The sequence below is a fragment of the Astatotilapia calliptera genome, chromosome 7 (assembly GCF_964374335.1).
Source record: "Astatotilapia calliptera chromosome 7, fAstCal68.1, whole genome shotgun sequence".
NCBI classification, from domain to species: Eukaryota; Metazoa; Chordata; class Actinopteri; order Cichliformes; family Cichlidae; genus Astatotilapia; species Astatotilapia calliptera.
This window is the reverse complement of record NC_137428.1, coordinates 18815998-18934318: the sequence shown is the minus strand read 5'-3', so window position 1 is coordinate 18934318 and position 118321 is coordinate 18815998. Positions and strand designations below refer to the sequence as shown.

The 118321-nt window shown below is 39.8% G+C and overlaps 9 protein-coding genes, 2 long non-coding RNA genes and 4 other non-coding genes across 23 annotated transcripts; 5 read left to right on the top strand and 10 right to left on the bottom strand.

Annotated features, from left to right (window-relative positions):
- Positions 1-3030: 3030 nt before the first annotated feature.
- On the bottom strand, positions 3031-3633 carry LOC113025544 (uncharacterized). The gene is made up of 3 exons (XR_003272813.2): positions 3476-3633; positions 3249-3398; positions 3031-3167 (listed from the first exon to the last, which is right to left on the bottom strand). It is a non-coding gene; the product is annotated as an uncharacterized LOC113025544 (long non-coding RNA).
- An 18425-nt stretch (positions 3634-22058) lies between these two features.
- Positions 22059-26709, bottom strand: dolpp1 (dolichyldiphosphatase 1). Its single transcript, XM_026173391.2, has 8 exons — positions 26506-26709; positions 25732-25832; positions 25471-25555; positions 24295-24394; positions 23898-23996; positions 22834-22962; positions 22607-22696; positions 22059-22199 (listed from the first exon to the last, which is right to left on the bottom strand). The coding sequence occupies exons 1-8, from the start codon at positions 26579-26581 to the stop codon at positions 22163-22165; spliced, it is 717 nt and encodes a 238-aa protein (XP_026029176.1). The 5' UTR covers positions 26582-26709; the 3' UTR covers positions 22059-22162.
- A 5027-nt stretch (positions 26710-31736) lies between these two features.
- Positions 31737-39455, bottom strand: miga2 (mitoguardin 2). Of its 2 annotated transcripts, none has more exons than XM_026173388.2 (16): positions 39318-39455; positions 38306-38541; positions 38017-38227; positions 37787-37902; positions 37552-37672; positions 36928-37055; positions 36063-36180; positions 35798-35904; positions 35545-35648; positions 35067-35139; positions 34888-34974; positions 34679-34777; positions 33910-34044; positions 33757-33810; positions 33539-33655; positions 31737-32969 (listed from the first exon to the last, which is right to left on the bottom strand). In XM_026173388.2, the coding sequence occupies exons 2-16, from the start codon at positions 38399-38401 to the stop codon at positions 32769-32771; spliced, it is 1767 nt and encodes a 588-aa protein (XP_026029173.1). In that variant the 5' UTR covers positions 38402-38541; positions 39318-39455; the 3' UTR covers positions 31737-32768. The 2 variants fall into 2 exon arrangements, with proteins under 2 accessions (XP_026029173.1, XP_026029174.1); XM_026173389.2 differs by having other exon boundaries at positions 38306-38477; positions 39318-39436.
- A 721-nt stretch (positions 39456-40176) lies between these two features.
- st6galnac4 (ST6 (alpha-N-acetyl-neuraminyl-2,3-beta-galactosyl-1,3)-N-acetylgalactosaminide alpha-2,6-sialyltransferase 4) lies at positions 40177-43208 on the top strand. The gene is made up of 5 exons (XM_026173390.2): positions 40177-40500; positions 40597-40743; positions 41313-41722; positions 42655-42762; positions 42881-43208. The coding sequence occupies exons 1-5, from the start codon at positions 40324-40326 to the stop codon at positions 43065-43067; spliced, it is 1029 nt and encodes a 342-aa protein (XP_026029175.2). The 5' UTR covers positions 40177-40323; the 3' UTR covers positions 43068-43208.
- A 3160-nt stretch (positions 43209-46368) lies between these two features.
- Positions 46369-50856, top strand: st6galnac6 (ST6 (alpha-N-acetyl-neuraminyl-2,3-beta-galactosyl-1,3)-N-acetylgalactosaminide alpha-2,6-sialyltransferase 6). Of its 2 annotated transcripts, none has more exons than XM_026173386.2 (6): positions 46369-46506; positions 46876-46967; positions 48535-48735; positions 49651-50063; positions 50146-50253; positions 50334-50856. In XM_026173386.2, the coding sequence occupies exons 2-6, from the start codon at positions 46944-46946 to the stop codon at positions 50518-50520; spliced, it is 933 nt and encodes a 310-aa protein (XP_026029171.1). In that variant the 5' UTR covers positions 46369-46506; positions 46876-46943; the 3' UTR covers positions 50521-50856. The 2 variants fall into 2 exon arrangements, with proteins under 2 accessions (XP_026029171.1, XP_026029170.1); XM_026173385.2 differs by having other exon boundaries at positions 46376-46506; positions 46895-46967.
- Positions 50857-69694: 18838 nt separating this feature from the next.
- On the top strand, positions 69695-70289 carry LOC145429686 (uncharacterized). Its single transcript, XR_013909962.1, has 3 exons — positions 69695-69835; positions 69952-70055; positions 70158-70289. It is a non-coding gene; the product is annotated as an uncharacterized LOC145429686 (long non-coding RNA).
- A 5179-nt stretch (positions 70290-75468) lies between these two features.
- On the bottom strand, positions 75469-85848 carry LOC113025523 (kynurenine--oxoglutarate transaminase 3). Its single transcript, XM_080304958.1, has 25 exons — positions 85579-85848; positions 85442-85500; positions 83561-83708; positions 83282-83431; positions 83064-83150; positions 82812-82934; positions 82526-82646; positions 82367-82443; positions 82195-82284; positions 81834-82020; positions 81671-81747; positions 81067-81153; positions 80922-80978; positions 78754-78918; positions 78623-78662; positions 77581-77694; positions 77344-77503; positions 77158-77247; positions 77021-77070; positions 76746-76876; positions 76566-76638; positions 76372-76470; positions 76154-76256; positions 75856-76003; positions 75469-75742 (listed from the first exon to the last, which is right to left on the bottom strand). Exons 1-25 carry the CDS (start codon positions 85648-85650, stop codon positions 75659-75661), a joined length of 2592 nt encoding a protein of 863 aa, XP_080161084.1. The 5' UTR covers positions 85651-85848; the 3' UTR covers positions 75469-75658.
- Positions 85849-86364: 516 nt separating this feature from the next.
- On the bottom strand, positions 86365-89409 carry surf6 (surfeit 6). Its single transcript, XM_026173370.2, has 4 exons — positions 89172-89409; positions 87555-87758; positions 87384-87466; positions 86365-87232 (listed from the first exon to the last, which is right to left on the bottom strand). Exons 1-4 carry the CDS (start codon positions 89260-89262, stop codon positions 86543-86545), a joined length of 1068 nt encoding a protein of 355 aa, XP_026029155.1. The 5' UTR covers positions 89263-89409; the 3' UTR covers positions 86365-86542.
- surf1 (SURF1 cytochrome c oxidase assembly factor) lies at positions 89388-102397 on the top strand. Of its 3 annotated transcripts, none has more exons than XM_080303578.1 (9): positions 89388-89572; positions 89700-89760; positions 90131-90255; positions 90366-90448; positions 90630-90821; positions 90921-90993; positions 91731-91893; positions 92033-92114; positions 102195-102397. In XM_080303578.1, exons 1-9 carry the CDS (start codon positions 89510-89512, stop codon positions 102301-102303), a joined length of 951 nt encoding a protein of 316 aa, XP_080159704.1. In that variant the 5' UTR covers positions 89388-89509; the 3' UTR covers positions 102304-102397. The 3 variants fall into 3 exon arrangements, with proteins under 3 accessions (XP_080159704.1, XP_026029157.2, XP_080159705.1); XM_026173372.2 differs by lacking the exon at positions 102195-102397 and adding an exon at positions 92209-92388; XM_080303579.1 differs by lacking the exon at positions 102195-102397 and adding an exon at positions 92190-92388.
- On the bottom strand, positions 92959-96287 carry rpl7a (ribosomal protein L7a). Its single transcript, XM_026173383.2, has 8 exons — positions 96195-96287; positions 95168-95288; positions 94813-94962; positions 94426-94566; positions 93971-94050; positions 93568-93698; positions 93190-93259; positions 92959-93096 (listed from the first exon to the last, which is right to left on the bottom strand). Exons 1-8 carry the CDS (start codon positions 96195-96197, stop codon positions 92992-92994), a joined length of 801 nt encoding a protein of 266 aa, XP_026029168.2. The 5' UTR covers positions 96198-96287; the 3' UTR covers positions 92959-92991.
- Positions 93834-93910, bottom strand: LOC113027518 (small nucleolar RNA SNORD36). The gene has a single exon (XR_003273079.1). It is a non-coding gene; the product is annotated as a small nucleolar RNA SNORD36 (small nucleolar RNA).
- On the bottom strand, positions 94137-94209 carry LOC113027520 (small nucleolar RNA SNORD36). Its single transcript, XR_003273080.1, has one exon. It is a non-coding gene; the product is annotated as a small nucleolar RNA SNORD36 (small nucleolar RNA).
- On the bottom strand, positions 94660-94731 carry LOC113027524 (small nucleolar RNA SNORD24). The gene has a single exon (XR_003273084.1). It is a non-coding gene; the product is annotated as a small nucleolar RNA SNORD24 (small nucleolar RNA).
- LOC113027523 (small nucleolar RNA SNORD24) lies at positions 95040-95113 on the bottom strand. Its single transcript, XR_003273083.1, has one exon. It is a non-coding gene; the product is annotated as a small nucleolar RNA SNORD24 (small nucleolar RNA).
- Positions 102398-103156: 759 nt separating the features above from the next.
- usp20 (ubiquitin specific peptidase 20) lies at positions 103157-118070 on the top strand. Of its 5 annotated transcripts, XM_080303574.1 has the most exons (26): positions 103399-103537; positions 103658-103753; positions 103867-103974; positions 104130-104183; positions 104480-104542; positions 104628-104768; positions 104912-105014; positions 105225-105294; positions 105466-105579; positions 105687-105765; positions 106648-107164; positions 107300-107449; positions 108122-108261; positions 108514-108686; positions 113145-113239; positions 113328-113361; positions 113454-113499; positions 113647-113827; positions 113959-114085; positions 114170-114339; positions 114508-114589; positions 115539-115647; positions 115732-115834; positions 115911-115979; positions 116062-116230; positions 117456-118070. In XM_080303574.1, exons 3-25 carry the CDS (start codon positions 103897-103899, stop codon positions 116217-116219), a joined length of 2856 nt encoding a protein of 951 aa, XP_080159700.1. In that variant the 5' UTR covers positions 103399-103537; positions 103658-103753; positions 103867-103896; the 3' UTR covers positions 116220-116230; positions 117456-118070. The 5 variants fall into 5 exon arrangements, with proteins under 5 accessions (XP_080159703.1, XP_080159699.1, XP_080159701.1 ...); XM_080303577.1 differs by having other exon boundaries at positions 103157-103753; positions 108149-108261; XM_080303573.1 differs by having other exon boundaries at positions 103157-103753.
- Positions 118071-118321: the final 251 nt, after the last annotated feature.

The following is a 118321-nucleotide window of genomic DNA, read 5'->3' as shown; positions in this document are numbered from 1 at the left end:
TTAAACACCCTGGTGCCCATGAGAAATGCTGTTTTCACACATATTGCTCTGCACACTTAAAATGTTTTTTGTTTTTGTTTTGTTTTTTTACCAAAATTCAGTGGCCCAAATTTAGTAAAGTGACATTTATTTTAGGAGCATTCTAGTTTTAGACCAGTGCCTATTAAGTCATTTGTTTCCTTTTTCTTATTACCCAGCTCTGACAAAGGTAAGATAACAAATAAATAAATAAAGTCCTCTGTAAAACTGCAAGATATGCCGCAAAAATGTTGTACCTGCTGTTTAGAATGAACATTTACAACTGCTTGCACACCGTTATCAGATGGATTGAAGTGTTGCAAACTGGAAGCATTTCCTTAATGCATTTATAGAGCAGCAGTGCTCCATGCAGTTCTATACTGTTAAACCATTACTAATAGAAACTTTTTGACTTGTCAAAAAAGGAGTAACTAATCCTAGATAATGGCTCATTTAAAAATAATCATTATCATCACCATCCTCATTATTATCATATCTTTACTGTTGCTGCTTTGAATGTAAACACCTTAAAATGCTTAAAAATATGCCCATAAAAATATCAAAGTCTGTAAATATTACCATAAAAATTTCTAAAAAAAAATTATACATCATACTACACATACAAAAGTTCCTGCCAACACATGTAACAGTGTTATTGTTACGAGGTTAAATTTTGTAAACACAATAGCTTGAAAATGTTTTGATAAAACTTTGTAGGGGTGTAGAGTGTGCTCATGTTAACAGTCCGCAGCCAAGGTCAACGTAATCACTTATTGGTCAAAAATTGATAAAAAGCCTTACACCTTTGAAATTGTGGTGTAAGTACTGTATAAAGATTTAAAATATCATGTCATATTTGACATCAAGTTCAAGGTCAGGAGACTGAGATGTAGGTCAAAGCAGTAATAATAATACATAGATCTATATACACACACATTATATATATATATATTTACAAGAGTCAGACTGAAGCATAACAGAGCAACATTTATCTTACTAGCACTCTATTTCTGTTTTTTTAGGCTTTGCTGCGATTCTCCTTTAATGCCTCCTTCCAATAACTACCTTGTATTGAGCCTTGCGCTTGACCTCAAACTAGGGAATTGATAAATGTGTTGATTCAAATGACGATTTGATGTACAAAGGCAAATCCTCGAGGATAAACTGCTGCTCTGATTTTCACGGTGGAAAATTATTAATTGCTGGCCTGCTGCTGTTAAAAATAAATAAACAAATAACTAGAGCTTGCCTAAAAGCTGCACACCCTGTGGTGTTTGAAAATTTAACGAGATTCAGGAAACATTCAGAAACGTTGCAGTGGTGAAGGGTGTCGATACGGGCAAATATTCATGATGCTGTCAGAAAGCTCAAGAAATCAGAAAAGCATGTGAACTAAGCTCCCCGCAGCTCTCAGATGGATCTCTGCTGTCCATCACTGCACACTTTGTGACACGTACCATCAGTTAAACACAAAGCATGACAAGGAGCTTCTCAGGAATAACTTACTGTTTAACTCAGTGCAGTATTCAGAAGTACTGCAGTGAAAAACAACAAAACCGAGCCACCAAATCACACGCGCAGAAAATTCATGTCACTGTTTTGGTAAATTCATACGCCAATGCATGAAAAATACTATGGATGATGAGAACGTAAGAAATATGGACGTCAATAGAGTTCAGCTTCTTTTCCACAACTGGATATCCGGACATGCAACGGCCAGCCCCAGTCGTGCAGGTGACAGGGATCCCAGGACCTGCCCAACCGGGCTACAGCACTGCTTGGCTGCAACGAGACATTTTTCTGGAGAGGCAACAGTCAGTGCTGCACTTCACAAATCTGGACTGTGTGGGAGAGTGGCCAGATGGCAGAAGAAGTTTACAAAAAGGCACTGAAAGATTCTAAGTGCATGATGCAAAAGACTGTGGTCTGATAAAATGAGTGCCGGAGACTTGTAAACTGAGATTTTGGGGTATTTTTAGGGTATTGGCGGCATTGCCCTTAAAGTTGAGTAATCACACAGGCAGCATTCTGTTCAGGTTAACCTGCAAAGATCATGGCAAAAACCAAAAATGAGAACATTAGATTGCACAAAACTTTAACTTGAACCAAAGATTTGTCATATTTTAGATGTGAGACTGAAATCATCATAATAATTTTACATCTAGTAAAGTCCAGTGCTCACTATCTTGAAGCCTTCATCAGTTTGATTGGGCTGTTGAGTCGTTTAACATTACAAAGCCTATCTGAGTGATTCCTGTAAACAGTGGAAAACATAGGAGATGGATATAGGCAAAAAGTCTTGTTATATTTGAGTTATAAAGGACAAATCTGCCATGAGAGAGAAGAGAAAAACAAATCTGATGCATTCATTTATGGTTATTATATTACAATTTCCATTAATTTTTCTTTCTTGTGTATTACTGGATAGTGATTCACCTGCTGCTCCACATACAAATTACACAAATATAGCAGTTCAAATTTTTCCTGAATTGGATTACGCCAATTCTTGTCTTTGATTGGTTTTCACTCAAACTCCCTCGAAGACAACTTTTGTATCAGAGTGCTGTAGCAGCCCATCTACGGTACAGGATGATAATAAGAAGCTATAATGGGAAGCGTCAACATCCCTGTTAAGACACAACAGAAGTATGAACAGGTGACAACACACATAACCACAAGAAGGCTCACAAGCTATTCTTTCAGACTGTGAGGATTATGAAGATGCGGGAGGAATGCAGACAGATCCTGGCTGTAATCCTGAGCCTGATGTCTGCCTGATAACCTAATAGGAAAGGTGCTTAGAGTTTAAGAATTCACAAGGAGTACACACATCCAATGAGCACAAAAAAAGCTTAGTTTTACTTTAAATATAAATGTATATATTTCAAAAGTCAACATAGGATTAGCGACATGTAAAGAAGAAGGAAAGGTGTTTGGTCCATATGCCATATTTGTCAAGAACCGAAGTTCAACACACAAGCTGGACCCAGGAGCAGAACACACACACAGCGGTACGAGAGAAAAAATAAACTTTATTATAACTGAGAGTGTCCCGGGAGAGTAGAAGGGAGAAAACGCACGGAACCAGAGAAACCGAGGGACCGGGAGAAGAATCGCGCAGGAAACGCCGAGAGCGGGACCGTGGGAGGCTGAAACAGAAAAAGAAAAAAGGATTATTGGGGTGCAGGTAAACCGGCAGCATACGAGGGGAGGTAGTGTACGCGTCTTACGATGATAGCGGGGCCAAGGGAACCGGAGGGAGGGGTGAGGGTCCATGGGGAGAAGCTCCAGAAAGGGCGAGGCGGCTGGGGTTGATCGTGATCCAAATTCTGGACAGGCAGGTGGACAGGCTGGTGACTCAAAACACGCCGAGCAGTGATCTGGGTATACAAGGCAGAGTTAGTACTAGTTCACACGGATAGGATTGCCTAAGGACTTTCCCGTAGGTGTGCGTTACCGCTGAAGGACGATTACGGACTGGCGTGGAGCAGCAGGCTGGGCAGGATTAAATGGTCCACCTGGTGATCGCCTGGGATGGGATGCAGGTGTGGAGTCAGCGGCCACGCCCACGGGAGTGGGCATCCCATCAGCACCTCAGACGCCGGGCCGCGGACCATGACAATATTTGTGGAGGTATGGAGATGTCTGGGCGAGAGGGCACTGGACTTTTTATCCAGATTGTTTACCACAATTTTGGAGACTGAAAGGATGTCTGACAAAGAGAGAAGAAGTGTACTGGTACTGATTCTAAAGATCAAGGATAGCTTGATCTAGCTGTAGTAACTACAGATGCGATGTTTGCTATGAGAGTGTTGATGGAGAAGTACAGAAAGTCAGAAGGAGCTTCACCATGTTTTTGTCAGTTTAAAGAAAGTATATGATAGGGTGCCAAGAAAGGAACTGTGGTACTGCATAAGGAAATCAGGAGTGGGAGAGAAGTACAAGAGGGTCATGAAGGGCCTGTATGAGGACAGACAGGAGCGACAGATGGGTTCAAAGTAGGGGTGGGACTACATCAAGGATCAGCTCTGACAGAGGTCAGGCAGGTGTCTCCATCGATGAGATGTTCATAGATGACAGTGTGATCTGTAGTGAGCAGTGTTGGTCAAGTTACTTGAAAAAAGTAATCAGTAACTAATTACCAATTACTTCCCCCAAAAAAGCAATCCTGTTACTTTACTGATTACTTATTTTCAAAAGTAATTAATTACTTAGTTACTAAGTTACTTACTTTTTAAAAACACGATTTACAACCTGAATAGGTGATAAAGCGATAGATCTTTCAGCCCAATTCAACTTTTTCTACATAATCCATCATACAAAATGTAATCAAATGGAAAAGTCTCTTTTTAAAACTTGTTTTATTAGTTTTAATCTTTTAACTTTATGCATCAAGCAAAAATTTAATTAAATGCAACATTCTCTGACTGGAAGAAATTTGTTTAACATTTAAACCTATTTTCTGCACATTCCAGCACATAAAATATTTTTTTTGTGTGTGTGTTTACACTCACTCTTTCCAATAGATGCAAGTAAAACACAGAAGAAAATAAATAACATCAAAGACTAGCGGTCCTGTTGCTCTATTTTCACCTGTAAAGCAGGAGTGTGGTAGGCGGAGGTTTACCCTGGTGCAGGTGTGCCGCAGCGGTCAGTGGAAGAATCCGCGAGTTTCTCTGTGAGTTTCCCATTACGTGGTAGTGCACTCGTTTTTTTCGCTGTGAAAAGATGTTTTCTTCCCACATACAACGGACACTAATGTTTTTGTCACTTTTTATGGAATCAAACTCAAAATGAGGTCAGTACTTCCACGCTTTAAACGCTGCACGCTCATACTCTCTCCCGCACTCGATATATGATCCATTGTTGATCTGCACACAGCTGTTGTCACGAACGTCGCACTCGCTTACGTCACTGTCATGAGACATTCTCGCAAAAAAAATCACGGTTTTAGTAACGCAGTGTTCCTACGGGAAAGTAACGGTAATCTAATTACCGTTTTTGCAGTAGTAATCCCTTACTTTACTCGTTACCTGAAAAAAGTAATCAGATTACAGTAACGCATTTCAAGTAACGCGTTACTGCCCATCTCTGGTAGTGAGCGTAGGGAACAAGCAAGCCTGAAGAGGTGGAGGTATGCTCTAGAGAGAAGAGGACTGACCGGCTAAAATGTGTGGTTTGCTGAGCTGGAGGTGGCAGAGCTGACGATTTTAACATTTTTATTGGGATTAGAAAAGATTAGAAATGGGTACAGTTAGGGAAGCGAGGCTGATATGGTTTAATTTCAACAACAGCCTTATAATTGTAGAAAGATATGTCTGTCTGTCTCCTCCTTAACAGGTGAGCCGATCTTGGTGAAACTGTGAATTAAGATTGGCCATACACAGTAATTATTAACATTTATATGTTTGTTTGTTTTTTAAAAACAAACATTTATTATATATTTAATATTTTTTCCAAGGACAGTCTGTAGCCAACGAAGGACCACAAACCTACTTATTTGTGGGCAAACTGCTCTACCTCCTGAGCCAAGAATGGCTGTAACCTATTTATGTAGAGTAACCACGTCCTTGCTGTGTCTGTATGAGTTTCCTTGGGTAACTTCAGCTTCCTCCCAAAGTCCAAGCACATGCGTGTTTACTTAGCTTAGACCTTCCCAAGGTGTGGGGCCTGCCCCCTAGGGGAGGCGCAGAGCCATTGCAGGGGGGGCGCGGTATGAAAAGGGAAAAAAAAACAAAACAATGCTTGTACACTGCAACCACGGGGCGCCCACACAAACGCAAAGCAGGAGATGAAGCATTGCTGAACATGTTACCAAACCAACTTCATTCTAAGCCAAAGACTAGAAAATATGGTGAAGCATATCTTCCCTTTGGTTTCACCTGCACAAGTGCAAAGGTAGGTCTCCCCTGCAGAATTACAGGGAGTGCAGAATTATTAGGCAAATGAGATTTTGTCCACATCATTCTCTTCATGCATGCTGTCTTACTCCAAGCTGTATAGGCTCGAAAGCCTACTACCAATTAAGCATATTAGGTGATGTGCATCTCTGTAATGAGAAGGGGCGTGGTCTAATGACATCAACACCCTATATCAGGTGTGCATAATTATTAGGCAACGTCCTTTCCTTTGGCAAAATGGGTCAAAAGAAGGACTTGACAGGCTCAGAAAAGTCAAAAACAGTGAGATATCTTGCAGAGGGATGCAGCAGTCTCAAAATTGCAAAGCTTCTGAAGCGTGATCATCGAACAATCAAGCGTTTCATTCAAAATAGTCAACAATAAATCACGGACAAACAGTATCCCACAGCTGTTTATGTTTTTAAACCCATTTTGCACAGAGAGGCTTTTTTTTTTTTGAAAAATGTATTGATAGCAATGTTGAATATTATTACACAGGAAAAATCCAACTACATGTAAAATAATTACACTGTGACGCCTCTGCCTTTCTAAATAGTGGGACAGTAACTGCATGTGTATATGTAAGCCTGTAAAACCTGAAGATAGAGACAAAATACTGTTAATCTGACTATCTGCCATTCTGCAATTCATCTCATGTAAACAATAACGTGGCGCACAGCGTGACGTGAAAAAAGGCACATACCTTTGACCTCTGTGTCCACAAGTAAACAAAAAAAAGGAGTTTTAAAAAATCTCCGTTTTCAGTGATTCGAAACGCCGTTTACGTGTGGATGAAACAACTGCGTTTTCAAAAATACCTGTGTAGGTGCGGACGTAGCTTAAAAGAGTTAGTAGTCTATTTCCTTACTACCTGTAATTTATTGCAGATTACTTGTATTTGCTTAATTGTTTACTAAATGTTTGAGATGTGAAATAAACCGCAATGGAGCAACATATGGGTGTGTGTGGTTGGAGGATGTGTTTGTGCATGTGCGTGCGTGCGTGCATGTGCGCGGAACCACTGACTTAGCTGGTGATTTGGCATTGGTTGTGAGCCAAATGTGGGATAGAAGTGTAAAGATTAAAAGCACTTTATGAATACATGCTTAAATGTCGCTTTCAGTCTAAAGCTTTCAGCGATCAGTAGGACTAGAAAAGTGCCATATAAATTCTGGTCTACAAAAACTGACCTTTAAAAAAGGGTGCAAAACAGTGTAGGGGAACCCATTTATTTATATTATATTTTTGTTATTATTCATAAAATCTAGAGGAGACAGTGAAAGTGTGTAGATTTTACTATTTGGGAACATATATGTGCCAGTTTTGGCGCTCTAAAAAGTACACACAGTTACCTTTATGTCATTTAATAGCCCCAGGGGATACATTCATCTTCCTGAAAGGACACAAAGGAGCTTTTACTGTACCCTTATTTCTTATTTCTGAAAGTGTGTGAATATAATACAAAGAAGCAAAAGCTCAAGAAAAGCACAAACACAACGAGGTCAATACTGGCACAGTTTTACTCGCAGATTCAACTTAACTGAGTTCAGTCTCATGTATAAACCATTTAATAATGCACAGGTCATGGTCTTGCAATCTGTTATTTATCATGTTAGTTTACTTTAAAGCGATGTGAATTAGCAAAGACATTTTGTTGTTTGGTTCCTTTAACATCTTCTTTGTGCCCTGAAGTCAAAAGTAAGGGGAATTTTGAAAGAAATCGGCCTTCACCTGAATCAGTTCGTGGCTGCTGTGTTAACCATACAAGCAACTGCAGCACAAGGAAGAAGGCAGTACAAAAAAAGGTCCGGCTGTGAAATGGAAAAGGTATCAATAGGAAGTGAAGACTGAAAAGACATAAAAGGCTAGGTAGTAAGGCAAAGTGATGATCTGGAGTCGTGAAGAGGTTAAGTGTTGCTGTAAAAGAAAACAGGTGAAAAGATGTAGAAAGGAAGATGGGAGGGGGGCACAGAGAGAAAGGACAAAGGAGGCGAAAGTGTGATGGCGAACGTAAGATGGAGAGGGGGTCAGGAATAAAGAGTGGGCAGACCAGTGAGCTAAATGACCAGGATCAAATTTCGTAGTGCAAAGCAAATTACGAGTCACAGTTATATTATGGCAAGTAAGCGATAAGCTGTTGTACTTCTCGCTGCGCTCTCTTTGTAAAGACCAACAGCATGTTTTTGGGGGTTTTTTGGAAGTCAAAGCCCAGTTTGCTCTTTAGTAAACACATTAGTAAATCTGGACCATAGTGTATATCACTGAGGTGCGGGCAGCTTTGATAAAGCAGCACTGTAAGGGCTTTACATAAACACCATATGCTATCAGCCTCTTGCAGATATCAGATGTTAGTTCTAACATGTGGTTTTGAAAACCAGTGTAAAAGGCTGTATATTAACCCAAACTACACTGTATTTGCTCATTTGTCTGTATAAGAACGTCAGTAACATCCAATTCCTAATCCACAGGGTTTAATCTAATGGCAGCTATAACACCTTCAACTCTTCTGGGAAGGCTTTCTACAAGGTTTAGGAGCGTTTATGGGAATTCTTGACCATTCTTCCAGAAGCATATTTGTAAAGTCAGTTTGGGGATGTCCTGGTATGCTGAAGTATTAAGAACTAAGGGGGCCCAGCTCCTGTAAAGCAACCCCACACCATAATCCCCCTACTCCAAACTTTACGCTTGGCACAATACAGACTACGTCCACACTAGCCCGGATAGATTTGAAAACGGCGTTTTCGTCTGAAAACGCTCCGCGTCCACACTAGCGTTTTCAGTCGTTTTTACAGAGTTGCACATCCACATTGAAACGGCCGAAAACACTCACGTTCCAGTACTGCAGTAAACGCAAGAAGATTCGACCTGCCTCATTTCTGTCTGCCGCTTATTCACTTTCTGGCTCTTTCTAAATGGACTAACAATGAGGTGGAGTTGTTGCTGCGAGTAACACAAAAGTACTAAGTTGCAAAAGCAATTGAGAATTTGAAGAAAAGCTATCTGGAGCATGTACAAACTGATATTAAGCTTCAATGGGGCTGTCAAAATTGAGAGCAAACAAAACAACTGCTGTATAATCCCCTCTGCTATCTTAGTTTAATTGTTCACATGACTGCATCATATGACTAACGTGCGTCATCGTTTTCAAAAGTCTGCATTTTCGCTGTGGACGGGAGGCCAAGACAGAGAGATCAGTGTGGACGTGGCCACAGTCACAACTGCCTCCCCATATTGCCAGACGGGGAGGCGTGATTCGTTACTGAAGAAAACACATTTCTAGTGCTCTAGAGCAGTGGTCCCCAACCCCTGGGCCGGTCCGTGAGTCGTTTTGGTACCGGGTTGAGGCTCGGTTGTGAAATTTATGGTTTTCAGGATTTTTATGAGTTTTGAGCGTTATTTCTTTTCCCTTGTGTTGTGAATAATTTTTTTTTGTACCGGTACTGGTTTTATTTTGTTGTATTTATCTACAACACCTTAAAGGCTGGTCCGTGAAATTATTGTCGGACATAAACCGACAATAAACCGGCGTAACAATGGTCCAGTAGCGATGTGCTTATACCACTGCATTCAACACTTTGCATTGAGTATGGCAAGTTAAGTATTGGATGCAGCTGCTTGGCCATGGAAAACTGCTCCATGAAGCTCTACGCTGTGTTCTTGAGCTAATGTGAAGATGACATGAAGTTTGTAGGTCTGGAGAGATTGACTTGGCAGAAAGTTGGCAACCTCTGCTAACTATGAATCTCAGCTTCCACAGACCCCATTCTGTGATTTTACATGGTCTACCACTTTGTGCCCGAGTTGCTGTTGTTCCCAATCACTTCCACTTTGTTAAAATAGCACTAGCAGTTGACTATGGAATATTTAATAGCAAGTAATTCCCTGAGCTCTTGAGAACGACTCATTCTTAAACAAATGCTTGTAGAATAAGTCTGCATGCCTCTGTGTTTTTTTGTTTTGTTTACACCTGTGACCATGTAAGTGATTGAAACATATCAATTTCAATGATTTGGATGTTTGAGTGAATACTTGTGGCAATATAATGCATTTTTTTATCAGTAATCTAAACAAGCAGAATAGGTACTCAGAGCTAATTGATAAAAAAGCAAAACAGTCAAAAACAGCTGCTTACAATGCGACATAATGCTACCTTTATGCTACAGGGTTTCCCAGTGCTTTAAAATTTGACACCCAAGGTTTCCGAACAAGCATCACTATGTGATGCCTTGGGAATAAGAATGTGTTGGGGTTTCACAAAAGCAGCTGTAGGCTACATAAACAGATGTTTCATGCACACCAATATCTGGTATAAATAGTGCCAGACCACAGCTTGAGAACTGTACCACTGCTCTGTTTGTTCCATCCTCGAGAATATTAAAATTGCAACATGAGCTTGATATTGTGTAAAAATAGAAGTACACGTTTAGAAACTGGCCCAGGAGCGGGACCTGTCGGAGACTCTTGTCTCTTTCCCTCAGTGTTCTCTCTCTGTGTCTAAATAAAGAATAAAACTGCTGGAGGTGAGAGGACAGGTCTAAAAAAGAAATCTCAGCAATCAAAGCTTTTACAAAGTCTTTCACTTCTTAAGTCTACCAGCCATTTGTTAGATGTGTAGTGAAACTAATAGTAGACTTCAGTAACATTTAATGACGATATCAATTACCTTAGTTTTTTGTCCTTTAAATAGCGGTTTTGTCCTTGAACCAACCAACCCGTGCAGGTGAGTGTTTGTTGCCCCCAAGTGGAAAGCCTATGTAAAGACAGGGAGAGAGGTCTGGCCATTAAAAGTATTTACACGAAAATTATGTTTACTTACATAAATGATATTTACTGAAGCGCATCAGACTTTTTAATATTTGTACTTCCATTTTATGGTAATTCATCCTATTACTACACTACATTTAAGATGGGAATGTATTTTTATTCCAGTTACTCTTCTTCCATTTACCACGAAAGCTTCCATCAGTTACTTCAGTTTCTATTCAAACAAAACAAAATGAGATGCATTTAATTACTTTATCAATTCATTTATATCTTGATTTAAATCCCTATTGTATTGCATGTAAAAAAAATGCATTAGAGCTGTAAAACATTCTCTCCGGTATTTAATTGCAAATCAGTTATCATAATTTTAGTGCAGCAACATGCCATAGTCTATCTTCTTAGAAATAACTCCCCAGCCTGCTTAAATCACATTTAATTAAAGCAGGCTGAATAGCCAGCGATGCATATGACAGATGATTTTGACTGCACGAAATGAAGTTTTTACAGCTCTATTTAACAGGTAGAGCTAACAGCTAGAGAAATTTCTTTAATAAATACACTCGTGTGAAAATGAAATTTCTCCCTGGACTCTGTGTGGTCCTGTGGAAAAAACAGAGTACATCCTTACTGCCTCCATAGGAATTAAGTATTTACATTTTGTATGTAATTTTAAGATTCTCTTAGATTAAGGTCCCCCATTCACCACACAGGGACCTCTGCCCACTTAAATGGGGAACAAATGAATATATGAATAAAGTCATTCATGTGATATTTTCTGAATGTATTTTTTACAAATAAATAAATAAGCCAAGTTCATTTACATCAGATTGAGTTGAGCTCAATTACTTTGTTACACTTTTGAGATGATGTGACTTACAGCAATCTGATACCAGTGTTATCCTTGATATAAAACTAATTATATCCCGACTGCTTCCATACAAAATAAGAAGGTTAGTAGCAGCCAGGTACTGCTAATCTAATTATTTGATTAATTCATCATCAATAAGTACGAGCAGCTCTGTAAAAGCAAAGGTTTTTGCAGTTTGCTGGCTTGATGCATTCAGATGTGTGTTAACCCAAATACCACAATCTTCCCAGGAGTGGACATTCCCAGAAACTCATTCCAAGATCAGACTGTCTGCAACAGAATTGCTGAAAAAGACAAGAATCAAGATCTTACAATCCCCCAGACTCCAATCTGATTGAAATGCTGTGGTGGAACCTTAGGACGGCTGTATTTAAATGAATGCCTTCACCTCCGTGAACTGAAATTTCTACACAATAATGAAAAATACTCATAAAGTCATACAGAAAACAAATACTGCATGCTATTGCTGCTAAAGATGGTTCAAGATGCTGTTGAATCTTCATTTTTCGCTTTCTTTTTACCAACTAACTTTTTTAACACTAACTTTCTTTTTCATTCAGCTATAGAAGAATTTGCACCACTAGACACTAAAATGCCCAGTAAGTCAAAATTAGCTCCAGTTTGATCAGTTAGACTGGTCAAATAGTTCTCCAACAACATTAAAGCTGCTGAAAGTGGAAAGAATAACATTGTTTATCTGCTCATATCCTACCTATCAAGGACTTGGACCAAACAGGCAGGAAGTGAACAGTTCAATGTGCCGGAAGCAGAAAAATAGGCAAAATGTGAAAATCATATTGTGAGGGCTGGACACCAGGATGCTCAAAACAGCAGGTTGTTGGGAGTTTCCTGTATCCAGTGATGCACAGTGGTTTTGGTTGTATTATGTGTTCCAGTGCTCCACAAGTGTTGTGTCTGCCCATAGCTTCTCGGTGTGCAGTACAGCAAGAATTTATACACCTGCAAGATCTTCTGTTTGAAAAATAAAACAGAGAGTTGTGTTGTTGTCATCCACAAACTGGAAACAAAATCAGGATAATCAAATCAAACCAACGTGAGGGTGAACTTTCGCCATATTTTCTCATACTGTATTTCTCATGCACTGGCTGTATATCAACTGACTTATGACTTAATCAATGAACCCAGTGAGCTAGGATTAAGACAGTCGCTCCCAACATATTAAACACTATTGAACAAGAAAAGGAGAAAAAGAAATCCGTGTGAGGAAACGAGCAAGTATACTGCCAAAGTATTTTGTGAAACACTTAGATTTTTTAAGGTGATATCATTCTTGTTGTGGTATCTGGACTATATATCAAAGATGGACAGAGCCATCACCCAGTGATTTTGGAATTCCCTTTTTCTTTAGCATTTTGGAGGATGCTGTGTTAGTATTTGGGAGCTACAAGTTACCATATTTAGATGAGAGGCTGGAGTTCTTATCAGCTATTGTTAGCAAATATAGTTTACAAGCAAATTTCAGAACTGTGCAAGTGCAATGCACAGAGACAGAGTATTAAATGGGATTTCACTCAACAAATCTGAAGCATAAAATACAGTGGCCCTGAAAGGTCATATCCACTGCATTTTTTTTTTTTCAAAAAACATCAGCAAATGAAAAATGCGTCAAAAGCACACAAAAAACAACAACTTGGAAAACACAGTGGGAGTGGTTTTTGGAAGACAATAACGTGACAAGCTAATAGTAAATGGCTAATGTCAAACGTACATACAGTATTATATGAATCACATGATTAAAACACACATTAACTTGCAGCTTTTTCTCTGTCACAACACCAATGAATCCTTTGCTTCTTTTAAGTGTGTAAGTGCAATTCTTCACAGCTGTTCTGTCACATCAACCTCTCCCAAAAACACTTCCACTGTCCTTTTTGTTGTATTTTGTTTTGGAGGTTTTTCTTTTTCCATTGTGTTTTATTTAATTTAACTGTGCCACACAGTAGGTGCAAATTGGTGCAGTGTTTGTGTTTTGATTGGTGGTGAGTTCCAATAAACCTGTACTATCTTTGTGTGTGTGACGGCAACCTGCTCACTGCCAATGTGCGCTGGGTGCCATCTAGTGGTACTCATTCAACAGTAAAGTCAAATATAAAGCATACAGAATACATAGGTTTGTTCCATCATAGCATGTAGACTGAATTATAGTTGTAGTTAGAGCATATGTTATCTAAATGCTGAAAATTACCTTCATTAGGTATGCAAATAGAGGAAAACATACAAAATATACTAAAAATCATTATTTCCATTTTTCCTAGAGACTGAATCCTGTTTTTAATATCCTTAAACCCGAGCTCCTGTTTGCAATCCATTTTTAATTTCTCCTAGCCATTTGTGATTTGCTGAACCTAATAAGTATATATACTAAGCTTCTTCTATGAGCAGGAAGTTATTACTTTGTTCCATAGCAGTCACACATCTCTAAGTAATGGGGGTCCACATATGCAGTCATCGGGTTCTTTCACAGCATAACACAATAAAGTCAACATTTCCCAATATGAGGATACAAAGTTTCAATACAATGAGACACACTAACTTCAATAACTGAATTTAATTTATTTGGCAATCAGACATCTAAGCAAATGATTTTACTTTTTTTAAAGGAAGATACCACACTGTTCTAAACCAAAAATATCCAGCAACAAGATGTATTTGGGATTGATGTTCAAGATGAAGATAAAGTATTTGGCTTCAATAAATATTGCAGTTTGAGTGTCTAATAATTATAATATATATATATATATATATATATATATATATATATATATATATATATATATATATATATATATATATATATATATATATATATATATATATATATATATATATATATATATATATATTAAAATTTTGCTGCTAATTCATTCTTCCTATAACTATAATATGAATATAGGGTTAAAGTGTTGCTATGATTCTTTGCATGAACATCATTATTTATTCCTTGTTGATCATAAAACTGTGAGTACATTAGGTTTTAGTAGGACATTTTGTTCATCTCCAAAGCGGTCTTTCATGCTTCACTCAGATTGTGCTCCAATCTGCTGTTGGTATTTCTGGGTATGCCTGTTTTCAGTCCTTGACAATATTCCCATCTGTGGAGGATAGAAAAAGTTTTTTCTTTTTGTTTTTTTGCTGACAAAGAGAGTAGCCTTCTCTGTGTTTGACCTTTTCTCTGAGCATACTTCACTTGTCTTTGCCATTTTTTGCAGTTTCATTCTACTATCCAGTTCCAAGATCGTCCAATTCTCAGTAGATATGTTCTTCTAAATTTATGCTGTTGCCTTTCAGAAAGTTGTCTTTCTGTGACAAATTCACTTACCTTTATTTATTATTTAAAAATGTAAACTCACTGCATGCCTCGAGAGAGAAAAAATAACATTAACTTAAACATAATATCTACATTTTGTATATAATCTAAAGATTTTCTTGTATTTGGGTGCCCCACACCACACAGGGACAGGAACACTGATTTAACTACCATTTAATAAACTCATTTTGACGTTCATTTAACTTGTAATTAAGTAGAGCTTCTTTGCCTCGTTACACTCTTGGGTTCATACCAGTGATACCAGTGCTACAGCTGATACAAAACTAATTACATCCTGATTGCTTTCATCAGAACTAAGAGGGTAAGTAGCAACTAGGCGCTGCTAATCAAATGCACCTGATCAGGAAGTGTAAGCTCTGCTATAAAAGCAGAATCCAGGTCTGGAGCATTCAAGTGTGTGTTCACACAATGCCATAATCTTACCAGGAGTGGATGTCCCAGCAAATTCACCCCATGTTCAGACTGTGCAATGTCGAGAAGCTGGCAAAAAGCCTAAAAGCTTACATCTCAGGCTCTATAATGCTGAGTCGGCATGTTAAAGTTCACTGACAGTGCAGCATACAAATGAGACCAAAGTGAAGATGTTTGGGGATGATGCTCAGCACTACATTTGGAGACAACCGAACATCTCAACTTAGCACCAGGACTTCAAACCAACTATCGAGCACAGTGGTACAAAGCAAATCTACAACAGAACTGCTGAAAAAGAAAAGAATCGAGGTGCTGCAATGGCAGAGTCAAAGTCCAGACATAGACCTGACTGAAATGCCGTAGAAGGACCCTAAGAGAGCTGTGCATCAACAAGCCAACGCAATATTTTAAGGAAGAGTGGTCCAAAATCCCTCCATAACAATGTAAGTGACTGATAAATTCATACAGAAAACAAACACTGCACGTTTATTGCTGTTTATGGTGATTTTACAAGCTTTTTTAAGCCCTGTGAAAACTTTTTTTCAAATGACTGCATCAACCTTAAGTAATTCTTACTAAAAACAAATAAGTTAATCTAACTTGCCTCACTTTCTGGGGCAGCTGTGGCTCAGTAGGTACAGCAGGTCTTCTACTAATTGGAAAGCTGACTGCTCCAGCCAAAGTATCCTTGGGAAGGATACTAAACCCTGAGTTGCTCTCAGTGTGTTCATTGCAGTGTGAATGTTAGATAGAAAGCACTTAGTTTAGGGTATTGACATCACCCCACCAGATGGGCGGCGTTGGACATACTTTTTTTTTTTAAGTGTTACGTGCTTAAATTGACAGAAGAAAGTCAGAAATCTACTCTGTCATGAACAAAATTGTGTATTTTTCACCAAAAATGTAAACCTCATTTTGATTTATTGGGTTAATAACACTTATCCTTGTGCCATTTTGAAGTTTCGAGTAAACCATTTTTCAAAGAAGGGGAGTTACAATATGTATATATTCAGTTTTAGAAATCATATTCAGTGTTAATTGTAGCGTTAAGTGTTAACGCTAGCTTATATTCATAAACAACACTGCCATATGCAAAATTAGGGTGGCACTAGGGGTGGCCACCTCATGCCACCACAGTAAATCCGCCCTGATGGGATCTACAGTGACCTTGACCTCAAGTTCAAGGTCGGAGGTCAAGAGGATTTTGAAATTGATTCCATAGGCACGTCTACGAGGAGGCTGAGGGGTAGCACTGGTGGTCGCCGGTATTTTAAAGGGGCGATTTATTTCAGTAGGACATCACTTATGTAGACTGGTTGTAAATGCTTGTTTTACACAGTTTATGTAGCAAATTAAGGATAATAATAAGCCTTGTGGACTTCACTGAAATTTGCTGATAATTTAACTGTCTGAAGACTCTTTGGAATCACTGTGTCAAATCATGGTACGACTCTTACCATGTAAATACTGCAGAAAGGGAAAGGAGCCTTTATAAGCTTCTTGATTTCTTTAAATCTGAACAGAGATGTTGAACAGCTTCCATTGCCAAGACAGAACACACTCAAAGTTGCTGCCAACCTCCAGTGAGATTACACACTGTAATTCTTGCCAGTGTCTGCTGGCACAAATGTAACTTGTCTGAAAGTAAAAATCTTACAGAAATGTCAACTTAGAAAGATAGCCATTGTGTTTGTTGTAATAAATGTTGAGGCAGCCCTTTATTCACAGAAGCCTGGTTAGCTTTTAAAGGAGAAAGAAACCAAATCAGGGGACAAATACAAATAAGCTTGTAAAATACAACCAGTAAACTTGATTTATTCTCTGTCCCCCCCTTTTTTTTTTTTATCATGTTCAGATTGTGCATACAAATAATATTTATGCTTCCGAGCACGCCACCATGTGATTACGTCATTTGTACAGGAATGAGGAGCTTGACATTTTGTTTGTCTCGGTTTCGCACAGCCACAGGTTGGCACAACTCACATGTGTCATTAGCTGCCATTACAAAAGCAAAATGCCAGGCTAACACGACACAATACAAAGCCTCGCTGAAATCGGTACGTACCATTTATACATATCAGCCAGCCGTTAAGCGATTAACATGGCACACAAGATCCCAACAAATCATTCCACTGTGGAGGAGCTGAATTACACAGCTGCTTACTAATCTAACTGGGGCTGCTGTTTGATTAGCAATTTAATTTGTTCTCCGGGGAACTAATTAAAGCGCACATCAGTAGGTGCGCAGAATCCATCCCCCGCACCCCCAAAAAACAAACAAACAAAAAGGCTGGAAATGCATTAGTCTGAAGCCATTTGTTCTCCATGAATATGCTGGGCATTGTAGTTTTTAGCAGGACTAAATAATGCATTTGTTTGGGACTATTTTCATCTGTGGACTGATACATTTTTGGCGATGCAAGTATTCACAGCGGCAGGATGCTGTATGTAGGATTTACAACAATGTTCATGTTTAGGCTGATGAACACGTCAACCGATGTGACAGTGGTGCATAATGGTTTTGCAACGTCAGAGGGAACAACAGAGGATATTTACAGAGTGGTCTATAGAAGAAATTTCATGTTGATTATTGTCTGCACAAAGAGCAGAAGCCTTCTTAAGAGCTCTTAAAACATGTTTTAATATAAAAACAAATGTCAAATTTAAGAAGTATCAAAACAAGCTGTCGCAAATGGTTGATACACGGAGTATCCTATTACTTCGGGGTCAACTTTAAGATTCTGGTTTTGACTTTTAGAGCTCTGGATGGACAAGCACTGACATACATCAGTGAACTTTTTCATCAATGCATCCCCAACAGGTCCCTGAGGTGATGTAATCAGGGCCTGCTGGCTGTACGTCATACAAGGATGAGAACGAAAGCCTTTGCATCAGTAACCCCCCAAACTCTGGAACTCCCTCCCACTGAGTTTGAGATCCGTGGACTTGGAAACATCTCATCTCTTTTAGCTTTTTTTGTTTTTTGGCAAGGTTGTTTTGTGGGGAAATCCCAGCAGATCAGCACTTTCTGAAAAACTCACACCAGCTGGTCGGGTTTGAACAACCACTTAAATCACCTTTCTTGTCCATTTTGATGTTCTGTTTGAACTTCAGCAGGTTGGCTGGACAAATATGAACTCAATAGAAGGGTTTAGTAGGATGAAAAAAGTTTAAAACTCAATCATTACTTTCAATGTGGTTTAATAAACAGTTTGATGATCCTGTCAGTACAAAGGCAGGGCATCTGACAAGAAGTAGTTGTGGTAAAAAAGTGAACATGTAGACTAAATACGCAAAGGTGGGAGTGCTGGAAAAGTACACAAGGGCAGGAATTGGAGATGGTGAGTTTTTAAAAGCAAAACAGGAAACAAACTTAAACTTAAGATGAATAATTATTTTGCATCATCTCATTTCCCCTTTAATAAATAGGCCCAACCAGCTTTTTCTTCCTAAAAGAAACTATTTTATCTTTCTCCTGTTTGAGATAGCTGGTCACACGTTTAACATTATTAACCGCTTAAAAAACAGAAGTCTGGCTGAGTTGATAACAATAGTGCTGAGAGGTTTCTGTTTTGATTTACATTTCTTTAAGTTCAAGATACCTCTGTGACTCTTAATTCAAGAGTTTGATGCCTTCATTTTTTGATGAACTATGAAGAACCAGAATTAAACATCTGACATATTTGGAGTGGAGACTGACCAAACAGCTCTGAGCCATTCCTCTGAATCACATCCAAAGAGTTTTTCTTCAGGAGTGCTTGCTGCTTAACTGAACAGTGCAACACAGAAGTAATAGCTTGAAGGAACAGAAATAGACTGCAGTCTTCATAATTTAGGCTATTCTTGTTCCCGATGGGTGTTTGGGGATAGCCTGAGGTAGGACCTGAAAAGTGAATCAAAAATGGAATGGGTCGTTTAAATAGGGCAGACGTTTCTTTTGAGCCGTGCAAGTCGTGAGGATATGCCTGAAGTATTTTCTCAGCAGTGTTCAGCAGTCACTTTGGGGAATAGAGGAAGAGAAGTGCATGAAGTTCCCTTAACAAGACAGAGAGCTTGTTCGTTGTTTCAACTAAACAGACGGATGCATGGATTTGTCACCAACACTGGGTCATATCGTGTTAACATACGGTGCATGTTTAAATTCCCCAGTCTCTGGCAAATGAAGCAAAAAACTGAATTTTAACATATTTTCCACAACAACGTTTCACTGTCATTTTACAGCAGAGTAAGGGGGACTGGGGAAACAAGTGATTCGTTTGAACATGTTAGAGTGATGACACTGATGATAGTGTCAAGGATGCTTTCAAAACTGATCGACTCATAAATAAATATATCAGTACTGTCAGATTTTAATCTATCCAGCAATAAAATCTGAGAAGCATGTCATCAGGACTGGCTTCATTTTACAGCATGACAATGATCCCAAGCACACTGCTAAAACAGTAACAGAATAGCTGGATAGAAGCGACACAATGGACCACCACTGGTCACAGATTGGCCTCCCCAGAGCATGGACCCCAACATTATTAAAGCAATGCAGGACCATCTTAACAGAGAAAAGAACAAAAGGTAGACAAAATCAAAAGAAAAGCTTTGAATGTCCAACAAGAAACCTGGAAAACTATTCCTTAAGACGAAACAAAGCTGAAAAAAAGTTGCCCAAGAGAGCTCAGGCTATGTTGGAGAATAAAGACGGTCGTACCAAATATTGACTTTCAGACTTGCTGGAAATGTGCAAACTGTTTTTGCCTTGTTTGCTGCATTTCCATGTATGTTTGCAAATTTCAATAAATCACTGCACATTTAACATTTTCCTAGCAAAATTTGCAATGACACGTACTGTGTGTGTGTCATTGCTTGTAATAGCTTCAGCCAAGGTTATGCCTTTGGCATCATTTGCATGTGTGTCATTATGTCTGCAAACACAATAGCTTGAAAAGTTTTGAGTAAATTCTGGTAAAACTTTGTAGGCTACAGAAGAGGTTCAGGGCCACTGGAAAAAGTGAGGATGGTTTTTTTTTGTTTTTTTTCTGAGAATGCTGGAAAAGATGTAGCAGTCCAAATTGTAAATTATAACCAAGCTGAACTTTTTTTTTTAATGCATTTTTTTTTTCTTTTAAACAGAGTAGTGTTTGTCTTATTGTTTAAGTGCCGTATTGGCTCAATAAATATGCTACAAAGTAAAATTTTATATGTAAGCAATGAAACCATTTTCCACTGATCCATGGTCACAGTGGGGTCACTACAGCAGGTAGCTGTTCATGTTTGATTTGGCAACTTCACACTGGCCTTGCCCTTCCTAACTCAACCCCAAAGGGCTGGAATCAAACCAGCAACCTTTTGCTAGTCAAGTGAATGTGTTAGCCATTACAAGGTGTCACTATATTTCAAAGTAAGACATTTGACCATCACTTGTACATAAACACATTTTTATTCAGCCTGATATAGGTTACACATGGAAAAAAAAAAACCAAGATACGAGAAAAAAAAAAAAAAAACAAAACAAAACAAATTATAGATCTACTTCCCTTTATGGAGCTAATGGTGACACTTAAAAATCAGCTTCGGCGCTCACTTGACAGCTTCCAACATCAGCTGCCGCAGGCTTTGAGGAATAAGCATAATCACATGCTGCTACTGACCTGAGGATTTTTTCCTGTCTTGAGAGAAAAAAAAAAAAAAGTCCACCCTCAGCACTCATTTTCTCACTATCTGATATGGAATGTTGTGTTGGGAAAAGTGGGGAGAAGGAAAATTTTAAAAAGGGTCTCCGCAACTGCAGAAAAGACCTGAAACTTGCTGAAAAAAAAAAAAAAAGAAAAAAAAAATTACAAATCCCAGAATTCTGTTCCCAGGCTGCTACTATGCAAGAGGCATTAACAAAACACCTCGGTCCAAAGTGTGTTCAACAACAAAAGAATAACTCAAACCCACTGCTGTGCCACTTAAAGGTTGATATGAACAGAAACCATAACTTATAGCTTGTTAGTTCAGAAGGTTCATTAAATTTACACTGCTTACAGATCAGCTTTGGAGTCTAATATCATTATTATGAGGACTGGCAGAGACACAAAGCAAAACCCAATGAGGGAAAAAGACAGGGAAGGTCATTCATGATACTTAACTAGTGTTAGTCCTATTTTAACTTGTAAATTTAACAAAGTGCAATTTCATATTTATACTACATCATAACCAATTTTAGAAACTGTTCATTCTCTAGTCTATAACAATGAAAAATGGTCGACTCCACATCACCCCTAACAAAGCCATAATCAACCCACCCACCCCACCAGCTATAGTATCCATCAGAATATTTCTTTTAAAGGGAAGAAAAAAAAAAAAAGGAATCACTAAGTACATGCTGCAATGACGCCCATCAATCTGTTTGAAACTTGAGCAAAGGCTCCTGTAATTGGCCCCTTGAAGCTCTTGCAACACACCGTTACTGTCAGCGCGAGTTTATAGTTAAAATATATATATTAATCTATCATTAAATAGTATGCCTCTTACACAGTCTTGCATGCACTGAAGAGCATTTTTAGGCAAGCTGTACAAGGAGGAGAGGCGTGGGGACGGACTTGCTCAGGCTGTAGGCTCCGGGCCAGGTCCAGGCACTCCTGCCACCTGTAAATATTTTTTTTGTGTTTGTTTTTTTGCCCTTTACTCCTTTGCAACCACGTCAGTCCAGATGATGGTTCTCCAGTGTCATTTTTGTGTTTACTTTTTATGCCATTTTTTGGTTGGGGGGGGGGGGGGGAGGGGTTGAGTGAACATTTGTTTGCGTCTGTAAATGGGAATGTATCTGTGTGCACGTGTGGTCCTAAACTCAGTTTCACAAATGAACTTTGTAGATCACTGAACTTTTGTTCCAAGCTTTCGTTGTCTGTTCCTGGAAGGAAAAAAAGAAAAAGAAAAAAAAAAAAGAAAATTAGCAAACTCAAAATATTAGGAGACCCAGTCATATTTAAAGCACCAAACATTTCAATGGATCAACGGTCTTGCTAAGCAGGGAGCTACGTGACATGAATATTTTTGTCTCAAGCTCTCAGCGCTACTGAAGTTGAACTTAGCTTTGAAAGTGCTGAACAACACTCCTGTCAAATTTTCATTCAGTTAACGGCACAGTAGAAAGAAAACAGGAAGACCTCTAAATGTGTCACGTCTAATTAGCAACGAATTATTCCTGGCTTGCCAACATGTTAGCTGCTACCATCACCAAGTGTTTTAGTCAGGCCTCGATAATCACAGATGTAGAAAAGCGAGTGAAATGCCATTACCACCACCACAGTATCTTACCGTGCCTCTGATCTGGTCACTGTGTACTCAAACCACAAGATGTTTGGGATCAGGCTTGTGTCTCGTACCAGGAAGTACTCTGATATTGGCCTGTGAATTGTTTAAAAGAAAGAAAAATATGAACATTAGACAATAGATACTAGACCATTTTCATGCAACTCAGGCAGAGGATGAGTTGCCCTCCCCTGTGACACATGAAGGAAGCAGAAAATGAGAGAACTACTTACCATGCAGCTATTTTGGGGAATATTGGTGTCAGCACCTCTTGTGTAATAAAGAACCAGATTATGCCAATCGTACTACCGGCCACTCCACCGTAGAAAACCTGGCTCCAGGTGTGATACAACAAATAGACTCTGAAGAATGAGTAAGTAAGTAAGAGAAAAGAAGAAAAAAAAAATCAAAATGCATTTTAAACCATTTCAAAGTGTTATCGGCTCAGCAAAAGTGATGCTGTTACAAAGGAAATCAAGTTCTTTGCAAAGTGTGAGCAGCCTGGTCAAATGTCATCTCTGAGTTTTACACCCACTACTGACATTCATGCTTCACAAGTTGAGACAGTTAACTTAAGTCCTTCATTTCATCAAATAATTGCCACCATCTAATTTAAAAAAAAAAAAAAAAAAAAAAAAAAAGGTCAATATCTCAATTATTTATAGAAAAGAGAACATAAAAAGCACTATAAGAATATACAAGTATATCGAGTGTTGCTTATGCAATTTCTGGCAGAAATGCCAATACAGAACCACTGAGCTCTGCGTCCCCATCACATCAGTAATGGTTGCCAATTCAGGTCAAAACTTCCTTGACTTTAAATCGACTTCTGTTGAAATAACGCGTTTCTCCCTCCCCCCCAAAGATCACCTGCGAGGGAAGCAGCTTCACTCTGTAACTCTACTGAACAGTCATGAATGGACTAAAGTCCTAAACATACTCAACAAATAAAGATGGCTCATGAAAGTGCAGACTTGAATGGGCATCTGTAAACAGAGTACAGGCATGTAGTCTAGTGTCACAAATGATCAGATAACATGCTGGGAACCTCCTGAACCAGCAAAAATAAATAAATAAATAAAACAACCTTCCTGTTTATCATAACAAGGGCCAAGAAAACAGTTAATAAGAAAAAGGGCAAGGATGTGGTGTACAGTGCATGCATAAGACCTATATAATGAGGGTCAACTTTAGTAAAACAAGTACTAATATTACTGTTTGTTAGAGTACTCTTCTATGAACTTCAGATTTTAGCAATGATCTGGGATATGTGCAGAGGATAGGGATTGGATTTTACCTGCTGTATGAAACTGATAAGGCTATGCCCAAGAGGATAATGGACAGTATGTGTCTCCACAGAAGGTCCACACATCGAGCATTGTTCGTTTGATGCATTCTGACGGGGAAAAAGAATAAATAATAATATACAGCAGTTTGGCACATTTTAAAGTTAAGGTGGAATAATTACTGATAGCCCAAACCATTCTTGTAATGACCTCAAATAACCAAACTGAGCACCAGATGAAAACTAGAAATGAAATGCTTGTTTGAGATGCACACAATACACATTGCATGTTTGCATTAGTCCTACTGCTAGACTAAATTCACTTTGTCAAGTAGCTGCTGCAATTTGAATTATTTCACAACTATGTTTCTATCATTAAACTTCCCCACACAACAACAAAATAACTCACCTTAAATAAAGGAAAAGAAAGAAGTAAACAACAAAGAACCAGATAAGCTGGGAATGACTGGAGGGCATCCCATACTCTGTGTGCACGGTTGTGTGAGCCCCTGCAGAGAGACAACAGAATCTTATAAACATTAATTTACAATATTGGTTTTATTTACAACAGTTCGGCTATGACAAACAAAACCCAAAAATTATTCAGTTTTTTTTTTAATCATGCATAAAGAAAACAATTAAATGCTCTTGTCCAAAAACCTGGAAGAAGAGGGAAAAAAAACAAAAGAAAAAGCCATTATTATCAGCCAATAAAACGTTTCTCCCCTTCAATGAAGTATTCATCAACCAAAAGTATAATACCATGTGTCTAACAATGTGTACGTCCCACTCTTAAACAGATGGAGCATTGGCACAGGATTTCTGGGTCAATGGCAGATGATCCCCTGGGTGCTGTGGGGTGGGGTCTTTTAGTGAGCTTTTTCCAGTTATTCCAGCAAATGATGATGATAGAATCCTGGGACATTTGGAGGCTGGATATGGCCTATTATTATGTTCCTGAGGAGTTTTTGTCAAGTAGTGAGGTTAGGACAAAATAAAAGATGGGTGTAGCCACTGGGCCACATCTATTATGTAGCCTCAAACTGAGTACTTTCACCAAGAGGATAAGGCAGGAGTGGCATGTTAGGTGGACTGCAACTACAAACTAAAGAGAAACGCCATCAGCCCAATATTCTCCATTTAATGAGGTGACCAGTGGTTTTTGTGTTGTGGCTGATCAGCGTATCCAGTGCAGGCACTGTTTTGGGTTTAGTAAAAGAATAAAACTACTCATAAAGCTGAAGTGGATATCGGCATTTTCTACAGGTACTTCTATTTAGCTCTAATTCAATATTTGACAAAACAAAAAAATTTTGGACGAAAAAAAAAATAGATGCTATAAGCCAATTTTTATATTAAATTGGGGCTCTCGAATCATCTTGATGCCATCATCACACAGTTCGGAGATAAAGAGATAATAGCAAGATAAATTTGTAGTCTCAGGTTTCAGTGCTGTGCGCCTGAATAGATATTGTGGTTGATAGCAGAAGATGAACTCTAGCTACCGTTACATTTTTGTAATGCTTGCCCAACCCAACCTGCTATACATAAAAAAGAAAAAAGAAAAACTTGTTCCTTCACCCACCTGCGCATGGGCGCGGCTCTCTGAGAATGTGCTTCAGCAGCCAGTTCACTCCTTCATTCAGGAGAAGCCCTCCAAAGAAGGAAATCTAGTTTTATGAGAAAAAAAAAAAAAAAGGCAATGCATGAGTGTTTGCATACTTCTGCCCTGTCTGACAATGCTGATCAAGTTCCTGTGAGACAATTGACAGTTTCACAGGCGGACTTTTAAATATTGTGCCCTTTCTAAAACCACAACTTTGTCAAGTACATGTGCAGGACTCACCGTGTGCAGTTCCCGTTTAAACACTATGAGTGTAACAAAGCCCACAAGAATTGCTATAGGGATGAGGCTGATGTAGGCCAGCAAGTGTCCCGTCAGATCATCTAAAACACATTAACAGATTACAGATATTAAATGGCACATAAACAGTAGAAGTCACTGGTGGGAGTGACAAGTTGTGTCTCTCAGTGAACCCGGATGACCAAGACACTGTGGCTACAAGAAGGAAGCTGGTGTGGTTAAGTAGCTAAGCCATATTTAAACTAACAGAGCACATTATTGGGTGCAACTCAAACATATACGTGCAATGAGATTCAGTCACACTGATCAGTATCAGGCCATGGGACTAGCTAGTATGTTAGCTACAATGCTGGCTACAATGCTTTCCGAGGAGTACCAATTTATTTCTACTGTAGTCATACCTTTTTTTTCCTATTTTTTAAATACTTGAGTTTGGCCAAATAACCGTTACAGTACACGGCGTATTAGCAGAGAGCGGAAAGAAAATACCGAAGACGATATAAAGACAGCTAGCAGGCTAACTAGCCTTCATTGTGGACATTGTGACAAACTGCGCATGCGACGCTGTCTCACAATTTTGCAGTCCGGGTTACATTTCCCGCTGTGTTGCTGGTTCTACAGCAGCTCACAATTTGGCAGCAACACCGACGGCCGTGTTCATTCAGCAGCAACAAAACACGCACTGCCCGAAAAATTACACAACAGCCAGTGTCGACAGAGCTTCAGCAGACACATAAAGACGCTAAGTGTACGTACCCTCGGGGAACTCTACGTGTGTCAAAGATATGGACCGCCATCGAGGTGGTGCCGAGCACTGCTCTTCCAACGCCATCTTACCCGGACACAACCGGGCAGTCCCACAGTGAAACGCCCAGACACGTGTCCAGCCAATGGAGAGCAGAGCTCAGCACTTAAACGTCCCCTGACAGTGGAAGCGACGACCAATCCCAGCTGCAATCTGCAGACGAGCTATTTTGTCCATAGAGAAGAATTATTGAATGAACAAAAAAAAAACAAAAAAAAACGGGCCGCCTACATTAAAATACCAAAAATGCACTCATTCAAAAACATGTATGATCTACAATTGTCTTAATTAATTTAAGGCATGAAATTAATAATAATAATTAATTTAAGGCATGAACCCAGACTATTGCTTACCCCTTGAATAACTGACCTAATTTGCATCTGAGATTTCTTTGTGTGTTAAAATATGAATTAATTTGAGCCAAATTGTCAAATGTCAAAACATAATTTAGTACTCTTAAGCTAACCTTTACAAAGGCTAAGGTATAAATTATCCTTACAGGAGACTTGATAAACTGTGACTAATACTGTATAGATCCATTATAAGCCACTTAAAAAGTGGAACTGTCATTCAAAACTAATTATAGGGATACACTGACGTTAAGATTTTAAGGTAAACACAAATGCAAGTGGTCTGTGGATTTGTTTGTTTTTTAATATTTACTTGTGTTATTTTACTTGTTTTATTTGGAATAGATGCCTACTCCACCTTGTGTCCAAGAAGCAGATTATTTAATTTTTTTTTTTAAAACTGAAGTGTTTTGAAATATTTGTACATTTAGCCTTCACACAACACATAAATGTCATCTTAATTGCTAATAGGTGAATGGCAGGGCCAATATGGGGGTATCAGTGCATTTTGAATTAATTTCATTACTGATTAAGATTAATTTGAGCCTTTTCACTATCCTACACTTTACTGGCCCGCCATCATTCCTGAACAATGTTCAAAGCCAGAAGGGTTTATTTGAGAATATTAAACAACTAAACATGGGCGTAGCTTTCTATTTCTTGACCACAAGGGGCAAATCGCTGTGGTTGCAAAAAGACTTTAGTCCTACAGAAGTCTGTGGGAAAACTGCCTTCAGCTCTAACCCCTGTAAACACTTTCCTGATGATTTTATGGGCTCAGTCATTCCTTTTGTGTCATATTTGTGTCCATTTTGCAATTTTTTATCATTCTAAATGTCAGGAAGCCAGAAGCTCAGTGACTTATGCCTTGGAATTAACCAGCTGTTAGCCAATGAAGAGTGCAGCGGTCTTTACAAACCAGTCAGTGGTGCCAAGGTGCTGGGTAATGCTACTCCAGCACATAGGTTCCCACATTAACTATAGATGACCAGTCTCTTTCAGGTTATACGTGTGCAATATACAATAATGCCACACTTGCAGGGGACGTGCTCATGCCAAGGTTATTATAGTTAAATAAAGCTGAACTGAAAATGAAAACTAGATGTGAAAAATATTTTCCTTAACTAAAATAAAAACTAGATTTTCAAGAAAAGCTAAAAGTCACTGAAACAATTTTGCAAACAAACTAAAATAAAAATACTAATACAGAGGGAAAATTTGTTATCATAATTGAGCTGATGAGGCTTTAATAGACATGTTTATTGAAATTTTGGATGTCTAAAAGACTGAGAGTCAACTGCTTTCAAAAAAGTTCAGTTTTTTATTGCAATGATACTTCTACTGAGAATTCTAAATCTTGCATCTGGCATATGCACTCTATACAAAAGGGACTAAACCTAACACTGACACTAATAAAAACAAAAGTAAAACTAAACATTGTCAAGCAATGAAAAGTAAAAACTAAACTAAACTGAATTAAAACCAAAATACAAAACAAAATATAAACTAATTAGTAAATCCAAAACTATAAAACTCTGGCACAACCTGCTTTGTGTTTATTCTTTATAATATCTATGGTTAAATACTATAACTTGGAGCTATACAGTTTGGGGTTTTTTTGTTTGTTTTTTTAGGTATTTTGTACACCTTATTTATATCAAAGACATTATATAAAATAATCAGAACACCTGTATATTATACCACAATTTGCCAGTCAGTTTAACATAATTTAAATAAACTAAATTGCTTATAAAGTTCACACACAAACATCAATACTTCTCTAAAAGAGCTTTAACAATTAGTGATCATATAACCTTTGTCTGGCTGTTGTATTAGCCAAATGTATTTACAAACTCCGCTTGGTGTACCTCACCCATCCACAGGCGTAACTCTCATTTTATACAGGGGAGGGAAACAAATATTGCACAGAGGTTAATATCAAGATCATGGCTTATCTCTTAAAATTAGATGATTCAAATATTATAATTTTATTTTAAATTGGTTGCATGAGTTCATATTGGAAACAGCCTTAACTTTGAATACAAACTTTCAGGCTGTAAGACAAACCTGATCATAAATGGAATTTTTGATTCCCATTTATGTCCTTTTTTTCAAAAATTAAAATGTCTTTCTTTTGGGATAAAAAGTAACAAGTTATCCAGACTTGTTATACAAAGTTATTGTAAGATTTGTGGCTTACTATTGAATCACTACAGAGCTTTTACCTCTTGTGTGCCGCCATCTCTTTCTTATTACTTTAAATAGTTTAAAAGGAGCAGCAAATGATGAAACAAAAACATTTTTGACTTTAAACTATGCCTGTATCCACCCGAGCAGTGCTATAATCGAGCTAAATGTTAGTAGATTTGTAATTTTGTGGTAGGTGCTAGTGTGTTAGCATGCTAGCTAATAATCGCTTGCACGTGAGGCCGATAAAAAAAATAAATAACATCAGTCTTGAAGGTTTTTAAAGGGTGGTAGCACCACGGACGCATATATCATCTTTTGACAAAATAAAGATAAAGTATGTAAGAACTGTACTTTTTAAATTCAGGACTTTTATAGGGGACAGTTACATGATGACAATAATCACCTGAACAATTGGGAATACTGATGATATTTGCCCTCTTTTGATGCTACTACTACTACTACTACTAATAATAATAATAATGATTTAAAATTCCTGACCAATATTTTAGTCACATTAGATTTTTTTCCTCTTATTATCTACTATGATCATGTACTTCCTTAAAAACCATCCATCCATCCATTCGCTGCCGCTTATCCTTTTCAGGGTCGCGGGGGGCACTGGAGCCTATCCCAGCTGTCATAGGGCGAGAGGCAGGGTACACCCTGGACAGGTCGCCAGTCTGTCGCAGGGCCAACACAAAGGGACAGACAACCATTCACACTCACATTCACTCGCACATTCACACCTAGTGACAATTTGGATTTTCCAATTAACCTATCCCCACAAGCTGCATGTCTTTGGACGGTGGGAGGAAGCCGGAGTACCCGGAGGGAACCCACGCAAAATTAAGCCAGTGTTTTTTGATATACCTATTCTAACAATATTCTTTTAAAACTCTCAATTAGAATGTTTGACTTTTGTGAAGTAAAATAAATAACTCAATATCATTTAACAAAAAAATAACATTTAATATGGAAAATTAAAATCAGATTAGAGTTTCTGCTGTTGATTAACAATAGAAAAGACAAAAGGCATGAGTAGGACACTTGAAACATAGCAGTGACTTTCAAAACAAAACCAATCTTTCTCTATAGTTTGGCCACCTGAAATTCTTGCATCAAATATATGTTAAGAAGACTCCATGCATAATTTTTTTTAAAATTAGAAATTCCTAAATATTGGTAATCTGGGATCTTTAAAACTTACAGCTAAAGGCTAAGCCTGGGTCTACAAGTAGCATTATACACTGATGTATTTCTGAGAAAAAGCAGACCAATCTATGGACACAAGACTAAACAGAAGCATTTTTCCATAACAGCATTTACCTGCATGACAAATAATGGTATAAAAATTACTAGAACAGTTAAAAGGGGAGAATTTGAACAAGATGGACACATAAACAAAACCTAGATAGCAGATTAACAATAATCATATGTATAGTGATCTGGGAAAGATAATTTCTCTACTGTACAACATTTATGTTCTTTATTATCAATAATATGTCAGTTTTTTGATGCAACAAATAAATCAACAGCTATTAAAAAAGGGTTATTGGACATTCTTGGATTTTTCTGCTAAAGTGCAAAATGCTCATCTGTCACAATGAGGAACCAAATGATTTTCTGTAAAAGCTCAATTTACAGTTTTGGTTCATGTTAGACAGAAACACCAAATAACCCTGCAAATACTGAATCAAAATAAAAGAAAATAAAAGCTCTTAATTTAAGAGACTTTGATTTGGATTATCACTGCCACAAGAAATACACTTGTATGGACTCATAAGATAAACTACTGACACTAAAACGGCCCAAAGTATTCAGAGAAATTTTTTTTCCTCCCCTCAGACAACTGTGCTTCTCTGTAAATAAATAATCTTTAAATTCAATTTCATGAAGACGATTTACTTTGTATATATCTGCGTATCAGAAATGCGCCTGTGCAGTAGTGGTGTAATCGATGCGATAATTGCGGAATAAATGCCATTCAATAACAAGTTCACAGTACTTTGGATAGCAAAGCAGACTCAGACGTTATCATCAGTGCACTTATGTGGATGACAGTCCAGCTGTACAATGCCCTGTTCTTCATTACAGATCTTTATAACATCAGAAATATCCTTCCTAAGAATACTAAATGGCAATGTTTCATTTAGAGGTTGTGTCACTGTTTACATATATTTTTTCTAAGCAAGATCTCCACAGGTGTCCACCTTCTTACACAAAAAAACCCCCAAAACAACCCCACAGCGAGCTTTTATCACTGAAAGTATAGATGTAAACAAAAACATAAATGATTCAGTAGGTGTGCTGTTAAGGTGTGATAGTGAGTGAGTGAGCAAACATGCACAGTGCTCGGGCCCCAACACTGGCTCACCTACTTTAAAGCCATTTTTAATGTTAACCAGTGAAACTGCCACGAAAAGACTCTACTGTTCATGTCGTGTGAACAACACAGCGCTACTGGTACCATTAGTAACACGTACTTTCCCTGCTAGGACAAGTGAGTAGTATCCACTTTGTTAAAGGCTTATTTGGTACAACTTGCGACTGGACACTTTTAGACCCAAATGTTTTTAAGCAATTAAACTGGGAGAATGTCTCAGATTCAGACTTTAGAATTAGCAAATACAAATCAAGAGAACTCAAGTCTTACATTGTTTATTGTCTTTAGCGTCTTCTAAACTGTTGTGTTTTATGTAATAGTTTTCAGACAGGTATTTCACATCTCACACTCTTTTGTGTTTGGAGTGTTGTTTTGTTTTGTTTTTTGTTGCCATTTAAATCTGAATATTTGCGTTGTAATTTATAGAAAGTAAACCTTCATAATCCCTTAGCACATGCTTCTTCAAACACTCATGTTTACTGCAACTGTGAACACTGGTGTCAAACATGAGTAACATGCCAGAACCCTACACTATTTCAAGTCTTTTTGCATTCAACAGACTTTCTTGGTTTCACCACATTTTAAGCTCGATTGACCAAAAGTGGAGAAAATAAATAAAGACATTAAAGAGGATTTAAGGACAAGTGTGGAGACAAACCCACCCCATTTTGCATTAACCAGCAGCACTAATAATCAGTTGGCCAAAGTGCTCAAGAACTCTCAGGAAATCTCATCATTTTAAACATTTAAGCTTACTTAATTTAAAATAAAACACAAAATGCTGTTTCCCACACCATGATTCCCCTTAATTCCAGAGGTGATGAAGAGTTCTCTGAAAGCCCTCAATCCATGTGGAGTAAAAGTGTAGCGGGCACAGTTACAGTTTTCATGGGTTGGTAATGCTTCCCGTCAGGCCTGTTTTCAAGAACTCACCCAACAAGGCAAAGACAAGTCCTTGCACGTCTGTCATTACATGACTGCAGTCTGTATTCTCGATGACTACACAGCAGCAACATAAAAGAGGTGGGATCGTTACACTCACTCCTTAGTACAAGGACCAATGACTTTGTAGAACTAGTGAAAGTATGTCCTACTTAAGCCGTCATGTTTAATGAAACACGGATGAATAAATGAATAATGTTGGTTCTCAGTGTATCACAGGAGGATGATTCTTTCCAGTCTTAATATCGACACACTGTTCAGCTGTGACTTCTTGCTGTTCCCAACTCGTCAGCCTCTTTGCTGTTGGCTGGTACAAGGCCCAGTGAAGCTCTTTGTTACCCTACTCCTCCTAGTTGGTCCCTGAAGAGCCCTCTTGGTCACTGGGCAGGGCACCGTTGATCTCAAGAAGGCTATCGATTCCCAGATACCCAAGTAAAATATCACTTCGGCGGTGAGAAAGGTTCAGGATGTCCTCGGCCAAACACTGTGGAGAGGTGAAGCGGACCTTGTCGTGGTCAAACATATCCTTAAGGTACTGCACGATTTGTTGCTGCAGGTGAAAGGAGAGAAAACAAAATGAAAAGATGGTATGATAATGTGTGTGTTGTTAAGCCACGTGAAGACAACTTCATGTGGCTTAGTTAGCTCTGAGCCACATGAATGCAAGTTCCCCCATCATTGTTACTGCAGCTACTACTACTTTGACTGTAAAGGCTCTTGCATGTAATGATGTCTGTGGCTCAGGAGCTGCTACTTAAATCTAAAAAATATTGAAATTAGGTTTGGCACAAACTGTATATAAATGTGCTCTAACAAAGCAGCAGGCAAAGAACCTTTAGAGTTGCATTAAAGGAAATGTAGGTTTAAGAGTTTCACTCTGACTCTTTTCTTCCAACACTGCACTTCTATAAAGTTTTATAACCCGATTAAAGAAAGTATCTCGCAGCATCTTGCATCCTCTGCTGTACATCTCACTATACAATTGTATAAATTATACATTTAGTGTCATGTGCTGTAAGAATTGTAGAGTTGTACATTATGCTAGTGGTTTTCCTGCACAGAGGATAGTGTCTGCTTGCACTGAAATATTTTTAAACCATATACTCTGTATGGCCTCACCTTAAAAATTGTGCACACTTCACTCAGGTGCTGCCGGGGTCCTAAAAAGCCAAAAGCTAAAACTGGGCTTACATGCTCAGATATGGCATAGAAGTGGGAGATAAATCCATCAGGAACCTGGAGAGAGCAGAAGAACAAGCTATCAGAATAAACAAATTTTTTTAGGTTTAAATAAAGCTGTTAAAAAGTATTAATTTCTAAAACTAGTATAAACTCACCATAAGAAGACGCCTTTTGGCTTTTAGGACAGACCAGCAAGCAGTCGCCAAAGCCTGCCAGAAAATTAAAAACTATTATTAGAGAAACCGTTATAAGCATGTTGGTGGAATATGGAGTAAGTGTCTGTGCTGATGCATGTGCATCATATTAACCGTTTCTTTAAAGCTGTCAGAGAGCCAGCGATTCCTCAGCACAGCCACCACAGAGGCAGGAGGACTCTCCAGGTCTTCGAATGCATCCATCAGGATGAAGTCCAACACTATGTCGAAAAAGTTCATACAAACCACCTGCAATGTTCAGGAAATGTGGACCATGAGGAATGGTGAAGGCATTATTTATTTATTTTTAGCAGCAGTAATGTTTTGAACTGCTGTGGCATCAGGCATACCTGACTTGGAACACATAAAGGACTAGATAGTGTTGTGCAACTGTTGTACAAGAAAAAAAACTTCTGTATTTTTTTCTTATCTACTGTGGTGACATGGAGGTTTGTAAGAGTGGGCTCCTGGTCGGTCTGTTTCAGATATACACACACCCAAGCATGTGTGAACATGTCCTATGGATAGTTTGAAGCTATACTACTGATGAACAGCTGGTGGCAGCAATGTGCAACATATTAAAATTATGTACATCTGACTCAAAGAGCTCAAAGAGCTGAGCACACTGTCATGTGTGTTGGTCATGAGTGGGTTATATCTGTCACAGAGAAACTAAAAAAATTAAGCAATCGGTCCCTTTAAATATTTTCACTAAAAAACCAAAAAGCAACAAACAAACAAAAAAAAAAAAAAATACAAATGTTAACTGATGTTTGCAATTAATAGCTACTGATTGTATTCACTTGTCACATTCATGCTTACCGTAAACACACATACACTATCACATTGATGTGATGACTTGAATAACAGCATGATTACTCACTCCTCGACCCTCCAGCTCCATCTTAGTGATGGGCCACGTTTCCTCTCTCTGAGTGTACAGCAGCATGTCTTCATAGCTTTCTAGAAAAGCTTTGGGGCTCTGAGATGAAGCAAAAGATCAAATGAGATCAATTAAAATAAATAATTACAGTTCTTTAAAATTGTCCAAAAGGACATTCATAACTGAGGATCCAGTGAGGAGTATTTTACCTTGTTCGCCTTTATCATTAAACCAACAATCATTTGCTTTCCGGTCTCCATGAAAAACGTACGATGGGTTTCATCTAACAATAGGATCTGGAAAAGAAAAGCATCACTGGTTTAATTTCTGTAGTAATTTGGTTTTAAACATGTATATACGTATGAAGTGTGGGTTTGCTGAAACCAACCTGGAATGCTTGCCTCACACAGTGAAGCTTGGCAAGGAAGTCTTGGTCACTATAACATTCAAGTAGTTCAGTCCTGGTAAACACAGAAAGATTTATTTAAGTCAACAAAGGCTCATGCTTCTCTTGGCTGCTGTGTATTGGAGTATAAGATGTTTTGTTTTTTAGCACCACTATTACCTTTTGTTAAAATGTGCATTTTCACATCCAAAAAGTAACACCAGCATTAATTTGGAGTCTAAAAAAAAATTCACTTTTTGCTCAGTTTTGGTCTCCACCAGTTTAACTGCTAAAGGCTTTTTGATGTTTGACAATTAAACTGCGTTTCTCAGTAGTTTTAGTTGAAAGTCTATGAGGGACCACAGATACAACAGACAGTGACTCATATGGCATTATCTACAGTAATATATACTATTTTTATAAAAGTATTTGTCAGTGCATCTTTAAGTATACAAATAAAAATGCCTCACATAACAGTTACCTCAGGGTCCTATAGGCCACTTTGTCTTCATGGACCAGAGACAGGGCTTCTTCATAAAGGGCTGCTGGCTGATAGACCTCCCCTAGAGACATGGGATCTAACAGCTGCACATAAACACAAATACCTCAGTGCACAGCCTGTATGTGTGTGTACACAGATGAATACACGAGTGAGGGGGAGGTTTTTTGAAGGGTCTGGAGTGTACTGTGTTTTCTGACGGTCGGTCTTTAGAGGGCAGGGGAAAGAAGCTCACCTCCGCAGCCGAAAAGAAGGAGTCATCAGAAGTGACAGTAGTAGCATCGTCCTCTTGCAGTCTATGGAAACTTTCCACTTGAGGCAAGATTAGCGTTCCTTCACTTTCTGCCAAACAAACAACACAAGCTAACTGCCAGAGCCAGACCGGAAGCACACATATATAGCTCTAAGCAGTGACAGAGGCCAAGAGCCAACAGTCGAAATGTATGATCTTTGATTAATAATATTTATATTGTCTGATAGGGTCACACAGAAATTCTTACCAAAGTCTGCCAGCACATTGTCTGCTGGGATACTGCTCCCAAAATCCTCCTGTAGGTGATACGCTCTGTGCAGTAGTGTCTCTAACTTCTCAGCAAACACTTTATTTTGGGCTTCACCCTGTAAAATAAAAATAATAAAGATACCACTTTAATATTATATAATAAATAACCCAAGAATTAGTTTATTTAGTTAAATTAAACTGGCCCTGGGCTCTAATCCAGGAGGCAGACTAAGCGAAATTGATCAGCTTTTCTGGAACCGCATCACATTTTATAGTTAAATTTAATCATTTTATTTTATTTTTAATAAATAAAAGTCTTGCAACAGTTTATGACCAGTTCTTTTTTTCTATAATTATTAGGCAGTTGTTTAATGCACTGATGTGTTGCAACAACATCAGGTAAAGTATTTGATTATTTCTGCCTTTTGAGGGATAAAAATGCTTTATAAGATTAACAGGAAATCTCAGCTTTAATGTTCCCCAGTGTAACCATTTATATTCTGACCTCAGCCTTCACTGAAAGATGACAGCTCTCCGGCAGCTATAGCAGAGATGATTTACTGAGTTACTTTTCATAGTGAGAGTTCAGTCACAGTCCCACTGTGCAAGTGGACTCCAATGCATATCTGGTTTGGGAAACGACAAAGCTTATGATAGTTGATAAACTGAAGCCAACGATAGCTTCAGGTGGTTTGGAGTCACTCCCATCTTAGACCCACAGAGTGATTTGAGTGATCTTCAGTGGAAAATATGTTGAGGTTCAGACTTTGAATTTCAGACATTGTATCTTTCAAAATGTTGCTTGACATCATTTAATGACTAGCAATCCCACCACACACTGGTAATAACAGTTTAATAGTTACCGTGGTAACGTCTCCACATGTTGCTCCCTGCAGAGCCAGGCTGTTGTTGCTGGATGTTGAGTGGGGTTGATGGCGAATATTCAGTGCCTGTTCCCACTTTCGCAGAGCCTCATCAAACAGCTCCATGCCTAACAGGAAGCGAAAAATTAGATTCAAATCCCAACGTTGTCTGCAGTTTTGCCCCGTCTTAAATGTAGCACACAACAGTTCAATTCACACATGGGCTCAATCAGATTTTACATAGACTAAAACCAGTTGTATGTCGGTCCAATTCATTGAAAGATTTTATTACTCACATAAAGTTCCCCAGTTAATTAAAAGAGAAATTAAAGGCTGCAGTGCATGTGCAAAAACAGTTTTAAGCACATTACTCTTGAGTTGAAAAATAATGGTACTGCACTACAAGTACCAGTGGCACAGAGCTACAGGAACTGGCATTTTTGCATTAAATTGATACGGATTAATATTGGTTGCAATGTAATTATAGATAGCTTGTGCTCTAATGTCAGCATGAAATAGTAAAAAGACCCAAAAAAAAGTGGCTTTACGCTGTTTTTATATTAAACAATAAAAACAACAACAACAAACAAAAAAAACAAAACATGAGTTTTAGTGAATACTTACCCATTAAATAGAGATTCTCTGCATTAGCGTCCTCTACCGCCCCTGACTCTTCCACCACAGGCTCTGCCTCCCAAGGTGTGGATGGATTGGCAGACTGATTTGGAGAGCTTGGGACTCGCATCTAAGCCAGAAATGAGCATCCAGACACATATACACCCAAAGATGGTGAAAAAAATAAATAAATAAATAAGTCAAAGATAAAGCAAACATGACAAAAAAAAAGTATGAAACTTACAGATGCCAGGCTGTGTGATGAACTTGAGTGTTTACTGGGAGCCAGGGAGGAAATTCCACTCATCGTATCATTGCTTCGAGTGCTGGGACTCATCATCTGTCGACCAGTAAATGGGGCTGTCCCAAAGGAAAAACATTTCCTCACTGAATGTTTCACAGCAACCACTGCTGAAAGACACTAAACAGCGTCCCCCTCCCCTAAAAAAGAAACATAATATTCTGTCTTCACACCTCTCTTTAATGATGAGGGCCGTCCTGTCTTCATGAGCGACTCTGGTATTCCCACTGTCTTCTGGCCATCCTTTTCTTGTGTTCCCTGCTTCCTCTTTCTTCCTCGCCTTTTTAAATGATGAGCAGTGAGAGCTAGAGCCACACTGCCCAGTGCTGTGGCAAACAGCACCTTCTTCAGGCTAGGTGTAAGCCTCAGCTGGGAAAATATGGACTGACAGCAGAAGAAGCAGTGAGGATACGACCAAACATAGTGTACACTCTGTGTGTGCATTTGTATAAAGGTGTTTACCTGCCCAAATGTGGAATAGAGAAAGACGGGTATCTCTGCTACAGTCATGGCCAAAGCCTGAGCGATGGACATCCCTTCTCCTCGTCTCATTGACATCTCAGGAATTATAATGCCTTCAGGCCACAGCAAAAATTAAGTTTCCCCTCTGGTCTGAGATCAGCCAGCTCAGGACCTGCTGATGAACCATCCGTAATCAACCACTCTCTCATCCAGTGGCTAACTGCAGTCTTGTTGTTCTACAACAGATAGGGCACAAGGTTTGTACCTAAGTGTAGGTGCTTCTAACTGCACAGCCATTATAATACCAGCTATTAGTAGAAACTATTTTCACTGTACCACTCTCCAGACAAAAACTTAACTTGTACAGGTTTATGGTTTGACCTGGAAGGAGAGCAGACTGACACTCTGCCAGCTACTACTTAACCAGTCTGGAGTGTCTGGTATGCAAATAGGCAACAAGCACGCCATTCAACATACTGTACGAGACAAAGCCTAACAAAAGATAGTAGTTGTGGCTTCAACATGAGAAACTGGTTGACTTTCTACGTCTCTGAAGCAAACTAGTGTACATAAAGCACAACTATGTTCCATGCAGACTTAAGTTATTGAAAACAAGGCTGCTAGTTGAAAGAACTTTGACAATATGTTAAAGCGAAAGCTAGCTGTTAGCCAGTCCAGGAAGCAGAAGACAGTAATTTCAACTGACACAAATTATTTTAGAGCTTTCCCCATAAATTCAGCAGCAGGGTTTATGTCTTTCTTTAAAGCTCAAGTCAAGGACAGCTAAATATTAGCACTAGCAAAGATGAAACTATCTTTTTAGATGAGCATATGCTAACGTCAGCTAGCTTATTCGGCTAGCCTTATCTGTCAGTCTGCATCATAGCATCACCAGGTCAAGCTGGCTTCAGAGCAAAGTCTGTGAGCTGACAGCTCACACACTTCAAGGCGGCTTTGTGTGCAGCTTCCCCAGAGGCACAACTAATAACATAATCCCTGCGTAGGTACATACCGTGATCATCCGAGGCTTCAAGGAAGGACATCCCCGTGTCACAGTCAGTGAAAGTCGCACGGTGGATTCTTTTTTTTCCCAAGGCCCTACGTAGTTAACGCAAGAATACCGACGCGGACACGGGCCAGTCGGGTGAGGTGTGAAGACAGTTACCTATTTCTTGACGAATCAGATAAAAGAGTAGGCGGGGCAAAGACTTTTCTAATCCAATCAGATATTAGTTCTTGAAATATCGTCACTCTATCCTGATCAAACAGAGGGGAAATACTGCTAGAAAGTTCAAGGCGGTGTATATACTTTATAATTAAAAACAATGCTAAAGGGACATAAATGGGTTACGTTTATTGAATAATTATATTCTTAATTATATGCTAAAGGCCATAACATTGGAGTCAGGCTACCAGAATAGTATAACGAGAAAAAGTATTGAGACGGCGTAGTTTAACCATCTGAAATAATGTTTATAAATTACTTTCCTTCTATTGTGGGAAAGAAAATTTACGAGGGGTACTGGAACGTCGCATGGACGGCTACTTTAAAGTAACCAAAAAGTATTGAGAAGACTGCTTCCGGTTTTGGCATGTTTCTTTCAGAATAAAGGCGTGACTGCCCTCCGCATGTCTAATGTCATTATATGAATTTAAATACTAACAATAAAAACGTATACCATCATTGTTTATATAGTTAAATTCATAGTTATTATAGTTATTGTTATTAAAGTTACAGTTATTTCTGGTAAGTAATGTTTTTTTAATCAAGTTTGTTCCGGTGATAGTTTGTTGCGAAATAGTGGCCCCGGAAGCCGTATTCTGTAAAGACGGGCTACGTTATAATTTACAAGGCGGGTCCTAGGAATTGTTTGTAGGGTACTGTGTCAACAAAGCTGGGGAAGAAACGGGCAGCTTGCAGATTTCGGATGGTAGTTGATGTAAACATGGTGCAAATAAGACTAGAATAATGTGGTCGGCTACGTGATGAAAATGAAAGTAACCGCACAAAGAAACGGATGCTGGAATTTGACAGAGCTGGAAAGGCAATTAAAAATCTTTTGATATGGAACCTTTGTGATCATGAATCGACGGTGGCTGACTGGGCATGTCTCTCTCGAGTCGGCGTGAAAAATGAGTGTCGTCCGGGCCATTGGAAGCAGGGGTTTGCCGAAGGCCTTGATATGAACGTTCTGGTAAGAGTCACTTGCTTATTTAACCCATCCGATCGCTAATAATGTGTGCGGAGCTGCACTACCCTAACATTTCCTACATCTTATCCGCCTGTGCAGATGCTTCGCTGGCTTTGCCTGCTCACCCTGAGCCTCCCTCTGTTGTTTTGGGTTGGACATGTGATGATACGGGACGGCCCATCACCTGCTGCGGCCAGGAAGGGACTCGAGGGCTACAAGAGGATCAAGCCCGACAGAATGGACCAGGTGAGACACAAGGAGGGTAGGATTACACAAAAAAAAGCTTACAGAGGTCTGGTTCCCTTAGTTCATGGTGACCGTGAAAACTGATAGCCACTCATATTAATTATACAGTGCATTTCTTAACCTAAATAACAAAGGCATGCAACTGTCAGTCTGTCAGTCTCTGTTGATTGTATTTGTGTGTGTTAGGGTGAAAACCATTACTACAGATCTGTAGTATTTCTGTCAGACTGTGAATACATTTGCATCTCAACAAGACAAAAAGCTAGAGCGTACCACAAAAGAACACAGGAGTGGCTTTGGAAAAAGTCTGTGAAAGTCCTGAGTTGCACATCCAGAGTCTACAGCTGAACCCAGTAAATAATATAATCAATTCCGATTGTTCCCAGCAAGACATACTTGACCTAAAATTCTGATTTCGTCTATTTTAATTAGCCCAACACAAAACATTATGAAAGCACATTCTGTAATTACAATGGAATAACAGCTGAGCTATAACCATCCAATTACTGATTTATGTGCACAAACCACAGCCTAAAAAATTCTCATCTTTCCCCTTTTTCTCTCCACAGATACTGGACATCAACTGTAGTCAGTGTGCCTTGGTCTCCAGCTCAGGTCAGATGCTTGGAGTTGGCGCCGGAGAGGAGATAGACAAAATCGGGTGTGTGATCCGGATGAATAACGCGCCCACTAAGGGGTTTGAGAAAGACGTTGGGAGGCGCACCACCGTTCGTGTTGTGTCTCACACCAGCGTTCCCCTGCTGGTAAAAAATGAGCAGTATTATTTCCAGCAGTCAGCAGAGACCACATATGTGTTTTGGGGTCCTGAAAGGAACATGAGGCAAGATGGCAAAGGACACATCTTCAATGCCCTCCTGAAAATGGCAAAAAAATATCCAAATGTCCGAATGTATGCTGTGACGAAAGACAAGATTGAGTACTGTGACGGGGTGTTTCAGAACGAAACGGGAAAAAACAGGTACGGTAGGAGTTTAACTCGTAAGTTGTACAAATAGAAAGTGTAGCCATTTACACACTGTATAACTTTGTTCTCTAATTCAAAATATTAAAGGTGAAAATATAATTTACCCATTTCAGCCTTAAATCAACTCAGTTAAATCTTGATACCTTACTTTAAAGGAAGTTATTGTGAATTCTTGTGTTCAAAGTTTAAGTTTTTCTTAAATGAATTACAGTTAGAATGTGAGGAAATAACTGCTATAACCTGAAATCCAAAAATGTGAGCGTCAAAGAGATATCAATTGAAGCTGCGCTTGGGCTGGGCTCTATGTAATACCATGTTTTTACCACAAGGGGGTGAAGCTACTCAGTGTTCCCATTGTTTAATCAGGTCAGTCATTTACTGAGGACGTTCTTTACACAATGACAGCCTGGCTAATGGCAAAACCTCTTGAGGAAATGAGGGTCTCTAAAAAGAAATACAGTGGAGGAAATAAAAATAAGTAATCCAGTCTGGGATTTGTGTAAACATGGTGACCAACTACACAAAACATCTTACCGCTGTGTTTGCCAACAAGGGTTTCTCCACCAAGTACTAATTCATGTTTTGCTTAGTGATCAAATACAGTTCACTCCATAACATGCAAATCAATTTCTAACTTTAATGTTATGTGTTTTTCTTTATGGATTTGTGGTTGATATTCTGTCTCTCTCCATCAAAATGAAACTACCATAAAAATAGAGGCTGTTCTCTTTCATTTGGAAAATGAGCAAACCTACAAATTCTACAGGAAATTAAATAATTACATACCCTCTTCTGTACAGTGTATGATACAGTTATGATCTAATGTGTAGATTATGACTGGTGGCAGTTGTAGGATTTATTTTTGAATTTGTAAGAATTTGCAAAACTTTTTTTGGAAGAACAAATATTCTGTGTTTCTCACTCAGAATGAAAACTGGGGCGTTTCTCAGCACTGGATTCTTCACAATGATTCTGGCCATAGAAATGTGCGACAGCATCCATGTTTATGGAATGATTGATGACGGCTACTGCAGGTGAGATTATGATCCATAATCAAGCTCCATCTTTTTTTTCTATGTGTGTATATATTCTATGTACATACAGTGGCTTATTACTATCTTTAGTGACCTACTGTTTCCCTCCTGTCAACAGCCGAGCCAATCACAGTGTTGTTCCCTACCATTATTATGAACAAAACAGAATCAATGAGTGCAAGATGTACAAGGTCCATGAGCACACCCAACGTGGAGGCCATCGCTTCATCACTGAGAAAGCCATCTATGCCAAATGGGCAGCACGCCACAGGATAGAGTTTAAACACCCCTCCTGGAGCCTCTGAAGAATGAGATTAAGCTTTACTGGTAACAAATGATAATGGCCCCTCGGTATTGCAGAGATCAGTAGGACTACAAGAAAAAAAACATATTAAAACACAACACCATAAATTAAAACCTGTCAATACCAAAGCTGCTTTTAGATTCTTTATAACTGTGCCTTGACTTTTGCTCTTTTCTGCACAGTTTTTTTTACTTCATGCTTCAATCTGGCCTGTGTAATATAAAGCTGCAATTATATACATTTCATTTGAGACAGAAAGTGCATTATAATTATATACACAGACTGTATATAAAAGATATACCTAGCTAAAAAAAAGCTAATGTTCTTTAAAGGTGCTTCATTTCAAATGGCCAGCAGGGGGCGACCCATCTGGTTTCATCTGGTTTAATAGAAGTCTACACGAAAACAGCCCTTCAACCCTTGTTATGAGTTTGTGGTCTCAGTTTCAGGTTTTACTGAATATAACATGTTGATTTTATAAATTATATTCCTCAGAGTCAAAACAGACAGTAATTAGATTAAGCTTTACTTTGTGGTGGACGCTGTCCCTCAATTTCTCATTAAGAACCTCACTAACCAATGGGTGTCATGATGACTATGCCATCATGGCCATCTTTTATATACAGCCTATAGTTATGTAGGGTCACAATTAGGTTAATGCTGCTTTTGAATCGATAACAAATTGTCAGAAAATAACTGGCACTTACTTTACCATCACAGAAATCTAAACACGCATAAGATAGTGGCATTTTAGCATTTTTGTATGAAAGATAACTTATTATAAGAAAGTCAACCACCAGAAAATCCAGCTGATTAGAACAAATAATGACTAATCCCTTCAGCACTTCTGTTATTGTTTTACACGCTATTGGTCCATGATCGTGATCAAAAGATGACAATGCCGATTCAGCATTAAAGCACAGTTGAGGTAATAGTGTATTTATGGCCCCGGGACATTTTAAAAGGAAAGCTGTTTTCAGACAAGCCTTTGTGTTGCATTTCATTTGAACTTTTTCAACAAATAAGCATATTTGAGCAACTTGAAGTTGGTGTTTATTTCTGTAAAAACCTCTTGCTGTTATGCTGTAAGCTCTCTACTGAAAGCTTTATGCTTGCATTTGTTGCTAACACAGTAACTGTAACAATATGGGCGAGTTACAGTGTTAAAATGCTCGAAGTGGCAACATTTCATTGAATGTGCATTAACGTGTTCAGGTCTTTCTGTGGTGCCGTTGAACTCGTGATTCTGCAGTTTGCTGTTTTCACATCTGCTTTGGTGGCCACATACTCGCTCACACTCACGGAAACTGAAAAAACCCTTTAGGGTGTGTGACAAAATGTTACATTTGAATGAACAATTGTGAGCAAAGGAAGACTCATTGTCTTGTTTTAATACTAAATTTCATCTTTAAAGTTTTTTACCATTTATATTTTGCTGCCTGTTACTATTAAAAACATAGCACCGCCTTTTCAGTTGCATAATGCTTATTTGGTGGCTTATTACAGAGACTGCATCAGTATTTGCACTAGTGAGGAAGCGTTTTACTGTGATGTGTACTTCAGACATGAAGTGTTTAAATTTACTTGTGTTTTAGCAGCCAAAGTCCATGTATATGGTAAAAGGAAGAAAAAAAAACAACCTTTGAAGGCACAAACTTGAATGTAAACACTCATCACTGTAAGATAAGTGTTATCATGAATAAACCTGCTAAAGAACACTTTCTGTTTGTATGTGCGAGTTTGGATTTCAGAGTCTTGTTTACTTGAATATGTGCATCTGAATTCAGTTCAGTGCTTTGGACATTCTTTGTCTACCCTCGGTGCTTTCACCAATATCCGATTAGTCAGTGTGCGGATGTGAAAGATGATTGGCTCACTTCTGTTAGCTTTTGTTATTTTAAAATTGTATAAAATACCTCCATTTTGTTAATACAGGATTAAATAAAACATTACTTTTAAAGGGAGGATAAAGTGCATAAATCCAAATGTGTTACTCATAGACTGCATGTCCTAAGTATATACTGTTGTTGTTTAAGTTTCCAGTATAACATAGCATAGGGATTGTGGGGAACAGAAAATGTTTCAAAGAGGAGCCTTTTGTGTTAAACTGAAACTAAACTAAAGAAATGAAAAGTGAGGAAAGTGAGACTCTTCACTTGTGCCGAACTTTGTCACAGATTCAAAATTAGCTTAATAATCAGCACAAGACTAGTTAGCAGAAGGCAAAGGCCATTTAGTATTTCTCTCAGAGGGCAGTTGTGTCTGGCTGGAAATCAACTAATTTCGTGTCTAAATTTGTGTCACTTCATGCCATTATGCTCCCCCCAGAATTGAAAAAGTTATGAAGATTCATATAAAAAAAATTAAAAAAAAACCCCAAAAAGAAACGCTAAACAAATTTGACACTCCACATAGATCACTTACCCATGAATCTCAATTTATAGTTTATTTTATGTTATTGTTATTTTGTCTTGGATTTGTGTTTTCAATTCATTTTACTTCATTAGTTCCCAGAGTAGAAGTAGTTATTTCAGTTCAGTTTTTATTTATAAAGAATTTACTTTTAGTTTGGCTTTCATTAGTTTAATTTGTTAATTATTATTATTATAAGGCCTTTTGTTAGAAGTAAGATTTGGAAAATTTGGGACAGATATTACAATACATCTCATTACACTGCAAAGGCAGATGACTCACAATTATGCAGACATCCCAGGTCTGAATAAACACATGCAGCAAAGCTTCAGGTAGGTTTCAGTGACAAATCTGATCTGAATCAGTGTTGTAGTGGGTGGACTCAGATTGTCTGTTTCAGAGGTGGGATTCCTCCTGTGTCTAGGTGGCCTCACTCACCTAGAGGCTGTCAGCAGTTACTCATCTCTGTACTATTGTCTGTTTTTTAAGGCTGAAGAACTCCCTCAGTTGATGTGAGATTGTTGTTTGCCTTTATTTAAAGCTCTGTGCTGTTGTGCCTCAGTTTAGATGCTTCCTTACCTGATTTCAGTTTCAAAATGTTTAACACATTAGTTTTAGATAATACTGGCAACCTGGGTTGTGTTCTCTACTTTCCTGTTAATCAACTGTCTTCACAAAGCTTTATGTAGACTTTGTGCAATGCATATTATCTGTTACTTAATTTATGGAATATGGAGCAGCATTTAAAAGACTAAAACTTGGTGAAACTAAAATGAACTGAAAACAATAACAGAAACAGACATAAAATAAAACCTGATTACAAAGGACATATCTGTGACGATGTCAGGCTACATCCTGGAAACTACCGTAGCAACGTTTGTTTATGAGCTCCGGAGTCCGCAGCTGTGCTCACTGCTCTGCAGGCACACAGAGAGGACGGGGGCAATGACGTCAGAAAGTGGTGCAGGAAGATAGGCACGAGAGAAACGAGGGAGAGCGTTAACGGAGGCTAAACAGACCATGAAAAGGTAAAAAACCCGGACCATTACGGGCCCCCGTTAACCCATTATCACCCGTCAACTTCATTGATATGCTAGCACCGTTAGCCGGACGCTGCTCTTAAGAATAACCAGTAAAGAAAAGCGTAACCCCGCGGAAAGCGGCCGGTTGCGCATTTAAGATGGTGTTTTTGTATCAAAATGTGTAATATTTGGCTTTAACATTTGTCAGGTGTACCTAGCAGCTGTATGACGGCTGCTAGGTACACCAGCACATAGCCTGTAAATACTTACGTGTCTAAACATGCTATTAGACTAATTACAGCTAACTAGATAATATCACTACGAGTGGCGCCATTTAAATGAAGTGGGATGAATTTGTGTGCATGTCTGTTTTAGTCTACCTTTTCCTGTTTAGGTATGATGACAGACAATTACAGTCCGTGTGCTGGAACTGATCAGGAAGCATGGGGCTCAGGCTGGGTGGCAAGGTAAGACCTTTAGAGGGTGTGGTGGCACCATACCTCTTGCCCTTAGTATCTTTGTTAGTACTGTTAAAAAGTGCAGGCACTTGTTGTGACTTTCGACTGATGGCTAGAAGGTTGCTGGTCATCAAGAGCATTTCTGTCCCTGGCACTTTTTGGCACAAAGACCTGAGAGATGCATATGGAGCTTCAGTTGACGGGAAACCATGAGCGGCGGTAGCAGGGGTGGGAAACTTCCAGGCCTCAAGGGCCAGTGTCCTGCAGGTTTTAGATGTGTCCAACACAGCTGATTTAAATGGCTAAATTACCTCCTCAACATGTCTTGAGGTTGTCCAGAGGCCTGGTAATGATCTAATCATTTGATTCAGGTGTGTTGACACAGGGTGGTATCTAAAACCTGCAGGGCCCTTGAGGCCTGGAGTTGCCCACCCCTTTTCTACAGCCATCTGTGTAACACAGTGGTGGTTCTGTCATGGTTTGGGGCTGTTTTTCAGCCAGTGGAGTTTGGGATTTTAACAAAATTGATAAAAAACTGATTAGTAATACAGAAAACTACGATCAGAGTGTGTTCGACGAAGCAGTACTATTTGGAAAGCATTTGATTGACTGTGGCTTCATTTTTATTAACATGACAATGATCCCAATCACATTGACAGTGTAGTAAAAGCATACCTGGATAGAAAGAGAAAAAAAACCTCATAAGTGGTCAGTGGTATGTCACTCTGGGAGATGTGACATATGATAATGCTGCAATGATCAGCCGGTCGATCAGCCTGTGAGCCAGCAGCTTTATGATGATGATGCTGCAGCAGCTGGTGCTAAAAAGCAGGCACTTGTGGCTGTATGTGTTTTTCTTATCTAATATCTTTGTTTATATTAGTAAAAAGGATGTAGTCAACAGGATTTACGAAAGGGTTATACATGAAGCAAAGAGATGACCTGCTTTGGTAGTGCCTAAAGAGTTGAGAGGCATGCCTCAAGATGTTTGACATATTATAGTTCAGCAAGTGATTTCCGCCAGTTTTAATATTGGCGGCCATTTTTTGGGAAACAACCACTTTCTTGGCATGTCACAGGCTGCTATTTTCATGCTGTCAGTCAGCTGCATCATGCAGACACTCAGTGGTCAGCCGGTGGTGAGTGGCTCAGACAGTGAGCATGTGCGTTTTGAGGGTTAGCCTCATTAGCTGCTGCCTCTCCATTAACAGTTTGTTTGTACACAGGAAACAACTTTATGTCAGCTTTTGTCTCACTCTGCATGTATGCAAGTATGCCAGATGGGGCCACTAAAACATCTTTTTGTTACACTGTGTATGATTTAGGCCTACACTAAGTCACTCATAGCAAGAATCAGGGCCAGTTAGAGCTTGCCTTTTTGTGTATTAAAATCTAAAATAACGTGGTTGTGTGCAGTTTCACTTTTTTTTAAAACATTTAATTTTGCTGCTGCATTCTCACACACTGTGGTTTTCATGGTCCTTTCTTAATCCAATAAAAAGTAAAAGTATTGCCTCTAGTTTCCATGTTAGTAAATGTTTTTCTGTATATTGCACCATTGTGTTTTACTCTGCAGGGACAACAGAGCCACAAGATGGTGATCTTTGCTGCCATCCTCATCCTGATGACGCTCTTCATCCTGTACAGCTCCAACAATAACAGCAGCATAGATGCTGTCTACGCTTCTTTCCATGTGGCTACCAACCATGCCACCAAGACCACAGACCTGAGGAAATGGACAGGAAAAGACGGCTATGTGCCAGTTTATGGGAACAAAGTAGGTTGTGCACAAACACTCAAAGTTAAAGCTGGAACTATAAGTGAACTTTGAACCAGAAATCAATATAGAGTCAGTTTCCCGATTGGTAATGCGAGTGAAATTAATTTAGTTTTAGAGATTGACTGCGACACTCATTTGGATATATAATCTTGTGTTTTATTCTAAATACCTGTGAAAGTATGGAGACAAAATAGAGTGCATCAAATGCTGCTGAAGTAATTTACTAATATGTATTTTGGAAGAAGCTGTAACAGGATGTCATTAAACTGGGCCCAGCTCAGGCTGTCCTGTGAACGCTATATCCAAGTTGAGTTTTATCTGTGCATAGGGGTGGCTTCCTGAACCAGCCAATAGTAAAGAAAAAATGTTGCTTTTTTCCTCTTCAGGAAAAAACTGCATTGACTGGGATGTCAACCCAATCTGAAGTTAGAGACTTGGGATAAGGTGCACTGCCTCCAAATTGTCCCACTGCCAACCGTTATAATGTGATCAGAGCTAAAAACACCCGGAAACTCCCTGAAAGAAACCCTTATTGTTTTTTTCTTATACTGCATGTCAATAAAGTTTATTATTTTAATCAGGTAGCGAGAATCTGATATAGTGATAACCCTGCCTAACACACTGGGCTGTAGTTGTTAAGACTCGGCAGATACATGGACGTTATCATAGACTATGTGTGGCTAAACCCACACACATTTGCATGACCCGTGTTGCTGAAAACGTCTATATTAACTTATTATCATTGTTATGAGCATTGTCAGCTGGATTTAGCATTTAGTTTTAGTGTTTTTAGGTTTTTTAAAAATTAAATCAGCACTTAAACTGGTAAAATATAGACACCACACCACTGTTGCGGACAGCTATTGTTTTAATATGTTATCTTAAAAAGCTCCATCTTGTGCTTCTTTTCAGAGTATGACCATGCACTGTCATGAGTGTGCACTGGTGACGAGCTCCAGCCACGTCTTGGGTAGTCGAGCGGGAGACGAGATTGACCGCACCGAGTGTGTGATCCGCATGAACGACGCCCCTACGACGGGGTATGAATCTGACGTCGGGAACCGGACCACTCTGAGGGTCGTAGCCCACTCCAGTGTTTTCAGGGTGGTCCGGAGACCTAATGAATTCCTACGACATACAGACAGCCACCCAGTGATCATTTTCTGGGGACCCCCAAACAAGATTGGGAAAGATGCCAAAGGAACCCTGTACAGATTGATCCAGAGAGTCAGCATGACCTACAGAGACTTCTCTTGTTTCACTGTCACACCGAGCAAAATGCGCAGATTTGACAGCCTGTTCCAAAGAGAGACAGGACGTGACCGGTGAGTGTTAAGGGTGGTTATAAAATGTTTTGATAAAGGTAACCAAATGCTGTTTTCCTATATGTTTATTTTTTCTTCTCAGACAAAAATCTCACTCGTGGTTGAGCACAGGTTGGTTCACAATGGTCATAGCCATTGAAATATGTGATAATATCAAAGTATATGGGATGGTTCCACCCAATCACTGTGGGTAAGTATAACATTTGACTTCAACCCATTACAGGGAATTTAAACCAGTTAACCAATAAAGAAATCAATTTGTTTTTCCAGAAGAAATTCTGGATCCAAGAAGATGCCATACCACTACTACAAGCCCAGGGGCGGTGATGAATGTGTAACATACATCCAGCACGAGAGCAGCCGAAGAGGAAACCACCATCGCTTTATTACAGAGAAACAGGTGTTTGCACGCTGGGGAAAGCAGTACAACATCAGCTTCACTCATCCCAAATGGTAAAAAGCACTTTTCTGAAGACTTTTCTCTGGAGTTAACAGGTGCACAAATGAGCTTTATCGGTTTGATTTCATTGGAACTTCCCCCCGGATGAGACCTCTTTAAAAAAACAAAAAAAAACCAGACTAAGTATGAATGATGGATATTTTCAGAAACCGATGAAAAGCCTAATATTGGACCACATCTCGGAATAGAGGCATGGGATTTTTTTATTTTTTTTTTATTATTTTTGTTTTGTTTTTTACAAAAGCTCAGTTTCAAGCCTTTTTCCCGAAACCTGGTGTATATTCCACACTGACTTGTGTCTTTTGTAAATAGAAAATGAATTTACAAAGATTTTTTACATGTTTATTTTTTTTGTTAAATATTGAAAAATGCAGTTTCTCATGTTGAAAGGGGATCAGCAATCATGTCTAATCAACTATAACTAAGTGGCCTATAAAGTACTCTTTATAGCTATAGTTTTCTGTTTCATACACAGGAATCGTATTCTGCCATCACTGCAGCCATAGCCAGTATATCCCTAATCCAGTGTACAAATAATCTATATTATAATCTATATTGGGGCCTTATGATACAGTGTAAGAGCACAAGTTCAAGAAACCATTGACAATACATTGTCAGTATCTTAGCTGGATGAATCCAATTTGTCTACATACAGTACACTTTTCAGCTCTTGACACAAAGCATCCTAACAGTAGCTTAGTAAGTCTGAATTCGGCACTTTGTATGTAAATAAGACAATCTGACCTAAGATTTAGTGTCAATTAAAATAACTATAATATAGTGTTTATGCTCCTTAGAAATAAGAGTACCACCAAATATTAATTTAACAATATTTCACTGCTCTTGAGTCAACTCTGACAGAAAAAGAAATGCTACTTTTGTGGACATAATCAGACCTCTTAAATCACATGGGAACCCAATTTATTATGGGAAGACCTTTTTAGTTATAGGTACTAACTGTGCGCTGACTTTCAAACAAAGATGCAGAAGGTTAATTTCCAAAAATGACCAATATTCTGAGACCAGGGCATATTAGAGGGTCAAAAATAAGGGAGCTACTTATGTACAGTGTAAAATTCACACGTTTCCTCTCTGAAAGGAGCAATATGTTTTCTACAGTATAGTGCCAGTTGAAGATTACTAGTGAACTGTCTGCCTGAATCTGACCTTAAACCGTTTCACCTCAGTGGTGTCGTGGTGCATGTGGCTGTAATTCAGATCGTGCTCTTGCTGTGAAATCTCAGTTTGAAGCAGAGAAGCTTCCTAAATGGTGACAAGAATTTTGCAATTATCTTTAAGAATTTGAACTGTCATCACTGTGCATGAAATGCGATTTTAAGGTCCAGAAGCCTGAGCCTTTTTTCTTTTAAAATTAGTAAAAAATAAAAAAATTTTTATAGACTATGAAGATACACAAATTGTACTGACTGCTGACAACTAGGTTGCCTGCTATATATACTGAGATAACAGCCTGAAGTAGATTTATACAACCCAGATTTTCAGGCGTTCAATAACCACAGTTTTAGGCATATCAGAATGTGTATATAACAGAATGCAGTACAACAATGTCAAGTGTTGCTTCAACAGCTATAACCAACATGACTGAATTAATGCAGGATTACGATAAATGCGAAGATGTACCAAAAAACTTTAGTCAGTTTAAGTTTGGAACCTGAGACAGTGACATTCAAAACACATACAAAAAGTTTGAGAGCTGAAAGGTCTTGTAATCTTACAAGAAAAGCTTCCAGCTTGAAGAAAGGCAGCAACATGTTTTGGGTTTTTTGTAAATGCAAATGTATGTTTAACTGACTGGTTTAGAAACTCAGACTCAGAGGGACATTCATTTGTCCATTCTGCTCTCCACGTGTGTTTTCTTTTGTTTGTTTGTTTGTTTCTTTAATGAAAAAACAAACGTTTAAGTGCCAGTTCAAGCATGTGAATTGTTTTTGTGTTTTAATAAACATTTGTTGCCATTTAGAAATGAATGGAGACTAGGTTACATCATTAACAGATACGTTATTGACTTCCTGCAGGAGATAATGCAAAAAATCCCAGTTATGGATAATAAACAACATGTGTTAAATGCCATTTGTATGATTTGTCTGCTAATATTTGACTGACTATTTAATGAACCACTGGTGTTGTGCTGGTTAAATATCCACTGTTAGCTTACCACAGTTAGCTCCTTCATATTGTTAATTTGTTAAAATTAAGTTGCAACTTTAAAGTTACAGTGTGTTAAATCTCATCACTGGATGTCAGTAGATTGCAGTCAGGGGAGTACAAAAATGGAACTAGGTTAAGTTCAAGTGCATAAACCTAGCTAAGAGTACCAGCAAATCTGTGGCCAAAGACAAAGAACAAGCACCTCTGGCCATCGTTCATCTTTTGTGACTGTAAGCTGTCAGTCTGATGTCTACCTCGGGTGTAAATGGTAAATGGCCTGCATTTGTATAGCGCTTTTCTAGTCCTTAAGGACCCCAAAGCGCTTTACACTACATTCAGTCATTCACACATTCACACACTGGTGATGGCAAGCTACATTGTAGCCACAGCTGCCCTGGGGCGCACTGACAGAGGCGAGGCTGCCGGACACTGGCGCCACCGGGCCCTCTGACCACCAGTGTCAATATCTATTTACTCCAGAGGAAGCTATAAAACTTTGTGAAAGGACTCCATGAGCCGTGAAGCTGACTTCTGTCCAATGACAGTGATAATGAGGTGAGTTGTTGGGGATATCCTGAAATTTTCTGTGCATTATTTTTTTGTCATTGTTAGCTGCTGTTAGCCATATTTTCTTTGAAATGGCTCTAACATTTTTGTTGGAAACTTGGGATACTTGGAGGAGAATGTAATCAAACTGTTTGTCAGAGGGAAAGTGTGATTTTTTTCTGTCTTTTAGACACTCAAGCCTGACATCAGCAGGCATAATCTTAGCTCCTGACCAGCTGTTGTTTAGCTGGCTTGTCAGCTGTCTGGAGATGGGACGGTTGCATGTCTAGTCTGCTGGCAATAAGTAACTGACAATAATGAAAACGATTAAGTAGGTTTTTCTGCGCTAGAGCGCTGACTGCAGTTCAGGAAATGAGGCTTGAGGTGAGGAAAAAGAGAATGAGGTAGAAATGGGGGGGAGAAGAAGGAGATGAGAAAGATTAAGAAAATACACATACAAATGCTAAAGGGTCAAATATAATTTGAAAACCTATTTGTGGTCTCTAAATTAAAAATAACTTCTAAGACATATTGTAGTGGCTATCTTTGTTTCTTCTTGGAATTCTCTATTTCTCTTATATCTAAAATAAGAGTCTGGATGGACAAGAGGCTGTTTTACGCGTCGGTTTGTGCAACAACGACGGTAAAACCATCGTGTCGCTCCGCCATTCGCTTACTTTATTTCTCACAAAACTTTCACAACAAAAGCACCATATCCTTTTCAGGCTTTTCAAAATAAAGCATGTAATAACTATAAATGGCGCTAACATTCCGGCCCCTAATTGTTACTGCTAAGGCATAACAATTACATATTAACACAATAGAGCGTCATTTAATATCAACACTCATAATCTAACTGGCTTAACCAAACATATGAAACATAAGTCATATGTGTTGAACATATATCTGTTACACATGAGGCTGATATTCAAACTGTTGCCTCCATTTCAAGCAACAAACATAACTTGTCGATAGGCCTCTCCAAAACGCTAGTTTTGGTTTTGACAAACACACGTCTGACAAGTCCATGTGAGTCTGGAACTGTTCTCTCAACCTTTCCCATTAACCAGGAACTTCTTGGTGCACTGTCATCGACTATGAGAACAACATCTCCTGGTCTCAGATTTCTCCTAGTCACTAACCACTTCTGTCTTTCTTGTAGAAGCGGCAAATACTCTTTAGTCCAACGCTTCCAAAAAATGTCTGACAGGTACTGCACCTGTCTCCACCTTTTTTTTGCATACAAGTCCTCTCTTTGAAACAATCCAGGTGGCAGTACTGGCTGCCCTTTAAGAAGAAGTAGATGATTAGGTGTAAGTGCGTCTAAATCATTGGGGTCATTAGACGCTCTTGTTATTGGCCTGCCGTTGACAATTGCTTCAACTTCACATAGCAATGTCCGCAAGCATTCATCATCCAGAGGTTGCTGCTTTAGGATCTGGTTAAGAATTCTTCTAACTGAGCGAATTTGTCTCTCCCAGATTCCTCCAAAATGTGACCCTGCTGGGGGGTTAAATATCCAGGTGATGCCCTTTTGCATGAGCATTTCTGAGATTTTTGAATGATTCCATCCCTTGATTGCTTCACGCATTTCCCTTTCTGCACCCACAAGGTTAGTGCCATTGTCTGATCTCATGACAGACACTTGACCTCGTCTTGCAATAAACCTCCTGAATGCATTTATGCAAGAATCAGTCTCAAGTGAGTGGGCAACTTCTATGTGTATTGCTCTAACAGCAAGACATGTAAACAATACACCATATCGCTTAACTCTGCTGCGCCCATGCTTGACCTCAAAAGGTCCAAAATAGTCTACGCCCACATTTGTGAATGGAGGTTTGTCAGGAATCAGGCGATCTTGTGGCAAGTTTGCCATTCTTTGTTCACCAGGTTTCGCAGATGTCCTTCTACATGTTACACACTTTGACAGGATCTTTCTTATTGCTGAATCTGCCTGTGGAATCCAGAATCTTTCTCTCAGCCTGGATAATATGTAATTCCTTCCTCCATGGCCTGTTTCTTGGTGAATGTGTCTCAGAATCAAAGTAGAAACATGATGACCTTTAGGGAGAATCACTTGATGCTTAACATCGGCTGGTAGTGCAGACTCATGCAACCTACCGCCAACCCTTAAAACTCCATCCTGGACAAAAGGATCCAGCTTCACAATGTGACTGCTCCTTTTAAGCTTGTCACCCTTTTGAAGACTTGCAATTTCTTCTGCGAAGCTTTGATTTTGACAAAACTTAACAATCTCAGTTTCTCCCTTTGCAACATCTGCAGTGGTAAGTGGAGATCCCTTAATACATGTTTTGAACTGCTGCATTTGACCTGCAACCTTTTCAGATTTCCTTTTACTGCTGTCACAGCCACTTGCTTGTGACGTGAGAAGCTTCCGATGCGCACTTAACCTGCCAAGCAGCTGCTTGAACGTAAGTATCCAGGAAACTGCCTTTTTTAGACGGTACCAGTCTGAATAGTGAGAGATCAGTTTGTTCACTGGATTTTCATGTAATTTTGTAACATCCACACTCATCACCTCTTTGACTTCGACATCATTTTTTGGTATTTCTTTAATGTCCGGTGGAATTGGCCAGTTTTTCTTATCTTTTGTCAAAAACTCTGGCCCAGCAATCCAGTTTGAACACTTCATGAATGTCTCTGTGTTCATTCCTCTTGAAGCGTGGTCAGCAGGGTTTAATTCAGAGTTTACATACATCCACTGACTTGGTTTTGTGTTGTCTCTAATAAGTGACACTCTATTTGCTACAAATGTCTTAAATCTGATGTTCTCGCTGGAAATGTACTTCAAAACAGTGCTACTGTCAGACCAAAACACAGATTCTTCTTGTGGCATTTGCAGCTCCTTTCTCATGAGCTTGTCCATTTTTACAGCAACTGCAGCTGCTGTCAACTCCAGACGTGGAATTGTTATCTGCTTCAGAGGAGACACTCTGGACTTGCCCATAATGAATGAGCAGTGAGTTTCTCTTTTCTGGTTTGTGATACGGAGGTAAGTAACGACTCCGTAACCTCTCTCACTGGCATCAGCGAAGTGGTGCAATTGTGTAGATATGACCACTCCAAATCCAGCAGGTTTCAAACACCTGTTGACGGTAAAGCCATGAAGTTTTGAAAGCTCTGAATGCCAAACTTGTGACCTTTGAGCCAGTTCAGCTGGGATTTCCTCATCCCATGAAATCTTCCTGCCACATAGCTCTCGCAGGATGATTTTTGCTGTCAGAATGACAGGAGACAAAAAACCCAATGGGTCATATATTGCACTTACAAATGAGAGGATGCCTCGCCTAGTCTTTGGCACAGGTTTTTCAGTTATCCTGATCTTGAATACATCTGTCTCTGTGCACCAGTTCACTCCTAGGACTCTTTCCTCTGGTAGTGCATCATGTCTCAAATCCAAATCTTTCATCTCTTTTGCTCTTTCCTTTTCAGGAATGGAAGCAAGGACAACTCTGCTGTTGCTCATCCACTTTGTTAAGTGAAATCCTCCACTCTCACACAATGCAGTCAGGTCCCTGACCATAGTACATGCCTCTGTTTCATCTGAAACTGACAGAAGACAATCATCTACATAAAAGTTGTTCAGAACAGCATTAACTGCTGCTAGTGGCATTTTTTCTTTAGCATCTTCTGCTGCCTTTTTTAGTGCATAGTTTGCACAGCTTGGGGAGGATGTTGCCCCAAACAAGTGCACCATCATTTTGTATTCTTGCAGAGGTTCATTCAAGTTCCCATTTGGCCACCAGAGAAAACGCAAAAGATCACTGTCCTCTGGAGGTACTCGCACCTGGTGATACATAGCTTCTATGTCTGACATCAAGGCAATGTGATCCCACCTAAACCTTGTTAGTACCCCAATCAGTGTGTTCGTTAGGTCTGGCCCTTGCAAGAGTTCTTCGTTCAGTGATTTCCCTTGAAAGGATGCTGCACAGTCAAAAACTACACGGAGTTTTCTTTTCTGAGGGTGGTACACCCCATGGTGTGGTATGTACCAAACTCTCTCATTTTCAGGGGTAGTCTTTGTGTTTGGTACCTGAACTGCGTAGCCTTTATTCAGCAAGTCAGACATGAAGCTCTGATACTCCTCGTGAAACTCTGTGTTTCTGATTAATTTTCTTTTCAGATTCTCTGCCCTCTGCATTACTGCACTGCGGTTGTTTGGCATTTTGACAGCTTTGTTTCTCAAAGGAAGACCTATGCTATAATGACCATTAATCCTTTCAGCTGTGCCATTGACAGAATCCATAAACATGATGTCTTCTCGTGACATTTCCTGTTTTTCCTCAGAAGCTTTCTCTGGAAAATCATAGTTGAGCTGTTGCATCAAAAGATTCTCAACATTAGTGATAGAGATGCGATTTACTGAAACACTCAGCTCTCTGTCAGAAGGAGTAGAGCAAGAATCTCTCTTGAGAGGGCCATTGATAACCCAACCCAGGACTGTTCGAACAGCATATGGACCGTTATCGTTACTATGAATAATCTCCCATGGTTCCATAGCCTTGTGCACATCACATCCTATCAAAAGTCCAATGTCTGCGTCTGAATGTGGGAACTTGATTTGCCGAAGATGTGGCCACCTTTTTAAATCATCCTGTGTAGGGATGTTCTCTCTAGACACTGGAATGTCTGCATGAGTGTAAATGTCAGGAAGATCTATATAGGTGTTCTCATTTAAACCACACACTTCTAATCCTGACAGGTGGTAACTTGTCACCATCTTTTCTTGTCCCATTGTGCGAAGCATGAATTTTGTCTTCTTACCTTCTACACCCAGTTGTCTCATCAGTTTTTCTGAACAAAACGTGGCTTGGCTCCCATTGTCCATGAATGCATAAGTCTCAATCAACTTATTGCCTTTCTTCAACTTAACCCACACAGGAACGATCGATAACACATGAATGCCTTTTCCGGCCCCCGTGGCTCCACAAATTCTGCCTGAAGTGTGTGTTTCATCACTTGTTGTGGGAATGTCTGAGACATTTCTCTGGATGCAATCGTCTGCCTTACTGTCCTCCTCCTTTGTCCAATGAAGCATACTTGGATGTCTCTTAGAGCAGTACTCACACAATGATCTTTTCTTACAGTCCTTACTCAGATGACCTTGTGTCAGACATGCAAAGCACAGACCCTTTGCTTTAAGGAACTCTAGTCTTTCTTTGTAAGGCTGGTTTCTGACCTTTTGACATTCTGCCAGTGTATGGAGTTTTTCACAGTATATGCATGGTTTCTGGAAGGCATTGCTAGTGTGACAAGAAGCACTTTTATTAATTTCAGGTGACCTTTCATTTGCAGCTTGTGTTACACTTGTAGCAAATGTGCTTCCCCTTTGCCTGGATGATCTAGTCATTCTCACATTTGCAGATGACTTTGCTTTGTCTTCAGCATCCTTAATGTCACCATACAAAGGATCTGCAGCTATTTTTGCTTGTCTGTTTATGAATCTAACCAGATCTGAGAACTTTGCTCTCCTTCCACTTGTTTCTTGAATGTCAAAAGCAGAGACTCTCCACATTTCTCTCATTTTGTATGGCAGTTTAGAGACAATAACTCTGAGGTTCGTGGGGATCTCCATCTCTTGCAGTTGACTGATGTCTTGCATTGCATTGTTACAACCAGTGAGAAACAGTGAATAGCTATGAAGAGCCTTTGCATCATCTGTTTTGATTTGTGGCCAATTGAATGCTCTGTTCATGTAGGCAGTTGCAATTCTCAGTTCATTACCATAATGACAAAACAGCAACTTCCTTGCCTCACTGTAGCCTTGTTGAGGATTCATGTGCTGACAACTTCTTACCAAATCTCTGGGCTCACCTCTGGTGAACTGTTCAAGGTAATATAACCTGTCACTGTCACTGTCAGTTTTGTCATGAATTGTATGGTCAAAGGCTCTTGTAAATGGTATGAACTCAAGTGGATCACCACTAAAGATGGGAATGTCTCTTTGAGGCAAATGTGACAGTCTATGTTGTTTGACTAACATCTCAGTGATATCATTTTGTTTCAACATGACTTCACATAGATTCATTGGAATAACACTGGCATCAGTTTGGTGCAAGTCATCTTCTTGTTTTACACTGTGACTGTTTACCTTTGAATGCCCATCATGTTCACCTTGTACCTTTGGCTCTTGGAAGCTGAATTGCTTAACAGCCGATTCACACTGTTCCACATCATTTTTACAGCTGTCATATTCACAGTCCTCTAACACTTTTATTTTGGCTGTAGAAGCAGCAATAGCTGTCTCGATCTCAAGCTGTTCTCTTCTTGCTTTTAACTTACATTCTTCAATGTCCAAGGCTTGTCTCTGTTTCAAGGATGCGGCTCGTGCGAGCAGAGCAGCGCGCTCTGTTTCTTCTTTCTGCCGTACAGATGATACCGAAGAAGCTCTGGACGATCTTGATGAGCGGCTACTGACTGAGCTTCTTCCAATGCTGGTACCTGATTTCTTTGCAGTTAGTCTAGCAGTCACTGACACGCTGTCATCTGGGCTCACGTCGTCGTGATGCTGATGTCTTGTTACGATGATCCATTTCTCAACTTCAGTCATAAACGCACTGAACTGCTCCTTTTTTGGGTTGAACCAGAGCATCTGGTCCACATTCCTTTCATCTTCTGGCAACAGCGACAGTACATCATCATTTGCCCGTAAGAATTCTTCATGCAGCTTTGAAAAGTTACTTAAATGTTCATCAACAATGTCAAGGCTTTCATTCTCTTTCATCAGTCCGCTAATTTTATTCATTTTTGAAGTTAATTGTGACAGCTTGGACCTTCTTGCGTTTATGTGCCTGCCGAGCTGTTCTTCCAAACCTCTTTCGGTGTACTTTTGCGCCCTCTTGTGGCCAGTCCCGCTACTGCAGCTCTGTGCCCTGGGCCTGCAACCTTGCGGGTCTTTATCTGCCATCTCTGCCCCTTTTACACAACTTCTTATTCAACAAGTGTTCATGAAACAAAATGGTCTATGACACAAAGCTGAGGCTTTCGTAGTTAGTGTCATCTTCTTAAGACCAAAAACACTGTCACTGACTTATTTGTAAGAAGTTGAGAATCGCAATTGTTCAGTTTTAACACGACTTGTAGCTTAGCAGCATATCATAGTCCAAAACTTTATCCATGAAAGCTTATTTCTTCTTTTCTTAGATTCTTCATGCATACAGCTCTGTGCACTTAACTGACTTGCTGTATCAAACTTTGCACGATCTCATAGCGATGCAGTCGTCTTGCTCGGGAGCATGATGGTTTTACTTAATGTAGTGGCTATCTTTGTTTCTTCTTGGAATTCTCTATTTCTCTTATATCTAAAATAAGAGTCTGGATGGACAAGAGGCTGTTTTACGCGTCGGTTTGTGCAACAACGACGGTAAAACCATCGTGTCGCTCCGCCATTCGCTTACTTTATTTCTCACAAAACTTTCACAACAAAAGCACCATATCCTTTTCAGGCTTTTCAAAATAAAGCATGTAATAACTATAAATGGCGCTAACACATATGTTTGTGGCCAGTCTCTAGCCACATACACATCTGACACACTGACATCTCAAATAACTGCGACAGGTTTCGTTTTTTACTTGGTACCATTACCACTGTTATCAGTCACTAACCTACCACTTCTCTTCCAGAGACTCCAGCTATATGTGAAAATTTTATCGGTAATGACTCCAGCTGCCTATGATCCCTCGGTTCCCCCAAAATCCTTGGTTGTTTGGTTTTGTTTTTTTTATCACTTTGAGCCTGTTTCTCTGTCTAAATTGGCTGAAATGATTACCCATCTTAAGCTCTCTGTGTGTCTCCCTAGACATTATTCCCACTCATTTATTCAAGAAGACACAGTCAGGCCTAGGGTGCTATCCATTATTGATGTCTGTCTTCTAAAAGGGACATGTCTTTCTCCCTGCCATCTTCAAACATGTGGTAGTGCAGCCAGCTCTCTCTCACAAAAAAACAAAAACAGAAAAACTGAATGAGTTCTAAATTTCCTTTCCTGTCCAAGGTGCTGGAAAAAGATGTCAAATGGTTTCAATGGTGAGAAGTCTGGTTTCAAAGCACACAATAGCACAGAATAAGCACTTTTAGATGTTTTTTTATTCATCTTCTATTAATCTCAGACTCGAATGATTATGCTATTTGGCACAGTGGATCATAGTATCCTAGTCTCTGGACTGAGAATTGTGTGGGCATTAAAGGAACCTTTTCTCTTAAATGGTTTAGATCAGTGATTCCCAGAGTGTGGTCCTGGGCCTCCTGGTGGGCTTTGAAAGTACTGCAGGGGAGCCACAGTAAGAGGAGAAATTCAAAGTATGTACAGTTGCATATTTATATGCATTTATTTATTTATTTTAATAAAAGGTGAAGCAAAACTGTTAATACAGGTTTGAGTCCCAGGGGCAGGTGGGTCACACATTTGACTCAAGCGTTTCTACTAGAGATGGCACAATACCACTTTTTTATGTCTGATACCAATATTATAAATTTGGATATCTGCCGATACCGATATGAATCCGATATAGTGTTTTTTAATCAATAAAACGTTTTTTTAATATCTTGCTGCATTTTGTATAAGTTTATACTCAAGTTTAAATAAATAACAACACTAACGCTATTCTGTTATACCTGTATGTAAAAAATACACTGCGCCCAAAATATTCATATTCAGCAACACTGATCAATCTAATAAACTTAAACCTACTCCATCCTCTCTATTCTGGTATTTAAAGAGTACCTAGAAGAAATATTAAGCAACCTAACTAATAGGGTTGCAAACTCCCAGCAAAATAAAATAGGGAACCACCCCCCACCCTCCACCTCATGATGCTTAATCGATGTAATCAAATTTAATTTGATGCAGGGGGGGAAATGCACAGAAATAAATTATTTTTCAAGAATAATTAAATAGATTCAACATCTTTCTTCAACAGAATTGCAGAATTCACAGATGGTACTTTCACAAAGGAAAAAGTACTATAGCTTACTAGGGTATATTAGACTTAACAGTTACTATATACAGTAATGGACTTCTATATATTTTACATCAGATTAAAACTTTGGGTGTAAGATTCGGATGATCATTCATTGAAAGCTGGACATTTTAAATGAGAATAAGAAAGAAAAGTATGTCTTTGTGCCCCCTTTTCCCTGTTCATGCCCTATCGCCCCCCTGGCTAAACTTTGCTAGATCCGCCCCTGCACAGTTACCAGCTACATAGAAAAGGATCCTGGTCTAGAAAGTAATGTTAAATAAATTCTAACAACAGCTTATCAAGGTTAAACGTGCTGCTGTTGTTCAGCCGCTGGTTTCCTCTTTCTGGTGCAAAGTGGGCCAAAAACAAAGAAGAGAGACGGACTCGCTACAGAAAAGCCGATCAGCTGATCATTAAGCAGTTTCAGGATTGAAGTAGCAGCAGGAGAGAGAGAGAGAGAGAAGAGGCAGTCGCACCATATATCGGTTGTTAAGCTTATGTGGGAATGCTTTACAAACATTCAGAGATGAACTTACACACTTGCTTTACTTCTCTCTGGGAAAACTTCCTCGGAGATGAAATGCTGGTTTGGTAGCTACCCTACAAATACACACAGCCATGATGCATACTGCTCCAACGTGCTACGGTTATGAGCAGAGTTACACCGTGTGGCTAGTTTTGTGAGGTGCTTTTTTGATATTTAATGGATCGATTACATTTTTTATTTCTCGCCGATAGCCGATCCAGTACCGATATGTAATATCGGATCGGTCCATGTCTAGTTTCTACAAGGTGAGTGGGTGAGTTGCATTAAATACTGTCGTACTGTAGAATTGTCCTGTAGAATTGTCTGCTGAAATTTTGTCCTCATACATAAGAGAAATATAACTCTGTGTTTTTTGTCTATGCATTTCTTTATTGGGTGAGTCAAACCAGCAGATCACGACAGATACTGCTAAAATATAAAACATAAATATGCCGCCCCACCAACATACACAGCTATTACCTGTTTGCTGCTTTTATTCATAAGATGAACTATTCTTGAATGAAGAGACATTGATTTGACACGAGTAAAAATATGGTTGATTGTGTTTATTGCTAGTTAAGAATAAGTTGGGGGGGGGGGGGGGAGAAAAGAAAGGATGAAGATTGGAGGGGAGAAAGAAAAATGGAGAGTGGTGGAGAGAGGTGGTACGAGAGAAAGGGAGAAGAGGGGAGGTGAAAAGAAAGGGATAGAAAGGAGAGAAAACCCCAACAATCCCCTCTGAGCAAGCACTCGGTGATGGTGGATAGGAAAAACTCCCTTTAAAGGAAGAAACCTATTGCAGAACCAGGCTCAGAGAGGGTCGTCTGCCTTGACTAGTTGGGGGGGTGAGGGGGAAAAAAGAAAAGAAAAAGGATGAAGAAGGGAGGGGAGAAAGAAAAAATGGAGAATGGTGGAGAGGTGGAAGGAGAGAAAGGGCAAGAGGGGGAGGTATAGGGGTGAGGAGATGAGAAAAGCGGTGGAGGAAGACCAGGCTATGCCGCCTTATGATCCAGTGAGGAAGCAGGAGGGTCCCTCCTCCTGAAAAACCAGAAGTGTTTCTTCTTCTTTTTCAGGCACTGTTCCTGGAGCTCTTTTTTTCTGTAGGATGAGGGTTTTCAGTTCTTCGGTTGTTACTGTAATTTCCTCCTCAAGTTTCTTGCATTTTTTTCTCCAGTTCTTCTAATTGTGCTTGTTTTTCTTCTCCTGTATTTTTTCCAGTTGCTCTTTTTCCTGAAGAAGCTCTTGGTTTTTCTCCAGGGCTTCATCAAGCTGTACTTGCAGCTGCTGTTTCAAGTTGACAGCGTCTTGGAGTTTCCCATAGATCTCCAGACTAACAGCTTGTGCTTGTTGAAGCTGGTAGCTGTTCTGCTTCTTTTCTGTAATCAGTCTTACAATGCGCTGCTGAGCTTGATTAAACATTATTCCCCAGCCCTCATTTATGATGTCCACGTTGGGCTGCTTCTGTTGGTTCACCAGCATTTCCTTGTGCCTTTCTTCCAAGTCTTTATTTCGGCCTTCCAGTTCTCTGTATTCAGTGTCCAGTTGTTTCTTCTCATGAAGCACTTGTGCATTTCTGTGCAGGGCTTCATCAATCTTTACTTGCAAGACATCATTTTGTTTCTTCATGTTGTGAAGTTTGCATTCCATATCTTTCTCCTTTATGTCCTGCTGTTTCTTCTCTTGAAGAAGCTCTTGGTTTTTCTCCAGGGCTTCATCAAGCTGTACTTGCATCTCCTGCTTCTTTTTCTCAGCATCTTGGAGATTCCCATGGAGCTCCTGAGTAACAGCTTGTGCTTGTTGAAGCTGGCAGGACATTGTTCTTAACTTATGGCTGTTCTGCTTCTTTTCTGTCATCAGGCTTGCAATGCGCTGAGCTTGATTAAACATTATTTCCCAGCCCTCATTTATGATGTCCACGTTGGGCTGCTTCTGTTGGTTCATGAGACTTTCCTTGTGCCTTTCTTCTAAGTCTTTATTTCGGCCTTCCAGTTCTCTGTATTTAGTGTCTAATTGTTTATTCTCATGAACCATTTCTGCATTTCTGTGCAGTGTTTCATTAAGCTTTACTTGCAAGACTTGTTGGTTCTTTTGCACATTTTCAGCTGCTGAAATGCGCTGGCCTGAAGTGATTGAGGCAATAACAAGGCAGCAAGGTGAACAAGTCAATTTTGAAGGACTCGACTGGTCAGCAAAGTGTGACATCCTGAGAAGCAATCCTGTCACAACAATGCGCATGTTTGACAAGAGAGTTGAAGCATTATTCAGAGATTTACTCTTATCTCCTGCAGAGCCACTTGGCAAAGTCATTGACTACTTTTACAGAGTTGAGTTTCAGCGCAGAGGAAGCCCACACATACACTGCCTCCTGTGGGTAGAAGGTGCTCCTGTGTTTGAGGAGGATGATGATCAAACTGTTGTGGATTTTATAAACAAATACATCACAGCTCAGCTGCCTGATCCACCTAAACAACCTGAACTGTACAAGAAAGTAACAGAAGTGCAAAAACACAGTAAGAACCACACAAAGACGTGCTTTAGGAGTATAAGCTCCAGGTGCCGTTTTGGTTTTCCCAAACCACCCTGCTATGAGACAATGATCACAAGACCCAGTGAGGATGATGAACTGGAGGTAGAAACGGCAAAGAACAAGCTCAGACCACTGAACCAGCTGCTGAATGAACCTGAAACTGCTTCCAAAAAAAGAGAGCGGGCTATCTGAGTACCTGAAAACTGTCATTGAGAACTCTCATAAGGACAGTGTAAATGAGTGCGATGAAATGAGAGCCGTCATGCAGGCATACTCAAAGAAACGAGAGATCAGTGCACAGGAGTGTGTTGCTCGTGCATGTGGTCTTCACACGAAGCAATGTTCACGTGCTGTAATCTTCATACCAACTGATGATAATCCTGTGAAAATGAGTCGTCCCCTGTCAGTTCTGGACAACACAACACCTGAGTCTTCCAATGTTTGGATGACATCTTTGAATGACAAATACAAAGCCAGACCTGAAACACCAGAGTATGAGGAGATGTGCATGGCAGACTTTGCTGCTACTTGCAGGATTGTCTATGGCCAACAGAAAAAAGGTAAAGATGTTTTGCCCCTTCTCAATGAGATGGGATTTGTGCAAAGGCGCAAAAACGATAAGCCTGCTATCATCAGATTTCACCGCTGCTCACAAGAAAAACATCCAGAGCAATATTCCGGAAGACTGCTTAAACTGTACCTTCCTCATCGTTCAGACCACGAACTGAAAACGCCATCTTTGCCAACCTATCAGGCTTTCTATGGTGCTGGCTGTGTACAGCTGCCAGGTACTGACCGTCTTGAGTACGTGCAACACATTGTCAAAAGAAACAGAAAAATATGAGAAAAACAGTGAGGAGATCGAGAGCGCTGTTGAGTAATATGAGCAGAACAGAGGTGTGACTGACGAATGGTGTAATCTGGCACCTGAATCAGATCTCGTAAGTTTGCCACTTGTTGAACAAGAAAGAGAGCGAGACAATGAAAATGAACAGGAAGATGTGCCCGACTACAGTCGTCAGGCTGATGCTTCAACAGAAGTCAGAGCCATCAGGGAACCCCCTGCTATTGATCCCACATTGTTACGTCAGATGTTTCAGAATCTGAATAAGAAGCAAGCCTGCATATTTTATGCAGTTAGAGACTGGTGCACTAAAAGAGTCTGTGCTCTAAATCCAGAGCAGTTTTTCTTTTATATTAATGGTGGTGCTGGAACAGGAAAAACACATCTCATCAAATGCATCTACTCAGAAGCATCTAAGATACTGAGCAAAGTGCCCAGATATGCAGATGACGTTGACATATCAAAACCCACTGTCCTGTTAACTGCTTTCACTGGGACTGCAGCATTTAACATTTCTGGAACAACACTGCATTCTCTTCTCAAGCTCCCTAGAAGCTTAAAACCTCCCATTTGGGGACTTGGCAATCAGCTGGATGAAGTCAGATCAGAACTTTTGAATGCTGAAATAATCGTCATTGACGAAGTGTCTATGGTGTCAAGACATCTCTTTGCATATGTAGATGCAAGACTCAAACAGATCAAAGGGACTCTGAGACCCTTTGGAGGCATGTCAGTCATTGCTGTTGGAGACTTCTATCAGCTACCCCCAGTGCGACAGTCTAAACCTCTCTGTGTGCACGGCCCGTCCGAGATCGACCTGTGGCGGGAGCATTTTCAAATGATCACTCTGACTGAGATTATGCGTCAGAAAGATGATGTTGTCTTTGCTAAGATGCTGAACAGAATTCGTGTGAAAGGAAAGTTGGATGAGCTTTGCGAAGCGGATAGAAATTTGTTGTCATAGGCCATAATTGAACCAGCCCTTTGTCCGACTGATGCGTTGCACATCTTTGCAACTAATAAAGAAGTGGATGCACACAACTCTTCAAAACTGGCTCTGCTCCATACTCATGTCATTGACATCCATGCAGATGATTTTAGAAAGGATCCTAGAACTGGCAGAATGGCACTTCAAGACAGACCATTTAAAGGAGGTAAAAACGAGTTACCAGACACACTGAAAGTTGCAGAAGGAGCTTGTGTCATGCTCACCAGAAACATTGACATACAAAATGGTTTGGTTAATGGAGCTTTTGGAAAACTACTTAGAGTAGTTTACTCTGAAAACGACCAACACATCATCAAGCTTGGACTTAAAATGGATAATGAGACATCTGGAAAGAATAACCGCACACCAGCAGATGACATGGTGTACATTGAGAGAGCAGAGGAGAATCTGAAGCAGAAAGGAGTGGTACAAAGACAGTTCCCAGTGAAGCTGGCCTTTGCATGTACAATACATAAGGTACAGGGTATGACAACTACATCAGCTGTTGTCTCTCTTAAGAGCATTTTTGAGCCCGGCATGGCCTACGTAGCTGTCAGTAGAGTGACGTCTCTCAGTGGACTGTATCTTCTTGATATGGAGGAGAAAAAAATATTCACCAACCCAGAAATCACTGCAGCGCTTGAGAACATGAGACAAGCCAACCTTGATGACATGATGCCTCTTCTACACGTGAGACAAACACTCAGCAGGTCAGAAGTTTTCACCATTGTTGATCATAACACAGAGGGACTGCCAGCTCACGTTAATGACATCAAGAGTCACCATGAATTGTGTCTAGCAGATGTTTTGTGCCTAACAGAAACACACCTGCGGGGCTCTTTTGTCGCAGAGAGTCTCCACTTGGAAAATTACAATTTGTTCAAATGCAACAGACACCTGTCCTACACAAACTTTCCCCAGATGGCAAACAGAAGTGGTGGTGGAGTTGCTGTTTATGTGAAAAGTGACATTCAAGTGCATGAAAAACAGTACATCCATAATGTAACTGACCTTGAATTTCTGGCTTTAAAGGTTGAAGCACCAGTCAGTGCTCTGATTGCAGTTGTGTACAGACCTCCAGACTACACTCTGAGGCCATTCCTGAAAAACCTGATAAGCCTATTAGACTCATTAGAGATCATGGACTGTCATCCCATTATAGTTTGTGGTGATTTTAATGAGAATGTTTTATCCAGCGCAAACAAACCAATCCTGGAGCTGTTTGAGTCTAGGGGATACGTACAGGTCATCACTGCCCCTACCACAGAGAAGAACACACTGCTTGACCTAATTTTCATTTCTCAGCCAGAGCGATGTCTCCATTCTGGAGTCATGAAGACCTACCATAGTTACCATGACCCTGTATACTGTGTTTTGTCCTGTGATGATTCTTGATCTAGATCTTTGAATACAGTAAGTAATTTCTATATTTTTGAATGACATAAGATAGTAGAGCGATATTTAAAAGTTGGCTTAAGAAAAAACACCCTGCATTGCAGGATAATGTTTGAATTCTTTACATAAAATACAATTAAATGAATTAAGTAATGATATCAGTAAAAGATGACAATTTTATTTATTACAGAAAATCTAAAAATCACCTACAGTAATCTATGAATGTCAGAAAAAATCAAATATAGCAGTTTAAAACAAACAGTGTAGGCATATCCTCTCTGCAGCCAGGCTTCAAAATCCTGCCAGGCTGCCCCAGTCTCACTGTGGCTGGGAGGGAGGGAGGGTGGACCAGAGGATTGCCCACACAACAAATAAATGTTCAACAGCTTCTTCGTTGTTTCTGGGAGAACAACACAGACTAAAGGTTTAAAATACCTAATTACAGCAATAATGACAGTTAAGCCGCTTTATGTGTGCCTTTATTTTAAAATACTATTTACAAAAATGTTATTGATTTTGGTTTGTTATAATCTTTAAACTTTATCAAAAGTATATGATTATATTTTTGGACAAATCTTACAATGAAACACACATTTTTATGAGCTTTTATCATGTTTCAGCCAGTGCATTTATCAGGGTGGGTCTGGGTTGATAACTGCACACTTCTGGCCAGAAGTGTTTCAGCAGTGTCACATATGTACTACATATGTGACAACTTGCTTTCGGTTACCAGCTGATACCCTACATTTGTATAGACATTGGATCTTGTGAGGCTGGGGAGTTGAGTGGAGTGGGTAGGTGGGAGTTGAGTGGGGGGGTGCGGTGGGAGGTTTTTAGGGGGGGGGGGGGTTGTTTTTTTTTTTTAAGAGAGACACAGTCCTCCTGTGTCTTCTTCAAGCTTAAAAGCGTAAAATCCAACAGTGTGAAGCACACAGCAGCCAGAAACTGTAATGCCACAGATCAGAGAGGCTTCATCATCACCATCTTCACCATACGATCAGAGCGTGAGACTTCACATCTGGAGCACAGGAGAGATTCTGTGATAAGTCTTCCTTCTAGTTTGTTCCACAAGCAGTCGGTGAAATAAAGGGTTAATGACATTATTTCCATGAAAACATGTATTCATTCTTGTGTTTAAATTGTGTTTTCACTTGACCTTAGGAGTGTTATTTTGAGTGTATTTTAATGTCTGTACTCAGGTGTTTCCCTCTGTGATCCATCCCCTTCAGAGCTGAGACACTCAGGACTGAACAGACTGCACAGTTTCTGTGACTGAGCCTTCTTTGAAACCACACGTGATAGAAGGGCTTTATATTTGCAGCAGCACTACTACAGGTATTCAGTTTATTACAGGGTGTGTTTGTTTCTTAGGACCAGCTCTAAGTGCACACTACCTAACATATACACCTTTCTGTTTATTACAAACCAACTACTCTGGATCATATGGCCAGTTGTCAGGAATGTTGCTGCAGGAAAACATCCCTGGAGATCACCATCATTGTCAGACTGACTGTGCCTCCTCTGTGCAGTGTCAAGATTCTCCCTAAATGATTCTGTAAGTTAACATTTTCATTATTGTATTCCCTTTGACAAGACAACTATCACTGATATTCACATTTACAACTACATATGTTCCTGTTTTCTGCTCTTCTTTTAGATGGACATAATGACTGCCTCACTCTGATCAACAGGCTAAAGGATTGTTTTCATTGTTAGAGCTCTGTACAATGTATGCTTATTTAATATTTCATCACAGAGCAAACCTTTATTTATTTATTTAACATATTTTTATTTTGTTTTAATGTTGAATTAACTGTGGGGATTTTTTTAAGTGGACACTCGGGATGTCATATGACCAGAAATGTGATAACTGGAATTCAACAGTATGGGAAAAAAAATCTGCTAAGAACAAAACACACATAAACCCCCCGAGAGAACTCAAATTCATTCCATGTAATCCAATCTAAAACATTTTAAACTGCTGAACAGCAACACAAACAGTGTTAAAAAACAGTGTAAACAGAATGATTATGATGAGTTTGTACCAAAGTTTCAGGTCACATGGCACACCTAGTGTTTAGTGTGGGGTATCAGCTGGTAAGTATAGGTTTTTTTCATATTTGTGTCCTTAGAGTTCAGATAGATAAAGCCTTGTGTATAATAATTAGTCATAAACACAACTCAAAGTCAGGGACTAACTAAATTTGGGACTTTGTGTCTGAGCCCAGGTTAAAACAATGTGTAAAAAAGCATTTAGTGGCATGGCTGAACAATGCTGTAAACTAATGATACTTATTTATCCATGTTCACAAAAAGGACTAATGTGTTTATTTGATTATTTGTATGTGTTAAACTGTGTCACCACCTTAGGCTTTCATTTGAATTTACTCAAAAATCTCTATACAGTTCTCTTTTACAACTGTGTGGACTCTGTTTACATTAAAACACAAAAAAGAATGAGTAATAAAAAGATGTGTAGACAGATCAGTAGACCAATAGAAACAGCTGTTCAGCCATGTTCTAAGAAACCAACACAATTTAAAGGTTCAGGATTGTGGTTTTAAAAGTTGAATTTTCATGTATTTCATATGTTGCTTAACATTTTTTATTTAGTTATTTAATTTAGTTATTTTTATTTATTCTACTAGTCCTTTTCAGAAAGAAGCTGTAAAATATGACTTAAGATTTTTATGTTATGACATACAAAACAAATTGATGTATATAATACTATTAAACATAATATACACAATATGTCTGAAAAACATTATGCTGTATATTAAAGTTTGTATTTTCTCCAGAATGTTTGTTCATCTTTTAAGTTCATTTCAACAAATTTGTTTTTACATTTATTTTTAATAAGTTATTATTTTATGAATTGGAGATTTATAATACATAATTCCACTCTTTAAGTGATTAGAAGAATATAAACTTTTAATATTAATTCAGAAGTTTTCTGACTCTAAATTTTCTTTTGTCAATACTCATCTTTTTCTAATTTACATTTTAAACATGTTCAGCTATTTTCCAAATTCTTCCTTTGTGTAAACGTCAGCTTTTAGCAGTTCAGCACTTTTGTTTTCAGGTTAAAAATTCAGTTTTTTTTTTTTTCATTTTTAACTTAATTTCATCAATTAATTCATTTCAGCGCATACATTCAGATTTGAGCATTCACACTGCAGTTTCTTCAGAAAATGCACTTTCTAGTTATTATTATATTTTATATATATATTTAAACTCTTATCTGTCCGTCTATCTCCTTCAACACCATTCAACTTAGAAAAACCATTCAGCTACCGTTAGATTCCTCTTCTTTTGGACATTACTGCTTCTATTTTTGTCATTTTTAACTTTTGTATTTTTTAAATTATTCATCAAAAATTTATAACGTATTTCAATGGGGAGACCCTTCAAAATCTCATTCAACTTACTCTTATTTCAACTACTTCCACATACGTTGACCTAGAGCCACCATTTAAACTTTAAAACGAAGCCAAGACATTCAACTTGTATTTATCTTTTCAATATCTATTATACTTTTTCTTCAGCCCCAGTTTAAGTTTCATGCTTTTTTTCACCCGTTTCAGAGTTTATAATGGGTGTGTATGGGACGGAATGTTGGAGGTTAGAGTGAGACAGCTCAACTGCTAGAGTGGGAGCAGGGGGAATTTTTATCTTGAAATCTTCTCTTTAAACTGCTGCTGTGTCCACATTGTTGGCTCTACAGGTATGATTTTGCCCTCAAAACGTAGCCACTGCTGTCCTCTTTCATCCAATGTTGTTATTATTGTAGTATATATTATGGTTCTTTCATAAATGTCACCAATGCACAGCCACCTCCCTCCAACTCTTCCATAGAGTCCAATGTTAAAATAGATCCCCAAATTTTTCTGAAAATCAGAAGTACAGGCTGTCTTTACACTGTCACCACATCCATATAATAAACTCCAAAGGCATGAAAATCTTAAAATCTTATGTTTCAACTGCTGCTGTGTGCACAGTGTTTGCTCTACAGCCACCATTTTACCCTCAAAACGTAGCCATCGTTGTTGTCTTTCCAACAGTGTGTATTTCAAAGCTCAGCGATGTAAACTTTTTGAACTGTGTGGATCCAAGTGGAGAGATAACCCTCTAACTGACCCATAGACATACATTGTATGTTCAGTCAGGAGTTTGTTTCAACAGCAGGAAAGACCCCACTTTTTTAATTGCTCCTGTAGCCAAATGTTTGACAGCAGGAACATGAAGAACACACTGTTGTATGGAACAAATCCTCAGGACACCATTTGAAAATGATTTTGATGGGAGTTAGGGTCTTGGATTTAGAAGCAGTTGTTCAACAGGTGCACCGAAGCAGATTTGACAGGGTTTTGCCACAGAGTAATAGTAAGTCAGTAGTTAGACCTGGACAACTGATTGGTGGATTTGTTTTCAGCAAACAGGTGGTTCAGATCTGGGCATTTGGAGTCAGTTGATGACTTTTAGAATCATCTTTTCTGACTAGATCATTAAAACCTACAGCTAGTGATGGCCAAATGAAGTTTTCTGAAGCACTGAAGCTTGTATTGAAAAACGGTTCATTACTCAACACAGTGCTCTCTGGTGGCATCTGGTGGCCAAAAATATGAAGAGCAGCTTGAATCCCCACCAAGAAATTTTGTTCCACTCTGCCATGGCCAAACCTGTTCCTTTTCGTGGAGATAATTTCTCCTGCCTTAAGGAAAATCCCTTCACATGGAACAGAAGAGCCTGGAGTGCATAAAAACTGGTAGTTATATAGTCTACCTGGGCCCCACAAACTATCAGCTAGAGAATAAATCAATTAAATTGCTGCACATTTTGCAAACTAACAGTTTAAGATTATTTAAAAAATAAAATATATCTTTTTATAACATTAAATGTAAAGAGTCATTTTAAGTTTTCCCCGTTTCCAGATAAAATAAACACTCACAAAACAAAGGCAAACAACAAGAACACAAAGCTGGAAAACCCACCTGATTGACCAAAATCAACTCAATATACTCCCACACGACAGAAACTCCTCTAGTCCTCGCTGGCTCCAAATCTCTCAGTAGAAATATCAGTGGTTTGCTATCTGCCACCATCAAAACACTCCACAAATCCCGCGAATGATTCACTTCCTTATAAACCGAAGCACTTGGGTTCTAAATGAAGCTTCGGACATCACTGATCTCGTGACTCTGGCCAAACGAATCAAGCTTCGACACAGTGCTTCTAGCAGTGTGTTGATTTTTTTGACACACGCACCGGAGCATCAGCTTCAAGAGGGCCATCACTACCTACAGCATTGATCTTTCTGTAGTGGATTCTCACACATTTCAGTGATTTGGTGATTAAAAGAATATGAACTTTTAATATTCATTCAGATGTTTTCTGACTCTAAATTTTCTTTTGCCATTTCTCAGGTTAAAAAAAGTTGAACTGAATCTGATGTCGGGAGCCACTCCAGTGTGTCCTGTGTGTTCTGAAACCCCAATGAGTTCCTACGGCGTACAGACAGCCGCTCTGTGATCATCTTCTGGGGACCTCCGTACACGATAAGAAAAGATCCCAAAGCAGCCTTTTATGGATCGAGAGTCAACATGACCTACAGAGACATCTCCTAATTTACTGTCACCCCGAGCAAGATGCTCACATTTGATGATCTTTTCCTAAGAGAGACAGGATGTGACCGGTGAGTATCAAGTGTGTTGACAAAATGTCTTTTCTTATTCTTCTTGTTGGCGACTTTCAAGCCTTTGAGTCGCCGAGCAGCTGAATAGGGGAATAATGTTGACGCGCCCGCTGTTTAAAACGTTAGTCAAAGTTCCAAGTTAAAACTCCTTTATTTGTTATCAAATCCTTAAAATCCGTAGAAAAACAGTGATCAAAAACATTCCAAGCTTGAGCGGTCAGCAAAAGTCGACTTCCCCCATCACCCACTCATTCACAAAATTTCCCTCGGGCCGTGAACAGGTGATATAGCAATCACTATTACAGACACCACGTGACCCAAAGCTACGCCTATCCATAACACTGTTCTTTTGGAGGCGATGGAGGTCCGTTATAGTCATTTGTACCTTGCTCAGGAGTACCTCAGGATAGCCGTTCAGTGGATTCGAACCTCCAACTTTCAATCATGGGGTGACCACTCTACCTACTGAACTAACCCTGCCCCCGGAATTGTGTCCACCCCCAGTGGACCCACTAATTATGTGGCATTTAAACCTTTTTAACTCAATGTCACGCTACATGCAGCTTTAGTTCAATTCATCCACAGTATGCATCGCAGTCGTGGTATGGATACGTTTTTCGATCTTTGGCCTGGACCAGATAAAGTCAACTTTCAGTTTCATTCAGGTCCCATTTTTAAAACTGTTATAATAAACTTGTAAGTAGAAATAGTTTACTACAGGAACATCACGCTCAGTTTACATTGTTGGGTGTATATAGCCTGCTTTGATATCAAGTATGTCGAACCAGCGAAAGATGTTTAAACAACATGTTTTAAAGACACATTTAATCCCATTTAATATTGAAATTTGTGCAAGTTTAAAAAGAAAATGTCATTTTCTTTACTACACAATAAAAACAAATTTTTCTGTAGTAAAAACCACAAATCTGTCAGCACATAAATGTGGTAAATTACAGAAATGGGCCTGCTAGTTCACTGCCTAAAAAAAATCTCCCCCAGTGGACCCACTGTAAATAAATACAAAATTCTATATAGAGAGGTTTTTCACTATGGTTTAATAACTATTGGTTGTCTGTTACTTAATTATTTAGGAGTAGTGTGAATTGCAATGTTGGAGGTCTATATCATTAGGAAACCCTTTAAAATCTATGAAAATACAGTTGAAAGTTCAAAATCTGTTAATAAACAGTTTGTTCCCATTTGTTTGTCCATGATGGTCTCTGCACTGTTTTTCATGAAATAGATTTGTACTGCTGACACAAAACACACCAGTTCATGCATCTGAATAGTATTTATGGTTCAATATGTGCAATTTCTTGAAGCAACGGGGATAATAAACATCAGACAACATTAGCAGATCTATTGCTGACTGCATTCAATGCAAAAATTGGGTGAAATATTCTTACAGAAGGCAATGCTAAATGCTCCAGATCTGGACATTAAAACATTTTTGTGTTATTGTATCCTCAACTCTCTAATGAAGCACTACTGCTGGAAACGGCAGCTGTGATCTTCGGCTGCAGGGCCGCCATGGAAATTAAGATGGCCTCCTGGTGACAGGAAGAAGGAAACAAATAAAAACACAGTCAAGCTGCAAAAGTGTTTATTATGGTTTATAATTTGAAAAATGCTTTTCAAACAAATTTTGAATAACTGGTCTCACCTCGGTACGAATGGTCCTGCTGCCCTGACCGGGGCAAGTGTTGAGGTAAAGGTCAAATAAAACACTGGGGTCAGTTACATCCAGCTTTTGGTCGGCATCTAAACTGGCCTCCAATCCCTGAAGACCTCCAAAAACGACCAAGAGATGTCTGCACAGTTAAAAAATAAATAAATAAAACAACCTCCGAGAGGATGTATTCAGAGACACTTGTTCTACCGCCCTAATGCTTACCAAATTGAACATATTCTGAATGTTAAGTTTGCACGCTAACGGTTAAAGGCCGCTTCAAGCAACTTACTTGAATGGCGTCAGTGATGCCTGGTCCGCATTGCTGCCTCTTTCTGATGTACCAATAGTCAAATCATATCCTCCTTTAAAGGGGCTTTCAGTAAAAACTGCACCTGCAGGAACGGGAAATAGACAAGAGTGTGGATAAAGCAGTGGTTGGCAGTAGTCGTTGACACAGACTGCAAATGAATGCAAAGCACAATGTTGAGAGTTAAATGGGAAACCTACTGAGACAAGATGCCAGACGAACACTGTAGCCCCAATAATAACCACCTTCAGTCCTGGGCACGTGAGGAGCCACGACAACACCTTTATATGCTTTGCCTTCTGCAGACAGTTTCACAGATAGATGGACCCAAACTTAACTGATGTGCTAAAAAAAAAATAAAAAAGAACCTTGAGATTCTGGTGAAGAAAAGTACCTGGATTTTGTGTCTTGCTGAGCCGTACTGTGACTCGTAGTCCAGGCTGCAGCTGCTTATCAATCTGAACTTCCTGTGGGACCAGGAAAGTGAACATCGTTCAGTTTATATTCTTAGATAATTACCAATAAATAAAGAGTACACTAACAACAGCTGTGCTCCCAGTGCAGAATAGCTCACCTTTCTCATTCCACAGTCGACAAACGACCCTTTATTGTGTTTGGTAGGCCTGTCGACCACAACGCCTTCCCTGTAGTCAGATTCCTCGTCTATCCTCATGTGGTGAGGACTGTCTAGAGGGTTAAGCAAACCTACCAGAGAGAGAGGGAGAAAAAGATTCCTGATTGATGATCATGAAAATCATGAAATATTTCACACCGTATTAAATTTCAGACTCATCACAAGAACAGCTGTTTATCAGGTTGTTGTTTTTCTTCCATTTGTTACTAAGTTACCTGCGTACTGTAAATCTTGATGCTTTGGGAAGAAGGCCTTGCGCAGATATCTGATGGAGAAGAAAAGCTGGACTATCAAAAGAGATAAAATGTACTGATCAAATCAATAATGGTGATCTGATTTTCTCCAAACTTACTGTGGACATTCTAGATACTGAAGTATTCTGGCAAGTTGAATGCAACCGTGTCCCCTCTTCCCAACACCGCTAAACTCGCCCTCCACACTCCTGTGAAACACAAACAAAAAGCAAACTCCTTTCCATTAGCTGTCATGTGGGTCAAGGCATATTTAATCTGCAAGTGGGCACTCTATGAAAACGTACTTGACATCTTCCCCTCGTTCATCAAACACTACGATCTCATCAACAGAGAAAACAACGCAGGCGCGGGCGATCTGTCCGGCCAGGTACGTGCGAAGTTCAGGAGACTGAGCATTATCCAGGATAGACCCCGGCAGAGCCAGACTCACCGTGTAAGCCCGACCTGAGAGAAAAACAGATTAGTAATTATAGCACTCATCACCTATTACATAGGAAAAATCAACAGTATAATGTTGTTACCTTTTTTGCTCTGGCTCAGTTCAGTTTCTGCTTTCTCAGCAGCCTCTTGCTGTTTCTGTTTTTCTAGTCGATTGATCAGCTTGGCCTCTTTCCTTTGCTTCTTAGCCTCCTTTACTGGTATTCAGGAAGAATCATTGACATTTACAAAAAAAAAAGAGCTCATTTCTAAATAATCACTGTGAATACCTAAATCTTAATTATCTGGACAGAAGTACTGGGCCACCTATAGGTTACATTTACATGACCTACTTGGTCATGGAAGCTCCCAGCACAGTGCTTACGCTGATGTTAATGGTTTGAAACTTTACAGTTACTTGGTCAGTGGTGTTGTTTTACACAGTATGCACCTCAGCACCTGGTGACCCCACTCTGTAGCTTTAAAAGTGAGTTGCTGTGGTTCCTAAATGCTCCCACTTTGCAATAACACCACTCACAGCTGACCCTCTAGGAGGGAAGAGATCTAGGAAGTCTTTAAAACATCCTGTTCTTTCACAAATGTTTGCAAAAACGGGTTGGTTATTTACACTTTTGGCAATGGTGCTGAATAAATGGCCCAACAGTTTTGTCCATAATGTATATATAAATACAGAATATATGTTTCCACTATAATTGTATATTGTAAAACAAAGTATTTTGATTAATAGTTAAGACGAACATGCTACATTTTATATTGTGTTTTAATAAACTCCCTCTTCCGGTTTTCGACTGTTGAGCAGACTTACATTGTTATGTGCTTTTTTTATCAATAAAGAAATCTGCATTAAGCATGTTGTCAATACATGACAAACCTTAAAATGGATATGCACATTAATTCTCACAAAAATAAAGTTTTTTCTTTCTTTCTTTTTCTGTTTTAATGTCCAAAACAGCCGTATAGTATTGGCAGGGATGCAGCTAAAAAAAATGCAGCAACCCCGGTTCGAATCCGGGTCACGGCATTGTGAAACAATGTCACGGCAGATGAGTTTCTTTTCGACTATGTAAGAAAAATATGTGGCTAAAAACCTGTTAGCTACATGCAGCTAGTTAGCTGTTTACTCACTTTCCGCTTTCCTTTTCTTCCAGTCCACCTTCTCGACTGGCTGCAAACACGAACAAAGGACAGAAAAGGGGTGTAAATAAAGACACGCATCAGTGGTTTTGTTTGTTTTAAGTGTCAAACAGTAACAATACCTGAGAAGACCCAAGATTGGGTCGCTTCACTGCAAAGCTAGAAGACATATTCAAGCGTCGATGTACCAACACGTGAACAGTCTTTACTTCCAGGTCATGTTCTGCGTTGCCCGCAAAGCACTTCCGGGAAGTTAACCACGTGACGATCCAGTTGTGCTTCTCATGCTACAGTCACTGCCTACAACCGCCTTAATTTTGACCTTATATAAATTATTATAAAACACCACTCTCTGTACAAATAATATATATTTAAAAAATATATAAAACATTTAAAATGATAAAATATTAGATCATTTCCCGTGGGGGTAAAAAAGTAAAAATTTACATCCATAAATTTGTAATTCTTAGCAACTAATGGTGTCTTAAATTTGACTGATTCTAGCTATTTAAATAAGCTGTTATTAAAACTGCTATTAAATATAAACTGGATCAAAAAGCATCTCAGAAATCTCATATCTTCATTTGGAGCTACATTATTCAGAAATTCCCAATTAACCTCTCCACTTTCCATAAACAAGTACTTTTCCCACTTTATAAGTCAGCTGTTCAACAATGTTAGTTAATTTTGCAGGTACAGAGCGTTCCGAAACAGATACAACATACCGATAATCCCAGAGGAGATCCGTATTGATTTTGATGCCAAGTCATCTGGTTTGTCACTGTTTGTTGGAAACAACCATAGCTCAGATGCTATTTTCTTCATTTATACATGTGTGTAAACTTGCTTGTAATAAATAGAAGCCACGGTATTAAAAACACTTATTTCTGTAACGGCAAGGTGCAGCCCAAATTACTGTGGCATGTGCAAAGTCCAGCATGATGCCGTGTCTTTGAAGAAACAATTTAAGAATGTGTCTTTAGGCACAAAATCAGCATAAATACCAAAGGTAACACAGTGCATACAAACCTTATTGAAGATGACAAACACTTTACAGTGCAAAAACATGTATATTATAAAATTGTAAGTGCTTTATGCTGATATTAATATAAAGTTCAAAAATGGGTAGATAACTGGTTTTATGGCTTTACATTCAGGAGGCACCCTTAACCACAAAACAAGAAGTGAGACACTGATATCTTTGAAATACATTTTTAATGAACTGACAAATTAATAGCCGTGTCACAGTATGCCACCATTATTATTTTGAATTAATACTGCTCTATGTGCTACCCCTCCTGACATCATTATTATTAGTAGTAGTAATAGTAGTGGTATTATCATCATCATCATCTGAAAGCACACATACAACTCTTTCTACCCTTATCTAGCACTTCTTGTTTCTTGTGCTAATGTCAGATTTTCACACCAAAGTCCTTTGATGTAAAATGAATAACAGCCTTTAAAATGATGGCAGTTACATCCAATCAATAGAAAAATCTACTCGCAGAAAACAGAATTCCCATTTTTAGTGCAACACTCATACGCCTCAATTCTTAATGCAAAAAATGAGACCTTCTATTAGTGAATGTATTTCATTGTATAAATCCTTACCAACAGTTGTTGGTTTAATTCCAGCCAGAGACAGAAAATGGATGGTTTTATTCATCCAGTATAAAGCACTGCCAAATGAAGCAAGTGGAAGTACCAGCTTTGGTGCCCACTTGTGGTGGGAGAGTGGCTGTTACAGAGTGAATGGGTGGCTCATGTTCCCAGTCTTCCTCAGCCAATGGCTCATGTGAGAACAATTAATATTAGCAATCATAAAGTGATCAGGAATATATTGACTCTTCTCATCACTGATGATTAAATTAGGCTGATTATTTGTGACTAATACATTAAGCCTGGTTCAGCAATACTCACATCCATCTAGAAGTGACTACAAAATAAAAATTCTCTCTAAACAAATTCCTTTATCTGGCAGGAGTGCAACATAAGTGTTGATGAGGTTACTGAGCACAGAGCACTTATTTTACCAGTTTAATGGATGCTTTTATTCAGTGATTTCATTACTTCAAAGTAAGGGCAAATATCCCTGGAGGTAAACTGTGATGTAGAGGTATATTGTTAACTTAAAAATATTTACTGAAAAATACTTCCTCAGTGATTGCTCAAGTGCAAGTGGATGCTCTGTTCGTGCACCTTTAACTGGATCAGGTCAACACCTGAGTTTAAGCAGACTGGAAGAATCTGGGTGGACGGATAAAGCCTCACATCAGTGGTAAGTTTACTCTTTCTGACTCCACTTTCTCAAGATGGCCTCTGCAGCATCCAGCGTGGAGTCCTCCTGTGAGGAGAAAGCAGAGACAGAAAGACTGACAAACAGGAAGTTGTTTCTTGAGATGTACCACTTCAGTAAGAAAGGTCAGGTTTACCTTAACAAAACAGAATCGGATGTACTTGTCAAACTCCTTGCTGTGCTCTGGACTGTAGAACGCAGAGACGGGGATTGTTGCTAAACCCTGCAGATAGAAAAGGCAGGAAAAAACAACAAAGAAATCTCAAAATCTGTGGCAATGGATCAGATTTTGACCACTTAGCATCAATTGTCTCCAATCGATGCTGAAAGTTTGTCCTGTTCATCATCAGTTTCCTTACATGGGGGCATCTATCCCCAACAGTTTTCTAGAATTCGCCAAGCTCAGGGAGCATTCATCAAAAAGTATGCAACTCTTTATGTCTCTGTTACCCACCCTTCAGATATGTACCACGCACTTTAATCGCTGGTCTAAGCAGAAGGACTTGATTGGTTATGTCTCATTAATGTGGTGTAGGTTTACATTTGAGAGTTTGAATCTTCAGTACTGTTTTTCACCTTTCAGGATTTTTTTTTTTTTACCTCGATCTTCGCTCCATCTTCTCTATCCACCCTCCACCCTTGATCATCTTAAGGATGACCTTACAACATGTGCCCAGATCAATCATTTTATATCCCCACATTTACTCCAAACAAACGTCAATAAAACCTTACATTTTTACCTTTTCTTTAATGAGCCATTTAACAAATCTGAAGTCATACAATTCATCCTTTGTGCTCAGGTCATTCAGGTTCACCTCTGTTTGAGGAAAAAAGACAAAAAGGTAAATACTGATTTCAGATGATGAAAGATGTATAAAACAAAGATGACTGTTCATCACTCACTGACTGAGGAGATGTCTGTGACCATGAAGTAGCCTCCCTCTGGCATGATAGGCTGCAGCCCCACGCTCTCCAGACACGAGGCCAGCTTCTTTCTTTTGTGGTGCAGCATCGTGGGAAGCTGCTGGAAGTAGCTCTCAGGAGTCCCAAACAGCTCATATTCCCGTTCAAATCCATGAGCGACTGCCTCCTGGTGGTAAGGAAGAAGGATGGAGAGAGTTTTAAAATTTAACCTGATCAAGCAATTCTGATTAGATAAAGCACAAGAAGAAAGAAACAAAACAAAATTGATCTGCTCAAATAGCTATAATTTCACAGCCCTACTAAAGTAGTACTAATATTAATTTAGAAAGTATGCATTTACTTGAGCGGCTGTTGCGCAGTGATAAACAGAGTTCTGATGGATGGTTTTCATGTATTTGATGATATTTCCAGAGCCGATGGCCCAGCCAACCTGAAAAATATGAGTAAAAAAACAAATCAGATCACACTAACAACGTGTTGCAAAGACAATGACCCTACAGACTGTGTGTTACCTTCCAGCCAGTAGCACTAAATGTCTTTCCGGCACTGCCGACAGTTACAGTTCTTTCCCACATGCCAGGAAGGCTGGCTGCCAAAGAATAGGAAAAACAAACATTAGATGACACGTCGGCACTGTCGCTAGCTAGTTTGTGTGTAATCTGCTATCCCACCTATCTTTATGTGCTTGGCTCCATCATACGTGAGCCATTCATACACCTCGTCACTGAAGCACAGCAGATTGTGCTTAATACACAGATCGGCAATCATTTGGAGCTCTTCTATCTTGTAAACCTGTAACACACACGGATGCATGTTTGTATCCGAGAGTAAAGTCGATATATTAAATGAAAACATAGAAAATGGCAAGAAAATAAAATCCCATTAGTTGAAAATTCCACAACCCAAATCAGACTTATGTGCACGGTAACGGCCTCGTGAGGGCATAATTAATCTTACCTTGCCTAATGGGTTGTTGGGAGTGTTGATAACAATGGCTTTAGTGCGAGGAGTAATTTTACTGGCCAGCTCGTCAGCAGAAAGAACCCAGTCTCCACTTGATAGGATAGCACTGCCCTCTCTCTGTTGCAAATGGGAAAACACAAAAGAGAAGAAATATGTACAGGATCCATACATTGAGGATCCTAAATTGAAAAGAAAATGTGAAATTATCAGTTTCTATTCTATTTTTTAGAAACATGAACCACTCACTGGTCTCAGAGGAACATAAACTGCCTTTCCTCCAGCCATCACCACCATGGGCTGGTAGCAGTCAAAGAACGGTTCGATAATGATGACCTGAAACGTAAATTACTTTTTTAAGAGAGAGAAAAAACCCAACTCTCAGTTCTTTATATTTTCACTTGAACGTTGATCACTAGTTTCTTGTTTTTTGACAGCACTACTTATCACTTTGTTGATTTCTGTACCTCATCCCCTTCATCAATCAGACCCTGGAAAGCGCAGAAGAGGGCCTGATAAGCACCAACGGTCACCAGGATATCTTCGAGAGGGTCGATGTCCTGTACAACAATCCTACTAAAGAATTTAGCCAAACTTTTAACAAGAGGGGGGTGACCCTGAGGAAAGAATATAATAAAAAAGCCATTCATTATTTGCTCTGCAACTATTTCAATTTCATCTGTCCTTTTAATCCCTCAGAAAAATGACTGAAATCGGGTCCCCCTTTGTGATGCCTTTGTGCTTACAAAAGCTCGGGTGTACTGGTGCATTTGAGGTCCTCCGTTGATGGCCTTGCAGAAGGCCTCCTGGATAAACTGCGGAGGGGAGAAGTCGGGAAATCCCTGGCCGAGGTTCACTGCTTTGTAATCTGCTGCGAGCTGTGTGAACTCAACCCTGTGGGCGTGAGGTGAGTGAGACAAAGCAATGATGTTACGAGATGTGTCAGTAAGAATGAAACAATCAGAGGGTTTGTTCCATTTCAATTCATCTCAGTTAAGAAGATTGTTGATTTCAAGCATCCATCATTCTATTTTAGCTTGAGTTACACTTCTGAGAATCTATATTTTAGAGTGGTAGCATCTTTACCCTAAAATATTTGAAGGACCAAGTTTAATTAGTTTTCTAGACTTGTGAATCAAAAAATGACTCCTTAAAAATGACAGGGATCTGACATTTTTTTTAATAAGTCCTATTAAAACGTGTATCATACATAAGTATTTAATGCACATTCTTTTTGTGATAGTTGCCATTATATTCTGCAGAAATCTGCTTGGCTTGTGACAGACACATTTGCACTTGACCCACGATGACAGACTTGGGTAAAAGTTAAACACTAAACTATGAAAGTGTTCAATGCTGACCTTTGTAAACAAGAAGCAATCAAAATGTGGAAGTGTCTCAGTATTTGAGACGGAGACCAAGGGTTAAAAATGCAGTGCAGTCCTTCATGAAGTCACACATCTGATCACTCGGGGCCCATCTGAGCAAACTGTAATTTACTAGCTCGACCATTAAGCCTAGGGCTGGGGACAACTACATTTATCCAAGGGCCAGAATTTTTCTCAGGAGACACTGTGAGTAGCTCTCATAAAATAAAATAAAAATAGTATCATAGGTAATATATTATTTAATTATGCTAATTATCTGTTTCTAAATTTACGTTATTCCTTATCCCTTGTCACTGTTAATACTTGCATTACTTGAACTGGAGCAAGCCACTAAAGGGCGATTGTGATACACTATTTTAGGTTTCATATTTGTGAAGCTTTCAAGATAATCATCGCCTACACATGCAATGTACTTGTACATTGTGGAGTCTGGGAATCTGCAATTTGTGTTTGCATCTTTTCACTGAATTTGTTTACCCGCTCTTTAATTGTTTGTCGTTTTAGCTGTGTTTGGTGGTCATAGAAATGGTTTTATAGCTTGGTGACATAAAACGTGCACATGAAACACTACAAGAAATGTTAAATGAGAGATACTACTTATTAGGCTATTCCTGTATTCAGTCATATTCTAGGGGCTGGGTGAACAGCTCTGATGGGCTAAATGTGGCAATATTTCAATAATTAAAAATATGCAAAAACCTTAATTAAATAAAACACCTGACTTTTTCTGCTGTCTATAATGACATATATGGATTCCACTATGAAGCACATTTTTATTAGTTTGTGACACTTTAAAAAAAAAAAGAAAAAGAAAGTGGCTCAGCTCCAAACTGTGCGACCTTGCTCTCAACCAATCAGATGTAGGTGATACATCCGATTGGTGGAGGTAGGAGGCAGGTCATAAGCAACAAACTGGTAGAGTTTTATTTTTATTTTTCTTCTTTTTTCAGTTAAACAATTTGTTTAGGAGAAGGCAGAAAGCAGGTCAGCTTAATTCAGTTCAGTGAAATATGCTGACAAAAACATTTCTCTTTCTGTTTCTGTTCTTCTTCTTCTTTTAACCATAAATCGCCCAATGAGCAGGTACCTGAATGCAACTTTAAACGTGCTCAGCAACTGCAGACTCTGTTGTGAAATATTACTTTGCTGTTATAGTTAAAATATTACACATATGATACTTTACCTTTGGTTGAGTAATCATCCCCCCCAAAACACGGACATTTCAGTGTATTTACTCACCAGACATTCTTATCCACCCCGTCTGTCCTGCGTGCGTGAAGTCGCCTGGACATTATGACCTGAAGCAACAAAACAAGCTTTAAAATACGCGGTCATGCTGGAGACCTCTGTCTTCAGTTTAACGGAGCTGTGCCTACCTTATGATTGTTTTTAACTGAACTCTGCCGAAGTAGGACCAAACTTGCTGCAATGTTCCTGATTATTCCCATTAATAAATGATCACAGCCTCACAGGAGCAGACGACATTTAATGTTGTCACTGAGTCCCTGCAGAAGGAAAAAAATATCTGTAGACGTTTCTGTTCACCTGAAAGTCCAGGGTTGCTGTTGTTTGGGACCAGTGCGAGTTGATAACGAAGGTCCCAGCAACTCCCCTTCAGCCTCCTTGTGTTTTGATATCTACTTCCTGTGTGGGCGTGGCGAGATATTACAATTAGAAACGTCACGGACAACAGACAAACACGGGCCCAAAACTCAAGCCGCGGTTCAGCTCTGTTGACGTATATGTCATCAACTAACCATATGCTAGTTTTTATTTTTTTAAATACTGTTTTAAAAAGTAGCCGTGAATTTAGGAGAAATATTCCTGAACGTTTCATTTCCTGCAGTTGCTTTTTTTTTTTTTTTTTTTTTCCGGAGAGGACTCAGGTAATCCTCCAGCAGCCTCAGGACTGACTTTTATCACTGCCAGTGACAAAGTAGTCCGAAAAAAAAGTTAAACCACAGTCATTAATCTTTTTATAGTTCAAATTAAAAAAATTACATCGATAAAATTAAAAAATATATTTAATGAGTTGGCGCTCATTGGCGTTTGGCCTGAGAGAAAACCAGGCTTACTTGGCTGTATTTGTGCTATGCAAGTGTTTTGCTAACCAGCGTCTTTTTGGTCAACAGGCACACACACAAACACACACACAGAGCCTGTTAATTTGAATTATATTCATTATCATGTTCATAATACCATTTTATTGACCATGAAACAAGGTATTTCTCCTGGGCATTAGGGTCAGGCAATATCTGCACAAGGAGAACATTTATTATCATGTGAATATCACAGTGCCATACAGAAACTGAAACAAGATGCAAGTTGTCTTTCCTTCGACTAAACTGTGGCTTTTTTCAAGTCCTCAGGCAGCACCCGGCCCTTCTTCCGCGCCCTGTCCTTCTTCTTCTCTGCCCTGACTTGCTTGCGTTTCCGCAGGTTCTTTTGCCTCTTGTCCTGCCGCTGCTGCATCTTTTCTAGGACGTGCTCGCTCCGCTGCTCCCATTTCTTCTTTTTCTGAGTGCGCCTCTTCTCCTTCTTCTTCAGCGACTCGCGCAGCATCTCCTCGTTGTCCTTGATTTTGATGCCCTCTGCCTTGTAGAGCATGTTGGTCCACATGATCTTCTTTTCCATCTCGCAGGCCTTCTCCTCGTCTTTCTCTCTCAGCTGTTCCAGCTTGGCTTTGCGAGCCTCCACGCGGCTGAGCAGCTGCTTGTAGTTCTTCCCCGTCAGAGGAGTTATCTGGCCTTTTATCCCCTGTTTCTTGATCTTCTTTTTTTGTTTCTTGTCTATATAACCCTCGTCCACCGTCTCAACCTTGTTGAAGACCAGAGCAGTCTCATTTCTTTTGCTCGAGGCAGGGACGTGCTCCTCTTCCTGTTTTACCTCTAACGGCTGTTCTTTCCCACTTTTTTCAGCCAGTTTCTTCATCAGAAATTCTTTTCTTTTCCTCTTCTTGCGCTCCCGCTCCAGCTTTCGCTTTGCTCGCTTCGCCTGGACAGCTTCTGATAATGCATCCTTTGGAGTTCCCTGATAAAAGACAGGTTAACATGGTTAAGCTTCAACAATAATTCTAGGGCACCCAGCGGTGACATCACTTCCTGTTTTAGATGATCCTCAGTACCCCTCCCCCCCTACAGTCTCTGTCTTTCATACTGTGCCATCTCTGAAAACTGCATACCTGTCCTCTGGACTCTTCAATCTTTTCATGGAGCCTTTTGCGTAATACATCGACTGTAGTGAAGCTGGAGTCTACACTTCCTCCTTAAAGAAAAAGAAAATAAGCATTAAATGAGACCCAGTTATGTAAAGAGAAAAACCTCCACACAGGACCAGCGTAGGCTTGGTATACCTTGATGCTTCTGGTGTGCAGCTCCATTTGCGGCCTCAGTGTTGGACCCGTTTGGTTTCACGGCAGCTTTGATTTTCTGTGCTGCTGGAGAGGGTGAAGGCTTCTGTTGGGGTTTGGGAGTCTTGCCATCTGTGGCCTCATCTTTCTTTTTGCATTTTTTCTTCTTCTTTGGAGGACCAGTGTCACTTTTAGCTTTGAAATGAACTGTACACACACAAACACAATGCACATATTGACGATTGCATGTATATAATGTGTCACTGCAGTTCTACAACATTGCTATTACAGTTACTAGCCTAGGGCCTGCAACATGTTCAGATAACGTCAGCTAACTGGAGAAAAGAGGATTTGAAATTTTCTGTTGGTAAACTCATGATCAGCTTGTTTCCTCATTTTTCATGAGAAAAAAAAAAACCCAGTCACAGCTGATTTGGTGGGTGACTCTTCTCTTATAAAAGCAATCCTATTAGCAGTAAAACACCTGCCAGTCAGTTTATCTCATGACTTCTTAATATGAAAAAACCTGTCCTGGCATAATGTGATCAAAGGATGTATGTCTACAAGTTATGAGCTCTTTGGTTTAAAAGTAGTCCACCTGGAGGTCTAGTGTGCACATACTTGTACAATGAGACATTTTTAAGCCATTTTGCCATATTGTCACTTTTATTGCATAGATTTTTCTCTATAATTTTAAATCTGAGTCCTAGACAACAACCATGCATTAGCCCCAGCTGATGGACTTGAAGAGGACATTAAAGAAGTGTAATGGGAGCTACTGTTGAATCTCAGTTGTCTGCGTCTGCAATGGAATATAACCAAGTCTTTAAGTTGGGTGCACAGCCTGTCAGAGCATCTCAAGGGAGGAAACACAACACTAGGTTGTAGACTTAAGAAATCTACTGCTTAGGAAGACTGCAGAAGTATTTAAGACTTTATTTATATTTTAAATTAAGTTTATGTGTCTATTTACTTTGAGCATTTAAAAGGGGGATTTGTGTAAAACTTCTGTGGCACCTAAATAGTTACTGCATTACTTTTGTTAAAGCCCTTGAATAAAAGTTGAGCCTCTGCACTTGCCTGATTGATTTAAAGTCAACAGTGTACAGAGGAAAAACTACAAAAACAACAAAAAAGTAGCATTGTCCAAAAACCTATGGAGCCAACTTTAAAAGACATAAAAAGGTCATTTACAATATTAGTTCCCACCGAGTTATAAATTAATCTTGTTATCTACAACTTCCCACATAAATGAAATCAGTGAAAAGGAGAAAATTGATACCTTTAGAAATTTAGATAAATAAATGACAAAAAACTCATTTTTTAAATCAGTTTTGGGGGACAAAAAAAGTATTTTAAGAGAAATAGCAGATTATTTTTCTGACATGCTATCAGTTTGGTAACTTTAATGAACAAGGGGCGCATAAAGCCATCAGATTAAACACTGTAGCGCCTCCTGTGGTACAAAGTAGGTAAAACGTGAAACCGTGGCACAAGGTTTGATGACACTTGCTGAGTTTTACGTAGTTTTTCCACAATAAATAACACCTAAATGTTAAAGTCTGCACTACAGCTTCAATTTTACCATGTAAACAAACCCAAGCATTTAGCTAACATTACCGAACGGTCTCTTCCTGGACTCCTGGTCTCGTTGAGAAAACACTTTACTTGCAAGTTTCTGAATGTACGAATCCTTTGAGGCGAGATCCATGTCGACAAGTGAAACGGGCTCCCACCTTTAATCCGGATAAAACACACACACGATATTTACCGATAAAAACATCAACACGTTCACATACGCACGTGTGTAAAAATTTAAAGGGGCGGGGCGTCCCCAATCCGGAAGTAGTAACACCAGAAGTGGTCCCCCTCCAAGCAGAAACTTGTCAGTTATGTAGTTGTAATGTAGCCGGTTGTCTCGTCCATTTTCATCCATTTCCACGTTGTTTTGATTCAGAATGGTCTCCCTGACATCTCTGCTGACTTACTCCCGGAGGCTGCTGCCGACACTAAAAACACAGGTGCGTTCGTTTTCGCAGTTTTTCGTCTTTACGGCTCAAACAAAAAAAAAACACGTCAAAGTCATTTTCATCGCCGAGTGAACGACTTGCAAAAATGCTGAGTTTATTTTATACATTTGTATTTCAGAATCATGCATTTTACACCAAGAGGTCTTTCTTCTTGCCAGGAGCCTTCAAACGTGTAGACGGTACAAACTAAACTTGTCAACAATTACACCACCTTTAGATAATTAGCGAATAAAGTCACTGTTACATATTTTTTCCACTTAAAAAAAAGACTAGAAAATAAATCTGTTTTGTATCTGTTATATGGTATTTTGTCTTTAATGGTGAAATTAGGTAAAAAAGTAATTACTACGTAATAATATAAGAAAATCAACAAAACCTGTTCGGTTTACATTAATGTCTGTCTGCATGGCTGCTGAAATAATCTTTGTGTATAATTTTTTTGGGTAGCATATATACGTTATTCCATTATATTATTTGTAACGGTTATGTCAATATGCTGTTTGATTCTCCAAGGAATCCACCTTTCACTATTATTCTTTACATATCCAGGCAGGTTCCTTGGCTTTGGACGACAGTCCAGCTCCACAGCAGCCACAGCTGCAGAGAAAGACTCTTTTCTTAAATGGTTCCTGCTGCTCATCCCTGCCACCACCTTTGGCCTCGGCACATGGCAGGTACCACTTATTTGTTGATTGTTATTGCTTTTTTAAATACACACAATGCAGTTACGTCTTTCTGGTTGTTGTTGGGTGTACTCCAGTGTCTTCATTGCCTTCATCTGTAGGTGAAAAGGCGTCAGTGGAAATTGAAGCTGATTGATGACCTGACCCGACTCACTACGGCAGAACCCATTCCTCTTCCTCTTGAGTAAGTGGCAGAGAGTGGCTAGGTCCTGTATCTATGACAGAAAATATGAAAAAGTATAACAGGTGCTCTTTAACACTTCATGTAATATCTTAATGTGCAGAAGTTGAATAAGCTGCGTTTTTTACATATGTGAATCATTAAGGCACAGATTTACATACCATTTTCCCGCCTTGCATTCTAGTCCTTATGAGGTTAATAACCTCGAGTACAGAAGAGTCAAGGTACGTGGACGTTACGATCACTCCCAAGAGCTATACATTATGCCCCGCTCACCAGTCGACCCAGAGAGAGAGGCCAGAGAAGCAGGAAGGCTCTCTTCAAGTGCAGAGACCGGCGCTAATGTCATCACCCCATTCCACTGTACCGACCTCGGGTAAGGAGCCAGATAAAACATCTCACCATAGCAATATCTGTACATTGATTGATACATCGCTGCTCTCAACACTGATTTATACCGTCTGTGTCACTGAAGCATCACAATCCTGGTGAACAGAGGATTCGTGCCAAGGCAGAAAATAAGACCAGAGACCAGGATGAAGGGACAGGTGAGGGGAAGACATCAGATGCTGGGTAAACACAGAGGTTTTACACCAGGCTGGAGTGTTAAGTCTTTGAGATTTGTTAATTGCACAAAGACTAACTTATTCTTCAAGACTAATAAGACTAACTTATAAGTCTAATAGGTTTGTCACAAGCTATGTTAGAACTAAGACTACAGTTCAGTTCTTAGGTTTTACATACCACGACATAATAAAAAGTCATCTTGTTGACAGCAAGTCTTAACGGCTAAATACAACTTCAGATGAACAACAACATGACACATCACACCATGTAATTATTTACTGAACAAAAACTAAGCCAAAATGCAGAAGCAGCATGTGTAAAAATGATCTACACCCTGATAAATAAGTGCACTTGATTCATTGATCATAAGCAAGTATGAGCACCTCAGTAAAAGTAGAGGTTTTGGTAGTTCGCTGGTCTGGAGCATTTATGTGTGTGTTAACAGAATACCAAAGAGATAACAGCAATGATCCCTTGCCTGGGGTGTTTCCAGTTTTGAAAACCTCTTTATGCACTGAGAATTCATCTTCAATTAGGCCCCAACTCCCTTTAGTAATTGAATAGTTTAAATATGCCTGTGAAAGTGCCTCGAAGACCCATTTATTGTCATGTTACTCCTACAGAACTGACTTACACCGCTTGACTGTTCGCTAAACTACTAACACCACCTTTGTGTTGTTGTAAACACTTGAATCACTGAAATGCTGCCTTTATGCAGGTGGAGGATGAGGTGGAGTTGGTGGGAGTGGTCAGACTGACAGAGAATCGTAAACCCTTTGTACCAAACAATGACGTGGAGAGAAACCGCTGGCATTACCGTGACCTGGAAGCGATGGCACAAGTCACTGGAGCCGCACCCATCTTCATTGATGCCGACTTTGGTATGTTTAGTGCTCTTTGACGCAGTGACTTTACATTAAGATTAAACCTCTGCAATCCTCCATGTATGCTGTTTATCTCACTCACATCAACAGAAACACTTCAATTTGAAAGTAATTAAAAGTTTTGTGTCTCACGCAGGTAGCACTATTCCTGGTGGGCCAATAGGTGGACAGACCAGGGTCACACTGAGGAATGAACACATGCAGTACATAATAACATGGTGAGTGTTTTGTTTTGGACTGCTGTACATCTGTTACACTCATGTGTCAAGGTGCATTTGATTGATAAAATGCAGAATTACTTTTTTCTTCTAGGTATGGTTTGTGTGCAGCTACTTCCTACATGTGGTATGCAAAGTTCATCAAGAGGATTTAAAGCAATAAAATTATTTTACTTGGTACTTGAATGATGGGTTTGTGCTTAACTTGTAGCTCCAGCCTGGTACATATATTATGTAAATAGCTTCATGTGTAAATAAAGTACTCAAGATCGGGGATTCTGTCATTTACCTTGTTGCATGTACTATGTGCCAATAATAACCGTGGGGGGGAAAAAAAAAAAAAAAAGCGCCTCGTGTCCTGTAAATTATGTGGTTTTGACAAAGCATCTTATGTTAAATTTAAGCCAGTTTTTGTTTTTTAAACAGGTTAACTTTACTGCTGGATGATACTAAATATACGTAATTTCAGTGCGATCAGATTCAGTAACTCCAGTTACAGAAACTTAGACCATCAATACGTCTTCACTTACAGGAATTGAAAGGCAGAGTTCATGATATTTTTCACCTTTCAAGTTGTGGTTTCTCAGTTATTAAAGAAAAAAAACTATCCCGATTTCAAGCAATTTGTCAGATAATGCCCAAGATTATCATCTTGATTTAAACTGTGACACTTCAGGATTCGGCATGGGAAACCTAAAAATGTCAGTTCCACCCTTATTATAACAATCAGAATTTAAAATGCTCCCATGTTTACGTTTCCTGCTGTCACTGTGTTGACACCTGCAATCTGATTCTAACATTTCTATCATTTTAGTTTGAAAATTAAACAACAGAAGTCTTCTTCTTTTAGGGCATACATTTTTTTATTCCAAACAATTTAACCAAGCTTGGTTGCAAGTTCCTTGGCCTTTGCCTTCTCCAGCTTAGTGATGCGGGCTGTGGATTTGGGACCCATGATGTTACCTCCCCAGTGACGGCGGATCTGGAAAATGAGATTGCGAACAGTTAAAATTTGTACAATTTGTTTTAGGATTTGTGAAATGTAAACACTGCTAACTGAGTAATGGCTATTCACCTCCTCGTATCTGTCATTGTAGTTGGTCTTGATGGCTTCCACGAGCTTAGCAAGTGCACCTTTGTCCTCACTAGGAGTAGGGGGAAAAAGAAAAAAAAAAAAGAGAAAAGATGGTCAATGCAGTACCGACACTTGTATTCAGATGACTAAATTTTCCTGTCTGAAAAGTCACTTCAAATTTATACATATTGTGGTCCCTGATTAAAAAGTCAACTGCTGTAGAAAATAATCCAAGCAAATTTGAAGATGTGAACTAAGATCTCACTCCAGAGGAAGTATCGAATCTTTTCTCCAGCCAGTTATTGAACACGTACTAAAAATCATTTGCCAAACTTCACTGTCACACTTGGGCACAGTTCAGTGTATGTTCATACTCACGGGTTAATCTGTGTGAAGGCAAATGAAGTGCATGTCTTTCTGTGCACCAGTCTGCCCAGTCTAGCCTTCCCCTTCACGATGCAGTAAGGGACACCCATCTTGCGGCACAGAGCAGGCAGGAAGACCACGAGCTAGAAATTCAGGGGAGCCACAGGAAGTATTAACATTTCAGGAAGCAAAAAATTTTGAGTTTATCCATGGAGTGTGGCAACCATATTGCCTTTTACAAAAATTAATAAATGATAACTTGTTTTTCATTTGTGGTCTGTGCTCAGGGTTAAAAAGCTCGTATGTTTTGATCCACACAGAGGATTCAGGTGAAGAAATTCAGACATCATTGCCAGAGACCACTTTTTACACTAAACTGAACCCAACATGCATTCACATATTACACCAATCTCACCTCAATAGGATCCACATCATGGGCAATGACGACCAGCTGGGCCTTCTTGCTCTCCACCAGAGAGGTGACGGTGTTCACACCTGCAGAGAGCGAAAACCAAAAGGCAGAAATTAAAATGTTTGATCCACCAACTTAATCCAGAAAAACTTTTCATTATTTTTTGGCCAACGCTCAGGGTTAAAAAGCTCAAAAACCATCACAGCAAGTTTCAGGTGAAGAAATTCTGGTCATCACTGCATTGAGGCCAAGTCAGATGAGGCTGAACTAACAAGAACACAAAATAGGTTCTAATGCACAGTTTAAGACTGTTTAGGAGCAAACCTACAATTCCAGCAGCACTCCTGAAATACATAAGACCGAGCTGCCAACTAGGCCAGCACAAGTCTTAAACTTTAATACATTTTTACTAAACTGTGGAGCTTAACAAAGACAGGACTTTGTTCAATCAAACTCACCTGCACGGATAATGGGAGGCCTCTTTGTTGGGGCATCTCCCTTTCCAGCAGCCTTCTGCTCAGCACGAGCCAGCAGCCTCTGCTTCTTCTCCTGCTTGGTCTCGGGCCTGTACTTGTGAGCCAGCTTGAACAGCTGAGTGGCTGCGGAAGAAACCAATTAAAATTAAAAATGTAAACACTGAAATTTGGGCAACAAGTTTGGCTTACTACAAAGCTACCATGATTACAAACACATGCATCAGTGATCTTGGTGGAAATCGTCCGCATAACTGGTCAGATAGCAAATACTCTTTCACATCACTTGCACAGTGAAACAGTCCTTCTTAGAACCCACATGACAACTCTGACATACTGCCATACAGAAGAAAACCACTTGCTTGTACTTACCAGTCTGGCGGTCCAGAGCCTGGGTGAACTGGTTGATCGCAGGGGGAACCTTCAGACGCTTGTAGAGGATGGAGCGCTGCCTCTGCAGGCGGACGTAACGAGGCCATTTCACAAAGCGTGTCAAATCACGCTTGGGCTGAATATCCTGGCCTGTGGTAAAGCACAACAAATTCATCATTATCTACCATTAAACAGAAACTTTCTCTTAATTTAATGTTAATATAATGTGCATCAGCGATCTTGGTGGGAATATTGTCATCAGTGGTATTAAGATAGCAAATATTCTTTTACATCATCTGCACCTGTATGACCACTAGCTTATGCCCCCAATAAAGTGGCACCTGCAGATACTCACCGATGCCAAAGTTCTTGGGCCTCTTCTCGAACAGGGGGTTGACTACTTTCTTGGCCTCATGCTTCTTGGCCACTGAAGGGGCTGGTGCCACCTTCTTCCCCTTAGCCTTCTTTCCCTTAGGCTGTGGAAAAGGGAACAGTGTGTTACAGAAGCATAAACACAAGCAACTTTAACCTAACATGACTATTAACTTGTAAACATGTTACTCCGCATGTAAACTTACAACACTGCTCTACCTTTCCCAACCGTGTCAGGGAGTTGCTTAGCCTAGCTTTAGCAACTACCCTTGTCAATTTCCCACAAAATAATTTTTAAATCTAGCAAAAATACAATCAAAAGACCACTTTAGTTCTTTTTAGAGCTGTAATGCAAAAAGCAAGAAATAAACCCCAAAAGCCAGAGAATTACTTCAGAGCTCAACTAATCTCCATGCTGCTACACCAACACCTAAGGGACGTCATACACACTGAACTAAAGACCGATTCAGGATGATAACGTATCAATGAAAACGTAGGTAAAACTTGCGTGTTTGTGAATACATTCAATAAACGACAGAAACACAACTAATGTGAGGCCAAAAGGAAGGTTAATACCGACCCACGCTCAGGCCCATTCCCTAATGCTAGTCAGTAAACTAGCAGGGCACACAAACTTGTACCCCGGTAGTATTGTACTTCTACTTTACAAAATACATACAACCGTCTGGAAAATTAAAAAGAAAAACACAAAAATTTAATAAAAACAAAACAAAAACGAGCTTCTAAAACAAGCATGTTCATCGCCTTTAGCTTCAGCACTCCACAGGCAGCCACAGCACTGTTAGCACCGGTTACACATCGACCAACATAACCTACGTTTTTCGCAAAAACAACACAGCATCAAAGCACAATATTAACATCACGGCCCTACACAAAGTTCAAAGACTTAATTGGCACTTTCTACAGTATAAAAATATAAATGTATGAAAGGATGCAAACAGATACAACAGATAACATATTTCCCCCAGAAGGAACAGCTATGTACCCACCATGTCGGTTCAGGCAGAAAGGAAGACCGGGGCATGCTGGGTAGCGTAAATACCGCGAGGCTTGCTGCGTGTTACGTGGCTTCCAAAAGTGCCGATCTGAAGTCAGATTTTACAGCTACCTGCCAGTTCAAGCTTTGTTTCTTAAAAAACGGAATACTGACTCGGAATCTGTGTTACACTGACGTATCAATGATTGGGATTTATTTTAATTTTCTTTGCCGCACTGATAAAACATATTATTCTAAACATTTATATGAATGAAAAATTAACATTAACGTTTTGTTTTAAAAGCATAGGATTTTTTATGACGTAGTAACGTCATACCACACATTTCTAGTTTAGTTTCACTTTATTTTAAAAACGAAAACTTAAAAAGTAGAAGAAAATAAACAGTAATAATTGATTTAACTTTATTTTATTGATCATAGTAATTCTGTACTGCAGTTTATGACCATTTAGTTTGTTTAATACTATTTGACAAGCATAAAATAGTATTTTGCCAACAATATGATTCCCAAAACTTGGCATGGTGTGCAAAAACTGAGGAAATCAGACCAGTAGTTGTGTTCTGTGTATTTACCGATATCTAAAAGTTTTCCTTTGAACTTAGCAGCCAGGGTTTTAAATTAAACCCTGAGGGTGTGCCATGTCTGTCCAGCATCCTGCCACCTGATCCAACTGACCACCACACAGCTTGTTGCTGTTCAACCGCCTGTGGCTGGCACGCCACCACCTGTTCAACCGCCTGCGGCTGCCATGCCACCACCTACTCAACCGCCTGCAGCTGCCACACCACCAACTACCTACGGCTGCCACGCTGCCATCTGCTCATGCCTGCAGCTGCCATGCTGCCACCTGCTCAACCGCCTGTGGCCTCTACACTGCTTTCAGGCCCAGTCGCATCTCTGCCTGAGCCAGAGGTCAGCATGCCGGAAGGACCTGCTCTGCCCAAGCCAGAGGTTCTGTGGGCTGTCTGGACTTGCCATGCCCACGCCAGAGGTCTGTTCTTTGTGGGGACCTATTCGACCTACCATAGCCTGAGCTGCTCAGCCACAGTTGGCAGCTCCATCATATCGCTGGTCATCTGCCATGCCACGCCGCCACTGGACCTGTGGTCGGCATCAGAACTTTTTCTCTGCCACTGCCAGATCTGCAGCAGGCCACCAGAACAATTTCTCCACCGCTGCAGGACCCGGGTCTCATGTGTTGCTTTGGGTTTAATGAATATTGTGATTCAATAAAAGGACTAGCTGTTACAATCCCTGATATTGCATTGCTTCTAATGGAGAAAGTCTTGAGGGATGGCTACTATGAGGAAAGGCAGCCTGGAAGCTTTACCAGCAGGACACATCATCAGTTGTGTGCTTTAACTTCACAGGGTGTTTCGGCCTTTTATCACAAGACACCATCGGCTCAGGCAGGCCCACCACAGGGCATGTGTCTTACATCCTCCCACAGTACCATCAGCTCAATGACATAAGCAAGTTTTTGAGAGTTAGGCCAAAAGACAAGGTCTGGTCACAAATGAGGTGTAACAATTTCTGTGGGGAAAATTAGTCTCTCATCCAAGTCAGCTTGCATCTGCCAATCCCTGGCGACCTTCAGCGGTCCCAGATCCGGGGGTTGAAGAGCTAGTTCTTAACTTGACCTACTCCCGGACAAATACCGATGCTCCTCTTGGTTTGTGAAAGGTTGGGTGTTAATGGATTCCCTTTTGTACTCAACTTTTTCAGCTAGACACCCGAGGACCTGGTTGTGTCTCCATGTGTACCTGCCTTGAGTAAGGCTAGTCCTACAACAAACCAAAATGTTCTTGGTGTTGCTGGGTGTGCACACAGGGGGCAGGATGGGTCCTTTCCAAACCAAAGCTGCAGATTTATGGGGAAAGGCAGCACATCATATGATGAAACTTAGCCTATTACACTCCATTCTGCAGATTTCACTCCATTGAGTTTCCTCTTTTCAAGACACTCCCAATTCATCCAGCGACCCTGCTTGGCCAGCGCTACAGCTCTGGCATTTCTTTTTTATTCAAAATATTGAGTATTTGTGGATATAGTTTACAAAGAAAAAAAGAAGATGGAAAAACACAAACTGTTTACAATGAATACAAAACAGAACTCATGTTGGAACATTGTTTTCTTCTCTTATTATTTACCAAACAAGCAACGAGAAAAAAAAACAAAAACAGACAAAAAACAAAAAGAGAGAAGAAAAAACGAAAACACCCTGCTCTTTGCTCTGGGAATATACTTATCATCCTCTCCCGCTGTACCAAAGGGAGCAAGTAGGGGGTTGAGAGCTAGTTTCAGGCTGGTAGCCTTGTTCAAAGTGCAGAAAACCTCCTCCCAAAAATTTGCCAGGGCAGGGCAGGTCCAAAACACGTGGGTTAGATTGGCATCATTAGACCCGCACCTGTTACATTGAGGGTCTAAACTGGGATGAAGCTTAACTAGTTTGGATTTAGATAAGTGGGCCCTGTGGACTACTTTGAATTGTAGCAGGGAATGACGGGCGCAGAGTGATGTAGAATTTACCAGAGAGAAGACTGAGTCCCAGACGTCATCTGACATAGATATACCCAACTCCTTCTCCCATGTGGACTTGAGGCCCACAACGGGAGCTGGGGTTACACTGCACAGTTTGTTATAGATGCGAGACATTACAGCTTTGCCTGATAGTTGCAAATTAAGGAGCTCGTTCAGTAACTTAGCAGCTGGAGCTTCTTGAAAATTGGAGAGGTGGGACTGCAAAAAATGTCTGAGGTGTAAATATCTAAAAAAGTGAGTTTTGGGAAGACTGTATTTTCCTGCCAGCTGATCAAATGATGCTAGTTTATTGTGTATAAAGAGATCTTTAAAGCAAATAATACCTGCTCTAAACCAGACCTGGAACAAGTTGTCCAAAGTTGGTGGGAGGAATAGGTGGTTTGAAAGGATGGGGCTTTGAAGTGAAAAATTATTCAAATTGAAATGTCTCCTGAACTGCGCCCACACCTTCCCCAGACTGTAACCAGTAGGTCAGGGACCGAATATTGGCAGCCCAATAGTAAAAGCGGAAGTTAGGGAGTGCCAGACCCCCTTCAGTCTTAGGTTTCTGTAAGTGCACCTTAGTTACTCGAGGTCGTTTACCCTTCCAAATATAAGAGGAGATTATAGAATCTAGAGTTGTAAAGAAAGACTTGGGAATGAAGACCGGTAAAAATTGAAATAAGTATAAGAATTTAGGAAGGATATTCATTTTAATTGAATTAATTCGTCCAACCAGAGTTGTGTTCAGGGGTGACCACTGTTGAAGGCTTTGTTTGACATTCTTCAATAGTGTAAAAAAGTTGGCTTTGAGAAGTTGTTTATACTTTCTTGTAATTGTGATACCCAGGTAGGTGAACTGCTCTTTGAACACTTTAAAGGGGAAACCTGACAAATCTATTGGAAACGCTTCTTCATTTAATAGACAAAGTTCGCTCTTGGACAGATTTAATTTATAACCAGAGACTTGACTGAAATGCATGAGTAGTGACAATATAGACAGTAGGGAAGTATTTGGATTTGAAATAGAAAGCAATAAATCGTCAGCATAGAGAGAGCCTTTGTGTTCAGTTTGACCTCTTTGTATAACCTGGACAAGTTTACTGCTTTGAAAAAGCATTGCTAAGGGTTCAATAGCTAGATCAAATAACAATGGGCTAAGGGGGCAACCCTGACGTGTGCCTCGTTTAAGTTGAAATGGTTTTGATTTCTGGCTATTAGTGCAAACAGACGCAACAGGGGACAAGTATAGGTACTTGATCCATGAGATGAAGTTGGGACCGAACCCAAATCTTTCCAGCACAGCAAATAGATAGTTCCATTCTACACGGTCAAATGCTTTTTCCGCATCAAGGGAAAGAACACATTCTGGAGTGTCCTTGGATGGCGTGTGCAGGATATTAAAAAGGCGTTGGATGTTGAAAAAGGGGTGGCACCTTTAACAAAGCCAGACTGATCTTCAGGTATGACTGCTGGCAGGACCCTTTCCAACCTGTGGGCCAGCGCTTTAGCTAGGATCTTAAAGTCGACGTTCAAAAGCGAAATTGGCCTGTATGACGCACACTCAGTTGGATCTTTCCCCTGTTTTGCAATTAAAGTTATGGAAGCATCGTGCCAGGAGGTTGGCAGTTTGCCCTGTGTGAATGCTTCAGGTAGAACTGAGTGGAGTAGAGGTACGAGCTGTGGGGCAAATGATTTGGAAAAATTCTACCGAAAAGCCGTCTGGGCCAGGGGACTTCCCTGACTGTAGAGAGAAAATTGCAGCGCAAATCTCTTTTTTGGAAAATGGCGCATCCAAGATCTCTCTGTGGGTGTCTGCCAGCTCAGGAAAGTCCAAGCTTTTAAGAAAATGTGTGATTGGTGAGTGATCGGTGGGAGATAGCTCTGGCATTTCTGGCTGCATCCTCCTGTCGACGCACCTCCTCCACCATCATATTTCAACATTCGGTTACAGATGCCTGTTACCAGAAAGGTGTTACTGCTCCAAGACCAACCCTCCTCTGCCCTGTTGGACGTTGCCCACGATAGAGAAGAGCAGATTTGGCCTGTAGCACAGCCATGGCTGGGGTTCACTTCCTCCCCGTTGCTAGGGTGGGAGCAGCGCCTCTCAGTCCCAGGAGTCTGTGAGTGATATCTCCAGCCTCACTTTTGCACATTTGAACTCCTCTGCTAGGTTAGGGATAGGCAATGACAGTATCCTGTCGCTGTAGAGTCCAACACTGCTTAGGCATTTCGGAAGTCCAAGCCACTTCCTCATGTAGGTGCTCACTAGCCTCTCCATTCGATTGGCATGATTAAGCGAGACCCTGTACATCATCAGTGGCCACAGTAGTCTGGGTAACAACCCAAACTGTAAGCACCAGAGCTTCAGTTTCTCTGGGAGTGTGGTGTTGTTAATCTGCCTGAGGTCATTAGCCATGTCATGCCGTATTTGGCCCATGTCAGTTGTTAGTTTTGACCAGCCACAAATGCAGTTCTGCAGCTTCTTTCCTACCAGCATTGATGGTCCAATAGTTGCAATGCTGGTTAATCTATTCATCGTTGATACCGTTCCAAGGTCCGTTGCCATAAAATCTGTCTCAAAATGGTCTTCTTCCGTCCCCACTCTCACAGACCCAAGACGTGTCTTCTACTTTGAAGTTTTTGTAGCAATATTGGGTTTACCAAAAAACGGTCTATCAGATTCTCAGGATTGTCTATTGTTGTTTGTTTGGTATTGTCTGCTCCTGGTCCCTCGTTTCCCTGTGTACATGTAAGGGTGTGTGTGCTGTGATGTTCGGGTTTTGCTGCCACACCAGGCCTTGAGAGTCTTCCCGCCTTAGAGCCAGCCACACCTGGAGTAATCACATTCAAATCAAATCAAATCAAATTCAAATTTTATTTGTCACATACACAGTCATACACAGTACGATATGCAGTAAAATGCTTACACAACTGCTCATGACCTAAAGAAAAAAAGAAAAGGCTATGAATAAGATAGGAAATAAATACGAAAATTAAAAAGGATAAATTTAACTAGGAAGGAATAAAATAAAATAAAATATAAAAATTAAAGTTAAAAATGAAATAACTGTACAACACAAATTAGAATGAAGGGTAAATTTAACTGGGAAAGAATAAGATAAAATATATAAGTTAAAATTGAAAAGAAAATAACTGTACAACAAAATACACAATACACAGTATAGAAATATATAAGAATGTATGAAGAAATATAAATATATATATACAATAACAGCAGCCGTACAAGTATTAAATGGAAATGAAGAAATATAATGTCCAGTGTTGTGCAATCCACATTTGTAAGTGTCTTGTGCAGTGGAAATATCACCTATTACTGATCAGCCTTGTCAAGGAAGCACTACTTAAGAGAGTAGCGGAGCAGTGCTAGGCGCAGGTTCGTTGTATTAGGAACACAGTTCTCCTGCTCATAAGGTGAAGATGTACTAACTGAAGTGTCTCTTGTTTCCAGGAGGATTGCAGAAACGTGTGGCGGGAGCTGGGCACCTATGTACATAGACTCAGAGGATAGAGGAACATTTACCGTGGACCACGGAGGAAAATCACTGCATGGGAATTGAGGAACTGTCGCACAGAGAACTCACACACTGTGAATTATTAGTACTTTTGTTGGTATTCTTTGCTGTAAATAAACACATTGTCTACATTCAGAAAGTCCTGCATTTGGGTCCTACTTCTGCCAAACCGTGACACTGTTGTTGGGACTGCTGTCCCCTTCCCCAGACTCACTTTTAAAACATCATTTAAGTACTACATTTTATATTTATTTTGGGATTTCACTGCATAACATTAACATTTGCTTGATAATTTCGGCTAAGATGCCCTGATGAATATATATTTGGTGTCCTGACAGCTGCATAGAAAAAAGCACTCACGTGACATTTATACTATGGAAAGGACTACTTTCTTTCTCTTAAGAAAAATGATTTTGATTAAAACTGTGGGATAAGTGGGTCAAATATGGTAAACCTGTAAAATTATATTTTGTGCAGGTCCTAGGTGAATTTCATGTATGTTATTTTAATCTACTTATTTGTTTATTTTTTTGTATCTATACAAAAAATATTGTATATATGTTCATATATTACTTAGTGCCTGAACCTATCTCCACTCATAATCTGTGTAAAGAAATCTTTGAATGCCAGAGGCCAAACATTACTCTAGCTTCATTTAAATTGTCTGAAATTGTGAAAAGAAAATGTGACAAATATGAGCCCCGTACAAAAAACAAAAGAACAAAACAAAACCAAACAATCAAACAAGAAAAACTAAACTAAACAAGAAAAGACAAATGGGGAAGGAGACACACTCGTTTTTTCACGGCACTGTAAACAGTCAACCGATGGACTCGAGGGACCCATTTAACCTACGTACCTCTGACATACGTACAGTATTATGTCACTTCCGTAAATAGGGACTTTTACGAAATCGAAGCGCACTTTGCGGTTTATGAATCTGAATGTATCTATATATACAAATAAAATAGTTATGAATCAAATGTTAATCAGGAAACAGATCTATTATTAAAAAAGAAGAGAGCCTTCATTTTCATCAGCGGAACTGAATTTGCATGTGCTGACCTAACGGTGGCCGGGGCTGACGTCTCCTCCTTCAGCCTGACGTCGTCCCCAGTGGTCGTGCGTGCCGTGCCGGGCCTCTCTGCAGATGGAGGTGGCGCGGGGGGGAGGTTGTTTGGGGATGGTTTGCCGGGATATCGCGTCACCTCCTCGGTGTCTTGCTAGCATACTGTCACCTGCTCGCATTCAGCACGAGCTGTTTGCACGGACATGAAAAGTAAGATTTCGGGTCGCGGTAGCCGCTCCTGTTTGTGAGCCCTTTGTAAAGCACGTCGCTGCGGGCCAGGAGATGTTTCGTGAGCTTTGGTGGGTAAACAGAAGGCCTTTACCTTTGCAGGGTTGACAGCTTCTGTTTAGGGGCTTGTTGTCTTCGCGGTAATGACAGACTACAGCTGCTGCTGCATCTGCTTTTGAGCTATCAGCCAGAGACGAGGTGAGTGCGATGTCTGTCTGTGTATTTGGTGTTGAGGTGATGGAGCTAGCGTTAGCTTACAGCAGCCCCTTTCTGAAGACTTTATTGCTATTAATGGCCTGTCACGTTTGCAGACGTCCACCAGAAGAAGATAGTTGGTAACTATGGCTGAACAAGACGTTTGCCTCCACCTCGATTCAATAGGCGAGGTGACAAAGGAGGACCTTCTGCAGAAGTCTAAGGTGCGCTTTTCATACAGTGAAGCTGCTGTCAGATGTAAAATATACCCTGTTGTGGATGGCGACTGAAATAAGCACTTCAGCTGTGTTGTGCTCATGTAATATCCATGCATATAAACTTCTTCTTCTTTACTATGTTGTGTTAATATTGCCTGTAGGGAACTTGTCAGTCATGTGGAGCTGGTGGTCCAAACCTGTGGGCCTGTCTACAGGTAAGGTTAGGACTTAGATCCTGTTAAATACCTTACGTTATTATCTCAAATAGTTAGCTATAAAGCTAAAAGGTGGCTTAACTTCTAAGCCAACACTGCGCTTAGCATATATCATCAGAGACTGGAGGGCCAGGTGAATGCTGTATAATTAATGTTAGCGTGGAGTATAAATGTGCTTAAAAATGCAGTTCCTCTTCAGTTCAGGAAAGCGATAAAGGGTGTTGATTGATTTTTGGATTCTGAACAGAGAAGCAAAAAGGAAGGAGATCCTATCTTACATTGTGTCTGATTTGCAGAATGACTGCCCGTATGTCGGGTGCGGAGAGTCCTACTCTGATCACAGCACCCTGCATGCACAGGTACGGCCCTTTCATACAAAATTTATTTGCAAGCCCCTTTTTTTAAATTAGTAGTCTATAAGCAGATTGTGTGCTTCCTTTTTAGGCTAAGAAGCACAACCTTACCGTGAATCTGACAACGTTCAGGATCTGGTGTTATGTGTGTGAGCGAGAGGTGTTTCTGGAGCACAGGCCGGCCCTGGTGCCCGTAGCTGCTGCAGCACACCTCTGTAAAGCTACAGAGCAGGTATGAGTTCAACCCAGCTCATGTTTTTATGTTAAGTGTCTTACTAGTGGAATTTACATTTTAACATAAGAACAAGAAATACACACACACACACACACACACACACACAAGATGCTTATAATATTTGTTTATTCTCTTTCTAGGAAACCTCTCCCCAGACAGTTGGTCACCCACTCAAAGCGGTACCGATTGCTGTGGCCGAAGAAGAAGGCTCAGAGTCAGAAGAGGATGAGCTTAAACCCAGAGGTATATATGCATGCATGCTTGATCAGCTTCAAACATTTCTAGACTGGTGGTCAAAGTTGCCCTGGTTTCTTGTTATTCAGGCCTTGAAGGTTTTTCTTTTCTCTCTGACTTGTACAGCAGTCTTTATGTCTAAGATGTTTAGTTTGAACGCTTTCTGAGAGGATAAAGTGTTTCATGATTGGTGATCTTTTTTTGGATCTTTGTTTGTAGGGTTGACAGGAATGAAAAACATTGGAAATTCCTGCTACATGAACGCAGCTCTTCAAGCCCTGTCCAACTGGTGCGTGCTTTTCCTCCTAAAATGTAGAACAACTTTAATGTTTGTTTTGGTTTTAATCAGGTTAATCATTGGACATATTTCAGTCAAACAATAAAGCTTCTCTTTTGTTTTACATCTACTACTAATGTTAGAGGTGCTTTAACCTCAGCTGTCCCTCTGCCCCCTCATTAGCCCTCCTCTCACTCAGTTTTTTCTGGACTGCGGTGGATTGGTAAGGACTGACAAGAAGCCTGCTTTGTGTAAGAGCTACCAGAAACTCATCTCAGAACTCTGGCATAAAAAACGGTAATTAAAGCATCACAGTGATTGTATGTAAACTGGACAACAAACTAGTGTTTAGTCATTAAAATGAAAACATAATTGCATGTCTCTTATTACTACTCCCCTCTCAGGCCCAGCTATGTTGTCCCTACCAGCCTGTCCCACGGCATCAAACTGGTGAACCCCATGTTTCGTGGTTACGCTCAGCAGGTAGGGCTGTCCGCCCGGCATGTTTCAACAGCATCTTGACACTGTCCTTTTATTGGATTTTATATCATTAAACCCTTGGATTTGCAAAAAATGCTTTTCACAAGATTACTCGGTTGTGTATTTTAAAGTGCAGTCCATTATTTTTGACTCAGTTTTAAATCTGCAGTTTGTCTCCCCCTTGTGGCAGTTAAAGCAAGTACACAAACATGGTTGATTGGCCTTTGACAAAGAGAAATCCACATTAGTGTTAATTCCTGTTTTCCTTTATCTTTAATCACTTTCATTGTTAGACTACAAGCCTTCCGTCAAATGCCATTTGTCTGGAGGGGGAACTAGACAAAGTAATAGGAAATGGATTTTTTTTCTTTTAACATAAAGACAGGAATTGAATTTCCCTTTCCCTTCTGAGAGGCTGCTTAATCTGAAAGATAACTGCTCCTTGGAATAACACAGGCTTTACTTCTGTTGTTCTGTATCCTTCATATTTGAATACTGAAAAGACCGAGGGCTTCATTTTTACCCAGTTATGTTTCATGGCACGTCTAAGGATAAACTTCAAGTCAGACTTAGTATTTTAGTTTGTCTGATCCTATTTAAAGAGAAAATGCAGACAGTCACACAGTATCGAGATATCTCCAATCCAGTTTCTTGTTATTTTTTCCATATTTTCTCGGTGGCTTAGTTAATGTTTGATTTGTCTGTTTACGCAGTGGCTGTGATTGGCACATGGTATCTCGCTAATGTGCAAACAGATTTCTTGTTACTCCAATGTTTCTGTCTTTTTGCTTGCAATATTTGTGTTTATCTATTGTCCATTTACAAATGTTCTCTGTGAATGCGGCCCTATCCATGCAGTTAATATAAGGTTTCTGTGTTGTCCAGGACACTCAGGAGTTCTTGCGCTGTCTGATGGACCAGCTACACGAAGAGCTGAAGGAGCCTCTGTCGGAGTGTAGCGTGGGCTACGACGGGAGCGACGGGGAGGACAGAAGAGACGGAGACCGCTCCCCCTCTGAGGATGAGTTCCTCTCCTGTGACTCTGGCTCCAGTAGTGACCGAGGGGAGGGAGGAGGGGTGGGTGACAGCGAGCTGCTCATCCAGGATGAGTGTGATGGGATACGGTCACCGGCAGGTGGAATGGGGGACGTCAGTAGTGGTACAGTGATCTCTGAGAAGGAGAGGCTTAAAGAAAGGAGGTTACCCGGCTCCCCGCTCCATGGAGGCTCACAAGAGATGGATGAAGATGCTGATGTGGACACAGCAGTTGAGGAAGGGTTTCCAGAAAGGAGGGCGGAGGATGAAGAGGAGCCTGCAGCCCCAAACACAGAGGTCCAAAGTCAGGAAAACCATCAGACGTCTAACACAGGGCAAAGTCAAGTCCCGAGCAACAACAGCTCAGGTACAAGACCAGCAGGAATACAGTGATTTTATATATTTATATATCTATATATTTATATATTGGATTATTCAGTTATGTATTGTAGAATATCATCAGTTATCATTAAGTTTGTGTTTCCACTGTGATGTTTTCTAGAGCCAGACAATGAAGCATCGATGACCCAGCCCCAGTCCACTCCCTGCAGTCCTGTGCGCACCCTTCAAGAGCTGCATCCCAAACTGTCCTCCAGTCCCCCCCGGTCCAGCCCTCTCCGCTCTTCAGGACCTGCATACTCCTTCAAAAAAGGTGAGAAAATTTCTCATAGACTGCTCAAGATGCTTCACAATTTTAACAGAGTCCCCAGGTTGAGAAACATTTGCCTCGGTAAAACACATTTTTACCGCACTACCGTGGTAGTCGCATGTACAGAACTGTAAGTAAACAACATAGGATGCTTCTTAATGTTTCACATATGAAGCAGGCGAGTCTTTGCCTGTAGAATCACACTGTCCAAAGTGGAGTTCTTGAGTCTTTCTAAGTTTTTTATTTTTGGAGATGTTGGCTGCTTTTACACTCATTTTCACTCCAAGGTTTAGGTCAGGTGACTGTGGAGGCTCACGTGACTCGTGTATCATTCAAACCGTCAGTCGGTTGAAAAAAACCCACATAATTTATTCCCATTTCTTTGGCTGAATTTAAAATGTCAATGATAACACAGTTTGATAGGCATAAAGTAGTACTTTGACACATATTAGCTGAAAACTTGGGATGTCTCATCATGGTGTGCAGTGTGGCCTTTAAAAAATGAGAAAACTGGACAAGTGAAGGATGAATGAATTAGTGGCAGGCATTAAAAGGTATGTGTAGCTGATGAATAGTATCTGAAAGTCATTTTCAGTTTGAGTATACACAGTTACAAAGATGTTAGTTAAGGTGGCACTCTTTGAGATGCTCTCTGCCTTTGTCTTCTGAAGCCAGCCCTCCCTCCCATCATGTGTCTTCCAGCTCAGCTGCTGCTCAGTGCCAGGAAGAAAAAACAGTCTCACTATCGCAGTGTGATCTCGGACATCTTTGATGGTTCGATCCTCAGTCTAGTCCAGTGTTTGACCTGTGACAGGGTAAGATGCACTTCACATATTTGAACACAAGGGGGAGGTAGAGTATACGCTTGATAAAATATGTTTATTTGTTAAATTATATTACATTTCCTATCAAAGCAGGTTTAAATGAAATGAAGTGACTTGTGCAATTATTTCATTTCAGTATTATACAGACTTTTTTGTGTAATTAGAGTGATTAAAACACATTCATAATTGCTCTTTTACTGCTAGAGGTATGCTGTTTAAACTGGTTCTCTGAATTTGGTACAGGTCTCAACTACAGTGGAAACCTTCCAGGACTTATCCCTCCCTATTCCTGGTAAAGAAGACCTAGCAAAGCTCCATTCATCCATCCATCAGAACCTGCCGGTGAAGACTGGTGTGTGCCCTGACACTTACGGCTCGCAGGGGTGGATCTCCTACATCATGGACTCCATACGGCGGTCAGTGAATGAAATATAATTGAAAAAGGCTGAGACGACGTTTGCATGTTTGACCCTTAGTTGTGCATAATGTTGACTGCTGATGTTACCGATATACTTTTAATCTGGTATGTTTCTGACTTTAGTTTCCTGTAACTTCAGATGTAGTTAGATAAGCTTTCTATATGCCTGCAAGGTAACATTTTTACAGAATTAACAGCGAGTAGAAACTTGCTTGGCCTGTCGGTATTTCCTGAAAACGAATCATAAAACTACAAAAGCTTCTTATTTAGCTAGTCTTTTCAGTAGGTGCTGCAACACGTGTCTGTGTGTTCGATGATGAAGATGAACGCATGTGCTATGCCAGATCTATAAACTAAATAGATCTAAAAAATGAATAGTTTATTTCCTCTAACTAGCAATCACTTTGCTAGTTAGAGGAAGTGTATTGCAGGTGATGCCTCATAGATAACTTCCTTCAATGATTTATCACATTTTTTTCTGAAAATGTGCTGATAAACAGATAAAGTTTGTGTGTAGGACATGTAGAGAGGCCATCTAGAGTCACTCAGTTACTCATTGGTTGGACAGATTTGGTAAACTTAAGGTGGCTCTGAAAAGCACTACACTTACACTTTTCAGCAAAAATACTCTGGATAGTGACGTCACACGGTTGCACCGCATCGAGTTAACAGTTAGCAGTGCCCTGGAAATGGGTTCTGTTCAACCTTTCCAGTTTGAACCAGAACAATCTGAGAGAGGATGAAAATAGTCAACCAATACTTAGTTTAGATGAAGATGAAAACAATCCGTCACACAAGGATGTGAAAGTGAGGGAAAACTACTGGTGTCTATGCAGCTACTGCTTGCCAGTGGCAATGGTGTCGTGCCAAATTATGCATCCCCGACAGAGACCCAGAGTGCACTGAGAAGTAAATAACAATGACGGCCTACTGGTAAATCGGTTTTGTATAAAATGTGCCTAAAAGGAAAACATTTGGCGTATTTTAATACCACATATATGTTATTGGAAGCACAGTGCATATTTTAGCGCAAACATGTGTTAATAGCCGGGGTTCCCTTTAAAAGCTACTCCTTTGATTTCATAATAACACTCAAGCAATGGTGGAAGAGGGCTTTTATTGTTTAACCCAGATTTATTCTCTTTTTAAAAAATTCTGCTGACTTAGAGCATCTTTGAACTCATTACTGTTTTTGTTTTTTGGCTTAAAACATTACTGTATTTCCCGGACTACAAAGCGCACCTGAATATCAGAATCAGAATCAGAATACTTTATTGATCCCTGGGGGAAATTATTTTTTGTTACAGTGCTCCATTATAAACCAACATTAAGACAAGACAGACAATACACTAACTAAGAATAGTACAATATATACATATATATACATACATACATACATAAGTCACTCATAAATAAATAGCTGAAAAAGAAACATGTGTAGTTATAGCAGCAAACAGTGTGTTAAGTATTAGCCGCACAAGCTAAAATCAGGGGAAAATCCTGTTTTGTACATACATTAGCCGCACCTGACTAAAAGCCGCAGGTGTTTCAATGTTGACTTATCATATGTAAGAGAATATGCACAAAGGGAATTGTCAGGAAAGAGATGGCTGTTTGGAGACATCCCTTTTATTAATATTTTGAAAAACAAGTTACGGGTACATATTTGCATAACTTTTTAGGTATATGTACAAGTACCGGTAATTACAAGTACGAAACATGTGCTGTGCTTCATAAACGAGTAACAAATGTAGTACATAACAGTAACCTACAGCACACCAGAAAAATAGATTCGGCCTACCTTTTAGGGTCAGGTGCAGTGACACGGCTTTAACAAGAAAAGTCAGTCATTCACCATCTTTCTCTTCTTCCTGCGCACTAAAACCACCAAAGTCCTCTCCTCCAGTGTCGGATACTAACAGGCTCAGGATGGCTTCGTCATCCACTCTTCTTCTCTCCTTCGTTGTCACTTTCAAAACCAAAGAAATCCTCGTTGTCAGTGTCAGAGTCGAACACCCTCTGAAGGGCCGTGGCGGTGTCCTCCTCTCCATCATGCAGCAGTACAGCCCTTCAAAATCCGTTGGTGATCGTGGATGTTTTCACACTTTTCCACGCTGTCAGAATCCACTGGTGGAGTTGAGCATAACTTGCTTTTCGCAAGTTTATCGCCGCTCGTCATCCACGCCTCCCACTGAACGCGTAGCGCTACTTTGAATTTTGTTTTTCGCGCTACTTCGTACGGCACTACGTTGCCTGGCGGATGGACATGTGACCAACATACCACTCTTGAACCCCGATACTGTGTGTCTGATCATATGCCCTTCCGCCAGGCAACGTAGTGCCGTACAACAGCGGAACAAACAAAAAAATCGTCTTATGATATGACAAAACTCATGGATAATCCATAGAAAAGCCGCACCTGACTAAAAGCGGCAGGGTTCAACGCTTGTGCAAAAAGTAGCGGCTTATAGCCCGACAATTACGGTACTCTTTTGGTTCGGTCTCATTGGTAAGTGTATTTTTCCAAAAATCACCATCAAACTACCTGTGCACGTATGTTGGCACTATACAGGCAGAGCATCCGGAGACTAAAGAGCCAGATATCTCCCTCAGGAAGGAGTGCAGATAAGATCTGACCTATAAGGTCATACTCCTACGCTTTGTTTGCGTCATCATAGCTCAAAAATTCATGTTCACATTACTACTCTGCTGTGATGGCACAGACTAGTTTATGAAGTCTTGTTTCAAAGCTTTGACTTTTACCTTCACGGCTGTTGCAATCTTGATATTATGGAAACAGAAGTGGCCGTGTTTTGACAATGCTGTTATCAGCTAACACAGGGGTCAGCTTTTTCCCCATGAGAAACCGGGACTGTTGTGGAGCGCTGCAGGTAGAAATATGAAGGACAGCAGACAGGTGATCATCACTGAGAGGGGATTTGTTAAACTTAGTCACTAAGCATATTTATTGACATATGAAGGTAGAGCCAAAGAGCGTCTTCTGATACACGGAAATCTCTCCTCTATGAGAGAGCAATAAAGATCCAGCAGTGATGATGATGTGAAATACTAATGATTCGGTGCTTTTGCTCTTGCAACATGGTTCATTTTTAGCAATGACTTACACAACACTTCCTGGTGTGCAAAAACATCAATTTCAGTTCTGTGTTCATTTCAGTCACTTTATCTTTCTTCAGATTTAGACAGCCATTCGTTGTAACACCTGCCAGTTTGTGCCGTTTCAGCTCCAGCCTATCCAAGCATGCGGTTACCGTCATGGACGAATCACTCCAGCTCCTCCATGATGTCAAACTCTCTTGTTTCACGTGTACATAGACTTATATTGGGCTGTGTTGCAGATATCACATTTCTCATCCGGTGGCAAGGAGGAAAAGTCAAAATTGTCTGCTTTGTTTTCAGCCGAAGCTTTAGATTTCCCCGAAATGTCCTCGTTCCTTCCTGTTAACAGTTTGCACATTTTCAAATGCTGTTTTATCAAGGTGTGTTAGTCCGGCCCAAAAAGTAAAAATATTCTTACTGAGAATATTTTTACTGTTTTTCAGTTGTTTTTGTGGGAACTCACAAAGCTGGTCTTGACCACCCCATACGTGGATGTTTAAAACTTTCACTCTCTAAAACAGTCAAGTTCTTCAAGTCTACGTGTTTCATCTTGTATTCATCTTTTCATCGTGGTGATTCAGTGGTGAATCACACTAATCTGCTCTACACAAACTAAGCATACAACTTTACCTCCAACTTCAGTAAATAAATTCTTAGAAGTCAAAGTCATTTTTAAAAACTACTTAAAAAACAGACATCCGCCTTCAAAATAAAAGCAACAAAATTACATTATGATTTGAAGCTATTCTCCAATGGAAATTTGGTGGTTACAATGGAAAACACTTGAGTGATTTATAATTATTTATATGAGTGCTTTTGGATGAATTGTTACTCCATTTTTTAGTTATTGGCAGGTAATTCTTATCAAATTAACCCAAAGTCGCCTCAGAAAGGGCGAGTGACTTCAGTTAGCTTTAATTAGCTCTGGTGGAGTCTTTGCAAAGACTCTAGTGATTATAGCGGACATCTGTAACCTTAAGATTTCCAGTTATTAAGTCACGCCCCCAATAACCTTAATTCTTAATACAATAAATATAATTTTGACTCGCTTTTGGAGCCAGCCCCAAACGGCCATTTCAAGGAATTGCAGTTTTCCAGATGTTCTAACTTTCACATCAGTCCATCCTCTAACTCACTTTGTTTTGTCTGAGAATCAAGCTTAAAGAATATTCAGGCTTATTAGTAAGAATGATTAAAAATGACTAATTGAAAAAGGGGAAACATTTTCACTATGTGATCAACTGCGCTGAAGTTTAGAGTTGCCTTTTAAAGCTAATATTTCTCCAGCTTGCTTTGGTTTTTTTTTGTTATGAGTATTTGTGTTTGTGTTGTGCAGGTTTGTAGTCTCATGTATCCCCAGTTGGTTTTGGGGGCCCATGGTAACACTAGAGGACTGCCTTGCTGCTTTTTTTGCTGCAGATGAACTCAAAGGTAATTGGTGCTCTAATAATGCTCCAATACTAGCATAGTTTATATGTCAGAATTTCAATTTCCATTCATTTTCTTTGTTTTTTCCCAGGGGATAACATGTACAGCTGTGAGAGATGTAAAAAGTGCGTCAAATTAAATGCTTGAAATATATATCCTTGATTTAAAAGGAGAGTACTTGTATGCATTTATTCACACAGTGTTTTCTTTTCTACAGGTTGAGAAATGGTGTCAAATACTGCAAAGTGCTTAGACTTCCAGAGGTGCGGTTTTCTTTTCTTTTTTCTTTTTACTTTTTTTTTTTTTTAGCTCAGCACTTTCTTTCAGTAGATAACACATCGGTTTCATTTGCAATCTGCTGCATAATGCCATCTTTAATTTCCTTGTTTTGTCCTGTATTTGCTGCATAGATTCTGTGCATTCACCTGAAACGTTTTCGGCACGAGGTCATGTATTCTTTCAAGATAAGCAGCCACGTGTCCTTCCCGCTCGAGGGCCTCGACATGCGACCTTTCCTGGCTAAAGAGAGTCCATCGCAAGTTACCACTTACGACTTGCTGTCAGTCATTTGCCACCATGGCACTGCAGGAAGTATGAGACCACAAAGTTTCCTGTTGATATATTATTTCCCCCGTGGGCAATATTTCTCACAGAGCGAGCAAAACACATATCCGATTAGCATCTGTCTCTAATATGTTTTGTCATGCTGTTTATGGGTGCAGGTGGGCACTACATAGCTTACTGTCAGAATGTAATCAACGGCCAGTGGTATGAGTTTGATGACCAGTATGTTACCGAAGTCCATGAGACGGTGGTGCAGAACGCAGAGGCTTATGTGTTGTTCTATAGGTGAGCAAAGGCGTCATTTACATAGACTCTACGCTAATTCGTCCAAGATGTGTTAAGTGATTTATTTCTATTGTACTCGTGCAGGAAAAGTAGCGAGGAGGCTGTGAGAGAGAGGCAGAAGGTGGTGGCTCTGGCCAATATGAAGGAGCCCAGCCTGCTGCAGTTTTACATCTCCAGAGAATGGCTCAACAAGTTCAACACCTTCGCTGAGCCAGGCCCCATCAGCAACCACACGTTTCTTTGTCAACATGGCGGTATGTGTGGTTAATAAGTCTCTTCTTTAAAATCAGAATTGCTCGCTTTACTTTCATGGCTCAGCCTGCAGCTTGGTATAAATATTTTTATTAAGTCGTCCACTGACTTGTCTTGATTAGAAAAACATGCCTGCACTGTCTTTATTAACGTGTTTCATCTCTGTGCAGGGATCCCTCCTAATAAATACCACTACATAGATGATCTGGTTGTGATTGTTCCCCAGAACGTGTGGGAATACCTTTACAACAGGTAAACGTGCTCCATGCTGCCAAACAAACCTCAGTATGACTATGTTACGACCTTGGCCTGGGATAACCTGGGCGTAACAAGAAATGTGATTTCCCCACTCCAACTCCACCCAAGAAAGAGCCAAAACACAGAGCAATTGCAAATGCTATGCAGCTATTTATTGACTTCAGCAGTGAGCTATGGCAATGAAACAAACAAAAGATCTCCAAAGGTCCCTAATCTTCCCTGACCAAATTAAGAGTCAAACAAAAGACAATTTGCTCACCTAAACCCCTATCCAGTAAACAAGAGAAAAGAGGTTTTAATGATTGAAGGCTTCTCACTCCTGTAGTGTTCAGTATATACAGTGAAACAGAACAAGTTGTCTGATTTACAAAACTATTTACACAGATCTCGACCAGCACTCTTGAAATCAGACACACAAAAGTGACAGTCACTTTGTGGCTGAGTTGCTTTGGTGCCAAGCACTTCTGCTTTGCAGTAATAGCACTTAGAACAAGGAGGTTGAGCTAGGAGGAAGGAAATGTCGCAAACTGACTTGTTCCAACGGTAGCATTGTATTACAGCACCACACTTGAATTCACTGAGCGCTTTAGAATGACCCACTCTTTCACCAACGTGTGTAAAGTCAAGCTGCGTGGTTAGGTGCTTGATTTTTATACCTGAAAAAGGTTGAAGAGGTGTCACTCAGTACTTTTGTCTGTATTAAAAAAGAAACCAGACGCTGCTGCTGTTTAGGATCAAAATGACCAAAACTGTCACTCGGCATAAGAGCTGAATGGTTATGTCATGTAGCAACATTGTTGACCACTTTGATTATATTAGGCAGCAGCACCCATTTAAAGATGACATGCATCTCAGCATTGATGTAAAGACCAACAAAAAGGCCTTATACTTCCTTATCAAATCATGTGTTAATCTCTCTGTTACGGATTTTTTCTGCTTTCAGCTTCGGAGGTGGCCCAGCAGTCAACCACCTCTACATGTGTGCAATCTGTCAGGTGGAGATTGAAGCTCTAGCTAAACGCAGAAAAACAGAAATTGACACCTTCATCAAGGTAAACGTGTGTGTTATGCAAAAGTTTACCTTTGTGCTAAAGTGTCTTTGTGTTGAATGAACTTTTTTTTTCTCTTGTGTGTAGCTGAACAAAGAGTTTCAAGCTGAGGAGGCTCCAACAGTGATCCTGTGTATCAGCATGCAGTGGTTCAGAGAGTGGGAGAGCTTTGTGAAGGGCAAAGACAATGGTACGATGAGTAGCAGCGCATTCGAGTTCCCATCTTTCTCTCTTTACCAAATACTTTTATACTTTCCTTTTCCCAGAGCCACCCGGTCCCATCGACAACAGTAAAATCGGTGTTATGAAAGGAGGACATATACAGCTAAAGCAAGGTAAGTCTGAGGAGGTTGAAAAGGACATAAAGGTAGAAAATCAATGTACTGTTTTTAGACATTGCGTGTTTTTTCACCACAGGTGCAGACTATGGTCAGATCTCAGAGGAGACTTGGCAGTACTTGTTGGGAATTTATGGCGGAGGCCCTGAGATTGCAGTGAGACAGACGGTGGCCCCGGCTGACCCCGACACCCTTCACGGAGAGAGGAAGATTGAGGCAGAGACGAGAGCACTTTGAGATAAAGAGAGGTTGGAATCTTTACACTTTGCTTCATTACTGTGCAAAACTTTTGAGACTGATGTTTTTGAATTTTTTAAAAGTGATCTTTAGCAATAGTTCTCTGGCCTCATTTTGAGTCCAGTCCTCGTACCTGACCATTTTCAGAGGAAATTTGTTTAATGTTTGTTGTTTAATTTTAAATCGTATCTTTAGGCACTTTGTTATTAGGAGCCTGTCACGAAGATTATTTGTTCCCATTTCCTTGAGTTGAATCTATAAAAAAACACCCCAAATCCAAACATAAGACAGTTACACAACACAGAGCTATTAGCTTTAAATTTGGCACATCTCCACATGGTGTGCAGTGTGTCCTAAAAAAAATTAAGGAACCTGGATAAAGACGACCTGGCAGGCCTCAAAAACGTGAAAAAATGGACCTAAAAGTTGCATCTGGACTTCATCTCCTGTTATCTGAAGTGGCTGAGGTGTGTGTAATTACACAGGAGCTGGAGTGAAAATCAGTGGCAACAGGTCTTATAAACAAAGGAATTCAGATTCTGTATTTTTGGTGTAAATTCTGATCACAGAGCAGGGGATCCACATTTAAAACTTATTATCAACATGTATGGTGGCGGTCAGAAGAGGTCCAACAGTGAGTGTCTACAGCCATCTGTAAAACACGGGGGAGTTGCTGCCTTGGTTTGTGGGATTTGTGATGAAACAAATATAATAAGTATTGTCAGATATTGATTCACCATGATATGCCATCTAGAAAGTGTCTGATTGGTAACAGCTTCATCTTTTAGCAATAAGTGATTCAAAAATCGCAATAAAATGCCTCCTCAGAGCCCAGACCTCAACATTATTGAAGCAGCGTGGGATCATCTTGACAGAGAAGAGAACAAAAGGCCTGAAGCTCTGTTGCTGAACTTGTTAGAACTGTACAAACTCTGTATTTCCGTGTATGTTTGCAGGATTCAATAAATGTCTGGAATTTTTTTGGAAAATATATAGCAGTGAGAGGTGGCTCAAGACATTTGCACAACACTGTACTTATAAACATACATATCCCTATATATGCTGTATATACACAGAGTGGATTCAGGTATGCCTTTTAGTGTATTTGGGTAAATCAGCAGAAAGAAGGATATATGGTCTCTTAACTGCTATAAATCCAAAATATAGAGTTGGAGATGATGCCTCACTAAGGGTCTGCTCATTCTCAAACTGTTTCTCAACTTTTATCATCCCCAGGTCTTCTGAGCCCTTTTTCCACTCTTGTCCTCACAGGAAGCTGAGGAATTTGCACCACGGTGAAGAAGCCCCATCTTGAGCACTTTGTAAATGTAGCAGCATGTTATTCTGAAGCCATGTTGCAGCAAGAGAAAACGCTACCTAAAAACAACACGGTTTATTTGTTGGATAACTTTGATCCTTAATGTTGAGGTGTACAAATAAGATGTTGTCACATCCCTGGAGCTGTTTTTGGTAGCTGTGGTGTCTCAGTGGCCGCTGTAGTGACATGGTGTTGTATAATGCTAAACGGGCAGACGGCTGCAAGTATTACAAGACGAAATGCTGCGGAGAATAGAATTACAGTGTGTTGCTTTTGAGGACTTCTCTTCTTCCCTGGAAGCAAACCCAGAGACATTAACAGTGCTTTTTGTTATTTAGTTACATATCAGCAGGTACGGCCATGACGAGAGGGATGTCAGATAAATCACAGTCGGACACTTTGATCTTTAAAGGGGACATATTATGCATATCTACTTTGTTTTTCCACAAAAGATGGCAAAAGAGCATCTCTAGAGATATTGCATGTAGTTACATACAGGCCCCACTGGTGAATAGATGCACCTGAATACAACAGACCTGCCCCGGTGTACATTTCTGTGTTTTCATGTCACCTTTACTGCTTTAGTCCAAGCTCAGCTCGGTCCTTTACGTCTCTTTGCATCTCTCCTCATCGCACCCTGTACTGCATTTCAGCACGTTTAAAATCCCACTACAGCTGACCTCATTTACATAATCTTCAGTTTTTGTTTACAGACAATGAAATGAGTGTGAAATATGAAGACACAAACTACAACCTGGCTTGTAACCTGTCGCCAGTTATGAGC

What these genes read in the sequence shown, in the direction of transcription:
- surf6 (XM_026173370.2), bottom strand. Translation starts at nt 89,262, where the DNA reads ATGGATCTCGCCTCAAAGGATTCGTACATTCAGAAACTTGCAAGTAAA. An exon ending in TGCACACCAGAAGCATCAAG is followed by an intron (nt 87,467 to 87,554) that starts GTATACCAAGCC and finishes TTTTTCTTTAAG; the next exon opens with GAGGAAGTGTAGACTCCAGC. An exon ending in TTGAAGAGTCCAGAGGACAG is followed by an intron (nt 87,233 to 87,383) that starts GTATGCAGTTTT and finishes GTCTTTTATCAG; the next exon opens with GGAACTCCAAAGGATGCATT.
- miga2 (XM_026173388.2), bottom strand. Translation starts at nt 38,401, where the DNA reads ATGTCAATGAGACGAGGAGAAGGGATGTCCATCGCTCAGGCTTTGGCC. An exon ending in CCAAAAGGCGTCTTCTTATG is followed by an intron (nt 33,656 to 33,756) that starts GTGAGTTTATAC and finishes TGCTCTCTCCAG; the next exon opens with GTTCCTGATGGATTTATCTC. An exon ending in AAGTGTGCACAATTTTTAAG is followed by an intron (nt 32,970 to 33,538) that starts GTGAGGCCATAC and finishes TTTCACCTGCAG; the next exon opens with CAACAAATCGTGCAGTACCT.
- usp20 (XM_080303573.1), top strand. Translation starts at nt 103,897, where the DNA reads ATGGCTGAACAAGACGTTTGCCTCCACCTCGATTCAATAGGCGAGGTG. An exon ending in TGCATACTCCTTCAAAAAAG is followed by an intron (nt 107,450 to 108,121) that starts GTGAGAAAATTT and finishes TTCTGAAGCCAG; the next exon opens with CCCTCCCTCCCATCATGTGT. An exon ending in GCTTATGTGTTGTTCTATAG is followed by an intron (nt 114,086 to 114,169) that starts GTGAGCAAAGGC and finishes GTACTCGTGCAG; the next exon opens with GAAAAGTAGCGAGGAGGCTG.
- dolpp1 (XM_026173391.2), bottom strand. Translation starts at nt 26,581, where the DNA reads ATGGCGTTGGAAGAGCAGTGCTCGGCACCACCTCGATGGCGGTCCATA. An exon ending in TTAAACGGGAACTGCACACG is followed by an intron (nt 25,556 to 25,731) that starts GTGAGTCCTGCA and finishes TCATAAAACTAG; the next exon opens with ATTTCCTTCTTTGGAGGGCT. An exon ending in TTCCCCAAAATAGCTGCATG is followed by an intron (nt 22,697 to 22,833) that starts GTAAGTAGTTCT and finishes AACAATTCACAG; the next exon opens with GCCAATATCAGAGTACTTCC.
- st6galnac4 (XM_026173390.2), top strand. Translation starts at nt 40,324, where the DNA reads ATGCTGGAATTTGACAGAGCTGGAAAGGCAATTAAAAATCTTTTGATA. An exon ending in GCCTTGATATGAACGTTCTG is followed by an intron (nt 40,501 to 40,596) that starts GTAAGAGTCACT and finishes CCGCCTGTGCAG; the next exon opens with ATGCTTCGCTGGCTTTGCCT. An exon ending in ATTGATGACGGCTACTGCAG is followed by an intron (nt 42,763 to 42,880) that starts GTGAGATTATGA and finishes TCCTGTCAACAG; the next exon opens with CCGAGCCAATCACAGTGTTG.
- rpl7a (XM_026173383.2), bottom strand. An exon ending in GCCTCCCATTATCCGTGCAG is followed by an intron (nt 94,051 to 94,425) that starts GTGAGTTTGATT and finishes CGCTCTCTGCAG; the next exon opens with GTGTGAACACCGTCACCTCT. An exon ending in GCCTTCACACAGATTAACCC is followed by an intron (nt 93,260 to 93,567) that starts GTGAGTATGAAC and finishes CCCTACTCCTAG; the next exon opens with TGAGGACAAAGGTGCACTTG.
- st6galnac6 (XM_026173386.2), top strand. Translation starts at nt 46,944, where the DNA reads ATGGGGCTCAGGCTGGGTGGCAAG. An exon ending in TGCCAGTTTATGGGAACAAA is followed by an intron (nt 48,736 to 49,650) that starts GTAGGTTGTGCA and finishes GCTTCTTTTCAG; the next exon opens with AGTATGACCATGCACTGTCA. An exon ending in AGAGAGACAGGACGTGACCG is followed by an intron (nt 50,064 to 50,145) that starts GTGAGTGTTAAG and finishes TTTTCTTCTCAG; the next exon opens with ACAAAAATCTCACTCGTGGT.
- LOC113025523 (XM_080304958.1), bottom strand. Translation starts at nt 85,650, where the DNA reads ATGGGAATAATCAGGAACATTGCAGCAAGTTTGGTCCTACTTCGGCAG. An exon ending in TTAGTGCTACTGGCTGGAAG is followed by an intron (nt 82,285 to 82,366) that starts GTAACACACAGT and finishes CATATTTTTCAG; the next exon opens with GTTGGCTGGGCCATCGGCTC. An exon ending in GCATCACTGACGCCATTCAA is followed by an intron (nt 76,004 to 76,153) that starts GTAAGTTGCTTG and finishes TTAACTGTGCAG; the next exon opens with ACATCTCTTGGTCGTTTTTG.
- surf1 (XM_080303578.1), top strand. Translation starts at nt 89,510, where the DNA reads ATGGTCTCCCTGACATCTCTGCTGACTTACTCCCGGAGGCTGCTGCCG. An exon ending in CTTCATTGATGCCGACTTTG is followed by an intron (nt 91,894 to 92,032) that starts GTATGTTTAGTG and finishes TGTCTCACGCAG; the next exon opens with GTAGCACTATTCCTGGTGGG. An exon ending in ATGCAGTACATAATAACATG is followed by an intron (nt 92,115 to 102,194) that starts GTGAGTGTTTTG and finishes TCTTGTTTCCAG; the next exon opens with GAGGATTGCAGAAACGTGTG.